Consider the following 144,179-nt stretch of genomic DNA (forward strand, 5'->3'; position numbering starts at 1 on the left):
TAAACTGGTTAATCAATCAATGAATCCGGTGTGCCTAGAACCCCCAGAAAGCGAATCCCAGGATTACTGTGACAAACTGTCGGATTTTTTCATCGATAAAGTCAAAACCATCAGGGAAACAATTTGTCAGAAGAAAACATCCAACCTCAGCCAGCAAATACATAAAGAGGATGTCCGCACCAACATACCGCAACCGCCAAAATTTTCACTATCCCCAATTACCGTAGACACCGCAAAAAACATCATTAATAAACTGCGTGACAGTACCTCACCTATTGACATCATCCCCACAAAACTACTGAAAGAATGCTCCGACATCGTGGCTCCAACCATAACCCACCTCATAAACCGATCATTCCACGAAGGGATTGTTCCCAGCATCCTCAAACAAGGCATCGTCAAACCTCTACTCAAGAAACCAAACCTGGACCCTCAGGATCCAAACAACCGTAGGCCAATTACAAGCCTCAACACCATTTCTAAGATCATGGAGAAAGCTGTAGTACATCAGCTACAACTTCACCTGGATACTCACAAACTCCTGGACCCGCTGCAATCAGGCTTCCGCCCGGGTCATGGAACAGAAACAGCTCTCCTCAAGATTTGGGATGACGCCCTCGAAGCGGCAGATGACGGAGAGCCGTGTCTCCTCGTACTGCTAGACCTAAGTGCAGCGTTTGATACAGTAGATCACAATACTCTACTCGTCCGCCTCACAGAAGTAGCCGGAGTCCAAGACATAGATCTCCATTGGTTCGCGTCCTTCCTAGGAAATCGGTCACAGACAGTGAAACTAGGAAAATTCCTCTCCGAAACTCGGGCAGTCACCTGCGGAGTCCCTCAAGGCTCTCCGTTGTCACCCGTTCTCTTCAACATTTACATTCGCCCACTCCTTCAAATCATCAGATGCTCAGATCTCTGCTTCCACTCTTACGCTGACGACACGCAACTTTATTTCCGGATCAATGGAAAAAAAGATCACCAACAACAACTTGAAAACTGCCTCAAATCAATAGAGGACTGGATGACCACCAACTCCCTCCAGCTGAACCAATCAAAGACAGAGCTTCTTATCTTACACCCAAATCATAAGCCCGCAACCAAAACCTCCTGGTCTCCACCAACCGTCTTTGGGCAGACTATCTCCCCAAAGACCAAAGCGAAGAGTCTCGGGGTTATTTTAGACGCACAAATGTCAATGGATGCGCAAATAGGAGCAGTAGTCAGTCGATCTCACCATCTGCTGCGCATGCTTCGCAGACTCATCCCTTTTATCCCAAAGAATGACAAAGCAGTGGTAGTTGGAACAATCATTAATTCACGACTGGACTACGCAAACTCGCTTTACATAGGATTACCACAATATCAACTTGCGCGATTACAACTGATCCAAAACACGGCGGCAAGGCTGATAACAGGAAAAAAACCCTGGGAATCCATTTCTCCTTCACTGAGGAGCTTACATTGGCTAACCGTAAAAAATCGGATCACGTTCAAGACCCTTTGCCTCACCCACAAATGCGTGCATAGAGAAGCTCCGCAATACCTAATGGAGAAAATAAATCATTACACACCAAACCGCAGTCTTCGATCAGCCAACAAAAACCTCCTCCTCGTGCCCAAAGCCCGGTATAAATCCAAGGGGGATCGGAGATTCGCTGTCCAAGGGCCTCGGCTATGGAATGCTCTACCAATAAACATCCGCCTGGAAGAAAATCACCTGGCTTTTAGGAAAAAACTCAAGACCTTCCTCTTTTAGCAGATGATCAAAGCTCGCCACAGCGCCTAGAGGCGATTCAGTTCGCATTGTGCGCTATATAAGTATTTCATTCATTCATTCATTCATACACTGACACTAACTAACACACAGGCACACAAACCCCCCCCCCCCCGATCACCCCCCCATCCCCCCCGATTCCCCCCCCCCCAGTCACAGTGTCACTGATTGCAGTGATCATTTATTTACTGATCACTGCATTCAGTGTCAGTTGTAAAAGTAAAAAGTGTCAGGGCAGTTAGTGTTGGGTCCAGGGTAGCCCCCTACCACCCCCAATAAAGATTTAACCCCCTGATTGCCCTTGGAGTTAACCCTTTCATCCCCCTTTGCCAGTGTCACTAAGCGATCGTTTTTCTGATCGCTGCATTAGTGTCACTGGTGCCGCTAAGTAGCTAGTTATTTTTTTAGGTTCACTGCCAGGTTTTTATAGCGCTAGGTACCCCGATATACTACCCAATAATGGTTTTAACCCCCTGATTGGCCCTAATTAACCCTTTCACCCCCTTTTGCCAGTGTCACTAAGCGATCATTTTTCTGATCGCTGCATTAGTGTCGCTAGTGTCGCTAGGTAGCTAGTTTTTTTTTAGGTTCACCGCCAGGTTTTTATAGTGCTAGGTACCCCGATATACTACCCAATAATGGTTTTAACCCCCTGATTACCCCTAGTTAACCCTTTCACCCCCTTTTGCCAGTGTCACTAAGCGATCATTTTTCTGATCGCTGCACTAGTGTCGCTAGGTAGCTAGTTTTTTTTAGGTTCACCGCCAGGTTTTTATAGCGCTAGGTACCTTGATATACTACCCAATAATGGTTTTAACCCCCTGATTGCCCCTAGTTAACCCTTTCACCCCCTTTTGCCAGTGTCACTAAGCAATCATTTTTCTGATCGCTGCATTAGTGTCACTAGTGTCGCTAGGTAGCTAGTTATTTTTTTAGGTTCACCGCCAGGTTTTTATAGCGCTAGGTACCCCCATATACTACCCAATAATGGTTTTAACCCACTGATTGCCCCTAGTTAACCCTTTCACCAGCTATCACCGTATAAGTGTCACTGGTGACGCTGGTTAGCCAGTTAGTTATTTAGGTTCCCCGTCAGGTTTTTATATAGCGCCAGGGACCCCTATATACTACCTAATAAAAATTTGAACCCCCTGATTGCCCCTAGTTAACCCTTTCACCAGTGATCACCGTATAAGTGTTATGGGTGACTCTGGTTAGTTTGCTTTTTATAGCATCAGGGCACCCGCCATTTATTACCCAATAAAGGTTTAACCCTCTGATCACCCGGCGGGTGATATCAATTAGGTTTTAGGGTCAGGGTCTGCGTCGCCCCAGGCAGCGCTAGGTTAGTGCCAGTACCGCTAACACCCACGCGCAAAGCATAAACCTCCCGTAGTGGTATAGAATCTGAACAGATCAATATCTGATCTGATCAGATCTATACTAGTGTCCCAGCAGTTTAGGGTTCCAAAAAACGCATTGTTAGCGGGATCAGCCCAGATACCTGCTAGCACCTGTGTTTTGCCCCTCCGCCCAGCCCACCCAAGTGCAGTATCGATCGATCACTGTCACTTACAAAACACTAAACACATAACTGCAGCGATTGTAGAGTCAGGCCTGATCCCTGCGATCGCTAACAGTTTTTTTTGGTAGCGTTTTATATTTAAATCCGGAAGGCAGTGCTTGGTTTTCGGGGTCCCGTACGCGGTTAGGCTCCCAAAAAGTCCCCCACATGTGGTATCCCCGTACTCGGGAGAAGCAGCAGAATTTATTTTGGGGTGTAATTTGATTTATGCCCATAGCATGTGTGAGCAATATATCATTTAGTGACAACTTTGTGCAAAAAAAAAAAAAATCGTAATATTCCTGCAACTTGTGGCAAAATATAAAATATTTCATGGACTCAACATGCCTCTCAGTAAATAGCTTGGGGTGTCTACTTTCCAAAATAGGGTCATTTGGGGGGGGGGGGGTTTGTGTTACTTTGGCATTTTATGGCCTTTGAAACTCTGATAGGTAGTGAGGAGTGAAATCAAAAATTTGCACCCTTAGAAACCCTGAAGGCAGTGATTGGTTTTCGGGGTGCCGTACGCAGCTAGACTCCGAAAAAGTCCCACATATGTGGTATCCCCGTACTCAGGAGAAGCAGCAGAATATATTTTGGGGATTCCACATATAACTATGGCATGTGTGAGCAATATATCATTTAGTGACTACTTTTTGTAAACTTTTTTTTTTTTTGTGTCATTATTCAATCACTTGGGACAAAAAAAAAATATTCAATGGGCTCAACATGCCCCTCAGCAATTTCCTTGGGGTGTCTACTTTCCAAAATGGGGTCATTTGGGGGGGTTTTGTGTTATTTTGGCATGTTATGGCCTTCGAAACTGTGATAGGTAGTGAGGAGTGAAATCAAAAATTTGCACCCTTAGAAATCCTAAAGGCAGTGATTGGATTTCGGGGTGCCGTACGCGGCTAGTAGGGATGAGCCGAACACCCCCCGGTTCGGTTCGCACCAGAACTTTCGAACGGACCCCAAATTCGTACGAACTTTAGAACCCCATTGAAGTCTATGGGACTCGAATGTTCGAAATTAAAAGTGCTAATTTTAACGGCTAATATGCAAGATACTGTCCTAAAAAGGGTTTGGGGACCTGGCTCATGCCCCAGGGGACATGGGTCAATGCCTAAAATGTTTTTAAAAATGGCCGTTTTGGCGGGAGCACTGATTTTAATGACGATTAAAGTGAAAAAAAAAGTGAAATATTCCTTTAAATATGGTGCCTGGGGGGTGTCTGTAGTATGCCTGTGAAGTGCCACGTGTTTCCCGTGTTTAGAACAGTCCCTGCACAAAATGACATTAATCGGAAATAACATCATTTAAAACTGCTTGCGGTTTTAATGTTATATCTGGTTCCTGCAATATGGTTGAAAATCATTGAGAAAAATGGCATGGGTAGCCCTCCCTGCCCATTACCAGCCCCTTTGGGTCTTGTACGCATATTAAGGGGAACCCAGTACCCATATTAAAAAAAGGAAATGCGTGTGGCCCCCAGGCCCTATATACTCAGAACAGCAGTATACAGGCGGTGCAAACAAGACAGGGACTGTGTAGGTTTGTTGTGTTAAGTTGAATCTGTTTGTAATTTTCAACTGGTACATTTTTAAAGTGTAGCTCCAGTCAAAAAAACTATTTTTAAGCTTTTTGGAAAACATAGGGAAGGGTTATCACCCCTGTATAATTTGTTTTGTCATACATCTTTTTTCATCTCACTTGCTGTTGTCTCCTTCCGTTTGCAAGTAGGAGATGTTTGTAAGTTGGATGTTTGAAAGTAGGGGCCTGCCCTATATGCTCTGCAGAAATGGCGGAACAAGGTGTTGGTTATGCCACAACATTGTAAGCCCTCAAAGTGACTCTTGGTGGGCGCTGGAGCCCCCTGCTGTGAACGATTATATCAAGAATTGTAATTACATGCCATTGTTGAACAGTGGTAGAAAAATTGACCTTTGGTGGTTGTGGTGCTGGTGCCACAACACTATAAGTCCTCACAGTTACTCTGGGTGGCCACAGGAACGGGCCCTCCTGTGAAATATTATATCAAGAATTGTAATTAAACGCCCCTGTTAAACAGGGGCAGAAAAATTGGGCCTTAGGCACTGGTGCTGGTGCCACCACACTGCAACCTCTCCCATATACTCTAGTTTTATTGCAGAAATTAGCCCTGCTGCAAAGAATTGCATCAAAAATTGTAATTAAACGCCCCTGTTAAACAGGGGCAGAAAAATTGGGCCTTAGGCACTGGTGCTGGTGCCACGACACTGCAACCTCTCCTATATACTCTAGTTTTATTGCAGGAATTAGCCCTGCTGCAAAGCATTGCATCAAAAATTGTACTTAAACGCCCCTGTTAAACAGGGGCAGAAAAATTGGGCCTTAGGCACTGGTGCTGGTGCCACGACACTGCAACCTCTCCCATATACTCTTGTTTTATTGCAGGAATTAGCCCTGCTGCAAAGCATTGCATCAAAAATTGTAATTAAACGCCCCTGTTAAACAGGGGCAGAAAAATTGGGCCTAAGGCACTGGTGCTGGTGCCACCATACTGCAACCTCTCCCATATACTCTTGTTTTATTGCAGGAATTAGCCCTGCTGCAAAGCATTGCATCAAAAATTGTAATTAAACGCCCCTGTTAAACAGGGGCAGAAAAATTGGGCTGATGGCATCACCCAGAACCAGAAATGTTCTTCCAACATATCAGCGGAGGAGGAAGAGGATAGACAATCAACATAACAGGACAGTCACTCAGCATCAGCATAGGCAGTCTTGAAGGGATGTGATATTTCAAAAAAAATTATTCGGTTACATCAGCTTCAGGTGCTTGGTAGCTGTGGGTGATCCAAGACTGATTCATCTTGATGAAGGTCAGTCGAACAAAGCCACCAGCAGCACTGAAGGTGCGTTCCGAAAGAACACTGGATGCAGGACAGGCCAGTAGCTCAATTGCATACTGTGCAAGCTCTGGCCAGTGATCCATCCTCAAGACCCAGTAAGCCAGAGGATTTTCGGTGGGAAAGGTGTCCAAGTCTGACCTTGCCCCTAGGTATTCCTGCACCATGTAAATCAGACGCTGGCGATGGTTGCTGGAACCGATCATACCTTGGGGCTGCGGACTAAAAAATTGTCTGAAAGCATCAGTCAGACGGCCACCTTCTCCACCGCTCCTTCTGACCGATGCCTCAGCAACACGTTGTCCAGGACCAGGAGTTTGTAACCTCCCAGTCTCTGGGAACGCGTTGCACAGACCTTTCTGCAAGGCCTCCCGGAGATGTCTCATCCTCTGCTCCCTCTGCGATGGCAAGATAAGGTCGGCAACCTTACCCTTGTACCGTGGATCAAGGAGAGTGGCCAGCCAGTAATGGTCCCTCTCCTTGATCTGAAGAATACGAGGATCCTTCCGCAGGCTTTGCAGGATCAGGGAGGCCATGCAGCATAAGTTAGCTGAGGCATTCGGTCCGGAGTCCTCTGGGTCACTAAGGACAACATGATCCGCAGCTACCTCCTCCCAGCCACGTACAAGTCCACGTGTTTCCTGGGACTGTAAATCTTCCCTACAAGACTGCTGCTGCTGATGCTGAGTGCCAGCCTCCACCTCCATGCTGACACAATCATCCTCCTCCTCCTCTTCCTCCTCCTCATCCTCTTCCTGTGTGATGGGTGGCACAGCAGGAACACTGTCTGGATAAAGGGGGCCTTGAGAGGCAAGGAAGTCCTCCTCTTCCTGCCTCAAATGCCCTGTCCATTATTCCACGCAGCGTATGCTCCAAGAGGTGGACAAGAGGTACAGTGTCACTGATGCATGCACTGTCACTGCTCACCATCCTTGTGGCCTCCTCAAACGGTGACAGGACAGTGCATGCATCCCTGATCATGCCCCACTGGTGTGGTGAGAAAAAACCGAGCTCCCCTGACCCTGTCCTGGTGCCGTAGTCGCACAGGTACTCATTGATGGCCCTCTGCTGCGTGTGCAGCCGCTGCAGCATGGCCAACTTTGAGTTCCACCTGGTGGGCATGTCACATATAAGGCGGTTCTTGGGCAGGTTCAACTCCTTTTGGAGCGAGCCAGCCGAGCACAGGCATTAAATGATCAGCGGAAATGCACACAGACTTTCCTGGCCTGCTTCAGGACATCCTGTAAGCCCGGGTACCTGCCCAAGAACCGCTGCACCACCAGGTTAAGGACGTGAGCTACACAGGGCACATGGGTCAGTTGTCCCTGTCGGAGGGCGGAGAGGAGGTTGGTGCCATTATCGCAAACCACCATTCCTGGCTTAAGCTGGCATGGTGTCAACCACCTCTCGGCCTGCCCCTGCAGAGCTGACAAAACATCTGCCCCAGTGTGGCTCCTGTCCCCCAAACAAACCAGCGCAAGCGTACTTGCGTAGCCCCTGGAACGCCTACGGAGCACCGCTGGTTCTGAGGACAGAGCACTGGAAGAGGCCATGGAGGAAGAAGAAGAATAGGGGGTGGAGGAGAGAGGTGTGTCACAACCAATAGTAGCATTTTGAAGGCGTGGTGGCGGAACAACCTCCAACACTACTGCACCTTGTCCTGCATCCTTCCCAGCTGCCAGAAGAGTGACCCAATGGGCCGTGAAAGACAGGTAATGTCCCTGTCCATGCCTGCTGGACCATGAGTCAGCGGTAATATGCACCTTACCGCTGACCGCCCTGTCCAGCGAGGCAAGGACATTGCCTTCCACATGCCGGTAGAGAGCCGGAATCGCCTTCCGTGAGAAAAAGTGGCGTTTGGGGATCTGCCACTGAGGAACCGCACATTGTACAAACTCACAGAAGGGGGCAGAGTCTACCAACTGAAAAGGCAGCAGTTGAAGTGCTAGCAATTTAGCCAAGCTAGCATTCAACCGCTGGGCATGTGGATGGCTGGGAGTAAACTTCTTTCGCCGGTCCAGCAGCTGGGGCAGGGACATTTGCCTGCTATAATCGGATGTGGGTGTACTGCTAGCAGAGTGCCCGGAAGCACTTGGCTGTGGCACACCTAATTCTACACCTTCATTCCTCTCAGAGCAGGTTTCAGAGAGGACTGAAGGTCTAGTGGGGTTGGAGATGCCAGCTGATGAGGAGCAAGGAGAGGTCCGCTTTGTTCTTTGGTGTGGGTCTTTGAGGTACGCTTGCCAACGAGCTGCATGGCAGGTCAACATATGTCTGGTCAAGCATGTGGTGCCCAAGCGACTGATGTTTTGGCCACGCGAGATACGCTTGAGACATATGTTGCAAATAGCAGCGGTGCAATCTGATGCACTAGTCTCAAAAAAGGCCCACACCAAAGAACTTTTAGAATAACGCGCAGAGGCAGCGCCCTGCACAGGCGGAGCTCTGCGGTGTGATTCAGTCGGTGTGCTGCCCCTAAGCTGGCCCCCGGAGGGCATCCTGCCTCGTTGGACATGTGCCTCCTCCTCCTCCTCTCTCCTACCAGGCACCCACGTGGAGTCAGTGCCCTCATCATCCCCTCCCTCTTCATCGCTGTAGCAAACCTGGCAATATGCTGCAGCTTGTGGAACATGTATGCCAGATTGCTGTCCTTCTTGAGCATCCCCTCTCTCTGCATTCACGCTACTGCCTTCCTCTAGCTGAGTGTCATCATCAGAGCCTACAAAACACTGGGCATCCTCCTGGAGCATGTATCCAACACTGTGCTCAAAGAGTTCAGGAGACTCCTCAGGAGGACGTGGTGGGTCTAGGGAAGGAGTCACTGATGATGACATTGAGACGAGGGAAGACGATGCGTTGGCAGCTGCTTTGCTAGTACCCTGAGACTGGGTGAGAGAGGATGAGGAGGATGAAGAGGGCTTGGTCATCCACTCTACCAAGTCGTTGGCATGTTGCGGTTCAACGTGTCCAGCTGCCGAAAAGAAGGACAAGCGTGTCCCATGGCCAAGTGCTGATGACAATGCACCGCGTTCACGACCAGCACTGTTGTCTCTAGACACAGAGCCTGCTTGCCCTCTTTTATCGGCTCGCGCCTGTCTGCCTCTCCTTGCTGGCCCTCCAGACATGGTAATGGCCTGAAGGGAGTTGGGTAAAACAGCAGTTGGGTAGTGTATATTGTGCTGGAGGCACACAACACCCACTAACTCCTGCAGATGCCTTTATTATAGAACACCAGAGATAAAGGGGTATATACAGATGTATACTGTGCTGTGCTTGAGGCACACACAACTTCCAATAACTCCTGCAGATGGCAGATGGCTCAAATAGAGAAGAGCTATGTAGGTGGATATAGCGGTGTGTACTGGGTACAGAGCACGCAGACAGCACGCACAAGCTCCTAACACTACTGACTGCAAGCTCTGTTATAAAAGATAGATCACTAGCTATATAGGTGAGGTGAATATAGCGGTGTATACTGCGGTCAGGGCACGCAGACAACAACCACTACAGAAGAGCACGATCGAAAATCGGCCGATAACGATCGGTGTATACTGTGTTGAAGGTACACAGAACACCCACTAACTGCTTCAGACGCCAACACACTACACAAGGCCGCCGCGCTGGCAGCCTTATATAGTGTGGGGCGTGTACTACACAGCCTGAGCTATGATTGGCCACAGGCATCCTGCCTGTGGCCAATCATGGCTCTCCTCTTTGCTGGCGCTGTGATTGGCCAAGCATGCGGGGTCACAGTGCATGCTTGGCCAATCATGAGCCAGCAATGTACTGCGATGACGCAGTGCATTGTGGGCCGTGAGCGCCACACAAATTTGGCGCAAACGGCCCATAATGTTCGGAATTCGCCGAACGGCGAACAGCCGATGTTCGAGTCGAACGTATGTTCGACTCGAACACGAAGCTCATCCCTAGCGGCTAGACTCCCAAAAAGTCCCACATATGTGGTATCCCCGTACTCAGGAGAAGCAGCAGAATATATTTTGGGGTGCAATTCCACATATAACTATGGCATGTGTGAGCAATATATCATTTAGTGACAACTTTTTGTAAACTTTTTTTTTTTTTTGTCATTATTCAATCACTTGGGACAAAAAAAAAAAATATTCTGTGGGCTCAACATGTCTACTTTCCAAAATTGGGTCATTTGGGGGGGGGGGGGGGTTTGTACTGCCCTGCCATTTTAGCACCTCAAGAAATGAGATAGGCAGTCATAAATTAAAAGCTGTGTAAATTCCAGAAAATGTACTCTAGTTTGTAGACGCTATAACTTTTGCGCAAACCAATAAATATACGCTTATTGACATTTTTTTTTCTAAAGACATGTGGCTGAATAAATTTTGCCCTAAATGTATGACTAAAATTGAGTTTATTCGATTTTTCTTATAACAAAAAGTAGAAAATATATTTTTTCCTCAAAATTTTCGGTCTTTTTCCATTTATATCGAAAAAAATAAAAAATCGCAGAGGCAATCAAATACCATCAAAAGAAAGCTCTATTTGTGGGAAGAAAAGGACACAAATTTCGTTTGGGTACAACACTGCATGACCGCGCAATTGCCAGTTAAATCAGTGCAGTGCAAAATTGTAAAAAGACCTCTGGTCCTTAGGCTGAAAATTGGTCCGGGCTAAAGTGGTTAAATCACTAATAAGAAAGGAAAACACTTACATAGAGAACACTAGCGGAAAGAGATAAGGGGAAGGGAAATAGGTTAGGTAGGGTCAGGAAAAGAGGATAGGATAAAGGGGTAGACGGGGATCATTTTCCCCCTTTTGTGTGTTTTTTTTTCTCTCCTATTCTTCTTTCTCTCTTTCTACCCACCTGCCATCCCTCCACCTTATTAGACAAAGAAGTAGATAAACCCCATCCCCCCCCAGGCTATTACCTCATTATTAAAGAGGAGCTGCACCTAAAAAAAAATATTAAAAGCCAGCAGCTACTAATATTGCAGCTGCTGACTTTTAATAAAATCACACTTACCTGTCCCAGGTTCCAGCGATGTCGGCGGCAGATGACGAGCGATCGCTCGTCTCGCTGCTGCCACCGCCGCCATCCTCTGTCAGGGAATCGGGAAGTGAAGCATGACGGCTTCACTGCCCGGTTCCCTACTGCGCATGCGCGAGTCGCGCTGCGCGTCTCTAATGGTCCCCTGCTGTGTCTCTGGGAACTGTGTGTTTCCCAGAACACAACGGGGGGGGGGGGGGGGGCGGAGCGTCTGCGGGGGTCTGCGGCGGTCTGGCCGGAAGTGGGTGCAGTTACCTGGATTATCCAGGTAACTGCACCCCCCTCCCCCCTGAAAGGTGCCGATTGTGGCACCGGAGGGGGGGAGGGATAAGATTAGCAGAACTTCCCCTTTAGGGTGAAGAACCGCTTTAATATTAAGGAAAATACAGTCGACAAGATGTTAGAGTTGAATACTTGTTTGTATGTGGATAAGAAATTGTTTAATAAAGATGGAATTATAAAAAAAAAAAAGAAACAGTATCCTCTAAGGGAAGTGTCACATGTTTCACCAGCCTCATGACTGCTGCATCCACCAATGGGGCTGACTCCAAATGCTTCACCTCTTCCTCCTTGAAAGGATAGAGTTTTGAAACTTTAGACAGCATGGAATTTTTCTTCTCCAACTTGCCCCATTCATCTGTGATGATATCGCTAAGTTCACTGATAAATGGAAAATTAACCCGTTCCTTCTTTAACTGCTAGAATTTTTTCTGTATGGAAGGGGCAACCACCGGATCTGACCAAAGGAGGAAGCAGAGCAAAATCAAATCCCACACAGGGGTTATCTTTGTCAGAGTCACTGTCAGATATGGCAACTGAAGGGTGGCTATGCACAGAGGATTCCCAAGTATCCTGAATCCCTCCCTGGAGAACGTGAAAGCTCTGCAGGAGGAACATAGCACTGGTCATCAATATTTCTAAGAGACTCCTTAACAACCCATTCCACCAGGGATTATAAGTTGCTGGTCCGTATTTCCCCTTTCCTTAGAAGCCTTGGTGTAGCAGCAGAGATCACACAAAGATTTCCCTGCAGGGACATGAACTCTACACCCCCAGCAGGCACTAGCTGAGTGACTGGAGTGAGCCTTCGAGGAATGCGATCGTTCCTCACTGCGGTGTCCTGATCTTGAGGAAGAACCTTAATGCTTAGTTTGGAAGAGGAGTGTCGGTGATGCAACTTAGAAGAGTCGCTCCCTCTGACCTGGAAGGGCTGAATAAAAACAAGAAAAAGAGACCACAGGAAACAAGACATCAGGAAAAATTTAACAAACCAGATACACGCCCCCCCTAATCACTGGTCCCTTAGGTGGAAAGGACAACATTCCAAATACCTTTAATGAGAGGGCTGGCCACAGACAGGCGGTAGACAATCCATGTCCTCAGCGATATCCATTTGCGCTGAAAAAATGACAAAGGGTTCAATGCAAGGGACAGGGAAGACATAACTCACCTGTCCCAGAATGCCACTTACCAGTAGCTACAACACAGTGGGAGGGGGAAGTCACCGCAATAGCCCGCAAGTATTCCCAAGGCTTGCAGGCTAATTCCCCAGTTTAAATAGTGCGCCCCTGTGATGTCACCGCCACGACCGTATGCATGCTCGAATAGTGTCATTTTGCCGATATCGCGCATGCGCAAAAGCAAGCCTCGATCTCGTACCGCACTCGCACATGCGCAGTACAGCCGAGAACGAAAACCGGAAGTGAAACGCCGGCTGGAACGCAGGAAGAACCAGCCAACATGCCTGCACAAGAAAACAAACAACACAAAACAAGAAAAAACAAACAGATAAGGAAAATAACATAAACTGCTGTCATGAAGAACAAGAAACCTCTAACCACTCCCACCACGATCGATCACCTAGGCCAAAGGTAAGATAGGATGACACCGGACTTTCCAGGGGCAAACAGGTCACCTGCTAGTAGCTGGCTGTCTGACCAGTGCGCAGCCTGCCTGCCAGTGGCCAGGACACGGGCTTCTTCTCAGCGCCTCTTCTACTGCTCACTCCATACCCTGCTAATAGCTAGGGCTTAGCGGAGTAATGCGACTTTCCAGACCCAGAGTCGCAGATCGGCCAACCTCGATCGTGGGAATGACAGATCTTCAGGTAGAAAGACCACCACTAGGTCCTTCGGAGGAGGACAAAAGAAGAACATGGCCATGGGCAGGGAGGAAAGATTTATGGGAGTAGTGTCCTATAGGGTAATGGAGGTGGGACTTAACCCACACGTTGCTGCCATGGAGTCTGTCAGGAAAAAAATATTATGTTAAGTAGAAAGTAGTATAGCGGACCTCAGGTATGAGCCACTGGTGAATAGGAATCCATCACCCTGCACACTGAGCCAGGCACACAGAATCTCCACAGTACCCCAGAGTCAAGAAACAGTCCAGTGCTCGTTTTAATGTTTTATTGAGGGGATAAAACTTGGATAGGGTAGAGGCAAAATTATAGTATGCCCACTTTACTTTAGAACTCTTTAGGGACAACTTTATTATTATTATCTGAAGGGCCTGGTATGGATTTTAGGGGGGGGGGGGCCCATGCCATTTTTTTTATTTTGCCATGGGGTTCCCCTTAATATCCATACCAGGCCTGAAGGGCCTGGTAATAGACTGGGGGGGGACTCACACCGTTTTTAAAAAATGATTTGTATCTATATTGCCAGGATCCGGCAATACATTACAGTCGCAAGCAGTTTTAAATGTCATTTTTTCCTTTAGAAATGTAATTTTTCTGTCATACTGTTATAAACATGGGAAAGATGCGCTACTTTAAAGGCACTAAGGAGACCCTCTAGGCCAGTGGTCTCAAACTGGCGGCCCTCCAGCTGTTGCGAAACTACAAGTCCCATGAGGCATTGCAAGGCTGACAGTTACAAGCAGGCAGAGGCATGATGGGACTTGTAGTTAGTTTCACAACAGCTGGAGGGCCGACAGTTTGAGACCCTTGCTCTAGGCACAATATTTAAACGAATATTTCATTTTTATTGTTTAACTTTAAGCATTATTAAAATCACTGCTCCTGAAATTCTTTTAAATTTTCATAACTTTTTTTTACATGTCCCCTGGGGCAGGACCCGAGTCTCCATACACTTTTTATGGCAATAACTTGCATATAAGTCTTTAAAATTAGCACTTTTGGTTTTTCATGTTCGCGTCCCATAGACTTTAATGGTGTTCGCATTTTCACACAAATTATTTGTCTGTTCACATGTTCTGCTGCGAACCGAACCGTGGGGGTGTTCGGTTCATCCCTTATTCACTAAAAACAGGTAATACTTACCTTCTCTGTGCTATGATATGGCACAGAAAACTCTCTTCCCCTTTTTCTGGCAATCTCTCCAGCCGGCGCTGTCAGCTTCTCCCTTCCCCAGGTGACTTCTGTATCAAGCCAGGCACTAAGGAGGCAATTGTACATGTATGCTTCTGAGCCAGCTTGTGTGCATCCATAAACACACACAGCTTCCCCTTTATTCCTGTTTCAGTGAAAATGTAATTTTGAATTTCCCAGATGATCAACGATCACCAGGATACATAGAAATGGTGACTCTCCCCAGTGGGGGAAGACAGCAATAATAATCTGACAGAGGTTATAATTCTTTCCCACATTGTCTGAAAAAAAAAACAGTTTATGTTTACTACAGTTTCTCAGACTTCTATTCGTTATACATATATGATGTGTGCTTTTGAATTGTTATTGATCTTTATTCCATTTCTATGCAAGACTGTAACATCTCTTGAATATACTGTATATGTCAATATTCGGCATCATACCTCTTTTTAAAAAAAATTTTTTAAAAGAATCTGTTTTTGCATTTGAGTTGGGCTGTAAGAAGAATACATATACACATGTGATCTTACTAGGAATGTAGGACAGGTACAAGGCAGAGCTAATAGAAAAGAAGTCAAAGAACATAAAGGATGTTTCCAATGTTCTGAAAATATACACAAAATATATATATACTATCATTTGTATTTTATCATGTAAGTGTGGTTCCAGATCCGTTTTTTTTCGGGCTGTGGAGGGCCGATCTGTCATTTGATGTGAAGTGCATAGAGTGGTTAGTAATCATCATTCATTTATAAAACTGACAGCCTCCTTACAGTACAATAGATCCGATGTGTGCAGTGAGCGCGGTGTGCCTCTAGATGGCGCTGTGTCCCGCACTCCCACTTCCCGTCCTGGTTTCCTCTGTGTACATATCCTTGTGTGACCGGAAGTAGGAAGAAGAGTCGGTCGGTTGGTTTCTGAGTTCCTGTGTAGGACGGTATGTAGTACGAGAACCATTGTCACCGGGATATAGGCACAGGAGTACACAGAGTTTTTCTGCCATTAAGGTGTACAATGGACTCCTCAAGAGTGGCACTGCAGAGTCTATACTGTACACACAGAGAACACGCAGCTGATATCCCTGCACACACCATGCAATCTCTAGGGCTCGTTTACATCAGCTGCATTCATCAACATATCAAAACAATGATACTCTGTTCATGCCATGAGCATGGGCGCCCACAGAACTTTTTTTTTTGGGTGGGCATCATTTTAACATCACCCATGCTCTGACCCTTTTCGACAATTCCATTATCACGGTCAGAGACTGAAGATGTAGTACAGGAGACTATCAGAGACTGCAGACATGACCCAAGAGACTGTCAGAGACTGCAGACATGACCCAAGAGACTGTCAGGGACTGCAGATATGACCCAAGAGACTGTCAGAGACTGCAGACATGACCCAAGAGACTGTCAGGGACTGCAGATATGACCCAAGAGCCTGTTGGAGACTGCAGACATTTTTTATTTATTTATTTCAGTTACTTATATAGCGCCATCAATTTACGCAGCGCTTTACATATACATTGTACATTCACATCAGTACCTACCCTCAAGGAGCTTACAATCTAAGGTCCCTAACTCACATTCATACATACTAGGGACAATTTTACACAGGATCCAATTAACCTACCAGCATGTCTTTGGAGTGTGGGAGGAAACCGGAGTACCTGGAGGAAACCCACGCAGGGAGTACATGCAAACTCCAGGCAGGTAGTGTCGTGGTTGGGATTCGAACCAGCGACCCTTCTTACTGCTAGACGAAAGTGCTACCCACTACACCACTGTGCCGCCCAAGGCATGCCCCAAGAGCCTGTCGGAGACTGCAGACATGCCCCAAGAGCCTGTCGGAGACTGCAGACATGACCCAAGAGCCTGTCGGAGACTGCAGACATGACCCAAGAGCCTGTCGGAGACTGCAGACATGACCCAAGAGCCTGTCGGAGACTGCACACATGACCCAAGAGCCTGTCGGAGACTGCACACATGACCCAAGAGACTCAGAGACTGCGACATGGCACAAGAGACTCTAAGAGACTGCATACATGTGGGGCATGATAGAAAGAGACAGAGGGGGTGATAGAGAGAGGGTTGATGGGTTAGAGTGAGGGACCCCCTAGCCCTGTCTGCAGTCCCTCAAGTGTCCCTATGTCCCAGTGGTGTGTGTAATGTTCAGTACGGTACCTTGCATGTCAGCAGGATGTCCATGATGGCCAGCAACTGGCAAGACCCGCTTTCATTCTGGGTGAGGACTAAGGATGAGCTCTGGCATGTTCGCACATTCCACGTGCACAGCCAGGAAGTCGGCGCTGCGCTAATCACAGACAGTGAGACATTGCCCCAGTGTGCGGCTGCAAAGATCTGGAAATGTCTCATTGCCTGTGATTAGCGCAGTGCTGCGCAGACTTACTGGCGGGCTCTGCACGTGGAGTGTCCAAACACACCGGAGCTCATCCCTATTGAGGACAGGAGGTTCTCTGTTCCTTCCATCGGATCTATGATGTGACATGGAGCGTCCTCCGGCTGCTTGCATTTTCTGCCTGTCCTTGTTCTCTGAACAAGGTCAGTCTGTCCTCCAGGCCTGGGAGCAGTGAGGAGGTTTAACCACTAGAGATTTTGCATTGCCGGGACGACATCTATAGACGTCGTCCCATGCATGAGCAGCCTGCGCGCCGCACTCTGTGATCAGGGAGTCTATGGGACAGCTGATCATGTGATGTCAACACAGCCGGTAACCGGCGGGAGTGAGAGGGACATCAGTCCCGATCACTGCGATGTGCTGACAGCTTCTCAGTGCCCACCTGTGCCCCCTACAAGTGCCACTTAGCAGTAGGCAACAGTGCCGCCTGTCAGTGTTCACAGTGTCATCTGTCAGTGCCCACAGTGCCACCTATCAGTGCCTGAAGAACAGTGCTGCACATCAGTGCCACCTAACAATGCCATCTATCAGTGGTACCTATCAGTGCCCATCCGTGCCACCCATCAGGGCCCACCAGTGCTGCCTCATCAGCACATATCAATGAAGCAGCAAAATTACCTGTTTGCAAAATTGTATAACAAACTATTAAACATGATTTATTTTTTTTCAAAATTTTCCATCTTTTCCATCTTTTTTTGTTTGTTTAGCAAAAAATAAAAGCCCCAGCGGTGATTAAATACCACCAAAAGAAAGCTCTATTTGTGGAAAAAAAAAATGATAAAAATTTAATTTGGGTACAGTGTTGTATGACCGAGCAATTGTCATTCAAAGTGCGTCAGCGCTGAAAATTTGGTCTGGGCAGGAGGGGAGTTTAAGTGCCCAGTAAGCAAGTGTTTAAGGAGTCCAGGGGTTCCAGGCTCTGAGAGGCATTATGCCCGCTGTTCCTGGCATCTTGCTGCTCTCATTTCCCTGGCTTCTGTCTCCTGGGCCTCTTGCTCGCACTATGTAGAACGGGTGATGTCACCCTTTGAGACCTTCACTGTCTCGCTCCTTGCACCAGCTCTCACCAGCCCTGCTAAACTGTGTACAGGTGTGAGCAGGGCCGGAGCTAGGAGAAAGACAGAGTGGGGAACTCCTGATCTGATCCCTGATTCTGGGGGGGGGGGGGGAAACTTGCCCCTACCTGCGCATGCCCATGAGGCTGCCCTGAGGTGGGTTCTGGTGCGTTGGGAAAAACACAGATCTGTTGCGGAGCTTTGAATGTAATTTTGTCCACATTTAATAAAATGAAAGTAAAACTTCAGTCTGGAAATGGACTTTAACCACTTGCAGACCGGAAAATTTTCCCCCCTTTACAACCAGGCCATTTTTTACCGATACGGCACTGTGTCACTTTAACTGACAATTGCGCAGTCGTGCAACGCTGTACCCAAACAAATTGAGTCCTTTTTTCCCCACAAATAGAGCTTTCGTTTGGTGGTATTTGATCACCTCTGCAGTTTTTATTTTTTGTGCTATAAACAAAAAAAGGGACAATTTTGAAATTTTTTTTTTATTTTTTACGATAATAACTATCACAAATGAAACAAACAAAAAAAAGCACATTTCTTCACCAGTTCAAGTCAATATGTATTCTACATATTTTTGGTAAAAAAATTGCAACAAGCGTATTGGTTTCAGCAAAAGTTAGAGCGTCTACAAAATAAGGGAAATATTTATTGCATTTTTATTATTATTATTATTTTTTACTAGCAATGGCGGTGATTTGCGATTTTTAGCGGGACTGGGACATTGTGGCAGACACTTTTTTTTGGGACAAGTGACATTTATACAGCGATCAGTGCTAAAAGTAGCTACTGATTACTGTATAAATGTCACTGGCAGGGAAGGGGTTAACACTGGGGGGGGGGGGCGATCAAGGGGTTAGGTGTGTTCCCTAGGAGTCTTCCTACTTGTATGGGGACTGGGCTGTCTAGGGGAGAAGAATGATCGCTGTTCCTAATCACTAGGAACAGCAGATCTCTCTCTCTAACTCCCCTGTCGGAACGGGCATATGTCTGTTTACCTTGACAGATCCCTGTTATGACTCTCGTTCCCGCACCACACAGCGGGCACGCGCCTGCTACGGCTCCTTAAAGGAGCTGACATACAACTACGTCGATTTGTGCGTGCACCCCCCACATTGGCAGAAGAAGAAAAATGCTTTCTGAGCTGTGCTTTTACATGCCAAGCTTTCTGCTAATCTATTTATAGCAACCTCCCACAACATTTATCTCCCCTCTCAGAGAACTTGTCAGAAGTTATGCTGATAACAGAAGAACTGAGCAGCACAAACACACAGAACTAAGAGCCCTTTCACACCACACCGCCCATAATGTGGGCGCGCCGGATTTGTGGCGCATTTCGGCGCTTTTACCCCCGCTAGCAGCCGAGAAAGGGTTAAAACAATAGCAGCGTTTTGCCAGCGGTGTTACAGCGCCGCCCCTTTGATTTCAATAGGGAGCAGCGGTAAACACACCACTCCTTCACCGCTCCAAAGAAGCTGCTGGCAGGACTTTTCCCTGACATCCTGCTAGTGCACAATGGTGCAGCTTTTTTAGGGCAGATTGCAGGCGCTATTTCTAACGCTATAGCGCCTGCAAAACACCCTGGTGTGAAATGGGGTCTTAGTGCTTTGGAGACAGATAAGGAAAGACTACAGATTTATGTGGCCAGCTCAAATTTCATGAATCGGGTACCACTTAAGGACTAGGCCTCTTTTTCAGACTCTGTGTTTACAAGTTAAAAACATTTACATTTGTTTTTTCTAACACCCTAGAGAACAAAATGGCGGTCGTTGCAATACTTTCTGCCACTCCGTATTTGCGCAGCGTTCTTACAAGCGCACCTTTTTAAAAAAAAAATACACTCTTTTTGAATTACAAAATAAGACAACAGTAAAGTTAGCCCAATTTTTTTTTATATTGTGAAAGATAATGTTACGCCAAGTAAATTGATACCCAACATGTCACGCTTCAAAATTGCGCCCGCTCGTGGAATGGCGGCTAACTGTTAGCCTTAAGAATCTCCATAGGTGACCTTTAAAAAATTCTACCGGTTGCATGTTTTGCGTTCCAGAGGAGCTCTAGGGCTAGAATTATTACTCTTACTCTACCGATCACGGTGATACGTCATATGTGTGGTTTGAATACTGTTTTCATATGCGGACACTACTTTTACGCGAGCTCGGCGGGACGGGGCACGTTTAACACTTTTTTTTCTTATTTATTTTACCTTTTATTTTTACACTGTTTTGAAAAAAAAATTGTGTCACTTTTTTTTGCTCATACAAGGAATGTAAACATCCCTTGTAATAGAAAAAAGCATGTCAGGACCTCTTAAATATGAGATCTGGGGTTAAAAAGACCTCTGATCTCATATTTGGACTTAAATGCAAAAAAAAAAATTGTAATTTTGAAAAAATGATATAAAAAAATATGTTAAAGGGCGTTCTGGCCGCAATTTATTAAATTTTTTTTTAAAGTCCGCTACAAACACTGTAGCTGCTGACTTTTAATAAGGACCCTTGCCTGTCCAGCGAGCCCACCATGTCGCCCCCCCAAGGCCGATCCACCATCGAAACGGCTGCCGGCGCCTCCATCTTTCCTACTGCACATTCGCGCTGCTCTTTGTAAATGGCCCCGTTCTTTTCTGGGACACACACATGTCGCAGAAGGCAACAGGGCAGCTAGTCGAAGAGGAGGAAGCGCCGCGGAAAAGGAAGAGGCAGATTAGGAAGACTGCCTAGCAACAGCGGTTTCAGGTAAGTTAAAAAAATATATATATATATACAGTGGTGTGAAAAAGTGTTTGCCCCCTTCCTCATTTCCTGTTCCTTTGCATGTTTGTCACACTTAAGTGTTTCAGAACATCAAACCAATTTAAACAATAGTCAAGGACAACACAAGTAAACACAAAATGCAATTTGTAAATGAAGTAGTTTATTATTAAAGGTGAAAAAAAATCCAAACCATCATGGCCCTGTGTGAAAAAGTGATTTCCCCCCTTGTTAAAACATACTTTAACTGTGGTTGTCCACACCTGAGTTCAATTTCTCTAGCCACACCCAGGCCTGATTATTGCCACACCTGTTCACAATCAAGGCATCACTTAAATAGGAGCTGCTTGACACAGTAAGGTCCACCAGAAGATCCTTAAAAGCTACACATCATGCCGAGACCCAAAGAAATTCAGGAACAATTGAGAAAGAAAGTAATTGAGATCTATCAGTCTGGAAAGGGTTATAAAGCCATTTCCAAAGCTTTGGGAATCCAGCGAACCACAGTGAGAGCCATTATCCACAAATGGCGAAGACATGGAACAGTGGTGAACCTTCCCAAGAGTGGCCGGCCGCCCAAAATTACCCCAAGAGCGCAGCGACGACTCATCCAAGAGGTCACAAAAGACCCCACAACAACGTTCAAGGAACTGCAGGCCTCACTTGCCTCAGTTAAGGTCAGCGTTCATGCCTCCACCATCAGGAAAAGACTGGGCAAAAATGGCCTGCATGGCAGAGTTCCAAGGAGAAAACCACTGCTGAGCAAAAAGAACATCAAAGCTCGTCTCAATTTCTCCACAACACATCTTGATGATCCCCAAGACTTTTGGGACAACATTCTGTGGACCGATGAGACAAAAGTGGAACTCTTTGGAAGGTGTGTGTCCAAGTATATCTGGCGTAGAAGGAACACTGCATTTCATAAAAAGAACATTATACCAACAGTAAAATATGGTGGTGGTAGTGTGATGGTCTGGGGCTGTTTTGCTGCTTCAGGACCTGGAAGACTTGCCGTGATAAAAGGAACTATGAATTCTCCTGTCTACCAAGAGATCCTGAAGGAGAATGTCCGACCATCTGTTCGTGTACTCAAGCTGAAACGAACTTGGGTTCTGCAGCAGGACAATGATCCTAAACACACCAGCAAGTCCACCACCGAATGGCTGAAGAAAAACAAAATGAAGACTTTGGAGTGGCCTAGCCAAAGTCCTGACCTGAATCCTATTGAGATGTTGTGGTATGACCTTAAAAAGGCTGTTCATGCTCGAAAACCCTCTAATGTAACTGAATTAGGACAATTCTGCAAAGATGAGTGGGCCAAAATTCCTCCAGGACGCTGTAAAAGCCTCATTGCACGTTATCGCAAACGCTTGGTTGCAGTTGTTGCTGCTAAGGGTGGCCCAACCAGTTATTAGGTTTAGGGGGCAATCACTTTTTCACACAGGGCCATGATGGTTTGGATTTTTTTTTCACCTTTAATAATAAACACCTTCATTTACAAATTGCATTTTGTGTTTACTTGTGTTGTCCTTGACTATTGTTTAAATTGGTTTGATGTTCCGAAACACTTAAGTGTGACAAACATGCAAAGGAACAGGAAATGAGGAAGGGGGCAAACACTTTTTCACACCACTGTATATATATTTAAAAAAAAAAAAATTAAGAATTTTAATGCCATTTTTTATTTTAGGGTGGCCCTCCACTTTAAGAAGTATGGGCGAAAGTGACTTTTGACGTTGCTTCCGCCCTGCTATGGTATGGAGACGGGTGGGGGCCATCTTTACCTCACTCGTCTCCATACCTAGCAAAGAGACAGACACGATCGCCTCCGCTGCTACGACAGCTCTGGTAAGCGAAGGAAGAGCACCGAATCGCGGCGGGGGGGGGCCCTCTCCTGTCACCAATAAAAGTGGTCTTGCGGCGTAACCGCCGCAGAGACCACTTGTAGCCGACTGCCGGCCGAACATGGGGATACCGGGTTATAGTAGCTAGCTGCTGCCATAATGATATCCGTCCCCAAATTAGGGACGTACATCAGTTTGCGGCCGTCGGCAAGTGTTTAAAGCAGGCATTCACCCTCCCACCTTCTGTATGTAATTGTATTCTTCCCCTCCCCCTATCACATCACAGCGTGTTGCAGCTTTTCATTTATTATTTTTGTAGCTTTCTCAAAGATCACATCCCCACACTTCCTCTATTCTCACCTGGGGAAGAATGACATTGGCAGCAGTCACAGCCTCCCAGGATCCCCCCATTACAAATCCCAGGAGGCCGCAGGTATTGTACTGTGCGGTAATCCTCTGATACAATGAAGCCAGCTGTTTGGTAAATACCATTCTGACAATTCTCGCCTACATAGTAGGATACGGTAATAACATGCTAACGTGTTTCAGGTGCAGCCTTACTCCTAGCATGACATGGGTGTGGACAATTTAAAAAAAAACTACATGTCCAAAGGACTAAATTAGGGTCCCTATCTACTTGTCCTGATGAAAAACCTAATTTTAACCAAACCCATATTTAAATTTTGGGGTTTTAAAATTGCGCTGTTTATCTCCTACTCACCTCCCTACTAAGGATGAGCTCAGGCATGTTCGCAACTCAATGCACCTGCCAGGAAGCTGAGGGGAAACACCTTGCAGTGAGACAAGCATCGATTGGGTGCTTGCCATTAAAGGGTGTTTTAGGTGCCATTGTAAACCTTTGTTTTGCGATTGTTGTGCCTTTTGAGATTGCGGGCAGAATTGCAGCCATGCTGCTGCCATCCCAAAATGCCTAGGTGTGGATGGAGCCTAAGGCTCTTTTTCCACAGGTGTTCTCCCTAGTCGGCATCTGCCTGCTCAGCAGGGATCTCCCTGCTGAGCAGGCGCATGACAGATCTGTTCCGCTATGCAGAGCGGACATGAACACAGCCAGAAAAAGCGGAGAGCAGCTGAGGCTTTGGGGAAGTACTGTGTGCAGGGCTGTGTTCCCGATCGACCCGTCGGCTGCCCACAGACAACGGGTCAATCGCAATGCCGTTAGTGGCGGCTCCCGTGCGCATGCGCCGGAGTGACGACATTGCGGCTCCAGCCAATCACAGCGCCGGAAAGAAGATGGACGCTCCGTGGAAGAGGGGACAGCGGTGACATCGCTGGCTTCTGTGTCAGGTATGTGACACATAATGGACTACTATGCGATGCATAGTAGCCCATTATGCTTTACCTTTGCAGGGAAACAAAAGGAAGTAAAACCCATCAGGGTTTACTTCCTCATTAAAGTTGATACTCTGGGGGAAAAAGACAGTGTCTATCAGAGCAGCTGGAGCAAGGCTGCCACAGGACACAGAAGCACTGGTGCACGTGAGGAGTTTACACAGGCATTTGCAGTATAGGAAAAAACGTATTGTTTAACATTAGATCATTCTATGCTACCACTGTTTTTCCTACTATTGTTCAAATAAATTGAACAATTCTTAGAGTACCTTTTGCTTTTTGCGATTTGCACTATGGCTTCAAGGCTTACTACTAAGGCACCAAACCACCCCCAGGCACTGGGAACTCCAGACATGCCTCCACATTGTCATCCTCTTCAGAGATTCCTGACATGGCAAGCCAGGGTGAGTCACTGGAAGGAATTGGTGGTGCAGCTGCTTCTCACACTTCATCCCCTGTATACGTGACTGAAAATGCATTTTCCTCTGCCCTGCAGGGCTTACAAGGAAGATTAGTGGCTTTAATCGCATCCTCCATTAAAGGGGATAAGAAGCATGCTAGATCCCTCTCTCCCACTCCAAACCCCTTACCAGGGGAACAATGGTGACAGGATGAGGTATTACCCTCAAATGATCAAGAAAAACAAATCGATTGCTCCTCTGCGGAGGAAACAACAGTTGAAGTTTCAGCTTCACAATCTGAGGTACAAATCCTTACGGAAATGATTCGCACCATGTTACCCCTAACAGAGTCAGCTGAAAGTCTGGTTTCTTCTTTGGGTTCCTTGAACGAGTGCATGCTTTTCCAGTCCACACACTAGATACTAGAGAAGCTTATTCATACCGAATGGGATCATCCAGATACGCATTTTCTCCCTCCAAAAAGATTCTCAGTTCTCTATCCTATGGAGGAAAAATTCACCAAAAAATGGAAAGTTCCAGCAGTAGATGCCACGATTTCCAGTGTGAATAAAAGTTTAACTTGTCCAGTGGACAATTCACAAATGCTAAAGGTTACAATAGATAAAAAGTTGGAATTCCTGTTAAAATCCTCTTTTTCTTTAGCAGGTACTGTTGGTCAGCCTGCAATTGCAGCTATAGGCATCTGTCTGTCAGTCCTTAAAAGACCAGTTCACAGAGGCCCTTAACGAGCTCCCTGCACAACAGGCCAGTGAGTTGGCCAATTTACCAAAAGCATTATGTTTTGCCATAGATGCTATAAAGGATTCTATTCACCAGGCGTATCGCCTTGAACTTGTGCTAGTACACATGCGTAAGACCCTTTAGCTAAAGGGTTGGTCTGCCGAAGCACCCTGCAAAAACCTACTGTCTAGTTTCCCATTTCATGGTGAGCGACTATTTGGTGATGATTTGTATAAATACATCCAGACAATTTCCCGTGGAAAAAGTACTCTCTTGCCAGTCAAGAAAAAGGTATAAGTGTCCTTCATTTAAACAGACTTTCTCTCCTGCGCCAAACGCATCCACCTCTAGGCAGTGGCGATGGCTTCCACCGTCGGATTCCAGAGCAAAATCGTAGCGTCAGGCCCAGGCTCAAAGAAAGACCTGGAGCCGCAAGACAACAAAGCAGAATACTAAGACCTCTTCATGAAGAGGCATCTCCCCTCACCAAGGTGGGGGGGGGGAGACTTTTGCATTTCGCAGAAGTTTGGCAGAGGGAAACTCAAGACAGATGGGCTCTCTCCACAGTGACTCTAGGATACAAACTTGAGTTTCGGGAGTTTCCACCATCTCACTTTCTGAGATCAAACGTTCCCAAGGATGCAGGGAAAAGACAATCCCTGTTTCAAGCATTAGACCGATTATTGACTCAAGGGGTAATCATACAGATCACCACAGAAGAACAAGGTTTAGGTTGCTATTCAAACCTGTTTTTACGGTACCAGGCCAATTCTGGATCTAAAAAAAACTAAATTGGTTCCTAAAAATTGACTCGTTTCGAATGGAGTTGACCAGGTCAGTGGTCTCCATCCTACAAGGCGGAGAACTTCTGGCGTCCATCGACATCAGAGACACATATCTGCATGTCCCTATATTTCCCGCTCACCAAAGGTTTCTGTAATTCGAAGTGTAACAATGGCACTTTCAGTTTGCGGCCTTACCCTTCGGGCTTGCCACAGCCCCACAGGTATTCACAAAAATACTGGCCCCACCTCTAGCCAGGTTGAGGGCACAGGGCATAACAGTGTTGGCGTACCTAGACGATCTATCGTTAATAGCCCAGTCAGTGACTCACTTAAAGTGGGATTCCACCCTAAAGTGGAACCTCCGCTGATCGGATCCCCCCCCCCCTCCGGTGTCACAATTGACACCTTTCAGGGGGGAGGGGGGTGGAGATACCTGTCAAAGAGGTATTTTCACCCACTTCCGGGCATAGACTCCCGTGGGAGTCTACGCCATTTCCTGCCCTGCCGCGCTGTCTGCTGGGACACACACGGGTCCCAGTGACAGTGCGGAGATTGCCTATTGTGCGGCGCGGCTCGCGCATGCGCAGTAGGGAACCGGGAAGTGAAGCAGATTCGCTTCACTTCCTGATTCCCTCACCTAGAATGGTGGCGACAGCAGCCGAGAGCCGAGCGATCGATCGGCCTCGGCTGCCGGCATCGCTGGAACCCGGGACAGGTGAGTGTCCATTTATTAAAAGTCAGCAGCTGTAGTATTTATAGATGCTGGCTTTTAATATTTTTTTTGCAGGTGGAATCCCTCTTTAAGGCAAAGCGTATGCATTACAACCAGTTACCTGAAAAGTCTCGGTTGGATCCTTAAAACCAGTAAGAAGGCTGGATTACGTAGGCCTTCTCATAGATACAGCCCAGAAAAGGGTGTTCTTGCCTCCAGCAAAGATCAGCTCCATACAAGAGCTGGTACGGATGGTCAGGTCAAAAGCAAATCCTTCAATTCGCCTTTGCATGAGGTTGTTATGAAAGATGGTAGCTTCATTCGAAGCAGTCCCCTATGCCTAATGCCATTCAAGACTGCTGCAAAACAGAATCCTCTCTGCTTGAAACAAGACAATCCCAAGCTTTGGACTTGCCAATGCAGCTGTCCCCAAGAGTGTCTCAAAGCCTCAGTTGGTGGTTACGAAGCCAGAATTTGCTGAAGGGGAAAGTAGTAACGACAGATACCAGCCTCTCAGGCTGGGGAGCGGTACTAGAGGAGACGAATGTCCAGGGACCGTGGTCAAAACTCGAAAGAGCCCTGCCCATCAACTTCCTAGAGATTTGGGCAGTGTATCTGGCTCTGAAAACCTGGACCTCCAGTTTAAAGAATTGTCCAGTCCGGATTCAATCCAACAATGCCATGGCTGTGGCCTATATCAATCACCAAGGGGGCACCAAGAGTCCCTCCGCTCAGAGAGAGGTGAACCATATCCTGACTATATCTAAGTCACCAGCAGTTATTCCCAGGATATTGGTCTCTTCACCCCGAAGTGTTTCGGGCTGTTTGCCAAAGATAAGGGACTCCGGACATAGATCTTCTAGAGTCCAGATTCAATATGAAGTTAGTCAACTTTGTGTCCAGAACAAGGGATCCACTTGCATACGGAACAGATATGCTGGTAACTCAGTGGGATCGGTTTTCACTGATCTATGCTTTTCCCCCGATTCAGTTTCTGTCTCGACTTCTTTGCAGGATCAAGCTGGAAAGAAAGCCGGCAATTCTGGTAGCACCAGCATGGCCCAGAAGGTCATGGTACACAGAGATCGTAAAGATGGCAGTGGAGGGTCCTTGCCCTGACCCATTAAGGGCCAGACCTGCTATCGCAGGGGCCAATATTCCATCCTAGTTTACAAACGTTAAATTTAAAGGCTTGGCTATTGAAACCCACATTCTGAAGAAGCCTGGGCTTTCCAGGTCTCTTATCTCAACTTTAATCAATGCAAGGAAACCAGTTTCAAGAGCTGTATATTATAGAGTTTGGAAAACTTACGTTTCCTGGTATGAATCCAAGGGTTGGCACCCTCGGAGAAATATTATAGGCAGAATCCTTGCCTTTCTAAAATTGGGCATAGAGATGAAGTTGGTCCTAAGTACCAACAAGGGCCAAGTCTCAGCCTTTAAGGGTTTTATTTCAAAGACCGCTTGCTACGCATTCTTTAGTCCGGGGTTTTATGCAAGGGATGATGCGGATTAATCCGCCAATTTAGTTTTGTCAGTGTTACAAAAACCGCCATTTGAACCATTACAGCATGTTCCCATAGTCCTTCTGACTAGGAAGCTGTTATTTTTGGTTGCTATATCCTCAGCAAGGAGCGTTACAAAATTGGCTGCTCTTTCTTGTAAAGAGCCATATTTGATTATTCATGAGGACAGAGTGGTTTTGCGTCCTCTTCTAGGCTTTTTGCCAAAAGTGGTTTCAGGCTTTCATCTGAATGAAGATATTGTCCTGCCATCGTTTCTCCCAAAACCATGTTCCAGGGAAGAAAAATCACTACATTATCTTGATGCAGAGAGAGCAGTGAAAATCTATTTAAAGAAAACTGCTCAGATTCGTAAGACTGATGTCTTATTTATTCTGCTTGAAGGTCCTAAAAAAGGACAGGCAATTCAAAATTATGATTTAGGGGTAAGATTCCCCCTATTTAAGTTAAGGCGCACTCTACCAGAGCAGTTAGTGCTCCTTGGGCAGTGCGTCGCCAGGCCTCCTTTGCTCAGACCTGCAAGCCCGCAACTTGGTCTTCGGGCCATACATTCACAAAATTTTACCAAGTGGATGTAAGAAGGAATGAGCATATCGCATTTGGTTGCAGTGTAGTCCTCAAGGTCTGGGGGTGCCCTACGGGTTGTGTCTCCCTCCCCTCAAATAGCATTGCTATGGGACTTCCCACTAAGTAAATACTTAAAGCTGAGTTCCACCCAAAAATGTAATTTATACTTTAAGCACTCCTCTCCCCCCTTACATGCCACATTTTGCATGTAATTTTTTTTTGGGGGGGGAGTGGGGGCTTCGTTAGGAGGGGGACTTCCTGTCGTACTTCCTCCTGCCACCAAGGCGACTCCTCCTTTTGCCTTGGGCGACCCCTCCGTCTAGGCAATCTCCTGGGACATGCGACGGGTCCCAGATCACCTATCCACTTAGCGCAGCGCGACTCGCGCATGTGCCGTGCATGCCCGGCCAGGAAGTTGAAAGCTGTCATGGCTGGGTGCCCAGAGTGTCAATGGAGGCACCGGCGGAGAGGAGCGACACCCCGTTCGGCTACATCACTGGACTGTGGAACAGGTGTCTGTTTATTAAAAGTCAGCAACTACACTTTTTGTAGCTGCTGACTTTTAATAAGCATGGAACTCCACTTTAAGGCTCCTTGTCCTATGATGTACGATAAAGAAAATAGGATTTTTAAAACAGCTTACCTGTAAAATCCTTTCCTTGGAGAACATCATAGAACACAGAGGTTCCGCCCCTCTTCTTTTATGGGGTTTAAATATATTGCTTGGCTACAAAAACTGAGGTACTCCTGGAAGGAGGAGGGATTATATAGGGGAGTCAACTTCCTGTATTGGGTGTGCCAGTGTCAACACCTGAAGGTAGCTATAACCCACTAAGTAAATACTTAAGGCCCTGTGTCCTATGATGTACTCCAAGAAAAGGATTTTTACAGGTAAGCTGTTTTAAAAATCCTGTTATGTGTTGCCTGGGGTCCACTCACAAAATCTCACATAATTAGTAAATCTCTCGAATATGTAGATATAACCTGCTGTAGAGAATGTGATAGGGAATGTATAGCCTTGGTTGGGCTCAGTACGCTGATGTAAATGTAGTGCAGGGATTTTTACTACTTTTGAAAGTCTATTTCTTGGGCTGAAGTATAAACCATTCCTCTTTTCTTTGCTTGTGTCTATGTAGAACTCCAGCGATGGGGAAGAGCTGTAAAGTGGTGTTATGCGGTCAGCAATCAGTAGGTAAAACGTCCATTTTGGAGCAGCTATTGTATGGAAACCATGTGGTAGGTAAGTTGAATGAAGTGTCAAATATATTTAATATATACTTAAAGGGTAAGTTGTAAGTTCACCTTTTCAGAAAAAAATGAAAAGGTGAAGTAACTTCAAATATCCCTGCCACCCCTCTGGATCCCACTGCACTTAGCGGCCATGATACCTTATGCTGCCTTTGTAGCAGTCCATATACCATACAATGTAGTACGCAGTCTCGAAGTGAATATCCATCATAATGCTTGCAATGGCAAGAGATCATTGGTCAGTTTGACCATGCTGACCAATGAGAAGCGCTTCTTTACAGATTTGCTTTTCATTATTCAGCATAGTTGGCAAGCATTATGATAGATCAACACTTAAGGGCTCTGTATTACAATGTATGGACCACTACACCAGTGGCACTGGGCATCACAGCTGCTATGTGCAGCGGGGGCCAGAGGGGTAGTCAGGATAACTGGAGTTAGTTCCATGAAAAGGTGAGCTTACCCTTTAGGGGCTCATGCACACAGGTTCTGTTGGCCTTTCAACGTAAATTACGGGCGTTCACAGCTGCTGCTTAGAGCCAACCATAGTAATGAATGGCTATTTGCAACTGCATGCGGGTTTACTCCCCTACTTGTGTAAACCCGTGCATGTGTATGGGTCTGCAACCATGGAACGTGTAGTGGTTTTGAATATATATATATATATATATATATATATATATATATCTTTTTTTTTTTTACTGTAATATTTTTTTTCTTAAAGGGGGGTAAATATGAAATTTAGAGTGACAACAACACTGCTCTTATTTTATGTATTATTAGTTAAAATAAATAATGAATTTAATACCTGTCTTAGACAGGTATCTGCACCCCCCCTCCCCCCCAAAAGGTGCCAACTGTGACACCGGGGGGGGGAAGGGTTCCGATGAGCGGAAGTTCCACTTTAGGGTGGAACCCCGCTTTAAGATACATTAATAACTTAGTTTATTCAGCATGAAATGGAGCTTAGTTATGTAGCATGAGGCTGTATATTGTGCAATATTTACATTTTTGGTAAACTCATCCAATAAATCCAATCTCTGCAAGATGAGATAACATGCACTGCATTGATGCATTCACAGAATTTCACAGTAGCCATGAGATAAAACAAAGTTCAGGAATATTTCTTTATCCCATTGTTTTGCACACTACAACCTGTAAGACTGAATCGGTTCTGATATTGCCATTTTACTAACCTGACCTATTATTATTCTAAATAGGAAACCTTAATTTTGTTTAATATTAAATATTAAAGAGTCTAACTACCAGCAAGAATGAGTCCTTACATTTAAAGAGCGCCTGTTATTCGGCATCCACTCACCTGCTGCCACGTCCCTCACGTTGTTGTGTCACTGCCACATCACCAGCCGTCCCATTAAAGTGAATGGTACTGTCTGTGAGTCAACAGCGGGTCAGAGGAGGAGCACCTGCAGGACAGAGATGACAGCTGCTCTTTAACCACTTGCCAAGAAAAATTTAAGGTCTGGGATGACCTCCCACACAACTCCATCCCTAAAATACACAGAAGAAAACACAGACTAGCCCCATGACTTTAAACTAAGTGGGAGAGATTTGGCACACGTTCACAGAAAATTGTAATAAAATCTATTTATTAATAACAGGATGCTGTATAACCAAGTGGGAACAGCAATAATTGTGCGTTACCCGGCATAGTGGCCAAGTCAACAGCATAGGTAAAAACAAATGTCAATTCATTACAGTTGATATTCATCCATTAAACAATAACAATGTTCGTTGTAAATTGCTAAACCAGTGGATATGTCTACATCATACAGAGTGGAAAAATTGGACATACATGAGTAAAAACAATGCATAAACCATGATACACCCAACAAAAATACCCAGCAATATGAGCATATAAAAAGCATTGATGGTGCCCTACGTGTGTTCGCTCTTCAGGGGCAGATGCATAGTTTATATATCTGAAAATTAATAGAGAAAGAGTGGGTGTATGTTAATAAATGAGAGAACGGGGGCAAAAAGTGGTGTGCAAGAGAGGTCAAGACAAAAGAGACCTCCTACTTACCCAAACTGCTGGGCTGGGTCACCGACCGCTGGTGTCAGGATGTTGGCAATAAGCATACCCAGCTCGGGGGCTGAGGGGACGCAGTGTACCAGAGCCGCAATAAGGAACAAATCAGGGTGAACAGCACGGACTGCATGAGGCATTTGGTAAACGGTCTCAGATGTACCCATAGATATAGCTGAAAAAAATATATATATGTATGTATGTATGTATGTATGTATGTGTGTGTATATATATGTGTATCTATAGAGATGCACCAATCTTACAAACAAAATGGAAACAAAAAGCCCAAAACATGGATTATAGTGATTGGAAATGATATAATGGTATATAAATTAGTAAAACTATAGTGATCCATCTCTAAATATACATATATAGATGTAATTGACTGATGTAAAGTAATATGTAGTTATGTGGAATGAAACATAACGACACATGGTATGAGCAGGGAGGCTGGGATAAATACAGTAACCAGATAAAAATATTCCAAAGGAATATATATATGGGTAAATAATGACAACAAAATTGATCATCTCTATTGTGTATAGTGGAATAATACCAACTACACCCCGAGTGTGAAAGAAGTAATTTATTTATTTATGTTACTTATATAGACAGGATCCAATTAACCTACCAGCATGTCTTTGGAGTAACGAAGTAATGATATATTACCTACATATGTTGCGTTAGCCCCAGCCTGAATGTTGCACTCCCAATCCAATGACAGCTACTTAAGACCATCCAAGCACAAATGCGAACTGCAGCCGTACCGGGCACCCAGATATATCCATGGTGGGTCCGGATGCTCCGCCCCCAGTGTCATGTACGGATAGTGACGGAATGGCACGAATTGCGCCAGCCGTCACATCCGGGATGTTCCACACAGCCCACGACAATGTGACGTCCAAAGTACGTCACATTGTGGGCGTTGGAAACATGGCGCCGAAGTGCAGGTGGCCACGCCCGCTTCAGAAAGAGCAGCCGGGGACAGCAGGAGGTAAGAAGACCCTTTTTGTTTGTAAGATTGGTGCATCTCTATAGATACACATTATACATATATATATTTTTTAGATATATCTATGGGTACATCTGAGACCGTTCACCAAATGCCTCATGCAGTCCGTGCTGTTCACCCCGATTTGTTCCTTGTTGCGACCCCTCAGCCCACGAGCTGGGTATGCTTATTACCGACATCCTGACACCAGCGGTCGGTGACCCAGTCCAACGGTTTGGGTAAGTGTGAGGTCTCTTTTGTCTTGACCTCTCTTGCCCACCACTTTTTTCCCACATTCTCTAATTTATTAACATACACCCACTCTTTCTCTATTATTTTTCAGATATATAAACTATGCATCTACCCTTTAATTGGCAGGGCTAGTGGGTGCGCAGCGTACAGCATGAATGTGCCTGTGGGACTCGCGGACTCGATATCCGCCGATCGTGTCACGGAGCTGCAGACCAGGGTGATACCTATGCAAACAAGGCATTTCCCCTTTCTGCCTTTTGACATGACAGAGATCACTGCTCCCTGTTACGGGGAGCAGTGATCACTGTCGTGTGTGGTAGCCCTTCCTCCCACAGAAAGAATCACTCCCTTGTACACACTTAACCCCTTCTCTGCCAGTGTCATTTACACAGTAATCAGTGCATTTTATATCGTACATCATGGGACACAGAGCCATAGTAGTTACTATGTAGGTGATGGACACTGGCACATCCTAAGACAGGAAGTTCACTCCCTGTATAACCCCTCCCACTACTGGGAGTAACTCAGTTTTTTTGCCAGTGTCTTAGGTGTTGGTCACGAGTAAAGATGTGCTGTGCTGAGCTCCACTGGAAGATTACTTTGCTGGGGCAAGCTATGCAACCGGATCCATTCAAAGTGTCTTTTCTAGGTCTAATTGAATGATACCCAGGCCTCGTGTCTGAAGAAACAAGGTTTTGCCTGTAACGCTTCTCTTTTTAGAGATCTGGACCCCGGGATCCAGAGCTTTGGTTTTTTCAGCCTTAAAGTTTTACTGGTGGGGTGCTTTACAGGTCCAGGTGTGTGGGTTCCCCGAGAGTCCCTGCTTCCTGAAGGTTTGGTAACGAAGCCCACCGTGAGGGGTGAAGATTGGGTCTGTCAGCTTTGCCACAGCGAACCCTGCGGTTGGAAAGGCCAGTGGAGACTTCTAAGAAATGAAAAAAAAGAAAACATCTTTCTTATGAAATGTCTCCTTTAAAAAAGTAAATGTTGTCATGCCTAAGAGTCACCACTGGGGGCTGTATAGAGCACGTACCTTGCCATACTTTCCTCAGACATCACGCTGTGCAGCAGAAACAGCAGACTTTCCTCCGGCGAGCAGCTCAGACCTCTGGTAAGATTGGAGTTTTTTTTTTCTTTACTGAATCACCCCCCACCTGCACCAAGCTTCCACTCTTCTTAGAAAGGGGAAGCCAAAAAAATGATTGGCGATGGCGCTCCATTTGTTTCACTGCCCCTGCACGCCGGCCAGTCTCAGGTCTCCTCCTCGCTATTTCCCTCCCCACACAAAAGCCAATCCCATCGGATCGGAGGCCCGCGTTTGCTCAGAAAAACCCTCTTTCGAAAAAAGAGGGGGGCGCGATGTGACCGAAGGGGGCAGAGCTTAGCGCGGCATTGGCGTCCTGCAACGTCCAGCGTGGGAGTTTGTTTAGAAGCTCAATTTTTGCTGGATGCAGATATCGGAGGGAAAAGAGCAAAAAGGGCATGTAAGAGGTTGGTGACACAGGCATTTCCTTGGCACGTTTATTAAAAGCGTCAGGCTGAGATTTAATAGCAGTGGCTGGACTTTTGCTCAAGCAGTGGATACGATTTCTTCTGGTAGTGCCTCTACATTTGTGCATCGGGCTATAGTCAGAAGAGGGCTAAAAGGGTCTTCCTTAAGCTCTGGAAAGCCTACTCATCTCTACAATGGCATCCTTCCCTGACAGGGGGTGGCTGGTCAGAGTGAGCATCGGGGCTAGGAAATTTTTGCAATTGTTTTCAACACTGCAGCCTCTGTATATTTTTTACTAAAGAGGTTTTTGTGTCTGAGTGGGTTCACCCAGATAAGCATTTTTTCCCTCCTAAAAAGTTTTTTCACATTTTATCCTATGGAGGAAAAAATTTAGATGGGGATACCAGCAATTGACACTGCTATGTCCTCTGTCAATAAAAGTTTGACTTGTCCGGCAGACAATGCTCAAATGCTTAGGGATCCAACGGATAAAAAGTTGGAATTCCTATTAAAAAAACACGTTTTTCTCTGGCAAGTTGAGTGTTTCAGCCTGCGCTGAAAGTAATTGGTCAATCCTTGAGAGACCAGTTTAAACAGGTGCTCAAGGTTATCCTGTTCAATAGGCCCAGGATCTGAAAAGCTACTAGCAGCTTTATGTTTGCAATAGTCGCTATGAGAGGTTCTATCCCTCAGGCCTCGTGCCTTTTGCTAAGCGCCATGCAAGAAGCTCCTGGCTAGTCTTGCTTTTTGCCATGAAACGACTGTTTGGGAATGATTTGGGTAATACAGCCAAAGAATTTCTAGTGAAAAAGGTACCCCTTTGTCATTTAAGAAAAGGAGTAAACATATTTCATTTTAACAAGCTACAGGGGCATCAGCCTCCACCGTCAAGTTCAAGAGGTAATCCTCAGAGTCAACCCCAGGTACAAAAGAAGTCTTGGGGCAGGAAACCTACAAAATACTAAAGCCCCCTTATGAGGAGGCGCCCCCACTCGCTCGAGTAGGGGGAATGCTTCTGCAGTTATAAGGATCTGGCAGGAAGAGTGTCGAGACATATGGAGGACTTCCTCAGTAGCTCCAGGGTACAAAGTGGAGTTCCAAGAGTTCCAGCTCCTCCTTTTCTCAGATAAAACATTCCTAAGGATTCAGAGAAAAAGAAGTCTTTCTTTCAAGCATTGGACCATCTTTTGGCAAAAAGTGATCATGGTGGTCCCCGTGAAAGAGCAGGGGTTGGGGTTTTGTTCAAACCTTTTTTCACGGTGCCAAAACCGAATGGAGATGTCAAACCCATTCTGAAAATCAAAAATCGAAACCTGTTCCTGAATATCCGCTCTTTTTTCGCATGGAGTCAATCCAATCAGTTGTCTCCACCCTACAAGGAGGAGAAATTCTGGCGTCAATCGACATCAAGGATGCATACCTCCATGTGCCTATTTCCCCGCTCACCAGTAAGATATACTTTTCAAGGTAGAAAATCTTCATTTTCAGTTTGTAGTCCTGCTTTTCGATCTAGCTACTGCACCTTGAGTGTTTACAAAGCTCCTGATCCCTCCTCTAGTCAGATTAAGTGCCCAAGGTTTAATGATTATAGTTTACCTAGACGATCTGCTCTTGATAGACCAGTCGGTAGCCCGCTTAGACCAAAGTATGGTCACCACAACTACCTGGAATACCTAGGTTGGATTCTCAACCTAGAGAAATGTTCCTTAAAACCATGAAAAAGGCTAAGATACTTGGGTCTAATCATAGATACACCCAGAAAAGGGTATTCTTGCCCCAGGCAAAGATCAGCGCCATAAAGGAACTGATTCAGGTGATTGAGGCAAGATGAATCCTTCTATTCAGCTTTGCATGAGGTTATTGGGAAAGATGGTAGCTTCATTCGAGGCCGTTCCTTATGCTCAGTTTCATTAGAGACTGCTGCAAAACAGTATCCTATCGGCTTGGAACAAGAAGGTTCAAGCTCTAGATTTCCCAATGTGTCTGACTCCAAAGGTGCGCCGGAGCCTCAGTTTATGCTTAATAACCAAAAATCTGCAAAGGGGAAAATACTTCTTAAGCCCCGTACACACGAGCGGACTTTTCAACATCCAAAGTCCGACGGACTGATTCCGTCAGACTATTCGATCGTGTGTGGGCTGCAACGGACTTTTGACTCGCCAAAGTCCGAAGGACTTTAGAATATGGAACATGTTTCAAATTTTTCCGAAGGAACTCCGCCGGACCCGGTCCCTTCGAAAAATTTGCTCGTGTGTATGCTATTCCGACGGACTAAAACCAACGCTAGGGCAGCTATTGGCTACTGGCTATGAACTTCCTTATTCGAATCCAGTCGTACGTCATCACGTTCGAATCCGTCGGAGTTTAGTGTGATTGTGTGTGGCCAAGTCCGCTCAGCCGAAAAGTCCGGCAGAACTCCGACAGAACTCCTTCGGAAGTCTGTCGGACATAAGTCCTCTCGTGTGTACGGGGCTTTACAGTTACCTGGGAAGTGGTAACAACATATGGCACCCCAGGAGGTATGTCATAAGTAGAATCCTTGACTTTTGTGCAGATGGGGTTAGAAATTAAGCTGGTCTTGAGTACTTTTAAAGGCCAGGTCTCAGCCTTATCGTTATTGTTTCAACAACCACTTGCTTTGCATTCTTTGGTGTGTAGTTTTTTTCAGGGGCTAACAAGGCTTAATCCCCCTGTTAGGTCACCCCTGAGCCCTTGGGACTTGAATTTATTTCTGTCGACGTTACAAAAACAGCCTTTTTGTGCTGATATTACATATTCTCTTGGCCCTTTTGACAAGGAAACTCGTTTTTCTGGTAACCATATCCTCTAAAAGAAGGGCATCAGAGTTGGCTGCTCTTTCTTGTAAAGGGCCATATTATTATTCACAAGGGTAAGGTAGTATTGCGTCCTCATCCTAACTTTCGACTGAAGGTAGTGTCAGGTTTTTATATAAACCAGGATGTTGTTCTACCTTCATTTTTTTCCAGAACCCTGTTCTATGGAAGATAAATCACTACATTCTCTTGATGCGATGAGAGCAGTCAAGGTCTACTTAAAGGCGACTGCTCAGATTCGAAAAACTGATGTTTTGTTTGTGTTGCCTGAAGGTCCTAAAAGAGGACAAGCAGCATCAAAATCTACTATTTCTAAATTGATTCAACAAGTGATTGTTCAAGGTTAGGGTTTAAAGAGGAAAGTTCCACCTTTTCATAATAGCACACTCCACCAGGGCTCAAATCTGCAAGGCCGCAACTTGGTCTTCAGTCCATACATTTACCAGATTCTATCAAGTAGATGTAAAAGGTCATGAGGATATTGTCTTTGGGCACAGTTTGCTGCAGTCAGCAGTATAAGTCCTCTGATATCATGGTGCCATACTTTTGTTGTGTCTCCTCCCCTTCAGTTGACATTGCTATGGGATATCCCACATAGTAACTTCTATGGCCCTGTGTCCCATGATGTACACATGTATTGCTTTGCTACAAAAACTGAGGTACTCCCAGTAGTGGGAGGGGTTATATAGAGAGTGGACTTCCTGTCTTGGGGTGTGCCAGTGTCCATCACCTGAAGGTGGCCTATAACCCCCCTAGTAACTACTATGTACTTCAAAGTAAATTTTACAGCTAAGCTGTTATAAAAATAATATTTTTATAGCACTGATCACTGTATAAATTACAGTGGTCCTAAAATAGTGTCAAAAGTGTCCGATGTTTCCTCCATAATGTTGCAGTCATGATAAAAATCGCAGATTGCCGCTATTACTACAAAACATTTTTTTTTAAAATGCCCTAAAACTATCCCTTATTTTGTAGACGCTATAACATTTGCGCAAACCAATCAATATACACTTATTGCGATTTCTTTTTTTTTTACTAAAAATATGTAGAATACACATCGGCCTAAACCTGAGTAACACATTTAGTTTTTTTTTTTTTTAATACATTTTTTAGGGTCATTTATTATAGCAAAAAGTAAAAAATCTTGAATTTTTTTTTCATGAGAAAATGAAGATTAAAAAAATCATTCATACAGGATACAGGAGGGCTGGGAGGTCCAGTGCACATATACAGTAAAGCTGTGCAAGGCTTTGAATCAAGAATACCACAGAAGAAAGGAATCTGGATGCAGGGGAAACTGTTAGTGTAGCTGTAAGTGCTCTGGGGTCTCAGCTCACAGTGTACAATGATCACTATACATTAACTCCACATGATTCCACCTTGTAGTGTGAGTGTAAGGAATAACAAGCAGAAAACGTCATGCTTCTGCCTTGTAGTGTGAGTGTAACGCATGACCAGCAGAAAACTCCACATGTTCCAACATTGTAGTGTTTAACACAACGGCTACAGTATAATGCACTGGATTCCTCCTTGCTGTGTGTGTGTTTCATGTGGGGCGTATAAACTGCAGTAAGCATTACAGCGACTGCTTTCTCAATGTCAGCTCTGAACCAAAATGATGCTTGGAAGAGAGGAGCTGCTGCACAGTCTGCCGAAGACTGGGAGGGATAGGGGTGGTGCTGGGTGTTGCTGGGCAGGACAGGGGCAGGTTTACTGAAAGCTAGGCTGGATTTCTCACACAGAGACTGACAATGATTTCAGGTAGTGCCATAGAGCTGTCAAATTCAGCTCAGCGGGCAAACCATTGACCGGAAGCAGCTGATTGTCTGTCTCACATTAGACTTTGAAAGCTAGGCAATCCGCAAGCCTGAAAATTAATATCAAAGTTAAACATCTTAAACATAGTAATCATGGGCAAATTTTCATTTTCGACTTGAAATTCCACTTTAAGGTATGTTTACACTGCAGGCAAAACAGGTCCAAATTTTTTTCCTAAGCCTCTTTCATGACAGCCCCTGAGAGATCATGACTCTTCCCACTGGACCACAGAAAACATTTTCCTCCAAATCTTTAAAGGGAGGCACCTCCCTACCACGTCAGTTTTTGTTTCCTCTGGCCTAGAGGGAACATCTAATGGGGGGAGCCATGGTCGCTTAGGTTGTACTGAGAGACAGAGGTTCCTTGTCTGTCTGTTTTTTTCCTCCCTTATTCTTAGACCACCAGCCCTCCCGTCTTACCAAGGCATCTGCAACGGTGTATACAGGCTCCTCTTCCCCCTAGGTGCTCGACGAGAGCCGCAGAAGGTCTGGTGGATTCGCTCCAGTTTTTTCTGAGCGGTGGCCATGCATGCACCGCTGCCATTTTGCGGGGGCCGAGTAGAGTCTCGGCTGCGCCGGAAGTGACATTCCGGAACAGCGGGTTGACGCCCAACATAATTTTTGGCGACATGGCAGGATCTGTCACCTATTTCCTTGACACTATGGGAGTCCGGAAGCGGTGTGTGAAGCCATGAGTGGAGCGCTGCACATCCTCTATGGAGGATGTGGTGGGGACAGGCACCAGCAAGGCCCAGGTAGGGAGCATTTTTTATACTTGCCCTCTTTTTTACTTGGGGTTCTGCCCTTTCTTCTTGTTCCCCCTGGTGGCGGGGGCCTGTCTGGGCACTTGAGGTTTTTTACTTCCCCTCCTAGTGCACATTTTGGGTGAGCGATGGGTGGAGACTGGGTGTCTGCAAAGGTTACTTGGTTTTTCCTCTTGTTTCCTCTCTTAAGCCAAAAGCACAGAGTCAAGCAAAAAGATGCCCTTCATGCAAAGCTAAAATGGGGGAGAATTGGATGAAAGCCCTATGCAGCACTTGCATTGCTTCCTTGGTCAAAGAGAAATCTGCTTCTGTCTGTGATGACTTGTTTGTCTTAGTAAAGAAGCTCTATGCCACAATTCAATCATTCTGTGATTTGTTGGCTAATTCGGCTGCTAGCTAGCCCTCCACATCTGAGTCTTCCCAGGGTTTTACTTTTAGTCCAGGTGTTAGAGACTATAAGAAGGTCCTTCTGCCAGGGAAAGACAGTCCCCCACTCCTTCCAATGACAGTTCGGAATAGGGAGTGCAAGTGGCCCCCTCCAAGTTCAAACTCCAAGACCCACCTGGAAGAGGTTGATTGGGTTTTAGGAGCTTTACATGTTACTGTTGGCCTAGGTGAAAAAAAGGAGCTAACACTTCATGACCGTATGTATGCTGGTCTAAGTGAGCATAAGGGGCGTACGTTTCTGGTACATTCTGTCACCTTGGATTCCATAAAAAAGGAATGGCAAGAACTGGAAAGAAAAAGCATTTTTCTCAAAAGCTCACAAGAGGCGCTTCCCTTTTGAGGAGGATCCCTCTTTGGTATGGAACAAGGTCCCCAAACTCGACGCTGCCTTTTCCCAAGTCTCTACATCCACTGACTTAGCCTTTGAAGACATGGGGATCCTAAGGGATCTGATGGATACACAAATTGATCTTTTATTCAAAAGATCTTGGCAGTCGATCATGAGTAATTTGAAACCAGCCATGGCTACGACATGTGTAGCTAGAAACCTGGAGTACTGAGTTAACCAGCTCAAAGCTCATATTGTAGTGGATTCACCCAAACAGGAGATATTGGATTCCTTCACTACCTTGTCCTTCGCTTTAACCTATATGGCAGATGCTTCGGCCGAGGCAATTACAATGTCAGCTAGATCATCACCCTTGGCAAATTCAGCAAAAAAAAAAAGAGCATTGTGGCTACAGACCTGGCCAGGTGATGCGGCATCTAAGAGTAAGCTCTGTGGGATTCCTTTTTCAGGCTTCTATAGCCCCATACACACTATCAGATTGTCTGCTGATTTTTTCCTTCAGATTTACCAAAACCATGTAGTGGAAGGGCCTGCCTGATTGCATACAAATTGAAACTCCTAAGGTTTGACCTCATATTATATGGTTTTGGTAAATCTGATGGAAAAAATCAGCAGAAAATCTGATAGTGTGTATGGGGCTTATTTGGTCCTGACCTAGATACCATCCTAGGCAGGACATCCGACAGGGTTAAAAAGAAAAACCAAACCCCCAAAACGTCTCTTTCGACCTCGAAGAGCTCAGGAGCAGGGCAACAAGTCCCAGGGGAGGAGAAAGTATTGGTCTGCGCAAAAAAGGCGGACTCCTTTTCCATCCTCCTAAGCAAACCAAAAAGTCACAATCACTCAAGCCTTCGGGTGGGGGGGGGGGGGGAGGCTGCAAAATTTCCTTCCACAACACTGCTCAGGCATAACGTCAAATCTGTTCATCTTGACCATTCTCTCCCAAGGCTACGCAATATCATTTACAGAACCCCCCCCAAGAATATTCCTTGTGATGAGTGCTCCAAAAGTGGATCCAGTAAAAGCCCTGGCCATGAAGTCCCTTCTAAGGGAGCTGATGCCACAGGGTGTGGTGGTCCAAGTACCACCAGGAGAGCGACAACAGGGTTTCTATTCTCACATATTCTTGGTGAAGAAGCCAACAGGAAGATTCCGACTGATCCTCAACCTAAAGCCATCCTAATCGCAGATTTTTACCAAGGTGATGGTGGAAGCACTAGCCCCACTTCGTTTTCAGGGAATCGCAGTAATTCCCTATCTAGATTACCTACTTTTCTTCGCACCCTCAAAAGAGAGGTTACAGAATGATTTAATCAAAGCCCGCAGTCATCTGGAGTCTCTAGTATTGATTCTGAACCTCCAGAAATCTTCTCTGAATCTGTCTCAAAAGGTTCAGTTTCTGGGCTATAAAATCAACTCGATAGAACAGAAGATTTTTCTCCTGCAGTAAAAAAAGGGACAAGGTACAGAAGACAGTGTCTATGCTGCAGGCCAACCAGCCAATAATGGTAAGGCAAATAATATCACTCAGGGTGCAGACCTCAAACATGCCGGCTATTCAGTGGGTGAGACTACACTTCAGAAGTCTGCATGCTTTCCTTTTTAGGTCATGGGATCACAGCTTAAAATCCCTGGACACAGAAGTGAGGATTCCCACCAAGGTGAAGAGGTCTCTATGGTTGTGGAGGGATCAGTCGATCCTATCAAGGGGTCTGGCTTGGGCCTTCCCAGTCGAAAGAAGACTTACAACAGAAGCCAGCTCTTTGGGGTGGTGGCCCACCTAGGAGAAAGTTTCGTTTAGGGGAGTTGGTCCAAGAAGGAGGCGGCAAGGTCCTCAAATTGGAGAGAGTTGAAAGCAATCACTTTTAGCTCTAATGAAATTTGCTCAAGATCTCCAGACTCTTCAAGTGTTGACTCTTCAAGTGTTGACGGACAATTCCATGGCTGTGGCTTATTTAAACAGACATGGGGCACAAGGAGCAAGCCCCTACAAGCACTGGCAACAGAGATTCTTCTCTGGGCATAGAAGCATTTGCTATACTTGTCAGCAATCCACCTAAAGGGAACTCTGATCAAGGTGGCGAATTTCCTACGCAGGTGCCCCATTCAGGAAGAGGAAAGGTTGCTGAATCCGGTGGTCTTTTGGGATGATTACCAGTATGTGGGGACAGCCAGAAGTGGACCTGTTCGCCTCAAAGGAGAATGCACAGGTTCCTTGGTTCTTATCTCTAAACAATTTCGATGGGTCCCTAGGGACGGATGCCCTGGTGCATCAATGGAGATTTCACCTTTTGTTACGCTTTCCCCCCCATTCCAGTTAATTCCACTGGTGTTAAAGAAGATTCAAAAGGAAGCGGTGCCGGTCATTCTAATTACCCCCTTTTGGCCGAAAAAGAGCCAGGATTTCAACCATTCTGGGAATGGCTACCAGGCTTTGTTGGCATCTGCCTCTCAGACAAGAAATGGCCAGGCTGTCCTTTGCAGTGTGGTATTCTCTAGAGCAGCTCCTAAAGAATAAGGTGTTTTTGGACCGTCTGATTACAACATTGCTATCAAGCAGAAAGTAACTAGAGCCATCTATACTAAGGTCTGGGAGGTCCTATTATTCATGGTGCATATCATCTAGTAAAGACCCGAAGAAACTTGTGTCTATTTTAAAGTTTTTACAGGGGGGGGGGGGCAGATAAAGGACTAGCAGTTAGTACTTTGAAGGTACAAGTTGCTGCGCTAGCAGTCTTCCTGGAAAGATCCGTTGCCTCCGAGCATCTGGTAGTTAGGTTTTTTAAGGCTCTTACGAGATCAAGACCAGCGCTATTCAAAAGTTTCCCAAAATGGAACTTGTTGGTAGTCCTGCATTCTATAGAAAAAAGTCAGTTTAAATCTCTGGAAGATGTCTCGCTCTAAAATGTTTCTGCTATTACGTCTGCACACAGGATCAGCGAGCCGCGCTCTCTGACTATTTAGGGAGCCTTACCCATCAGTGTTTCCTGACAGTCATCCTTAGGATGGATCCAAATTTCTTACCTAAAGTAGCCTCAATGCATAATCGTTCTCAGCATATTGCTCTCCCAAACTTCTTTGCTAACCCTTTGGGGAGAAGGAAATCTTTTTTCATACATTAGATGTTAAAAGAATTTTGTTACATTATCTGGAAATAACAAAAGACTTTAGACATTCAGACTCTTTTATTTGATATTTTTTCAGGCAACAAGAAAGGTTGCCAAGCTTGTAGCTTGTAGTGTCTAGTAGACCCCACATCTCTCCATAAAGAGTACTTGTCACATGCCTATTACTATCACAAGGGATGTTTACATTCCTTGTGACAGCAATAACAGTGATAAAAAACTATTTTTTTTTAAATGGTGTAAAAAAAAAATTTGAAATGTACAAAATATCAGCAAAAAATATTGGCTATTGGCAGGAGAGGTGACCAAAATATCGGTGGTATGTCGGTACCAAAAAAAACTATCAGTCAATCCCTAGTTAAAGTTGGCAGCAACAATGCAGAACGTATTTCTTTTTTTAGAGGATCTGTACCGAGGGGAAGCTGGAGGTTGCCATTACTGACCTTTTGAAAATACTAGGTGCCTGGCTATGCCTTAACTCCTGATCTGCATCATTGGTCTAGGTCAGTGATTTCAATAGTATTGAAACCTTTAGACAAATGTGAAAGCCAGTCAGCTAGCATTTTCAGAAGGAAAGGTCAACAATGAAACCTACATATTCTCTTGCAACTTTTTTTTTTCCTGCGTGTTTTTATTTGGTTTACCTGTATCTTTGGGGATTCTTAGATGTATATAAAAAGTTGTCATTTTTTTCCCCCAGGATCAGACATGATGGAAACCCAGGAAGATATATATATTGGATCCATTGAGACAGACCGCGGTGTACGGGAACAGGTTCGCTTTTATGACACGCGAGGATTGAGGGATGGGACTGAGCTCCCCAAACATTGCTTCTCAGGGACTGATGGCTATGTGCTGGTGTACAGTGTGGATAATAAGGAGTCCTTCAAAAGGGTCGAGGCTCTGAAGAAGGAGATCGACAGATGCAAGGATAAGAAGGAGGTATCATAGCTGTGATCGCTGATTGTCTTTGTGGTGTAACTAATGACATTTTGAGAAAGGAACCAATAATTATACCATAAATGCAGTCTAATGCCCTGTACACACGATAGGATTTTCCGACAACAAATGTTGGATGTGAGTATGCTCCATAGAACATTTCCACCAACAAATGTTTGAGAGCAGGTTCTCAAATTCTGAGCGTGTATACATAAGTCCGACGCACAAAAGTCCAATAAATTCTCGGAATCAAGCAGAAGAGCCGCACTGGCTATTGAACCTAATTTTTCTCATCTCATCGTACTGTACGTCACCACATTTTTAACGTTAGAAATTACCGACAACATTTTTACAAACGCACACCCACACAGGGTGAACTGGATGGACTGATGTCTTTATTCAACCTCACCAACTATGAAACATAGAGTGAAACACTGCTTGTGCATGAGTCTTCACCTGTCCTACCTCCCCTGACCCAATGACCGATGGCCTGTTCGTCACAGCGGTCTTGGTGTGAAAAAAGATCTGGTTGACCGCACTTTCATAAAATCACCTTTTATCGATGCATAATGCCCTACGACAGTGCAAGGAAAAGGGAATATAGCCACCACTAACGCATTTCACGCCATCCTAGTGTTTTGCTTTAGTGTCTAATATAGGTTCTTGCAGTAGAAGCCAAGGAAGCTTAGACCTCTGTAGTGTATTAATGCCTTTACTAAATGGGGGAAAAACCGCACATTCAACTGTAGATTACACAATACAACATGCACAAACCAATTTTCCTTTCTAGCAAAATAAGCATGTACAATATGTATACCAAACAATTATTCAACTTCTTGTTGAGTCATCAAGATGGAATTTTCTTCATGGTTCTTTGCTCAGGGTCCAACCCAAAACTTCTCCAAAGTCCTCCAGCTTCAAGCAGACATGTTGCTCCTTTGTGATCCAAAACAACTCTGTCTGACCACATGCCTGTTCAAAAAGCCCTAATCCCTCCCCCCTAACTTCCTATGCATTATATCCTGTAAATAGCTTGCTCTGCTTAGCTCATAAACCCAGTCCATACATATCAATAGGGGTAACCTTGGCTTCTTAAAATAGCACATGGACTTTAAAATCTAATAATAAATAAATATGCTTTAAAATCTCCTAAATATCCATAGCAACACACCTAAGCGCTATCATGGAACTATTGATTAAGCGCCTAGGTTGGCTTGAAACATGTTAACTGGTGGCTATATACCCTCGTCGGTACATTGTAGATAGTCATCATGAATTATCAATCAATAAAGGTGATTTTATGAAAGTGCATCCAACCGTCACTCCTCTTTCTCTCATATGACAGCGATGGTGTTTGGCAGTTCAGTCACCCTGCGCCTTTACATGAAATGGAGAGACCTCAACTCTGGGTAGTCTCCAGTTGCCACATGGAGCTTAGACATGCATAATACTTCTCTTCTGGGAACTTAAAGCGGAGGTCCACCCTAAAGTGGACCTTCCGCTCATTGGAATCCTCCCCCCCTCCGGCGCCACAATTGGCACCTTTCACGGGGGAGGGGGGTGCAGGTACCTGTACAGTACAAGTATCTGCACCCACTTCCGGCATAGCTATCTGCGGAAAGGGGCGTAGATTACGCCCCTTTCCGAAAGTCCCCCGCTGCCTGCTGGGAAACACACGGATCCCAGAGGCAGCGGGACCATCCTTATTGCGCAGCGCGACTTGCGCATGCGCAGTAGGGAACTGGGAAATGAAGCCGAAAGGCTTCACTTCCTGATTCCCATACCCAAGATGGCGGCGGCAGCACCCGAGAGACGATCAAGAGATCGGCTTCGGGTGCCGACATCGCGGGCGCGCTGGGCGGGTAAGTGTCCTTATTTTAAAAGTCAGCAGCTGCAGTATTTGTAGCTGCTGGCTTTTAAAAAAAAAAAACGGCGGAACTCCCGGCGGACTCCCGCTTTAATTAGAAGGTGGTGGAGTGACGAGAAAGTATATGCAACTGGTATGGCTTTAAAATTAGCTTATTATATGTCTGTACATATATACACTTAGGTTTTCATTTACTAAAGACAAATAGACTATGCACTTTGCAAAGTTCAGTTGCACTCTGCAAGAGCAGTTGCTCGAGAGCTTAGTAAATGGGCAAAACATTTTTTCACTTCCATCATGGAATCATGTGCAAGCAAAAAATGTTTCTCTTTCATTCATTGACAGACACAGCAGCTCCAGTCTTGACCTTATGGTTATATCACCACCTTCAGGAGTAGGACTAGGCACAAAAAAATAAAATAAAAAGAACAAGCACAGCACTGCCTAGGGGCAGTCCTCACTGGCAGTAACCCCCCACTCTGCTACAGGCAGCTCAGTTTTTTTCTGCCTAGTCTAGGAGAAGGCTCCTTGCTGGGACCTGTGGTTCTTTGGCCTTTGTTTTATTTTATTTGTTTAGTTTGGTGATGCATCTGCAATCAACTGCTGGGCTGGATGACAGGCTAGATATCATAGATACTGGTAATCTCCCCAGCCTGGCCACCGAGCGTGCGCAGACCTGAGCTCCTCGCTGGGTTGGCCACGACAATCCCCATTCTGGACCGGGGTGGCCGGCGAGATAGATGTCTTGCAGAGACACATATGACCTGACGTCTGGGTCGCAGTGTCGCCATGGCGGACAACCACTCCGTCTAGGCGGTATGTGTATCTGTCTGGGGGAGCGTGACCCGCAATCTCTGCAGGAGGGGTAAGTGTGTGCTCCACCGGTCCAGGCACAGTGGAACAGCTGGAGAATGTTTTCATCCAGAAAGGGTCTCCTTCTTTCAAGGATCCTGCCAACAAAAACTCGGTCTATGTTTACGATGGCGGGGTCGCTCTTCTCCCAGTACTAGCCACAGCTCTGGTGTCGCAGACACGTATTGAATGGGCTAAGCTATTACAGCAAGTTGGGTAATGAGCAAGCGTCCCCAGTCTGTGTGGAACTGGCAGGCCGGTTAGTGCAAGGACTTAAGTATGTCTGTGATGTGGCCCTATATAAGGCCCCGTTACTTTCCAAGGTCTCTGTGTCGGCCGTGGTTCTGCCCCGGCTGCTTTGGCTCAAGTGCTGGTCGGCGGACCAGACATCTAAGAAGGCTATGGCAGATTTGCCTTTCCAGGGTGGGAGGCTATTTGGAGCCTCTCTGGATGACAATATTAAGGACATCAATGGGGGGGGGGGGGGGAGTACTTTTCTCCCACAGTCCCGAAAAAGCAAGGAGCCCCGTTGTAGGCAGGGCCCCTCTTTTTCCGCTCACAAGTGTCTTTTTCATTCGCCCTGTTCTGCGGGCAAGCGGTCCCAGCCCAACAAGGCTCCCGTGGATGGGCAAAAGCATCCCTGGCATGGCATGCCCAACAAGCCCATGGGCGAGTCCTCTTCCGCATGAAGGTTTACCCCCACCCGACTTATGGGTGGGGGGTCGATTTCGGTGTTTTGTCCGCTTACAAGTTAGTTTCTTGTCCACCAGACAGGTTTTTTCCCTCCAATCTTCATCTTCTCCCGTCTCGTCGGCAGGCCTTGTTTGGGGTGGTGCAGGACTTGCTACAATGGGGGAGTGATAATTCCTGTACCAGCTTTGGAAAGGTTTTGGGGTTTATACTCCAATCTGTTTGTAGATCCAAAGAAGGAAGGGGTTCGTCCAATCCTGGATCTCAAGGCCCTCAATTGTTTTGTGAGGGTACAGAGGTTCAGGATGGAGTCTGTTCATTCAGTGGTGGCTGTGCTTCATCAGGGGGATTTCCTGGCCTTCCTGGACATCAAGGACGCGTACTTGCATGTCCCCATCTGTGTCATGCACCAGCGCTTCCTACGATTTGCGATCGGGGACACGCACTATCAATTTGTGGCACTTCCCTTTGGCCTGGCATCGGCGCCACGGGTCTTCACCAAGGTGCTGGCACCGGTTCTGGCGTTGCTGAGACAGCGGGGGATTTAGATTGTGGGCTACCTGGACGATCTCCTCCTGAGAGCAGCATCAGCCTCAGAACTGAGGGACGATGTGGCGATCACCATGCAGACCTTACAAGAGTTTGGCTGGGTGTTGAATCTCCAGAAGTCTGTGTTGCTTCTGGAGATTCTGTGAGTCCCACTATGTTGAGGGCACATAAGTCCACTTCTCAGAAGATTTATCATCGCACCTGGAAGGCTTACATCTTTGTGTGAGGCTGTGGGGTGGCATCCGCGTTCCTATTCGGTATCTAAGAGCCTTGTGTTTCTGCAGAGTGGTGTTGATCAGAAGCTTGCTTTGAGTACTATCAAGGGGCAAATATTGGCTCTGGCTATCTTTTTTTCAGCAGCCGTTGGCTGCTCACTTGTTGGTGCGCATGTTTATTCAGGGGGTTCGTCATGTGGCTACCCCTGGTACGTCCGCCGCTCTCTCCGTGGGATCTGAACCTGATGCTCTCAGTACTCCAGAAGCCACCATTCGAGAACATTAGGGAGATCCCCTTATTCATGCTCTTTCAGTCTTTCCAGTGACTTTTATGTCCGCTCGGTGGGTTTCTGAGCTGGCGGCCTTGTCATGCAAGTCTCCCTATTTGATTTTCCACAAGGATAAGGCGGTGCTGCATCCGTATCCCTCGTTTCTTCCTAAGGTGGTATCTGCCTTTCCTCTAAATGAGGACATTGTGCTTCCTTCCTTGTGTCCTCGACTGTCTCACCCCAAGGAGATCGCCTTGCACTCTTTGGATGTGGTTCGGGCTCTCCGTGTGTATCTGTCGGCTACGGCTTCTTTTCAAAGGTCAGATTTACTGTTTGTCACTGTGGATGGTCTGAGGAAGGGCCTGGCAGCTTCTTCAGCCACTGTTTCTCGTTAGATCAGAGAGATTGTTGTCCAGGCTTATGCCATGAGGGGGCAGGTGCCCCCCCCTTTCCCATCACGGCACATTCTACCAGGGCGGTTAGTACTTCCTGGGCCTTCCGGCATCAAGTGTCCATTTCTCAAGTGTACACACTTTCACCAAGTTTTACAAGGTGGAATCTTGTAAAAGCTTGTGTGCATCTTCAGATGTGTATTTTGGCCGCAAAGTTTTGCAGGCGGCCACCTGAGGTTTTGGCTCCCCTTACAGGGGTTTTTTTGTTTGGGTCGTGTTTATTTTTTTGGCCATTTTCTTCCTGTGTTCCCACCCCTTGTTGTGGCACTGCTTTGGAATGTCCATAAGGTCAATACTGGACGTGCTGTGTCAGGCAATGAATGAAAGAGAAAACTGGATTTTTTTCTACTCACCGTAAAATCCCTTTCTCTGAGTTCATTAATGGACACATCACCCACCCCTCCTGTTTGTGTTTGTACTGCTTTATAATGAACTGAGCTGCCTGTAGCAGAGTGGGGGGTTACTGCCAGTGAGGACTGCCCCTAGGCGGTGCTGTGCTTGTTTTTTTTATTTCTGCCTAGTCCTACTCCTGAAGGTGGCGATATAATCCTAAGGTCAAGACTGGAAGTGCTGTGTCCATCAATGAACTCAAAGGGATTTTACGGTGAGTTAAAAAAAATCCAGCTTTACCCCATTCACTAAGCTCTGGAGAAACTGCACTTTGCAAAGTACACAGTCTATTTTCCTTTAGTAAATCAACTCCATAGATTCACTTAAATGGTTCAGTTAAAGAGGAATTGCAGTCTTCTCACATAATTGGTAATAAAAAACATCTTTGCCATTATGAATCTTCTCTCCAACCACACACAGTCGAGATATCTGACAAAACGCTCCGATCGGACACATTCCGTCGGAATCTACGATCGTGTGTACAAGGGCTAAGTCTGGCTGCTGCCATTTTAACAGTGGGCAGCTGAAACTGCTGCCTGTTCACTTCCTGGATTTACACAGAGGCACACCTCCAGCTCTTTGGCCCTGCAGCTCTCATTGGCCCTCTTATGACTCATCCCCCCTCCCTTCCTGGCAAACTCTCCCGAGAGTTGATGCATGATGTCATAAGTCTAGCCTTTTTACCAGGCAAGAAGCAGGAAGTGGGCTGTTTTAAGGTATTTACTGTCAGGAAAAAAAAATATGTTTTACTATCCAAAGTTAAAACAACAAGGGCAGAAGATTTAATAGATGTAACGTTGAAAAAATGACCAAAGGTCTGCTTTAAAATAAGTTATCTACTAGAAAATGTGTGCCCACTTGGACACAGAATAAATGGAACAAGGGGCTGACAAAATCTGACACATTATAACATGAAATATCATTGTAACGCTAGTGAAATAGGAGATCACAGAGAATTTATCTATAGGACACCTCTTGCAGCCCACAATGTTGTTCTTACAAGTTCATTAATAAAAAAAAGAAACTGAGGAAACATTAATACAGGATTCTTTTCTAGCCACTTATAGCTCCTTGATGTTTTCTGTTCACTTAAAGTGACTGTAAGGTCTTGTGTTTTTATTTTAATTTTTTTTAAATAACAAACATGTCATACCTGCTCTGTGCAGTTGGTTTTGCACAGAGCAGCCCAGATCCTCCTCTTCTCGGGTGGTTCTTTGTTGCTCCTAGCCCCTCCTTCCTGTTGAGTGCCCCCAACCATAGCAAGTAGCTTGCTATGGGGGCACCCAAGCCAAGCTGCAGCTCCGTATGTCCATCCAGACACAGAGCTGCCGTTCGGCCCCACCTCCTCTTTGTCGTGGATGGTCTAACTGACTTTGATTGACAGCAGCGGGAGCCAATGTCGCCACTGCTGTGTCTCGGCCAATGAGGAGGAGAGGCCTGGATGACTGAGGGAATCGTGGACGTCGCTGGACAGAGATAGGTCGGTTAAGTATTAAAGGGTGCTTGGTAATGCATAGAATGCATCAAGATAAAATATTTTGCCTTTACAACTCCTTTAATTACATATGTTATAATTATTCATGTTCAAGTTTCAACTTTATTGCAGTATAATATTTTTTTTTGGTTTTGGTCTACATTTAAAGGTGCAAAATAAATATGTTACCATTATATAGTTTATAACATCAAAGACATTTAGCTTGTCTCTTATTATACAACCTCTCCTTCTCATCTCACCTATAAAAGCATAAATGACACGCTTTTCCATGTCCTCTCCAGGTCACCATTGTGGTTTTGGGGAACAAGTGTGATCTTCAGGACCAGAGACGGGTGGACCATGATGCAGCTCAGCAGTGGGCCAAGGGCGAGAAGGTGAAATTGTGGGAGGTCTCAGTGAGTGAGAGGCGTACCCTGATTGAACCATTTGTGTTCTTAGGTAGCAAAATGACCCAGCCCCAGAACAAGTCTGCATTCCCACTCAGCCGACGGAACAAAGGCAGCGGCTCTCTGGACAGTTAAAGTAGTGTGGCTTCCAATAAGTGATGTTATCCTGAATGTTGAGCATGATATCACTGCATGTAGCTCTCTTACACTTCCAAACTTCTGCCCACTGTACTGAATGGCTCACCAAGGATTCAGCCCACACGGCACCCATCCAGGCAGCTGCTAACACTTGAGTGTGACTATTCATGGTGCCTTTCTGTATGTAACTCCACACATATTGATATTGTTATGTATTGAAGGAGTGCATGCTACTACCTAGTAGTTTAAGAGGCTCTTGGTGTAAGCCCCAAAGCCCAGTCTGTGTTCTGGAAGCTGACATTAGGAAACCATGAGTTACCCCTTTTAAATCCAACTCTAACAAAAAACTTGTTTTATACTTTGGTCACTGACACTCCATTTTATTTTATAGAAATTATTTTACGTAGAATTTAATATGTATGTAAATAGAGTGCATGATGATCACTAGAAAATAGTTTTAATGTAAAAATATGTCTGAAGGGCATATTTAACAAGCCCTGCTTATGATCCTGCGGCTGTCTTGATTTATTCACAAATTCAGATTTCCCCTGCAAGTGGAATCTAGTACTACAGCACAGCCATTAAGATAAGTAGCAAGCTGAATTGTGCCTGAATATTCATATGTGGACATAATGGGGGGAAGATTTCTCCATTCTGCTATAGTAAAGGGAATTGATGGAAAGATTTAAAGCTTTACTTCTTTCATCTGAGCCTCACGTACTTTACAACTACTGCATTTTAATATTTACATGACTAGAACATAACCGTTTTTGACCCTATTTAAAATATGACAGTAATATACATTCCCAATGAGTCCCCTTTCACACCACACCACCCATAGCGTAGGCGGTAAAACACCGCTATTTTTAGCGGCGTTTTAACCGCCGGAATTGCGGCGCATTTCGGCCGCTAGCGGGGTGCTTTTACCCCCCACTAGCGCCCGAGAAAGGGTTAAACCCGCCGGCAATATGCCGCAATAGCGGCGTTTTGCCGACGGTATTACATTGCTGCCCCATTGATTTCAACGGGGAGCAGCGGTGGAGGAGCGGTAAACACACTGCTCCTTCACCACTCCAAAGAAGCTGCTGGCAGGACTTTTCCCATACGTCCTGCCAGCGCACCACTGTAGTGTGAAAGCCCAAGGGCTTTCACACTACATACAATGGTGCAGCTTCTTTAGGGCGGATTGCAGGCGCTATTTCTAACGCTATAGCGCCTGCAAATTGCCCTGGTGTGAAAGGGGTCTAACTTAAAGATATAGACAGAGGAATAGTCCACATCATCCCAATAAGATATTCCTACAAAAGGGGACAGACAGGAGAAGAAATTAATCCGCTTCAAACGTACTCAAAATGCAAATTCAATTAATAAAGGAATTCCCCAGCTAAGAATGATGGACTGCCCTTACCATCAACACTTTTTAGTAATTGGTGACACAAAAATAAAAATAATAGAGTTTATTTGAATCATATTAGTATCATCCAGGGCCTAGGGTGCATCTCGTAACTTTGCATTTATGATACTTTCTTTTATGACATTTTATTGTGCTCTTAAGTGAGGTACACACTATAAGAAAATCAAGCGAACATCCATCAGTTTTTTCTAAATGTTTCACAGCAAATCGGAACGATGAAAGAAAATTCATACAAAAATTCTCACGAATATTCTCGTACGACAAAGGCTTTTTTTGTTGTTTATGGTTTCTGATCATGGGCAGTCTTTCTTTTCTGATTTTTCTTGTACAAAAATGGTACACATTAAACAAAAATTATTCATTCTGCTCCTGTACGAGAAAAATTTTGGAGTTTGCCTTCAGAAATTTTTGGACGAAAATTCAGAAACGGCTGTCGAAAGTTGTGTACACCCTATACCAAAATTGTACGAAAAGTCTTTGTATGAAAATGTTCGCCCAATTTTCTTATAGTGCATATGAGCCTTTAGTAGTTAGGAGAAAAGGCGTGATGTCAAGCAGGTGACAGGAAAGCAGCTGTCAACTTTTTTTTTTTTCTTTAGTGTCTGTGAAAAATTGAGTTAAAACCCCTAACAGGTTTTTACTGCCATTAAGAAGATATACCCTCACCTTCTGCCCTGATGTCAGTGTTTTACCAGACAAGAAGTAAGGGTAGCTGTTTAACAGCAATGCTTCTGTTTAGTAAAGTAGGGGAAAGCTAGATTTTTATTCCTATGTCAGATTTTCTCCCCTTTCTTGGTTAAACTGTTGTCAGCGGGACAAGAAACAAGGGTAAATCTCTCTAATGAAGCCCCTGATAGCAGTTAAAGCCTGATAGGATTTCTAATACGTCCCCACTTTATCCAATACTATAAGAAAAGGTTTTTGGCTGGATATAGATTTTAGGTTGACTCCTGCCACCTAATACTCAAGCCAAAATGTTCGGCTCTGACAAATTAAAGATAAATAACTGGGCACTAATTAATCATTTGTTAGGTTGGCCTGCATTTTTATCAAAAAATGTAAGACTAAATGGGTAGATGTTGCCAGGAGTTCAATTGTGAGTGGTCCACATGTGTCGCCAAATAAGGTAAAGTATAGATGAAAGGGCAGTGGATATTGCACCTTCAATTTTACAAAGCAGGATATGAAAGCAGCAAGTCTTTCTCTTTACTTTCTGCAGTCACAGCGGAAGAGTAATAGTTTTATTTTTGAATAGAAACTAACCCAGATATTATTGTAATATAAGTTCCCATTGTGTTTCCCCTATATATAATGGAATTCTGAAAACATCTGCACACAATTGCTAACATTCCAATCTATATCTTATCGTGACAATCTAATTCCTTTCACTTATTGCACATATTACCCAATACCTGTTACTGTACAGACAGATATGAAGCGAATTGACATTACGTTTTCTATCAATCATGATAAACCCATTCTAAGTGCCCAAGAATACATGAGTAGAGGCACAAACCATAGGTTTAGATCTGTTCAAGCATTATTTTAAGACGTTAGCCCAAGTTCTCTCATAGCTTTTCATTCCTCCAAAACAAAACTTTCATTAATTATAGAGATTATAAAATGCTTTGTTAGACTTGCAGTAGCACATAGGTTTAATCCTTATCTCTCTTTCCTCCCTGGGCCAGTACAAAAAATATCGATGTTAAGCTTAGCATAGATGTCTTGAATTTCAGTCAAATAATGCTGAATCTGACAAAATTTGAGCTGAAGGTGGCCCTGTAAGCACCATCTGGCTGATTTAAAAATAAGTTGGCAAAGGAAAACTATCAGCCAGACATGGATGTGGTCGCTGTTCAGCGGCCCAGCTGTATTCAGGCAGCCACAAGTGCTGCAGCTGCCTGAATACAATGGAGATTTCTCCCACCTCCTCCTTCCACACTGTTAGTGTGGATGAGGGACTCAAGTGATTTCCTGTTTGTCTCTTGCAGACTGAACAGATGAAATTCTAGCCATCTATGCCTAGCCTTAAGCTGACTTTACACTAGTAAAATTTTTTTGGAAATCAAAAAAATGTCCTTAAAATGAAAATCTTTGACTCTTTAGTGAGGTCAATCAGGGTTTGTTCGACCATAGTGATGAAAAAATTAGAAGGAGCAGAATGAAAATGTTGTTTTTAGTTCGGGGAAAGTACATTCACTCCCAAAATGTAATGTTAAAAGAAAACATTTTTTCAAATACTTTGAAATGACATACATCATGTCATCGAATGTATTGAGAATTTCCGCACCATGTCCGTACAAAAATCTACTAGTGTATGGCCATTTTAAAGCCTAACTTGATGTTTCATTTAACTTTAAATAGTTTGTTTGGACCAAGCTGGTCCAAACAAAACAGTTTCCTTCACTAACGTGCATCCACTTTCAGCATTGTATAAACTGTATGAAGCATCAGTTATCTACAGAATACAGCTCTTTGTTCTGGCAGCTGGATGGGCGTCTTCCATTCAGTTTCTGGAACAAAATCGAGACAGGCTGAGCGCTGCTCAGTCATTCAAAGGAGGTGGGGTGGTAGGCAGATGATGTCAAAATTCCCACCTCAGCCAGTTAGAGGAAGCATGGTCTCCATCCTGCTGCTGGAACACAGTGCTGTATACTGTATGTAGCTGATGCTACATACAGTATATAAAGCACTTCCAGTGGAAGTATGTATTATGTGAAGGAAATAGTTTATTTGGACCAACTTGGTCCAAACAAACTATTTAAATGAAACATTAAGTTTTTTCAGGGCCATTTCACACCACATGCAGTCCAGTGCGTTTTTTTTCTGCATCAATAATGCATTGGAAAGTGCAGTCAGTTTCAAGGTGTTCCAGGAAAAAAAGTAGAACATGCTGCATTTATATTGTACTGGAATGTGGTAAAATGCATTAGAAAAGCACCAGAATGCACTCGAAAGCATGCTCCTGACCCCAGTGCAGTGGGGGAAAAAATGGGGGGGACACCATCTGGAATGTATCTGGAAACGCATTAAAAAAGTACAGGAATGTGTAAAAAACGTGCTAAAAATGCGCATGCAGAAACTCATCCAGAACAGTTTTGGAGTTAGGTGGTGTGAACCAGCCCAGAGGTTATGGGTGGAAATTCTCTCCCATTCAGACCACAGAGCAGGACCTGCAGTCAGTGACTGCAGCTCTAAGTTATGTGATCAAATGTAGAGAGCTCCAGAGGATGATAGTGCTGGAAGAATGAAAAATTGTGAAATGTGTTGTGCTCATTTATCAGGAGGCTAAATGATAACGCTTATTTTTGATGACGACATGTTATTTTATTTAGGCAAGTCCATATCTTTCTCAGAGCATCAGTCCTGCTGTTTGCTCATAAAATACTTCACCGCATACATTTTATCCCTTACAGTTGGCCATTTTTAGCATATATATGTGAAATGGTGTGTTATAATACGCTTTAAGACCACACCCACCAATCAGTGCACACACTTTCTTTAGGCAACAGTCTTTGTTATAACCATGAAATATTGCAAAGTTAAAATATTTTTTTTTAAATATCCACATATTATAATTCCGTATTTTTTTTAGAAATTCTGCAATTCTTTATTGTGGAAAAATGTTAGTTTGTACAACATTCCAGTATCTTTACCGGCCCATGTACATATACATTTTTCATATTACATTGGAACTACTGTTACGCTATGTCAAAGCTGAGTATGTGCACACTGAAGGAAAATCTAGGTTCCCATGTTTCAGTACTAGTTTTCCTCCTTTGCTGTGGAAGAATTGGAACACACCATTATGAAGAGGAGTCCATCTGAATTTGTTATTTAAAAAATGTTGGTGGTGTTGTTCATTATTTGGCTTTTTATATCTTTTTGTAGCTTCATGATCGGTAATGTCAAATTAAAACTGTGATAAGGAGCACAAGATTTCCTAAAACCAGCCAGAGCCATATTCCACCTTTTATAAATGAAAAATTACCCATGCAAACAAGGGGCCCCAGTGTGTTACAAAGAGATGTGACTTTTTGAAATGTGATTGGCCCATGTGTAGGCTTCTGCTGGCATCTTGATATACTCCCATACTTTTTACTTTTGCTTTTCCCTAATAGCTTCTGGGACACAGCAGAGCTTGGACACTCATTTTCAGCATCACAGCATCAAGCTTCCCCTTTTCAAAAGTGCTATATACCCAGTCCACACCCACTTTCCCCATCCCAGCAAGTCTGGGCCTCTGGACAGAACATACTGCTTAAGCTAGGAAAATATTTTAAGAATAGAAACATAACATTTTAAGAATAGTAGTAAGGAGAAACATTATTTTGAAATTGTTTGATATCTATTTCCTTGAAATACTCCAATCAGGAAAATACAACATTATGGATCCTAGATGGGGCTGGTGGGTATAGGAAGTAAACATTTTACACAAGTTATGTAGGATTTTCGTAGGAGCTATGCAAATGCTTGAGACATTCACACAGCAATTTTTTTTGTTTTGAATAAATTAGACCCCTAAGAGCCAGCAATGTCCTTAACCTTTCACACTGGCCCCATCTGGCTTTATAGGATTTCCTGCATTGCATAACTTATGTCAGTTTGTTAACAGCAAGAAAATATGATGCATATACATGAATCCTATACAAACAAATATCCACTCTAGCAAGGGAATGGACCTTATGTCCAGGTGCACAAAAACAGTAGTTCTTACTTGCCAAGCTACCACAACACAGTGTCTTTTTTTCAGAGAAATGTGCTTTGGCTTCCCTATAGTTTGGGAAACTTTGAAAGAGACTGCCTTGTGAAAGAAGCTGGCTCCACTATGAACAATGATCATATCATTGGCCTAATTGCCCCATATTACTCCACTTTCTCAAGAACCCTTTCTTCACCAAACTGGCATTCGCTACGCTTTTAGTAAATAGACCATCCTAGGGAAAATGTAAGCCCTTTATATAATCCTACCAGTGCTTTTCTCACAGTATAAATGTGTGAACATGGTTCTGATGTTAACTCAATGGAATGGGCAATCAAAACCTCCAGTCTGCGCACACAGCCACAGTGGTTGTTTTGCTAACAACTACAGGTTCAGTGTGGAAAATAAATCTTCAAAAATGTATTTTTTTTTCCCTAATGAACCTTTATGTACATGGTTCTGTTTTATGTCTACACATGTGTTCTGTTCACCTTTATTAACGGATGTATAAATGTTCTTGTACTTTATAAAGCAGCCATTCCACACATTTGCAATGTTGTCTTATTTTTACTGATGTTAAAGAAGAAGAAAAGAAAAAATACTTCCAGACCAGTAATGAAAAGCCAAGTATTATGTACAATCCAAGGATAGATAAAGTAGGGTCTAACCAAGGTAACACCAAGTGTCTATGAAAGTAAAGTGTCAAATGTTTTCTATTGCATGTGTTCCTTATGTCCCCTAATAGCTGCCATGTTAGACTGGGTAAACCTTAGGGTTCTACAGTAAGGCTGGATATACAGTAGCAATGCTCTGTAAAGTGATAGAAAGTGGTAGAAAGCAGCCTCTGTCAAGCATTTAGGAGGTGATCCTGCCACCTCCTGAAAGACTGACTTTTTTTTCCCTCCTACTGAATGGCAGCTTATAATGAGATTAATGTGCTGCAACCAAATGCTTGGCTTGCAATTGGAAACGTTTGGGCTCTGTGTACTTGAATGGGTAAGTGTGACAGGCATTGTTGCCTGTCAACTCGGCATGTCGAGTTGAATTTTTGCTGCAACATACAACATTATGGCCGTGGCATTTGAACAACTTCCTATGGCTGTTGCTGAGCCTTTAGGTGGACATTAAAAGTACAGCTCAGCCACTTGCTATCTGCAGCCTCCTGGCCACCCTTGTAAATGAGCCTTTACAAAATCAATGACATTATTTGAGGGGCCAGCCTCTAAGTCCTATTATGTGGTTTTTGGCGCTTTTACTAGATTTTCCTATTACAATACACGAAAAGCATCAGCACTGCAGGTGAACACTGTGTCTATGTTGCAGTAGTGTGCACTGGAAAAAGTATGGCATGCTGTATTTTTCACACACGGTGGTGAGAATGTCTTCTGCGCAAAGGTGTGATAGCCTAGTACAGGGGTAAAAAATGACACCACGTCACTGGGGAATGCTTTGAGCCTTGCTGCACTCTAGGACTGGGGATGTCCTGAAGCCAGTACAAAAAAGTAGCTTAATGAGCGATTGTCAGTTTTTGTCGACTATTTATGAAGGATCCTGCTGGCAGAAAGTTGGCAGCAAAATCTTTCGTATAAAGTGGTTCATAATGCATCTCAGCTTGTAGGGACATACATGTATTTAGGTCTGTATGGGCTGAAATACGTATTATGTATAGTGATTCATTAAGATGATGGAAAGCCGATGTTGTTCTGTGCCTGCATGGACACTTAGGCTACTTTCACACTGGGGCGTTGCGGGCACTGTCTGTAAAGCGGCACTTTACAGTCGTTATAGCAGCACTATTCAGCCGTCAGCAGGGCAGGTTTAACACCCACTAGTAGCCGAAAAAGGGTTAAAAATGGCCGCAAATGCCTCTGCAGCGGCGCTTTGCAGGCGGGTTTGCAGCGCTGACCCATTGTTTTCAATGGGAAGGAGCGCTTTAGGAGCGGTAAATACACTGCTTCTACAGCGCTCCAAAGATGCAGCTTGCAGGACTTTTTTGACTGCCCCGCAAGCGCACCGCTCCAGTGTGAAAGCCCTCGGGGCTTTGACACTGGAGACACAGCAGCAGCTCTTTCAGGGTGCTTTGCAGGAGCTATTTTTAGCACTTAGTGCCTCAGTGTGAAAGCAGCCTTAGTGTAAATATGTGCCAGCATATTAGTGTCATGTATGATCAAGTTACCAGCTGGTGGTTGCTGCAGCTCCCAATATATTGATGGTTAAGTATAGACACTTACACATTGTTTACATCTCCCCCAGGTCCTTAATGAGTCAAATACAGACAGTAAGGCTGGGGAGGAAAGAACTAGATAATGTTGGACATCCTGCAGTCAAGAAATGAGGCAGGCGCTGTCTGACCTGCTGAAGCTTCTAGTGCAGAATGTGAGAAGCTTTTACTGTGCAGTGAAATCAGACTAATGGCTGTGCAAGTCTAAAAGGAAGGCTGCAGTTCCGTTTTTTTTTTCTTCTAATCAGATAATTTTTATTGAACAAAAAGTTTGTTTTTACAATAGAAAAGAGGCTTGCAAAATAAAACCATCAAACATTAGCAGCATTTAAGATATCGCACTATATCGTGTATGTAGAGCAGGTTAGTGAGATCCATTTCTGCACCATGTGCTATAAACAGAAGCCATAAAATAGCCATATACGTGTGAGGAGTAAATTGTTGGAGTTCAACGTTAAACTCCATGAAACCAAGGGCAGTGGGGCAAAATTTAAGCAGAAAGTGGGCCGGGTTGTAATTTAACCATACAAGCGCAGAGTTATGACTAGATAACTGTATGTTCTGACAGAAAAAATGTTTCTATGGCTACAGCATGGGTCAAATTGCCAGAGGGTGTCCATGTAAGTCCCTCTGTGCATAAGCCCCTGCGGGTGGGGCACTCTGTGATCAGCGTGTCTGAAACTCAGCTGATTGTAGATCGGATTAAAGGGCCGATCCGGACACCTTACCACGTGATCAGCTGTCAGCATTTTGACAGCTGATCACGTGATGTAAACAGAGACGGTAATCAGCAATTTTTTTTTACTCGCGTTGACCGTCTGGGAAGAAAAAAGCCGATCAGTACCACCTGCCAGTGGTGCCTATCAGTGCTGCCACTCAGTGCCCATTAGTGCCTCATCATCAGTGCCACCTATTAGTGCCCTTCAGTGCACATCAATGAAGGAGAAAAATTGCCTGTTTATAACAAACTATGAAAACTGTTTATTTTTTTCAAAATTTTTGGTCTTTATTTTTTTTTTTGTTTAGCAAAATATAAAAAACTCAGTAGTTATTAAATGCCACCAAAAGAAATCTCTATTTGTGTGAAAAAAATTTTTTTTTTAAATTTCATATGGATACAGTGTAGCACGTCCGTGCAATTGACATTCAAAGTGTGACCTCGCTGAAAGCTAAAAATTGGCCTGGGCAGGAAGGGGGTTTAAGTGCCCAGTAGGCAAGTGATTAATGAAGGCAGGTAAAGGGACAGAGCCTCCAGATTGATCACTCTCCACATAAACACCAACTGAACACTTGGTTTTAGGGAAAACCGCTACCTACCCTTGAAACTGTTTTTGTAGGTATTTACAAGTGTTCCCATCCATGTAGTAATGGTGCTTGAGGCTGGGTTTACACTGGGGCATCGTTGGACGTTGCATGTGATTTGCACCGCACTGCTGTGCATATCCCATGCAATATCTGGGCAGTGCGAATTCAACCATACAATATGTATGGCATTGCATTTGCACCAAAGTGATGCAGGACCCTTTTTTGGTTCGCACTGGGTGAACACCCATGCGATACGATTCCTGCACCATTTGACAGTTCACACTACGATAGGTAAACCGATCTGGGGGTATCATTAACTTTCTGTTAACACCTGCTGCGGTTTGCATAGGGCAGTGTGAACTGCCTGTGAGTTCTATGCGATGCGGGAACCGGCGTTGGAATCGCGCTGATGTGAACCGGCACATACTATGAATTATAAAATTTTCAAGAGGGACCTGGAGGGCACTTTGACTCTTAATCTATTATGCCCCTAATAAAAACCAGCTGACATTTTTACAAGCGTTATTTCTACAAATGTCCCCCCATTTTGAGGGTACACTCGTGATGGGTGGAGATTCAAATATCACCTTGGACTCCTCTCTAGACAGGACGCGCCCACCGGGTTCTCAAATCTTGAAGCCCACTAAATTGAGCACCAAATTCACTAAATTGCTTCACGACCATGATTTGGTGGACGTCTGGAGCGAATGTAACGCTACTAAACATGACTACACCTTCTACTCCCATGTTCATTTGACTTATTTGCAGATGGGCCATATCTTCACATCTGCCTCATCCCTTCCTATTTGCACCACCTCCAAGATTGTGGAGACCCAATGGACTGACCATTCTCCGGTAGTTTCCCATTTATCTTCACAGCAAAGCCCTATGGCCTCTTATACCTGGCGACTAAATGAGTCCCATCCTAGCAATCTGGGGACATACCTCGACATTGAGCTGGTGCTGAAAGAGTACATCTCCTTGAATGACCTAGATCAAACCTCCCCAATGTGTAACTGGGCTGCACAAAAGGCGACAATCGGAGGGATTCTGATTCAGATAGCCGCTAGATATAAGACATTATAATGCTTTGTTAAAACAAAAGCAAGGCAAATTAGCTGCCTTACTCAAAGAACACAAACAAAGCCCTCACCTAGACTTATGCAGTCGGATTGAGTCAGCATGTCTTGAACTGAACGTTTTCCACACCACCAAGGCAGAAAAACAACAGCTCTGAACGCAAGCCAGATTCTGTTCACAAACGGATGAACCAAGTAAACACCTAATGAGGAAAATGGCCACCTCCACATATCCCTAGAGTTAGGAAAAGGGATATCCTACCTCCGTTCTACGGGAATTCCAATACTTCTATGAAAATCTATATACGGCCAAGGCTGCTACTAGCCAATCGGACTTTGATAGCTTTACAGAACACCTCCCCATCCCAAATTTAAGGATAGTACATAGGAATATTTTTGACAAAGACAGTACAGTTGAGGAAGTGCTGACAGCCATTAAACAGGCTCTAATGGGCAAAGCAGCAGGCCCCGATGGGTTTACGACACTACTATAAAAAATTTGCACCAATTTTAGCTCCCCCTGACGCAATGCCTTAGAGTCCTACAAAGAGGGGCCCAATAGATGTGGTTTTGAATAAAGCTTTTATAATTTTGATCCCCAAACCTCACAAAAACCATAGGGAGGTGGACAACTACAGCCCAATCCCTTTAATCAATACTGATTTGAAACTGTTCACCAAAATTCTTGCAAACAGATTGTCAACATTCCTGGTTGGATACATACATTCAGATCAGGTAGGCATTCTGCCACATAGACAAGCTGCTGACTAGATTCACAGGGCGATAGATTTAATATCAATCTTGCATTCATCTTGGGATGGGGGGCAGCTAGGACTGGGATGCTATTGTGTATTCACAGTTGCAAAGCTTTTGACTCTCTCTCCTGGCCCTTCCTTTTCTGGGTCCTGGAGAGCTGAGGGTTCAGTCCTAAATTTATAGCTTCCTTACCCTCCATGTATAGCTCTCCTGCAGCCCAGATTGTATTGCGCAGCCAAAAATCAGAGCCATTCCCCATCTTTTTGGAAACTCGCCAGGAATGCCCTCTACCCCTCTCCTGTTCGCTGTAGCCATTGAAACCCTAGCAATAGCCATTCGCCCAGCATTCAGGGTATAGCGAGTGGTGGTAGGAGCCACAAGTGCACCTTATTTGCAGATGACTTGCTGTTATTCATCACCTCCCCACATATCACTCTGCTTTTCGGATCACTTTGAGAAAATCTCGGGTTTGTTAGTAAATCGGAAGGCCATGAATGTTAACCTGCCAGAGTGGATACTGCAGAGTCTTTGCCGCACACACACACCAGCAGCTCCTTTCTTTGACAACTCCTATTTCCACCAGGATTGCAGGCTGTTGGCTTTGACTGGTGGTTAAACAAGGGTCTTTACCGCATTGGGGACTATATTGACCATAAAGGGTTATGTCCTCTGTCACACTTAGTTAACAGTCTGGAGATGCCCCGCATGGAAAATTTCCATCTACAGTAAATCTATAATTTTCTTAAATCACTACAGCACTCAAGCCCAGACCTAGTATTACATAACTTTACCTAGCTACTGACATATAATCACACACACGTGTTGGACTAGTGTCTTTTTTCAACCTCACCTACTATGTAACGTACCATGTTTGAAAATCTTTGTGGGGGGGGGGCATCTCCATGCTATATGAACTATTCTCAAACCCTACGGTCAAGTTGAATTATCCGTTGGCCTGGGAGAGGGACCTGGACATATCTCTTGAGGCGTAAGACTGGCACAAATGGATCAAATACTCAGGCTGAGTATTGCAGCCTGTACCCTTTTATTTCTTTAATCACTTCAGCCCCAGAAGGTTTTACCCCCTTAATGACCAGGCCATTTTTTGCGAAATGGCACTGCGTTATGTTAACTGACAATTGCACAGTCATGCAACACTGTACCCAAATAACATTTATGTCCTTTTTTCCCCACAAATAGAGCATTCTTTTGGTGGTATTTGATCACCTCTGCGTTTTTTATTATTTGCACTATAAACAGAAAAAGCAACAATTTTGAAAAAAATAAATCTTTTTTACTTTTTGCTATAATAAATATCCCAAATAAAAAAAAAGTCTTCATCTGTTTAGGCCAATATGTATTCTACATATTTTTGGTAAAAAAAAATCGCAATAATAGTCTATTTATTGGTTGGTGCAAAAGTTATGGCGTCTACAAAATAGGGGATAGATTTATGGCATTTTTATTTTAATTTTTTTTACTAGTAATGGCGGAACTGCGACATTGCATCAAGGGGTTAGATGTGTTCCCTCGTGTGTGTTTCTCACTGTGGGGGGATGAGACCCACTGGAGGAGGAGACATATCACTGTGCGTAATTACTACGAACAGCAGATCTGTCTCTCTTCTCCTGTCAGAAAATAAAAAGTATACTGTTCTGTAAAAAGAAAATACAAAGATGGCAGCCAGCACAGCTGTAGACAAAAAAGCAATGTATGTAAATATGGAAAAGTGCAGTGCTAATTGTATAAATAAGTGAAATTATTAAATAAATAATTGCATTTACACAATATATAAATAATGAAGCTGATTATTCAAAACAATTGTATTACTTCCACCATATGTGAATACAGTGAATCTCACTGTGTTGGTGTTATGCCTACAGCAATCAGAAGTGTTAATAATAATTGTGAGTATAAACAGCTATTGAAAAGTCCAAAGCATAAAAGTGTGGTCCCAAAAAACTGAAGAATTCAACCACCGGTGTGACCCTTTTAGGAGGGTAAAATAACCGAAAACACCACCACCATTGATAGGAGGAGGCTTACCAGATATCACTGACTTGAAAAGGCATGTACCCCCCAAGTCGTGAAAGGCTTGTTGATCAATAAACCCAATGGGTACAGCTGGTCCTGGATCCAAAACAGTTAATTAACGAACCAAGGCATCAATGGAATGCAGAAGGTGTATACCATAATTTCATGTAGAGGACAGAGGTTCGGTTACCACGTGACATGCGTAATAAAAATGAACACTCACATTTAGATGATTATAAGTAGGCTTATCATATATAGGTACAGGTACACGAGCGATGCTTGTAGGTAGGTCCACCCGACGTGTTTTTTTTTTTTTTCTGTGTAAGACGTGTTTTAACTAACAAGTTGTCACCTGGGATCTCCTCTCCTGTCAAAAACGGGGATTTGTGTGTTTACGTATACGAATCCCCGTTCTGGCTCTCGTGCCCACGCTCGTGGGTGGCCGGCGGTCTTCGCACCCACCTGCCACATGCATTGGGTCCCCCGCCGCGCAGCGTGTACGAGCCTGCTATGACTCTTAAAAGAGCCAACGTATGGGTATGATGATTCGCGGGAACTAGCCACTTTGCCAACGTATATGTATGTGAGCTGGTCGGCAAGTGGTTAAAATCCAGGCATTGTCTCACCCTGCTCTGCACAGTTTCCATTTTTATGTATTCTATTGACACTGTGCCGATAATAAGTGAGTGAGGCAGATGAGCTGACAGCCTAAAGATTTTCAACCGCTGAGGGGTGGAAACAACAGGAATGACATGGATTAGGAAGGGAGAAAAGAAAAGCAGGAGAGGTGACATGATAAACTTTTCTGCCAGGGAGACCTAAAAGAATCAAACTTAAAAGGATAGTGCCTTATCTTAACTGCCAGATATTCTCTCCTTGCACTGCAGGGCCTCATGCATACAGGGCATTTTTACAGCTGCTGTTTTGGGCATCAGACGGTTTTTTTGTACAGACAGTAAACTTCCCAGAATGTTATCCTATGTGTCCATGCACACATAGGCTTTTATCAGCACTTTTTGACAGGCGTGTCTTCAGGCTCGCAAAACCCTCCAGACCTACTGCGGTTGAAGATGAGTTTTTTAGCTATAAAAACGCTCTAACGCTGAACAAGGTGGGAAAACAAGGCTATCCGGCATTTATGAGCCTCAAGCTTTTCTTTCTCGTACATCACGGGACACAGAGACTCAGTAATTACTGATGGGTTATAGGGTATCACTAGGTGATTGGACACTGGCACACCCTAGACAGGAAGTTAAATCCCTCATATAACCCCCCCCCCCCCTACTGGAGGTACCTCAGTTTTTTCGCCAGTGTCTTAGGTGTTGTTCACATGTAAAGATGTGCTGTGCTGAGCTCTGCTGGAATATTCCTTACTGGGGCCAGCTATGCAACCGGATCCATGCAAAGTGTCTTTTCCAGGCCAAATTTAATGGTACCCGGGCCTCATGTCTGAAGAAACAAGGTTTTACCTGTAATGCTTATCTTTTTAGAGAGCCGGACCCTGGGACCCAGTATTTGTTTTTTTCAGCCATATTCCTGGCAGGGTTATTTACAGGCCCAGAACTGCGGATCCCCCTATTCAAGGGGGCCCCAGTCTCTGAAGGTTTTTTTCCTAACAGAGCCCACCGTGAGAGGTTAAGATTGGGTCTGTTATTCAAACCCTGCAGCTGGATAAGGTAAGGGAGACTCCTCAAGAATTTCTCCTTTTAAGTAAAAGAGGGCCTTACCCATCAACATTCTGGAGATCCATGCAGGGTATCTAGCCCTAAAAGCCTGGACACTCAGGTTCCAGGGTGTTGCCCTGTCAGGATCCAGTCCGATAATGCCACAGCAGTGGCTTATATCAATCACCAAGGGGGCACCAAAAGTCGTGCAGCTCAGGGAGAAGTAAACCAGATCTTAATCTGGGCAGAAAGACGTGCCATGCATATCAGCAGTCTTCATTCCGGGGGTAGAGAACCAGCAGTTAGTCCCAGGGGAATGGTCTTTTCACCCCGACGTCTTCCTGGCCATATACCAGAGGTTCCGGATGTAGATCTCTTTGCGTCCAGGTTCAACAACAAGATCAACAACTTTGTGTCAAGAACGAGGCATCCTCTTGCATGCGGGACAAGATGCGTTGGTAACTCTGTGGCATCAGTTCTCTCTGATTTATGCATTCCCTCCTATACTGCTACTGCCACGACTTCTTTGCAGGATCAGGCAGGAGAAGAAGTCAGTGCTTATGGTGGCCCCAGCATTGCCCAGAAGAGCTTGGTATGCACATCTGCTATCTCAGGGACCTGTATTCCATCCTACCTTACAAACATTAAATTTAACGGTATGGCTATTGAAACCCACATTCTGAAGAATCATGGACTTTCGGGCCCTGTAATCTCTACCTTGATTAATGCAAGAAAGCCAGCTTCCAGAATGATTTATCACAGAGTCTGGAAAGCATATGTCTCCTGGGGTGAATCCAGGGGTTGGCACCCCAGAAAATATGTCATAAGCACATAAGCAGAATCCTTGAATTTCTGCAAAATGGGTTAGAGATGAAACTGGTCTTGAGTACCGTCAACGGCCAAGTCTCGGCCTTATCGGTTCTGTTTCAACGTCCACTTGCTTCTCATTCTTTGGTCCGAAGCTTGATACAAGGGGTAAAGTGCCTTAATCCTCCAGTTAAGGCACCTCTGAACCACTGGGATCTGAATTTGGTTCTGTCAGCATTACAGAAGCAGCCTTTTGAACCGATACATCAAATCCCCTTAGTTCTGTTGACAAGGAAATCTATTTTTCTGGTGCCCATTTCTTCTGCCAGAAAAGTATCAGAATTAGCGGCCCTCTCTTGTAAATAGCCATATCTGATAATGCACAAGGATAGAGTGGTGTTACGCCCTCATCCTAATTTTCTACCGAAGGTGGTCTCAGGTTTTCATCTAAACCAAGATATTATTAATAATCATTAATAACCAATATAAAAACTTTAAGAACTTGCAAGCAAATAAAAGAAAACTATAGATAAAACATAGTCCCGTAATAATCAGTCCAACACCAAAAAGTGACGGAGTCCTTTCCACCTTTCTGCGTAATTGCAGCACATATCATAGAGGCAGTCTTCCCATGTGTGTGGATATACGTGAGAGGGATCCTACACCTTCACCAGATTTTCACCTCTATGTGTGTCCACTCAAATGGCCGCTTACCAGAAGCTGTTGGCTTTTGAGCCTATCACTGCTGCATAAGATCCTGCTGTCTGTTCCTGTGTCCTCCGTTTAAGTTGCACTCATTGTATGTGGACAATGGTGGACTAAGAGTCTGAAGACATGAGGGGAGCCAGCATCAACAAATGTATCTTTCCAGAACATTCAGAAACCCCCACAGTCCTTATGTTCTGATTTGAGAACACAAAGTCAACTGATTGAGGCGGCAATGAAATGAAATGTTTAAATGTCACCATTGTCCACATACAATGAGTGCAACTTAAACGGAGGACACAGGAACAGACAGCGGGATCCTATGCAGCAGTGATAGGCTCAAAAGCTAACAGCTTCTGGTAAGCGGCCATTTGAGTGGACACACATAGAGGTGAAAATCTGGTGAAGGTGTAGGATCCCTCTCATGTATATCCACACACATGGGAAGACTGCCTCTATGATATGTGCTGCAATTACGCAGAAAGGTGGAAAGGACTCCGTCACTTTTTGGTGTTGGACTGATTATTACGGGACTATGTTTTATCTATAGTTTTCTTTTATTTGTTCTTAAAGTTTTTATATTGGTTATTAATGATTATTAAGAAAATCATATTTTATTTAACCTAATCTAACTGCATGGTGGGAACAGGAGACTTTGAGTTCCACCAATAAGCAGGAGAAGCTCTGTTAGTGTTTGTCTTGATGTTATCAGGTCGACCACATTGATGTATATGATTTAAGTTTTATTTTAACCACTTGAGACCCGCGCTATAGCCGAATGACGGCTACAGCGCGGATCTCCTTTTCCGGGACTACGTCTATTGACGTAGTCCCGTGCACGAGCGGCCTGCGCGCCCCCTGAGGGGCGCGCTCTGTGATCGGCGAGTCTACGAGACTCGCCTGATCACCGATCAGGGCAAGGGGTCGATCCCCTTATCACGTGATCAGCTGTCAGCCAATGACAGATGATCATGTGATATAACGGAGCCGGTAATCGGCTATTATTCCTCCTCGCGCTGTCAGCGCGAGGAGAAAAAAAAAAGCCGATCACCGGCGGCCGTGATCGGGACATTAGTCCCGATCACGGCCAGCCCTGCTAGTGCCCACCTGCCCCCTGCCAGTGCCCACCTGCCCCCTGCCAGTGCCACATTAATAAAAATTAAGTGCCCCCCGTCAGTGCCACCCAGCAGTGCCCATAGTGCCACCCAGCAGTGCCCACAGTGCCACCCAGCAGTGCCCACAGTGCCAACCAGCAGTGCCAACCAGCAGTGCCCACAGTGCCACCCAGCAGTGCCCACAATCTGCCTTAACAAATGTGCTGCACCCCAGTGCCACATATCCGTGCCCATCAGTGTCATCTACCAGTGCCCAGCAGTGCCGCCCATCAGTGCCCAGCAGTGCCACCTATCAGAGCCACCTATCAGTGCCCATCAGTCCCATCTATCAGTGGTACCTATCAGTGCCCATCCGTGCCACCCATCTGTGCCACCCATCCGTGCCATCTTACCTGTGCCCATCAGTGCCGCCTTATCTGTGCCCATCGGTGCTGCCTTATCTGTGCCTATTAGTGCCGCCTTAACTATGCCTATCAGTGCCCACCAGTGCAGCCTATCAGTCCCCACCAATGCAGCCTATCAGTGCCCACCAATGCAGCCCATCAGTGCCCACCAGTGCAGCCTATCAGTGCCGCCTCATCAGCGCACTTCAATGAAGGAGAAAAATTACCTGTTTGCAAAATTTTATAACAAACTATTAAACATGATTTTTTTTTTTGCATCTTTTTTTGTTTGTTTAGCAAAAAATAAAACTCCGAGCTGTAATTAAATACCACCAAAAGAAAGCTCTATTTGTGGGAAAAAACGGATAAAAATTTCATTTGGGTACAGTGTTGTATGCCCGCGCAATTGTCATTCAAAGTGCATCAGCGCTGAAAGCTGAAAATTGGTCTGGGACTGAGGGGGGTTTAAGTGCCCAGTAAGCAAGTGGTTAATAATAGCTGCTGAATTACCTAGCATTTACCCCAGGTGGGAATTTTAGTCGCATACACGAGCGCTGGGGACAGGTGCATGCACACTAATTGTTGAGTGGATACTCCTGTTGAATACCTATAAATCAAGATATTGTTCTGACTTCCTTTTCTCCAAATCCCTGCTCTATGGAAGAGAAGTCACTACATTCTTCAAAGCCTATCTGGAATCGACTGCTCAGGTTCGCAAAACGGATGTTTTGTTCGTATTGCCAGAGGGTCCTAAGAGAGGACAGACAGCGTCAAAATCTACCATTGCTAAATGGATTTGACAAGTAATTGTTCAAGATTATGGTTTGAAGCAAAAGATTCCGCCTTTTCAAATCAAGGCGCACTCCATTAGGGCTATTAGGGCTTCGCCAGGCCTCCATGGCTCAAATCTGCAAGGCCGCAACCTGGTCATCAGTGCATACATTCACCAAATTTTATCAGGTGGATGTGAGAAGGCATGAGGACATCACCTTTGGGCGTAATGTGCTGCAGGCAGCGGTACAGGGTCCTCAGGTCTGATTACACCCTATGTTGTGTGGTTTCTCTCCCCTCAGATAGCATTGCTCTGGGATATCCCATCAGTAATTACTGAGTCTCTGTGTCCCGTGATGTACAAGAAAGAAAATAGGATTTTTTACAGTTTACCTGTGAAATCCTTTTCTTTTGAGGTACATCACGGGACACAGAGGTCCCTCCCCTCTTCTAATAAACTTATATTGCTTTGCTACAAAACTGAGGTACCTCCGGTAGGGGGAGGGGTTATATGGGGGATTGAACTTCCCTTCTAGGGTGTGCCAATCACCTAGTTATACCCTATAACGCATCAGTAATTACTGAGTCTCTGTGTCCCGTGATGTACCTCAAAAGAAAAGGATTTTACAGGTAAGCTGTTATAAAAATCCTATTTTGTGAGATTATAGTTTTGTTAAAAAATGCTAATGTAAAAACACAGCAAAACTCCTGTTTTTAGATATTATTATTATTTAGATATTATAGTTGAAAATGTTTTTATTAAGTTAACGCTTAAAACATGCAATCATGACACAACAGTAATCAGTAATAAAGTACAACAGCAAGTCAGCTCAATGGCTATCGCCCATAGCATGGCAAATGCAAAATGCAAACCATAGAGACTGTGGGTAGTATCATAACAGAGGAACCAGGTTGAATAGTAACCAAAATATGGCGTGGACCATTATCCAATCTAGCAGAGTGGGTAATCTATAGTCAACCTGGTACAATACAGATACATCCAAGAAGTATGTTGGCGTGTTGTACAATGAATAGAGAGAGAAGAGAAAAAAGAAAGAAAACAAGAAGAGAGAAACCAAAAAGGGGAGACGAGAAGAAAAAGAAAGAGGGGGCAAGGGATAGGAGGAGTAGAAGAGCTCAGATGAAATTCCAGGAACGTTGGGTCCAGCAGGATTCGTGTAATCAGGAGAGGTAAAACTCATGTTTTTAACGCGCCATTCTACAGCTGCCGCTACTGGTGCTTTTATATTGTCCAGTGCACATGAAGTCGCAAAGCTTCTGTCAGCCTTCCTCTCTAGCTGAGCCAAGACATGCAGTCAAGGCTGGAAATGCACACATTTCAATTACAAAAAGTGATGTATAGCTTTTGGAGCTAAGGAGAAGGGGAAAGTTTCCAATAAGTAAGTGACTGCTCTGGGCTTCAACAACATGGCAGCTTCCAGCAAGAAGAAACAGAAGCAATGCTGGAGGCAATGGCACACACTCATTTTGGTAGCATAATTATTAATGTGGAATGTATGTTCTTCTGTTAAACAACAAGATTTTATGGGTAAAGTTTAAGTATGAATGCCTATACACATGCACATATTCTAAGCCCCTGTACACACGGTCGGAGATTTCCACAACCAAATCCGTTGGATTTTGCCCGTCGGATTTTGTCCATCGAATCTTGTCCGAAACTGTTGCATACACACGGTCAGACAAAGTTGGCGAAAAAATCCGATCTTTCAGAACATGATGACGTAATTTCGTTACGATGGGACTACATTCAGGCTAGTAGCCAATAGCTTTGATGTAGGAATTTGATCTGAGCATGCGTGGCACTTGGTCCGATCAAAATTCTCTACACATGATCGGAGTATGTCCGATTGGCCCAGTTGGTCGGGAAATATTTCCAACATGTTGGAAAATTGGGTCCGACGGATATTCCGACGGAATCAGTCCGATGCATACCACACACAGTCGGATTATCCGACGACACGGTCCGATAGGACACATTCCGATGGATTCTCCGACCGTGTGTACAAGGGCTAAGGCTAATTTGGTTGGCTAAAGGTGTGTCCTAGCATGAGAAGGAACACACACATACCCCTTCAGTAGAAGGAATGGAACCAAGGACCTTACAAGGCAAGTGTGCTATGCTAAGCCAGCGTGGCTCCCTGTTAGTGACAAGTGCCTGACTAAAATATAAACTGAATTAAATGTAAAAAATGTGCCACTTTCAGCCCTTAGCACATAGCAATCCTATTTAACACAGCCAACAATAAAATGCAACTTACAGCTAGTGCCAGAATTATACCTCCCCTAATACGCCCAGTACTGATAAAATATGTACCTCATTTCTTGTTCAAGGTGTGGTATGTTTCAGGGTTCTTTCACTTGGTGTCATCCATTCAGTCACATTTTTTCAAAGAAAAAACTTATTCAGTTTACATCAGTTTTCATTCAGTTCAGTTTACATACATTTTTATATAGCACAACCCCCTTAGGAGTCGCTAATATCCCGGGGTCCCCACTGCAGCATAGCCAGTCATATAGCATTTCCTGCATACATTCCAATGCAAAAAACAGTCCTTGGCTTGTTTTTGATGTTTTATTAGGGTTTGATAACCTAGCACATTGATGGCGAACCTTGGCACCCCAGATGTTTTGGAACTACATTTCCCATGATGCTCAACTACACTGCAGAGTGCATGAGCATCATGGGAAATGTAGTTCCAAAACATCTGGGGTGCCAAGGTTCGCCATCACTGACCTAGTTGGTATAGGGAATTATGGGATGCAAATTTGAGAATGTCCAAAGCACTGAACCAGAGACACTTCCTCTGTATTTACAAAAAGTCCTCTTCTTCCTCCCACCTGCACACATTTGGTTTTCAATGCACAGCACCTGCTGCTCACTCCTGTGGGAACAAGCAGGATATTGCTAGCTCAGAAAAGGCCCATTACAAGCAGGATCTCTCAGTGCCTTGACAAAAGTCGTTAAATGTGAGTGAACAGCATAACATATATTATATATATAACTTATATTACACCCCAAAATACATTCTGCTACTCTTCCCGAGTACGGCGATACCACATGTGTGAGACTTTTACACAGCCTGGCCACATACAGAACACCAACATTGATGTAGTACCTTCAGACGTTCTACGAGCAAAAATGACGCATCTCATTTCTCATCCACCTATTACACTTTTGAAGGCCCTAGAGTACCAGGACAATGGAATTTCCCATAAAATTACCCAATTTTGGAAAGAAAACACCCCAACGTATAATCTGTGAGGCATAATGAGTCTTTTGAACGGTTAATTTTTTCCCAGAAGTTTTTGGAATATGTGGAAAAAAATTTAAACGCATTTTTTTTACACAAAATTGTCAATTTATAAGATATTTCTAACACATAGCATGTATATAGCAAAAATGATTTTTGGCGAGTATGGCAATACCATATGTGTAGGACTTTTACACAGCGTGGTCACATAGAGAGGCCGAACATTGAAGTAGTACGTTCAGGCGTTCTAGGAGCATAAATGACACATCTCATTTCATTCCTACCCATCACACTTTTGAAGGTCCTGGGGCACCAAGTCAGTGAAATTACCCACAAAATTACCCCATTTTGGAAAGCAAACACCCCAGCGTATATTCTATGAGACATGGGCTGCAAATAGGTACTCGGGTACTCTGATGGGCTGGAGATAGGTACTCTGGTACTCATATGGCCTGGTGACAGGTACTCTGTTACTCTGATGGCCTGGTGGCAGGTACTTGGGTACTCTGATGGCCTGGTGGCAGGTACTTGGGTACTCTGATGGCCTGGTGACAGGTACTCGGGTATTCTGATGGCCTGGTGACAGGTACTCGGGTACTCTGATGGCCTGGTGACAGGTACTCTGATGGCTTGGTGACTGGTATTTGGGTACTCTGAAGGGCGGTGACAGGTACTCATATGGACTGTGACAGGTACTCGGGTACTCAGATGAACTGTGACAGGTACTCAGATGAACTGTGAAAGGTACTCGGGTACTCAGATGAACTGTGACAGGTACTCGGGTGCGCGCGATCGTGAGCGCGCTGCGCGTGCACGTTGGTGGCGGCGTGTTCCCTGGGAACACTGCTCGTCACCGATGGTAGTAAACAGCCATTGGCGAGATCACGTGGTAAACAGCCATAACCAATGGCTGTTCACCCCCTTCGGTGGCGAGCGGTGTCTCCGTGACACGCCGCCACCGAAGAAACAGGGGTGCGCGCGCACGACCGCGTGCATTCCCTGTTTAAACAGGAGGACGTCATATGACGGCCTCCCGCCACAATAGGTGCCGTCATTTGACGGCCGGCGGTCAGCAACTAGTTAAAATCTGCAAAAGCCGCATGCAATAAAGGTTAATATACCCAAAACCCCTCTGTACAAATAAATTGCAGCGCTATTGAATGTAAAATAGAAAATGATAAAATAACAATATTAACCACTTTCCGCCCGCCATATAGCAAAATGACGGCCGCAAAGTGGTTGTGATATCCTGACTGGATATCATATGACATGATCAGGATAACTTAGGTCTGACACACTGCAAATCAGATTGTGGTATGGAGCCTCTGACAGAGGCTTCTTACTATGTGATCAGCTGTGACCAATCACAGCTGATCATCACCCGAAACCAGAAAGTGCCGGTAAACGTCTTTCCTTGGTTCATGCTGACAGGGAGAGCCAATCGGTGGCTCTCCCTATCAGAGGGGGGTCTGTGCTGATAATCAGCACATTTATTATTAGCATAGCCCCCATCAAAAGGTGCCCATCAGCTGCCAGTGCCCATAATAAACGCCTGTCAGTGCCTCATCATAGTACAAATCAGTAATGTCTGTCACAAGTTTATTAATTCTCAGTCTTTTTTCGTTTATAGCGCAAAAATTTAAAACTGCAGAAGTGATTAAATACCACCAAAAAGAAAGCTCTATTTGTGGGAAGAAAATGCTAAAAAACCGGAGTTAGTACTTACCGGTAACTCCTTTTCCAGTGGTTTTCCAGGACAGCCCTTGAGAGATGGAGTCCCTCCCATCGACCAGTCATTTACCAAGAACCAAAGGATGGAACTGTAAAAAACAACATAACCACAACAAGTAATAAGGTTATTACATCAACATTATAAGAGAAAAAGGGTGGGATCATGCTTTCCTGGAAGACCACTGGAAAAGGAGTTACCGGTAAGTACTAACTCCGGTTTTCCCCAGTTGTCTTCCAGGACAGCCCTTGAGAGGATCTCAACAAGTACTCACCAGCTTAGGGGGGGACCACGGCTTGGAGGACTTTCCTCCCAAAAGCCTGATCCTGACTGGACACTAGGTCCAGTCGATAATGTCTTGTAAAGGTGGAGAAGCTTGATCATGTGGCTGCTTTACATACTTGCTCTGGGGTGGCACCAGCTCTTTCTGCCCAGGATGCCGCCAATGCCCTTGTGGAATGGGCTCTAATACCCCCAGGAGGATCTTTGTTTATTGCTCTATAACCCTCTGTTATAGCTAGCCTAGTCCACCTAGCTATGGTGTCCTTTGAAGCCTTCTGTCCCTTACATTGACAAAAAGAGAATCTGAGATTCTGAATGGATTTGTTACCTTAACCAGTTGCCGACCGCCGCACGACGATGTACGTCGACAGCATGGCACGGGCAGGCATATTGGCGTACATGTACGTCCCTTGCCTTCCGCGGGTCGGGGGCCCGATCGGGCCCCCGCCCGGTGCCTGCGGCGGTCGGTTTTCGTCCGGGAGCGATCCGGGACGAGGGGGCGGCCATTCATTCCTTGGCCACCCCCTCGCGATCGCGCCCGACGAATAGGAATCCCCCGTGACATCACTTCCTCTCCTGTAATGTAAACACAGGAGAGGAAGTGATGTATTCTCTCCTCCGTGTCGGTATTTTTCGTTCCGACACGGAGGAGAGCGGATCGGTGAGTTGCACCAACACTCTACACACACAGTAGAACATGCCAGGCACACTCACACCCCCCCGATCACCCCCCCAATTACCCCTGCCCCCCAGTCACAGTGACACCAATGTCATTTTTTTTTTTTTTTTTGCATTGGTGTCATTTGTGACTGTAATAACTGTTAGGGCAGTTAGGGTTAGCCCCCTTTAGTTCTAATGTACCCCCCTAACCCCCCCAATAAAGGTTTAACCCCGTGATCACCCCCCGTCGCCAGTGTCACTAAGGCTGGGTTCACATTGCAGCGGTTTATGAGAACGAATGTGATTCGCACCGCACTGCAGTGCAAATCACATCCGATCTCTGTGCGATTCGAGTTCAGCCATTCGCCGCACCCGCCGCACCCGCAGCAAATTCGCACGGGACCCTTTTTTTGGCCCGCAGCAGAATCGGATCGCATGGGTGTTCACACCATGCGATCCGAGTTTGCAGATCGCACTGCGATATGCGAACTGATCTGGGGGTGTCAGTAACATTTCACTGACACTCCCAGCAGTCCGCATAGGGCAGTGTGAACTGCCGCCGGGAGGCATGCGATGCGGGAACCCGCCGCGGATTCGCGGCGTTTCCGCATCGCTACAGTGTGAACCCAGCCTAATAAGCGATCATTTTTCTGATCGCCGTATTAGTGTCACAGGTGACGCTAGTTAGGCAGGTAGGTATTTAGGTTCGCCGCAGCTTTTTATAGCGCCAGGGACCCCCATATACTACCGCATAAAGCCCCCTGATTGCCCCCTAGTTAACCCTTTCACCAGTGATCACCATATAACTGTTACAGGTGACGCTGGTTGGTTAGTTATTTTTTTATAGTTTCAGGGCACCCGCCATTTATTACCTAGTCTCACTAGTGTACCCCTAAATTTAGGGGTGTCTACTTTCCAAAATGGGGTCATTTGGGGGGGGTTTGTGCCATCTTGGCATTTTATGGCCTTCAAAACTGTAACGCCCTTAGAAAGCCTGAAGGCGGTGCTTGGTTTTCGGGGCCCCGTACGCGGCTAGGCTCCCAAAAAGTCCCACATATGTGGTATCCCCGTACTCAGGAGAAGCAGCAGAATTTATTTTGGGGTGTCATTTCACATATGCCCATGACATGCATGAGCAATATATCATTTAGTGACAACTTTGTGAAAAAAAAAAAAAAAAAAGTTTGTAATTTTCCCACAACTTGTGGCAAAATATAAAATATTCCATGAACTCAACATGCCTCTCAGCAAATAGCTTGGGGTGTCTACTTTCTAAAATGGGGTCATTTGTGGGGGTTTTGTGCCATCTTGGCATTTTATGGCCTTCAAAACTGTAATAGGTAGTGAGAAGTGAACTCAAAAATTTACGCCCTTAGAAAGCCTGAAGGCGGTGCTTGGTTTTCGGGGCCCCGTACGCGGCTAGGCTCCCAAAAAGTCCCACATATGTGGTATCCCCGTACTCAGGAGAAGCAGCAGAATTTATTTTGGGGTGTCATTTCACATATGCCCATAGCATGTGTGAGCAATATATCATTTAGTGACAACTTTGTGTAAAAAAAAAAATAAATTTTTTTTTTTGTCATTATTCAATCGCTTGAGGCAAAAAAATAAAATATTCAATGGGCTCAACATGCCTCTTATCAATTTCCTTAGGGGGTCTACTTTCCAAAATGGGGTCATTTGGGGGGGTTTTGTACTGCCCTGCCATTTTAGCACCTCAAGAAATGAGATAGGCAGTCGTAAACTAAAAGCTGCGTAAATTCCAGAAAACGTACCTTAGTTTGTAGATGTGACAACTTTTGCGCAAACCAATAAATATACAATTATTGACTTTTTTTTTACCAAAGACATGTGGCTGAATACATTTTGGCCTAAATGTATGACTAAAATTGAGTTTATTGGATTTTTCTAATAACAAAAAGTAGAAAATATCATTTTTTTTCAAAATTTGCGGTCTTTTTACGTTTATATCGCAAAAAATAAAAATCGCAGAGGCAATCAAATACCATCAAAAGAAAGCTCTATTTGTGGGAAGAAAAGGACGCAAATTTTGTTTGGGTACAACATTGCATGACCGCGCAATTACCAGTTAAAGCAGCGCAGTGCCAAAGTGTAAAAAGACCTCCTTCTAAAATGCACCTCCTTAGTCTAATAAATGAAATCGTTCTTTCTTTATTTGATGCATTCTGGCAGAATGAAGGAAGGACAATATCCTGTGACCTATGTAAACTAGATGCCACTTTTGGTAAGAACCCAGGGTCTGTCTTTAGAATGACTCTGTCTTCTAAAATCTGTAGGAATGGCTCTCTGATGGAAAAAGCTTGTATCTCACTAACCGTACGGGCTGAAGTGATTGCCACAAGAAGTACTGTCTTGAATGCAATCAGTCTTAGAGAGGCCTCTGATATATGTTCAAATCGCGAACCTAAGAAAGCCTTCAGTACAACAGCTAGATCCCAAGATGGAGCTTTGTTGACTCTAGAGATCGCTTTACAGAACCTAGAGATGAAAGGATTCTCCTGTAACCGTTTCTCTAGGTACACACTTAAGCCCCGTACACACGAGAGGACTTCCGAAGGAGTTCTGCCAGAGTTCTGCCGGAGTTCCGACAGAGTTCTGATGGACTTTTCGGCTGAGCGGACTTGGCCACACACAATCACACTAAACTCCGACGGATTCGAACGTGATGACGTACGACTGGATTCGAATAAGGAAGTTCATAGCCAGTAGCCAATAGCTGCCCTAGCGTTGGTTTTAGTCCATCGGAATAGCATACACACGAGCGAATTTTTCTAAGGGACCGGGTCCGGCGGAGTTCCGTTGGAAAAATTTGAAGCATGTTCCATATTCTAAAGTCCGTCAGACTTTGGTGAATCAAAAGTCCGTTGCAGCCCACACACGATCGAATAGTCTGACGGAATCAGTCCGTCGGACTTTGGATGTTGAAAAGTCCGCTCGTGTGTACGGGGCATTAGGGCAGCTATCTGAACCTTAATAGTACTAGGAGTTAGTCCTTTGTCTATCCACTCCTGTAGAAATTGAAGTATATTAGCCGTACCCATGTTTTTCTCCCCACAGCTATCCAGCCAGTTATTACATTTTCTCCAGACTTTCCTATAAATAGCTCTGGTGGTTGGAATTCTACTCTGTAGTAAGGTCTGAATTACACTTTGTCAGGCCCTTACTTAAAATGTATTCCTCAGTAACCACAGCTTCACAGGTTCAGCATGGTTACTTGTGGATGAAAAAGAGGTCCCTGTGACAGGAGGTCCTGTCTGCAGGGAAATCTCAGGGGAGGTTGGTCTGTCAACTGCAGCAACGTTGTAACCCATGGTCTTTTGGGCCAAAATGGTGCCACTAGAATTAAACATGTTTCCTCTGCAAGAACCCTTGGGATGAGCTGAAGTGGAGGAAACGCATAAGCCAAGCTGAAAGTGCATGGATTCTGTAAGGCATCTACTGCCAAGGGGAGATCTGGGCATAGAGAGCAAAAATCTGGAACTTTTGCATTCTCCCTGTTTGCAAAAAAGATCCACTACTGGCCTTCCCCAGTGAGCTGCTATGAGTTTGAACACTTCTGGATGTAGAGACCATTCTTGATTCTAAACTCGTTGTCGACTCAAGAAGTCCGCAGTGTTGTTCAGTTCCACTTTCAAGTGTATTGCAGAAATGGACCTTAGATTGGATTCTGCCCACTGAAAAATGTGCCTGGCCCCCGACATTAAACAAGGACTTCTGGTACCTCCCTGTTTGTTTATATAAGCTACAGCTGTCATATTGTCTGAGCGGAATTGTAGATGGTGACCCTGTATCGTGGTCTTAAAAGCTAGTATAGCTCTGAGGATTGCTGTTAGCTCCTTCCAATTGGAGGAGAAATGTTTCTCTTCTGGAGTCCACCTGCCCTGGGTCCAGTTCGAGTTGAGATGGGCTCCCAAGCCCCAACTGCTCACATCCGTGTTCAGTGTGGATGTGATAGGTAAGACCCAGAGAACCCCCTTGTTCAGGTTCTCTGCGTCCTTCCATCACAAGAGGGAGCGTTTTACTTTCTCGGGGATCGAGACCTCTTCATCCAGATCCCTGCCTTTTAAGTGTTCTAATGCCACTACACACGATCAAACTATCCCGCGGAAAAGTCAGGCGGACCAGAGTCCGCCGGACAATCCGCCCGTATGTGGGCTCCGGCTGACTTTTTTTACCCAAAAAAAGGCGGATTTAGAAAGTAGTTTTGACTCAAAAACTGTCCGCCGGACTCGCATTCCGGCAGACAATGTGTGTGTGCTAGTCCACCGTATTTTTGAAATAAACTGACTTTCCCGCACGGAGAAAAGTCTGTTCATTTTGAGCGCGGCTCCAGGTAGACGGGACTAGCGAAGGAAGTCAATGTCGCTGACTCCGTCACCTGATATGGATGCTGAAAAAATGGCGTGGGGGTCCCCCCTAGGTCCATATAAGACCCTTATCCAAGCACGAAGCCCGGACGGTCAGGAAAGGGGGTGGGGACGAGCGAGAGCCCCATCCCCTCCTGAGCCGTACCAGGCCGCGTGCCCGCAACATGGGGGGTGCTTTGGGGAAGGGGGGCTGCGTGGCCCCCCCACCCCAAAGCACTTTGTCCCCATGTTGATGAGGACAAGGGCCTCTTCCCAACAACCCTGGCTGTTGGTTGTCGGGGTCTGCCGGCGGGGGGCTTATCGGAATCGGTGAAGTCCCCGCCCATTATAATGTCACAGTCCCAGGTGACCCCGCCCATTGACCCTATATAAGTCCCTGCACAACACGTCCCTGTCATTATGGGCAGAGACAGCGACGAGTCAACATCTCAAGGAAGAAGAAGAGAAGAACAGAAGGCGGGGAAGACAGCGGCAACGACAGCGGCGACAGAAGACCGGGCCACCGCCAGTAAAAGAGCTGGAAGAAGGAGCGGAGACCTGGCAAGAAGAACCCAAAGAGGCAGACAAGACCCCGGAAGAGGGGGACAAGACCCCCGGGCGGTGGCGACAAAGAAGAAAGCCTAGCTCCTCCACTAGTAAAATAGCTAGTAAAAGAGCAGAAGATAGCGGAGGAGTTCGGCGAGAAGACCCCCCAAGACGGAAGAAGACCCCCGGAGCTGTGCAATAAATCATTTTAAACCCTTGTGTGTTGTGTTTTATTTAAATTTTTTTCACAGGTGAGGGGTACATTGTACCCCATACTCATTCACATAGGGTGGGGGGCCGGTATCCAGCAGACCCCGAAACCAATGGCTAGGGTTGTCGGGAAGAGGCCCTTGTCCTCATCAAAGCACCCCCCATGTTGAGGGCACGCGGCCTGGTACGGCTCAGGAGGGGGGGGGGGCTCGCACGTCCCCACCCCCTTTCCTGACCGGCCAGGCTGCGTGCTCGGATAAGGGTCTTATATGGACCTGGGAGGGGGCCACCACTCCATTTTTTCAGCGTAGAGCTTCCCCTTTAAGTCCATAACAGGTCACGGGGCCAGCAACGTATCAATCTCGCCACCGAAGGCGGAGACATTGACTTCCTTCTCTAGTCCCAGCTACCTGGAGCCACGTTCAAAATGAATGGACTTTCCTCCGTGTGTGGGCAAGTCCGTTCATTTCAAAAGTATGGCGGAAATGTCCGGTGTGTGGGCAGGTCCGCTCGTTCGGAAATTTGGCAGACTTTCCGTCAGTTTGTCCGCCAAACTAAGTCCGCCGAATAGTCTGATCGTGTGTACGCGGCATAACAAGAATCTCTGAAGATCCCTTTGATGGAACCTGGCCCATTGTACCGCCAGAATGGCTGCTGTCATGAGACCTAACACCAACATGACCTCTCTTACTGTACACTTGGGGCAGTTTGGAGAAAAGGGATTTTGTGCCACAGATTCTAAATCTTTTCTTCCGGTAGTACTATTGTCTGATCTACAGACATAATCTTGTAACCTAGGTACAGGATCTCATGTGTAGGGATAATTTTGGATTTTTCCCGACTGACAATCTACCCTAACTGACTCTGAGCTGTGTTAGTTCCAAGTACTCAGAGAGCCTGTTTTCCGAGTGAGCTGTTAGTAGCAAGTCATCTAGATATGGAATAATTGAGATGGACTGAAGTCTTAATGGAACTAGTGCCTCCCCGAGAACCTTGGTAAAGATTCTCGGAAGGATGACAGTCTGAAGGGAAGTGCTCTGCACTGAAAATTATATATTTTTGCATGTATCTGAATTGCCATCCAAAGAAATTTTTGTCATTCCTTCTTTATAGGGATATGCAGATAGGCGTCCCTTAAGTCCAGGGTAGCCATAAACACCTCCTTTTGAAGGAGATTACTTAGTGAATAAATGGACTCCATCCGAAACTTTTTGTAACGGATGGAGAGATTCAGAGGACGGAGGTTCATTATCAGTCTGAACTTCCCAGACGGCATTTTTTACCACAAAAATATGAGAGTAAAAACCGTCCCCCTGCTCCTGAACAGGGACTGGTGTCAATACCTCTTGATCCACCATCTCCCCCATCAGTAATGGCAAGGCCCTGGCCTTTTCTGAGTGACTCAGTTTTGTTGTGAGAAATTTTGAGGGTGGGCTGCTTTGAAACTCTAGCGCATAACCTCTTTTCGTTTATATTTACCGACCGACACAGCTCCTCTCTTAGCCATTGGGTTGTTATGCCCATCACTAGGAGAATACTAGACATTACTTGTAATGTAATGTAATGTAATACTCAGAACTTTCCAGTTCCGTCCAGGGGGCGGTCCCTTGGGTAACAAAACTGATGACTACATGGCAGGCTGGAGGGTTATTTTGCCTAGTGAAGGAGAAGGACCTAGGAACCCTGACGGGCCCATCTGTCCATGTTTTTTTCTGCAGAAGCTTGATTTTTTGCACAAGATGAGAGATCCTGTGATCTGCTAGCAACAGCCGGCTGGGTGACAGGCTGGATACCCTTATCCTTGTAGTCTTCCCAGTCCGGCCAGGTCACAGCTCTGCGCTAGGCCAGCAATGACGAAACCTCAGCTCCAGAGGTGGTCGGTGAGCTTTTATGCTCTTGGGCATACATATAACCGGGCTATTAATGTCTGCGTCACAGCGGCCAGCAGCCACCCTGTACTAAACAGTGAGTGGGTCTGTAATGGACTGTCTCCCAGCTCTGTAGGACTGGTAAGTACAGTTCTCCCTGCCTTGGTGGGGCTGAGCAGCTCGGCATTCCCTGGGAGGGCGATTCGGGGGTCTCTCGCCTCCCTCTCTTCTCTCCCTGTCCCTTTTCCCCTCCCCCCTCCCTGGGGGGATGCTGCTGAGCGGTGTGTGTGTGTCTGTGCAGAGGCTCTCACTTGGGGGGGGGGGGGTTGGCGCTGGCTGGCTGAGTCCTGGGTCCTGTTTTTCATGTCCCTGGAAGGTGTCTGTGAGACTATGCGGGTGTCCTGTGCAGCGCTGTACTCACCGCCATTGTTTCTCCCTGTCCCTCATGGCCATATTAGGTGTGGGCAAGGGAAAGCATGCTCTCCTGAGCTTCGGCGGCCATTTTCCTTGCGATTGTCCCTATACAGGATGCCTGCAGCCATTTTCTTGAAGCCTGAACACGTTTTTCAGTGTTCTCTAGCCGCAGCATGTGCTCCTGTGCTCTGACGGCCATTTTCCCTTTGTTTTATGTCCTTATGCTGGATGCTGGATGGCCATTTTCTTGGAGCCTGAGCACACTTCAGAGCGGTTTCAGCACCATTAGCAGCTGCTTCCACCGACACAGCACTGTTTTCTCTACACCTGGGAGCCAACAGAGATTACAGGCACTACCTGCTGGATAGCGCAGAACCCCTAAGGGTAGTGAGTCCTGTGGGAAAGAGCCCCTCAGCCAGCAGCAGTAAGGATGGTGGTGGCAGACAGGGTAGGGTCAGCATGGCTTCAGAAACTGGTGTTTCTTCCCCCGAAATCCAGGCAATTGCAACCAGGTCGCCTGGTCACCTTCGCGGCTGTCCTCAATTAGTTAGTTGTCAACATGAAGATGGTGCGTGGGCAAAAAGGTGCAAAAAGTGGCCCCTGCCCCCGTCCTCTGGGGAGATCTCTGTCGTAGTCTCGGGCCCTGCTGAGGCTGGTGACCCCTGTTCTGCCTTGTCAGACGATGCTGACCAGGACCGTTCGGACAGTGAGGATAGTGAGGAGTCCCCGTCCGAGTCCGTGCGTGACAAAGCGCTTGTTGGAACACTTATCACAGCTGTGCGTGATACCCTGAAGATTCAGGAGCCAGCAGATTCCTCTGCTGAGGTAGCGGTCCCTTTTGGGTCCCATAAGCCAGCATGTTCACCTAAGGTGTTCCCGGATCTGACTTATTTTGACAAGTTCACTTACAAGGAATGGGGTCGCCCGCAATGGACCTTTTCGGTTCCCAAATCCATGGCGGTGCGTTACCCCTTTGAGGAGAGCCTTCTCAAGAAGTGGTCAGCTCCTCCGGTCGTGGACACCCCAGTATCCAGGTTAAATAAAGGAACTAGGGGGGGCGTGTCCGGACGTGATCCTGAGCGGACGTGTGGAGACAGAGCTCCTCACCGCCGCACACAATCCACAGCCATCTGCCGATCCAGGCTCCTAATTTCACCCGCTGATCAGGCCAGGGCGGGTGCGGACCGCAGTGACAATTGCGGTCTTTCCCCACTACCAATCAGCTCGGGCCTACATCGCGGCCTCTTGGCGCCATCTTGTGGCCTACCCACCTCGAACGCTTCTCCACACAGTTCTGCGGTAATCCGGAGGGCAGAGAGGAGCCGGATTGAGCCCGGAGGCCCCCGCGGGACTCCGGAGGCTGCCGGGAGCCCCTCGAGCAGGCCACGGAAGATGGCGAGCGGACGCCATCTTTAGCAGGCCTGGGAGGCCCAACGCCCTGGTGAGTGCTGAGGGAGACTGCCGGGCTGACACAATACCCTGGGGGACCATTATAAAGGGGGCTGTCACTGAGACCACCGCTGCTGCTATAGTGAGAGACAGCTTAGAATCTGTAGCCCGCTCTGCCTGAGGCCTGGTCGGGGCCTGTTGGCGGAGCTGAGCGGTCTCCGAGTTACTCCTGACAGCCCCTGCTCCCCAGTGGCAACACCCTTGGAGTCGCCCCCTTGCTGGCGGTCCCAGGTCCCCCGAGACAGACTATAGGTACAATAGAAACAGTGTGGTCCAATCTGCCTGGTGACACCATATAGATATAGGCACCTCATAAATTTGTTGTCAATTGATGGGTGGTAAGCGCCATTTTGTTTAAGATCACACATGCCTGGGTTGTAAAATATATGGTGTTCATGTACTGTTGTAATTACACATTGCAGATTTATGTTATATTATATATTAATTTTACATTATGTTTATTGTTAGTGGCACATTCCCCTGAAGAAGCTTGTTGCGAAACATGTTGGGAACGAGTGCTATTGGCTCATCAACTTGCCCTGCCGGGATCCCTTTAGTCTAGTAATAAATGCGCATTTTGTATTTTGTACTTCATAACACTATACACAACAATATAGTGTTTTTTATGTATATAAATAAATGAATTTTTATTATAATGTGTTTCAATAGTATTTATAATTGCACCGTCTAAAAATCTCCTTTTGCTTTTCCCTTCTTTCCCCCTTCCTGGCCTTGAAAATTTCAGACTATAGGTACATCATAAGCACCACTTGGGACCACCAGGGAACTGTCTGTTCTTGGTTACTAACACAGTGCGGGGGAGATCTCCTTAGAACTGTCACATATACTGAGCCCTCAGGGCTCCCCATGTCAGCTGTATGTGACTACTTCAAACCACACATGTTGTCCCTAATTCAATGTGAGTGATCCTGAGTCCCGTCCAGCGTTCAGCTTTACTGCCACAATTATGCCAACAAAGAAACCTAGTTCAGGCTCCACAACTAACAAAGGATCTGGAAAAGGGACCGCGCTAACTCAATCCGGCTCCGGTTCAATACAGCACTATCTTGTCGCAGGGAGATCGGTGCCAGGAGTGAGAGGTATCCAGGCCAGACCCCCAAACGCAGCGCCTCTCCCTCCTCTCTAGCCGCCTCCATTAGGGAAAGCTCTCCCACCTTATCCTGTTGCTCTGACCTTATGGATGACCCCGGCTCTCTGGGGGGCTCCGACATGTCAAACCTGGTGAGCGGTCTTAAGAAAGAGTTGGCGGGGATCTTGCAAGGACTAGAAAAATCCATAAAGAAGGAGATTACCAGTTAGGGCGGATATGGCGCATATTCTGGATAGGGTGGAGGAAACGGAGCTCAGACAGGAATCGCAGGCTTCCGCCATAAAAGAATTACAAGAGACAGTTACACAATTAGCGTTTGCTCAGCGGGCCTCATCATATAAACTCGAATATCTTGAGAACAGAAACCGCAGAAACAATCTGCGTGTGCGGGGACTCCCGGAGGCCACTGGTGACAACGACCTTGAACCATCATTTCGTGGCATTCTCAACACAATCTTAGGAAACCCGGTTATTGAGCCTCTGCGGTTCGACCGGGTTCATCGGGCCCTCCTACCCCTAAATTTTTCCTCAGATCAGCTGAGGGACGTTATATGCCGCCTGCATTACTTTACAGACAAAAACGCTATAATGATCAAAATGCAGAGCACGCTCACATAGACTTTGATGGAGCCACCATCAGCATTTTCCCAGACCTGTCCAAGGACACGCTGGACCGTCGCAGAGCTCTTAAACCTCTTCTAGATCTCCTTCACGCAGATGGGATGACGTACAGATGGGGATTCCCAGCGTGTTTAATCACCACCAAAAACGGCCGTTCCCACACCTTACGGTTCCCGGAGGATTTGCCTTCATTCCTAAAGGAGCTCAACTTGCCACAAATAGATCTCCCAGGTTGGCAGAACCAGATCCCCCAGTTCCCCTCTGCTCCGGATCTTCAATGGCGGAGAACCCCGTCGAAAAAGAGGCGCACATCCAATCCAAGATCCGCACAAAAGAACGGATGATCAGTGCTTTCTAGTGTTCACTCTTTTTTCTTTTTTTTCTCATTGCTCCGAATTACTTTTTCATCACTTCTGGATGTTTAAGGCCCATGTTTAGTGTGGGTGCACCCACTTTCTGCAAATAGGATTGCAACTCTTGGCAGTGAAATAGCCTTACGCTACATTAGTGGACTCAAGGTGCCCCCCCTATCATGGGGCTTTTTTCGGACCAATGGAGCGGTCTTGTAAGTATTAATACCTGTTCGCCTAGACATTGTTTGCTCGGTTCCATGGTTCTCAAGTGTTGCCTGGTTTCTCAGTTGCTGATATCCAATATGTTTAATCTTTATATTTTTATGTTCTCCTTCATCCTACCGTTTATCTGAATGCTGGCAGGGCACATTGCTCCCATGTGTCTCTCGCTCAGTAAACCCCCTACTCCCCCTCCTTTTTGGGTTGGTGGGAGCGGATGGCATTCGCGCTATGAATACCAATCTCTTGTTGGAGGCCGAGACTGCCGTCCATTCTCCCCCTCCCCACAGGGATCACGGCAGATTTCTGCGTGACTTGACAATTGTTCCCAATGGTACATCTTCCGATGTGATTGATAGATACTTAAGCTTGTCTCTTCTATCTCAATTTCTCTTCCTTTCCTCTATTTTCCTTCCCCCTCTCTCTCCCTCCCTTGGTTGGCTTGCGTGGAAATTTAGGCTTAAGGGTTACACTCTGTTGAAGATATGGCCTCACTAACAATTACCGCAAAACTACACCAAGTTACCCGTGAACTGAAAAAAGACGCATTCTCAATTGCTTTTCTTCAGGAAACGCACTTGACTCATTCAACACCGGTCAAATTGATCTCCCCCCAATTCCCGCAATGGTACTATAGCTTGTCTGATACTAACAAAGCGAAGGGAGTGGCCATAGGTTTCAACAGCAGTGTACCCTTCCATCTTGATGATATGTTGGCAGATGATCATGGTCGATATCTTTTTTTGAAGGGATTTCTGGGTAACACACGCTGCACCCTGGCAAACATTTTTGCCCCAATCGACACCAACGAGCCTTCTTCTCCCTGATCCTCTCTAAATTGGCACAATTTGCCGAAGGCATAACTATCCTCGTGGGTGACATCAATAAGCCTTTAGACCCCGTTTTAGACACTTCACGGGGCCGTTCAAATATCCCATTTAAAAGACTATCTTCAATCAAACGCAGACTTCTCGATCTACAACTGATCGATGTCTGGCGAATGCTCCACCCCAGAGATAGGGATTTTTCTTACTTTTCTAAAACACACCAGTCGTACTCACGCATTGATAATATCTTTCTAGATCATCATCATCACCACCATATCTGACCATGCACCGGTGTCGATGTGTATGACCATGCCCTCCTTGGCGCACTACTCCAAAAACTGGAAACTCAATGACTCTCTCCTTTCTAACCAAGTGGAGGTCTCCGCATTGTTCTCACATATAAAATAGTATTTAGTTGAAAATACCTCTCGCGGGTCCTCCCCCTCCATTGTATGGGAAGCTCACAAGGCTACCATGAGGGGCCGGCTCATTGAACTAGGAGCGAGGAAAAAAATGAGCATGGTCAGCAAGTCACGCAGGTCCTTGGTCAGATTGCGGACCTAGACAAACAACATAAACTTACTTTACATATAGCCCACCTTAAAGCTCTCACTCTGAAACGAGAAGAACTAAAAACCCTACTGGATCTGGACACTAAAAGGAAATTCCAACAATTCGCTCAGACAATGTATGAGTGGGGGAATAAACACGGTAGACAGATGGCGAGATCCCTCAGGGCGAAACAAACCAAATCTTTTATCCCCAAAATAAAAACTTCCCAATGGAGATTTAGTGCATCAACTCCACACATTGCTGCGGCATTTAGGGACTACTACGCTGACTTATATAACGTGCAGAACAAAACGCCCTCTTTAACCCCGGGGGAGAAACGCAACCGCATACAGTCGTATTTAAAAGAGGCCAATTTGCCCACATTGTCCACCTCTGCACTCCAGGCACTAGAGGTGGAATTCACTGTTGAGGAATTCCAGGCTGCCCTAAAGTCCTCCCCTGCGGGAAAAGCCCCCAGCCCCGACGGATACACCATCTGTTACTATAGAACATTCAGTGACATCCTACTTCCCCCACCTCACGGCATATGCAAACTCAATCTCACGCAAATCCTGTCTGTACCCGGAATCTCTCACAGCCCACATCACAGTCATTCCTAAACCAGGTAAGGACCCACATTATGCAGTAGTTATAGGTCGATCTCCCTGCTTAATGTTGATGTTAAGCTTTATTCCAAGGTTCTGGCCAATCGGTTACTGCCTCTTATCCCTAGCTGGATTTTGAAGGATCAGGCTGGCTTTATACCCAGTAGGGAAGCCAGGGATAACTCCCTCCGACTATATCCCTGATTCAATGCGTACGGAGGTGCTCCCAGCCCACCCTACTTGTTTCTACTGATGCAGAAAAAGTGTTCGATAGGGTGGACTGGGACTACCTCAAAGCGACTCTGCATTACCTGGGGCATGGTCCCAAAATGTTCTATCGCATAACCTCTCTATACTCCTCTCCCACGGCACGGGTTTGCATAAACGGCTCTCTAAGTGACTCATTCTCACTGTATAATGGGACCAGGCAGGGCTGCCTCCTATCCCCTCTTCTATTTGCTCTCACCCTTGAACCCTTCCTGTCCACCTTTAGACATAATATCAATAACCACGGTGTCCAAATAGGTTCCACAATCCATAAATATGCAGCGTACGCTGATGACATCTTGTTTTTTTGTCCAACACCCTCGCGTCTCCCTACCTAACTTAATGTCGGCCCTCTCTACCTATCAAAAGCTTTCCAACTTCAAAATTAACCTTTCTAAGTCAGAAATTCTGAACATTAACCTTCCCAGATGAGAAGTGGATTCTATACGGCCCCTCTTCCCCTTCAGATGGGTTCAACGTTTCATCAGCAATAGGACATCATCTGGGGATTGGTCAGTAACGCTGTCATCACGTAAGAAGGTATATATACCCATCGCTGCCATTTTAACTGATGGCAAACAGAAGAGATGGAAAATGGCTTTGCCTAGTTAGTTGCAAGCCATAAAAAGGGCAAAGCTATATATAGAAAGTAGAGACATAGCAACTAGTGCCACCTAGTGGAAAATAGGAATATAAATTTATAAAAAAAATCAATAATAGGAAACAACGGAGGGTAATTCAATAGGACACATAAAGTCCAATGATGTGGAAGGAGGGAGACCATGGGGAAACCGCAAGAGATGCACAACCACCACAAAACATAACAAAATAACCATAAATATAATTTCACAATTAAAAAAATGTAAAAAACAATAAGCAATATAAATAATATATATTATTTATAAAAACAAATACAAATACCATAAAAAAGTATATAAAAAGGCCAATCATGAATTACTAATAAAACTATTTATGTCCCAGTCTACGTTTAAACCAAAAGACACATAAGAATGCATGTCAAATATCCATCTTGTTTCAAGTTTTGAGATGGATCTTACCATGTTAGTCCCCCTCCAATGTGGTTGGATTTTATCCACAGCCAAAAATGTTGTTCCTTTTAATTTTCTATTGTGATATTTATCAAAGTGTCTGGATAGGTTATGTTTTTTAAAACCTCGGTTGATGTTACCTACGTGCTCAGCTAGCCGCACATGTAATTCACGTTTGGTGCGTCCGATCTATTGCTTAGAGCAAGGACATTGTATCATGTAGACTATATAACGTGTAGAACAGGTCATAAATGATTTAATATCATACAATCTATTGGTTACAGTAGACTGAAAACTCTCACATCTACATTCTCTAAAGGTATTGATTTGGCAAATGCAAATCTTATAATCATAACTTTTCTAAAAAGAACCCTCCCCCACAAAATAAATCATATAGGGATAAGCCTACTTATGTGAACCAGTGGGAACATAGGGGTGACCCACGAAATTATGTGAAAAACCGTAGTTTAAGTACAAGGATACAAAGTCCTAGAAACAGATCCCATGTTACGCAAAATAGATTTGCACCTTTGTCTAACTATCGGGATGATAGATTTGAAGACAATCAGGCTATTTTGAGACATTCTAACCAATACAGTGACTATCCTATTTCACAGAGGGAGAACTATCAAGATTCTCCATTTGCAGATACACATGAGAGTCAATCACGTTTTTTTCTAATGGGAAACAATCAAACCAAAATAGGTTACGAAGAAAGAGAGGCACTAGAGGGGGGAGGAGGGTTAGGGCCAAGGAAAGGAAAGAAGTAGACATTAGTAGTGTTTTCAATTTAAGTTCAGTCCAACTTACCCAAGATGAACAGAAAGTTCTCAGTCAAGGCTTAAAATTTGCTCCCTCACGTAAACTGAATACGTTTGAAACCTTCATAGATGTGCATAAATTTATTTGTAAAATAAATATCAAAAGACACTTCATCTTGAACCCTATTGGTAATAGCAGTCAAATTGCTACCACTCTTTCAGTTTTGCCTGGTGCCATTAATACTGATGGTTCTGGACCCCAGATTAATATTGGGGGAGTAACCAATGTTCCAGTCCGACATACCAACCTAATGCCTCTCTCTTCATCCCTCCTGGTTTTGTTGCCCCTTCAGTGAAAGTTTTTAAAGATCTTGTATTGAAAGATCTAGTGGCATTAAAAATTCCTAGATCTCGAAATACCAATGAACTTCAATTGAATGTCCAACAAATGTGCAATCGTAACCATATATTTATACGCCCTGCCGATAATGGAGGCGGTATTGTTATTTTAGATAAATTTCATTATGTTGAGGAAATTAATAGTATAATATCAGACCGTAGTACCTATACACCTTTGGCTTCTAATCCTACCGTCAAATTCAGAAAGGATCTTTCTGATTTAATAGAATATGGATTTCAAAAAGAGATCCTAAATAAAAAAAGAAAAGGCCTATCTGATACCTACAGGTCCGCAAGTACCCATTATGTATTAACTACCTAAGGTTCACAAGAATCTTGCCAAACCACCGGGTGACAGCAAGAATAGGTAGATACGTGGATAATTATCTTCAACCTTTAGTTGTCAAGACACCTTCATAACTACGAGACATCACGCAGGTTATTCATCTCCTAAATGGTTTTGATTGGAAGGAAGGCTTACATTTTAGCAACCGCAGATATCGCCTCCCTTTATACTATCATTTCCCATCAGCAAGGTTTTAAGGCAGTCAATTTCTATGTGGAACAAGATGAATCTTTGTCTGTGACACATAGGGATTTTATCATGGACTCTTACGTTTTGCAACAGGTCATATTTATTTTTGGTTTGGAGGTAATTTTTTCTTGCAGACTCGTGGTGTTGCTATGGGCGCAAAAGTTGCGCCCAGTCTAGCGAGCCTATTCATGGCCCATTGGGAACATGAATGTATAGACACCAACCATCCCAGAGAGTTACGATTCTGGAGAAGATATATTGATGATGTAATTGTCCTTTGGGAAGGTGATTTGTCATCATTAGCCCTTGTACACACGGTCGGAGATTCCAACGGAATGTGTCCTATCGCTCCATTTTGTCGGATATTCCGACTGTGTCTGGTCTGCATCAGTCTGTTTCCGTCAGAATATCCGACGGACCAACTTTTCCAACTTGCCAGTAAAATTTTCCAACAAAATGCTCCGATCGGACATATGTGTAGCCTACTCCGGACAAAGTGCCACGCATGCTCAGATCAAATTCCTAGACCAAAGCTATTGGCTACTAGCCTGAAAGTAGTCCTGTCGTAACGAAATAATGTCATCACGTTATATACAATCGGATTTTCCGACAAGTTAGTCCGACCGTGTGTATGCAACATCACTTCCGGACCTCTTCCGGAATTAATCCGTCGGAATTACTCCGGACCTCTTCCGGAATTAATCCGACGGATTTGGTTGTCGGAATCTCCGACCTTGTGTACAAGGGCTTAGAGTCTTTTTTTCTTAGATTGAATGATAACAATAGTTAGGTATCTCTTTAGAATATGTGGCTAGTGATACTCAAATCCATTTTTTAGACCTCAATATTACTATCAGGGAAGGGCGTCTCATTACGAGTACACACTTCAAGGAGACTGACTGCAATGCATACATCCCACTTTCTAGTTGTCATCATAGATCAAGGCTGGCTGCGGTCCCTAAAGGACAATTACAGCGAATTAGATGGAATTGTACAGAGATTGCAAATTATTACCAACAAGCTTCTATCTTGAAACAAAGATTCCTTGATAAAGGGTATATTGAGAGTGAGATAGTAGCAACTATCTTTACCGTTGCAGGTATGGACAGGACGGGTATGCTTAATAGGTCTGGTGGTATCAATCCTTCACAAAATATCTAGTTCGAGTATCTAGTAATCATAGACCAACTAAATTTACTATTATCCATGATCATTATTTTGTGAAGGATTGATACCACCAGACCTATTAAGCATACCCATCCTGTCCATACCTGCATTCCGCGCCGGTTACTGAGTGTTTATCCCAGGTGCGGTCCCCTCTCCCCCATTGGTCCACCGTGTGGCGTTGGTGGCATATATACACATCCCTCATTCGGAGCCGGCTGTTCACACGTCTGGTCCGGGGGTTACTGCACACCTGCTAAATCCATCCTTGATGCAACATTGGGGTACTTTTTTTGGCGGTTTTGTTTACAGTTTTAAAATTTTTCACTTTTACATTTTTCCTTTTCTCCCCATTTTCGGCTTCTTTCATGCCTTCATACACACTTAGGCCGCGTACACACGGGCGGACTGTTCGCCCAACTTTGTCCGCTGAACAGTGTTTGGGCGGACAGTCCGCTCGTGTGTGGGCTTTCAGCGGACAGTTTCAGCGGACGGTTTGACGAACAAGGTTTTACGGAATTTCCGAAAAACTGTCCGCTGAAACCTTGTTTCAGCGAACAGTCCGCCCATGTGTAGGCTTGTTCGTCAAACTAAGTTCCGCGCATGCTCAGAAAGGATTTACACGCCGAAAGTTATAATGCAGTGTATAGGACGTCGTATTTTTCGTCCCGTCGTACGTGCCGTTCACGTCATCGCGCACGGTTTCAGCAAACTGTTCGTTCGTCGTGTGTGGCCATGTCCGTCCATGCTAATTTTGAGCGGACTGTTTGCCGAAACTGTTTGACGAACAAGGTTGGGCGAACAGTCCGCGCGTGTGTACGCGGCCTTACACTTATGGTTTTTATGAACTACTCTATGACACAAGCTCCTGATTAAATATTTTTTGGCACTATCTACACTGTCATCACCTCCTGTGAAGCTATATTGGGTTCACTAGTAGAAATAACTTATCTAAAACATATTATTGTTATAAACTATACACATATCTAATATAATATTTTGTTCTCAGATATTCCTGCTCCATGGATTACACACTATTTTCTGCCATATGGGGAATTTTTGTTCAGACTCTGCACTCTTCTCTTTTTCCCGATGTTGCATCCCTATATTATGCCGCCTCAGCTCTCGTGGTAGGGTCTGCATCCGCGACCTACCCCATGCCGGTCACCATGTGCTGCATCCGCTGTTTGGGTTGGTGAGCCGTCTATAGACGTATAATATCTTATACAATTTTATTCTAAAATATGGTATATTACATCTTTACATTATATTATATATATAAGAATCCATGAAACGCATCGAGCTACATTTGATGTTACAACTATATCCTATACGGATTGATCCTCATTTATTTACTACTAATATTCTACGACATTGTTCATATACCAGCTAATAGACATATACATACCATCTGGGCACATGTGCCAGCCTCGGGCATGTTGCTGTGGCATCTGTATGCCATATTATCTATACATTTATCACTCTGATCATGTGTCGCTATGTTTGTACCATTCCACTCATCATGTTTATGCCTTGTGCACACGCTATATATATATATATGTATATATATATATATAATGAATAAATACCTGTTATGTTTTTAGATTAATGTCATCAATTAAACATTATACATTCAAATTTACCTCCACTATCCAATTGCTTCATTTAAAGTCCCAATTACCCTTTAGTCTTTATTCATTACCGGGATGGAAGCACCATGTGGTGTTTCATTTAAGGTCCCAACTCCCCCTCTTTCTCATAAATAACCCCTTACCCTGCTTCTCCACCCTAAATAATAACAACCCTCCCTGCCCCTCCACCCCAAACAAATAACCCCCTTCCCTGCCTCTCCACCCTAAACAAATAAGCCCTTGCCCTGCTTCTCCACCCTAAACAATAACTCCCCTCCCTGTCTCTCCACCCTAAACAAATAACCCCCTTCCCTGTCTCTCCACCTTAAACAAACCCCCTCTTCCCTGCCTCTCCACCCTAAACAACCTCCCTCCCCTGCTTCTCCACCCTAAACAAAACCCCCCTTCCCTTCCTCTCCACCCTAAACAAATAACCCCCTTCCCTGGCTCTCCACCCTAAACAAAACCCCTGCCTGCCTCTCCACCCTAAACAAATAATTCCCCCCTCCCTGCCTCTCCACCCAAAACAAAACTCCTCCCTCCCTTCCTCTCCACCGTAAACAAATAACCCCCTTCCCTGGCTCTCCACCCTAAACAAAACCCTGTCTGCCTCTCCACACTAAACAAATAATTCCCCCTCCCTGCCTCTCCACCCTCAGCAAAACTCCCTCCTCCCTTCCTCTCCACCCTAAACAAATAACCCCCTTCCCTGCCTCTCCATCCTAAATAAATACTCCCCCTCCCTGCCTCTCCACCCTAGACAAATACCATCCTGCCTCTCCGCCCTAAACAATAACCTTTGTGTTTAATGATGAGGTTAGTATGAGGGAGGGGGTGCTGTGTAATGATGTGGGTGGTAGCAGGGATTTGGGGGGTAAAATAAGAGAACTTATGCTAGAATGAAGGGTGCGGAAGGGGGATTTTTGTTTAACCATGTCCCTTAAGCCTCTTCCACTGTTAATAGTCTGGCCACACCCACTTTTTGGCATGACGTGCCGCATGCTTTCTTCAGCCTCAAGTGTCCCTCATTCTCAACATCTAAAGTTAGGAGGTATGTAGATATGGTCTTCCACCAGCAGAATGCATGATTCTTGAAACCAAACGTACCTTGTGCCCTCCACCATACAAATAAGCCTCTTACCGGACTGTGCATGGGTGACTCCAAACCTATATATAGCATTAAAACACCAGCATAGACACCATTCCCAAAATTCCAGATGGCTCTAGAAGCAGTTAACTTGGATGGGTGGCACCATGCAAGATTTTATGCAAAAGAACCAAGGCCAAACATCGTGTAAAACTATATTTCACATTTATTTTTAAAAACCTAGACAGGTATTTACACTTTTAAAAAACAAATTGGCAAATAAGTAAGCCACTGAGCTGGCTAGCCTCTTAAGGTGCACATACTCACATGTTATAGGTGAATCATGACAAAAAGGTATTTAAAGGAGAAGTCCAGCCTGAGGTTGTTAGGCTGGGCTTCTAAGGGTCACAGGAGTGCAATTTATTTTGCACTCCTGTGACCCATTTTCAGCAGAGAGCGGGCTGAAATAGGCTCTCTGCTGACGTCAGAGATCAGTCCAGGCACCATGTCATCCCGACTTTTGGAGTCTGGATCCACCAGGTGCCTGGACTGATGGCTGTCTCAGCCTCTCAGCGAGCCGTTGAGATGGCCACTTCCCCACCCCCCACAGCTCAGCACTCCAGTGAGCGTGAAGGAGCAAGAGAGCTGCTGATTGACAGGCAGCAGATCTCTGCTCGGGGAGCTGAGAGAACCGAGCCATCAGCGGTGTTCAATGGCTCGGTTCTCAGTGCAGAGATGGAGGGGGACAGATGCAGCATCGGTCCAATGCTGCATCCACCTAGGTAAGCATGATTATGGAAAAAAAACATCCCCATACTTCTTGACCAATGCATTAGGGACATACCTCTCCATACTTTCTACCCCTGGTAATTAACCTTCTTTTACTTTATATAATCCTAATACCGTTATTCTATAAATTTTTCCCCTTATCCCAATAAACATGCCACACAGGAGTTTGGAGTATAACTGGCCATAGCAGCCTTTTATTAACACTCTTCAAACCAATAACTTAAATAACTTTATTAAATATATATATATATATATATATAACACTTTTTGGTAACGGCAATTTTAACGAACTCCCAGTCAGTTGGTCTTTGACGGTACCACGCTCCACCTTTTAAACATAACCTTTTTACCATTACACTGCGGGACCACCTTTTACCATACTAGGCCTCCGGCCGTTTATAAGCCTGGAGACAACCACCTTCCCGCAATGCCACCAAATCCCGTATCCAGCCTACCCTTCCGCTGGGATACACCAAAAAGGGGAGGGGCCATATCCCTATGAGCTCCCCCCCACATTTCCATCATCTGTTTCCTTTTTTGCCCCATCAAAGACCAAAAGACACCGCCGCTACAGCTGCTATGACGACCTTCAGCACCGAACCTGCAAGAAAACAAAAACACAAACAACAGAACGACCACAACACCAATGACACCTCATCACTTTTTTTTTTTTTTTTTTTATAAATTATGGGACGGGTGGGTGGGCAACTCTTTTTTTCTCTGAGACACGCTGCCTTGTCCGCTCCTCCCCTTCCTTTAAATAATGCTCTGCCCCCCTTCCATTCTTCCTCTCTAGACGCCACCCCATTACCTCCCCTCCTCACATTAACCCCTTCCGCTCTTCCCCTCAGCCTTTGTCATGTCCGGCCCTCCTCCCAGCCTCTGGCTTAGTTCCGTGCCTCTCTTGACCAATGCATTAGGGACATACCTCTCCATACTTTCTACCCCTGGTAATTAACCTTCTTTTACTTTATATAATCCTAATACCGTTATTCTATAAATTTTTCCCCTTATCCCAATAAACATGCCACACAGGAGTTTGGAGTATAACTGGCCATAGCAGCCTTTTATTAACACTCTTCAAACCAATAACTTAAATAACTTTATTAAATATATATATATATATAACACTTTTTGGTAACGGCAATTTTAACGAACTCCCAGTCAGTTGGTCTTTGACGGTACCACGCTCCACCTTTTAAACATAACCTTTTTACCATTACACTGCGGGACCACCTTTTACCATACTGGGCCTCCGGCCGTTTATAAGCCTGGAGACAACCACCTTCCCGCAATGCCACCAAATCCCGTATCCAGCCTACCCTTCCGCTGGGATACACCAAAAAGGGGAGGGGCCATATCCCTATGAGCTCCCCCCCACATTTCCATCATCTGTTTCCTTTTTTGCCCCATCAAAGACCAAAAGACACCGCCACAGCCCGCAAGGATGACCCCCCTTATCCTTAAGGGCACCTCCACACCCGCAGGGCCCGTTCAATCCCATCTTGCAATCCCAACGCCCATAGATCAATGCCCACTGCCGTCAAATGGACCCCATCCCCACGAAGGTACATACCAACATTAACCTCCAACTCCATGTGGCGCGCCACTAAACCCCCATTCCGCTTTACAAACCTCCCCAAAACCTTGTTAACTTTAATTCTGCCTTTATTGAGTCTGACTACAGACCGTGCCATCCGCCATGCCGTACGTGCTACAATGTCCGACCAGACTATGACCATATCAGGGAAATCCCTCCGAAGCGTCAAAAAATCGCACTTTACATCCGCAATGATATCCCGAGTAGACCTAAGACCCAAATCATTCCCCCCAGCATGGATTACCAGGACATCCGGGGGCCTATCAAGCCTGGCGTACCGATGAACTTCAGGAATGACCCTACCCCACTTCATCCCCGGGATACCCAACCACCTGATGCAAGCCTCTCTACGTGGGATCCCCAGCTGTCTTCCTTCCGGTCTGACATCTGCGCGCCTAGCCCCCCAAAAAACATATGAGTGTCCGAGAATCCAGACGAGGCGTGGTAAACCTCCATCTGAAAAGACACAGATAAAAATCAACACCCCATCACACCAGCCCGAAGCACCCCCCGACCCAGAAGAAACAGCCTACACCAAGTGCGGCCGCACATAGGACCTAAAACGTTTGGACTCCCATCGCCCTATCCGTTTTACCGCAGTCTCGTCCAACCCGCATCTGGCAGCCTCCGTGGCTGCCCCGATGCGGAAGGAGTGCGAAGCAAACTGCGCCCCGTCAAACCCCCCCGCCTTCAAACATTTTCGAAACACCGTAATAAATTGAAATTTGGACAGAAAACTCCCATCCCGATGCACCAGCAGCGGGCCCTCCCCCTGTGGTCGTAGTTTCACGAACTCCGTCACCGCCTTCACCGGACAGATCTCCGAACCCGGCAATGCATATAACCAAACGTCCACCCCCTTACCCGTCTGATCCGTTTTAGACCGGCGCAGTTTTAAACACAGGTAACCATCCCCCACTGTAACATCCTGTCCCAACAAACCCCCCCCAACGGTCTTTGCCGGGCTGACTAACTCACCCACCCGGAAGGCCCTGAAAAAGGCCAAGGAAAAAGCCGTACGAAACAGGTGCGCTTCATAACCTGACGTACACAGACCCCCCAACTGCCGGCTAATCACACCCAAAATCGCAAAAGTCACCGGCCGCCTCCCGTCCTTCTTCTGATTACCCTTCCGGTATCCCTTCAGCGCCTGACGCACCCAAAAACCTTTTGTCGCATCCATTTCGCCCCGCAACTTAAACCAGAAAGCCAGAGCCGCCAGCTTCCGTTCAATCCCAGAAACTGACCCCAACCCTTCCATCTGCCTGACCACAAAGTACAAAACTAACAAACCACTGTCCGCCCCCATGTCCCCCAGCTCGGCATCCGCCAGCCGTAAAAATTCCAGCCACTCACCCCAAACTCGACTATATGCTGACCAAGTCGATTCGCTCACCGACCTCCTGATCCATCCCGCGGCGATCCCGAAGCAATGGTCCAAAGCCGCTCCGGGCAGGGGACCCCCTCTTCCGCCGCTCCTGGCGCCAAGTCCCGAAACCTCTGCCACTGAAAGCGAGACAAGGCATCGGCCAGGTTATTGTCCACCCCAGGAACGTGTACGGCATACAAAAATATGTTCATCTGCAGGCACCGCAGCACCAGATGACGCAGCAACCTAATCACCGGAGGAGAAGAACCCGACATCCGGTTAACCACCTGCACGACTCCCATATTGTCGCAATTCAACCGAATCTTAAGATCCCGGCAGGACCCACCCCACAATTCCAATGCCACTACCACCGGAAACAGTTCCAGCAGCACCAGGTTCTTAGTCAACCCTTCCTCAACCCAAGTCTGTGGCCAGGCCGCAGCACTCCACTGACCCTGAAAATACGCCCCATAGCCCGTCGACCCCGCCGCATCCGTCACCAGCTCCAGGTCGAAATTACTCACCGGCCCATCCATCCACACGGAACGTCCATTGTAGTCCTCCAAAAACGTGTGCCAGACCCGTAAATCTTCCCTATGTTCCCCCGTCAACCGCACGAAATGAGTCGGAACTGAGACTCCCGCCGTGGCCGCCGACAGCCGTCGGCAAAAAACCCTCCCCATGGGGATGATGCGGCAAGCAAAATTGAGCTTGCCCAAAACCGACTGCAGCCTCCGGAGCTGCACTTTTCGCACCCCCAGCAGCTCCCTAATCTCCAGTCGGAGTCCCTCCACCTTGTCCCTTGGTAGCCGGCACTCCATGGCGACCATATCCAGCTCGATGCCCAAAAAACTCAACACAGTCACCGGCCCTTCCGTCTTGTCCGGTGCTAGAGGGACCCCGAACTTCTCCGCAACGTGCTGCAACGTGGCCAAAAGGATCGCACACACATTGGAAGCCGGAGGACCCACCACCAGGAAGTCATCCAAATAATGGATAACTGAACCCCAGCCGGATAAATCGCGCACTACCCATTCCAGGAAAGAGCTAAAAAGCTCAAACAGGGCGCAGGAAATGGAGCAGCCCATGGGCAGGCATCTATCCACGTAAAAACGATCCTGCCAACAGCACCCCAGCAAACGGAAACAGTCCGGATGCACCGGCAGCAACCGAAAGGCTGACTCAATGTCCGATTTGGCCATGAGCGCCCCCCTCCCAAAAATGACGCACCCAACCCACCGCCGCATCAAAGGAAGTATAAGACACCGTGCAAGCCTCCGGGTCAATTGCGTCATTCACGGAGCCGCCTCTTGGGAACGAAAGGTGGTGAATAAGCCGAAACTTGTTGGGTTCCTTCTTAGGCACCACCCCCAACGGGGACACCACCAGATCCGCCAACGGGCGATCCGAGAAAGGGCCACTCATCCTCCCCAGCACAACCTCCTTGGCCAATTTTTCGGAAACTACCCCCGGATGCAACAGCGCGGAACGCAAGTTCCGAGCCATCGGCGGCACCCCAGCCATGGAACACGGAATTTGGAAACCCCCAGAAAAACCCTCCCCCAACGCTCTCGCCGCCTCCCTATTCGGGTACCTATTTAGGAAAGGTTGCATCCTTTCCACCCTCACCGGCGTTGTCCCTCTTAAATGCAGCGTCAGCCCCGCGCTTACCCCGTTTGAAGCACCGGGACAGGGCGTGGCTCCTCCCACAGCCGGAACACTCATGCCGGAAACGACAGGACCCGCCAAACTTGCAAGACCCTTCGTTAAATTGCCAGCACACCCCAAACTTCTTACCGGCCTGCAGTCCTGAGGCGGGGGTTCCCCCGCCCCCCCCTGAAAAAACTGCGACGGAGCCCGCGCCGACGACATCAACCGCATCCACAGGCTGATATCCTTGTGATCCCACCTGATATCCGGCCGAACCGCCCTCCTCTGCCTAAATTGCTCGTCGTACCGCAGCCACGCCGAGCCCCCGTATACCCTATGTGCCTCCCCAATGGCGTCCATATAGCAAAAGAGAGCCGAGCAGTGTTCCGGAGATTTTTCCCCTATCACGCTGGCCATGATGGCGAACGCCTGCAGCCAGTTTGCGAACGTCCGCGGTATAAGCCTATACCGCCTCTTCTCCTCGTCGTCCTTCTTAGAGTCGTCCGGCTTAACCCTATCCAGATTAAACTTTTCGAGGGGCAGCAAGGAAAATATCTCCACATACTCACCCTTGGCGATCTTATCCCGCACTTCCTGCTTCAGATGCGCGCCCAGTGGCCCTTCATAGCACACATACACCTCGCACTTCGCAGCGTCCGCTATCCTGACCACATCAACCCTGGGCGCCGCTGCCGCCTCCCCCTTCTTTTCCACCCCTGCCGTACTCACCGCAGCGTCCCCCGTCGTCGAAACCGCCACCGGCACTACCACCGGCAGGGCCGTTGCAACAGGCGTGGAGCCCTCCTCCAGCGGAGTTCCCACTGTTCGCGGCGCCTCTTGCCGCGCACTCGTCCCCCCCGGTGCCTCCAGTACCCCTGGAGTCCCCAGCACCCCACTCAGCCCGGGACTACCAAAACCGCCCCCTGGCGTCAGTGACCCCAGCCCCAAGTGCCCCCCCGGGCCCCCAAACCACGGAGCCGCCCCCGGGTGAACCCCCGCGGCCCCGGCCGCAAACCGTTGAAGCAGCACCTGTAGCCCCCCCAATAAGGATTGTAGTGGATCCTGTGACCCGCCGGCGGCGGGCCTACAGCCCGCCCCCAACGGGCCCACTGTGTCCTGCCCAACGCCACCCCCAGAAGCCCGCACATCTCCCCCAGCAATCCCACACAAATCAGCATTAACAGTAATAGGAGAGAGATTGAAAGCCTTACCTGGCTGCCTGGGTCTGCTCCCGTCAGCCGCCGCCCCGGATGCTCCAGCCGCCGCGACGCCGTCCCGGATCTCCTCCTCCGAGCCCGACAGCTCACCTTCGGATCGCTCACCTGCCGTAGGTAGCAGAGGCACAGTCAGCCCACTGGGCGGCTCCACCCCAGCGGCCGCAGATCGACCACTGCTCGTAGTAGCCCGCTCGCCGTCGTCGGTCCTCCCCCTGGCTCCACTCCGCGTGGCCGCCGCCGCCATCGGTCTCCTCACCGGTCCGCCAGCTCTCCCCCGCTCTTCCGCCGCCACTCTTCTCCCAGCCGACCGTCCGGACCTGCCCGCAGCGTCTGGTAGCTGGCGCACAGGTGTTACACTGCTCCTCCTATGCCGAGTCCCCCCATGTGGCGAAGACGCCACGCTTCCTTGGGAGACCGCCGTCCCCTCCTGCACTGCCCTCGCTGGCGGGGAGCTGGCCACTTCCGAACCTCCAGCCCCACTCCCCGAGCCCCACCAATGAGGAGGATTCCGCCCGGACCCCCCTGGCACTGAGGTGCCCAAACGTTTGGCCGGGGGGGCCGGCAGGTCCGTCACCGGGCTCCTAGGGTGGCGCTGGGCTCTAGTAGAGGGGCCAGGGGAAAAACGTTCCGGCAGCCGAGACCGCCGAGCGCGTGGAGTAGTCTCCCCCCCTGCTACCGGCCCCCCCACCGCCGAATCCGTAATGGCCGCCACCTGACTCTGCAGCCAGTCCGTCCCTCGTGACGCTGCCGCGGCCCGCAGCCGGTCGAACAGAGCGACCAGACCCTCCATCACAAAAAAAAGATTCCTCGCCGAGGCCTCGCCAGCAAAAAACCCACCCGCCGTACCGGAGCCCCCCCCACCAAATACCGGACAGTCCACCACGTGTACCCTCCCCCCTAGCCACTCCGCGCCTACCGCCAATCGAACACGAGCACGGAGCAGGTCCTCACGCTGGCAACTCTTTTTTTCTCTGAGACACGCTGCCTTGTCCGCTCCTCCCCTTCCTTTAAATAATGCTCCGCCCCCCTTCCATTCTTCCTCTCTAGACGCCACCCCATTACCTCCCCTCCTCACATTAACCCCTTCCGCTCTTCCCCTCAGTCTTTGTCATGTCCGGCCCTCCTCCCAGCCTCTGGCTTAGTTCCGTGCCTCTCTCTTTCAATGTAATGCAGTTTGAAAAAAGCCACAGCCTGCCAACAGCTGCAGAGTGGGGCCTTTGCTGTCTGTGTGGAAGCAATGATCTCTGCAGAGGTCTTACACGCCCCTTGCTGAGTCTTCAGGGAGCAAGTTAGACCTCTGCAAACAGACTGCTGCTTCCCTATAGAGAGCAATAGACATTTCATGCTAGAAGGGCACAGCTTTTTGTACTAAGGCTGTGACTGGTTTACACACCATTTGTTTTTATGCAACTGGTTTGTATTTAGCTGATTTAAAATAAAAGTTCAGTTTGGCTTTAAGGTTAAAGTGAATCTGTGGTATGCCTATAGTGGGAAGTTAATTCTGTCAGAAGTAAGCTAATTGAATCAATTGTATAGTAGAGATTTATCCCTAAACAGAAGCTGCACAAAAATAATATATGATGCTGTCCATTTCATTGTGTTGCTTTCAGAATAGACAAAAAAAAATCTGAAACGCACTAATTCTTCTAACTGGCTGACTGGTTGATGTGCATTTTGGTGCCCTGTAACACGTGTGTTGAAAATACATTGGGTCAATATACTGGGGCACCATTGGCAATGGATGGCACTGTGACACACCAATGCATGCAACATGTGTTAGCATACGTTGCAATAACACACAAAAGTGTGATTCAGTGCTTACACATGGCAGTTCACAAAACAATAGAATACACAAAATCCTCCAAACACTTACCAGCTAGACTACAAAATAAAAAAAAGTAAAAATAGTTTGAACAGTTTCACACAGGCATCTTCTATCAAGAGATGGATGAAAAACAGACAGCAATGTACTCCCATGGGCAATCAGATGATCATCCGTTTACATCTGCATACATTCAGGTTAAAAAAAAAAAAAAAAAAAAAAAAGTCTCACCCTCCCCCTCTCCATTTTTTAAAAAAAATTGAAAGTGGACCTAAATGGATGTAAACAGACAAATGGTCCATCTTTGCATCGGTTGTTAGTCAAATCAATGAGGAGGGAAGTGTGTACAGCAGACAAGGATGGGGGGGGGGGGGGGGGCAATATGTGCAAGGAGGGGGCAGTGTGTACAGAGAAGCTAATGCTTGCTGGCTCCATGACATTGTCAGGAGAAGCAGAGCTGTGATTCGGCCCCACTGCTAACGGAAACAAAGGGGCCTGGTCATCTGTGACATCACTTGGTGACCACCCCTTTTTTTTTACTTAAGCGCTGGGAGAAGCAGAGCTGTGATCTGGCCCCATTGCCAAAGGAAGCAAAGGGACATGGTCATCTGTGACATCACTGGATGACTCCACCCCTTTGATTATTTTAGTGGTGGGCGGAATGACAGCTCCACTTCTCCTAGCACTAAAGTAAACAAAGGGACAGGCTCACCAGGTGATGTCATTGTTTCCTTTAGTGGTGGGGCTGGATCACGGCTCCACTTATCCCGTCAATGTCATAGAGCAGAAAGCATGAAGTCTCTCTGTACAGACCTTCCCCCCCTCCTTGCACACACTGTCCCCCCATCCTTGTCTGCTGTACACGCTGCCCCCTCTCCTTGCACATGCTGCTCCCCTAATTTTGTCTAAAGTAAACAAAGAGGCAGGGGTCAACAAGTGATGTCACAGGATGGTCCACCCTTTTGTTAACTTTAGCAGCGGAGCGGATCACAGCTACACTTCTGATGCTAACGTATACAAAGAGGTGGGTCACCAGCTGATGTGACGGGATGACTCCCCTTTTGTTCGCTTTAGCAGTGGGAAAAATATATATATTTTTTTTTCGTGAGGGTCAGTGGCCATTGTTAATCGTGACTGACGTGCACCTACATCGCTGGATGATTAATGGTGACATAAAGTCACCCAGTGATGTCACAGATGACCATGTCCCTTTGCTTCCTTTAGCAATGGGGCCGGATCACAGCTCTGCTTCTCCCAGCGCTTAAGTAAAAAAAAGGGGTGGTCACCAAGTGATGATGATTGACGATGGATCTACAATAAGGGACATTTTTTTTCCTATAAAAGGACTATGTTGTGTGTTCATTTAAACTAGTCATTTTTTGTGTGAATGAGTAGGGCTACTATTTGCCCCATACTCGTTCACTGGGGGGGTCTAGTATGGGTTTTGGGGGGGACCTCACGCCATTTTTTATTTATTTTGGGAGTAAAGTTGCCCCCCCAATCCATACCAGACACAAGGGCCTAGTAGTAGGGATCAGTCATGGTTGTTAAGAATACCAGATGGCAGATGTATAAAAGGATGCCAGATGGCAGATATATAAAAAACGGATGAAAAACCTAACTGAAAACTGATGTAAAGACTGATGTAAACAGAATCCATTTTTATATATATATATATATATATATATATATATATATATATATATATATATATATATATATATATATATAATATATAATATATGACTGAATGGATGACGTCTATGCGAAAGGACACTAAAACTGCTTACATTTAGTGGCTGATTTAGAGATATTTTTAAAATAAGCTGAGAGGAGAACTCATATAAACCCTGCAGCTGTTATATACAGTATATCCTGCTACTGAGACTCAGTGGCAAATGTCATGGCGAACACTACAGGGAAACTTAGCGACGTAAGCAGTGTGACCACTAGCATTAATTCTGTCCTTCCAGCTGTAGGACATTGATTAAAGGGACAGCTGATCAGATGAGTCTGCTCATTTTTCCTCAAGCCAAAAATGTCTGACTCACACAGATAAAGTAGTAAAATCTGAGCAAACAACTTGGCAATGCTGAGCAAAGACAGCAGAGAAGACAGAGAGCGATTCCTTCCTACAAAGTTTAATCCTAGCCTTCGTTTAGGCAAGGGCTTGATGCATCAAAGCCCATTAAACGAAGTAGTAATTACGGCTCAACATCCCATGTGAATTACTCCTTGGGGAAGAGAGATGCCGCTCTAGGAAGGGTGTCTGGAAATGTAGCTCTCCTCAGAAAAGGAACAGCAGGTGCTGGCTAAGCATAGGTAATTGAATGAAGGGAAGATTCTGGACAGCCGCACTCAAAATCAAATGCCTTTATTAAAAAAAGGAGGTAATAATCCAAAAAGTACAAGCCAGAGCAAACAACGGGTCACAGGAGTTGACACATTTCACACTTTCAAAAGTGCTTATTTGTAGCTGAATAATGAATGAATAAGCACTTTTGAAAATGTGAAACACATCAGTCCCGTGATCACTTGTTTGCTATGGCTTGTACTTTTTGGATTATTACCTCCTTTTTTTAATAAAGGCATTTGATTTTGAATGCAGCTGTCCAGAATCTTCCCTTCATTGAATTACTCCTTATTTGTTAAAAATTGGCAAAGGCATTATGAACCTTCCTACCTGCACCTTGTGTTTTATACCTGCATAAGATATACATTGATCATGTAGTTTCATGGTATCATTTGTTGCCCTGCATACACAGGGTGTAGTAGAGGAAATCGATATATTCCGTTGTCAGCAGTTTATGGTTCTGTTCAAACATGAGGCATATGGTATGACATTACACAAAGGCATGACACTTGTCTGTAATGTGAGAACTGACATTTCCTGTGAAGACGCTGCATATCTCACAATCCCTGGGTCTCTCAGTCTAGTGCTCTGCAGGTGAGAGCTAAACAGCAATTGGATCTGATATAGACACAAACAAGCAGAGCATTCACAGACACACAGGGGTTTATTTACTATAGCACCTAGTCAGCAAATGGGGGAACAAATGGTCACAAGTGTCCTAAATCCATAGAAAATGACGAAATCTAGTCGGAAAAGGTATTCACTATAGCATGCAGGGAATAAATAGTCACAAAATCAAATTCACTATAGGTCACATAAATCAGTGACCGACTAAATCAGTAGTCATGGTAGAAGCACGGGAATTGCACATGGAAATAATGTTTAGAGCTTAATCTTGATTAAGAGATTAACCGGTTCCTGACTGGCTCGCGTACATATACTGCGGCACAATGGCACCGCTGCACGAAACCCTGTATATATATGTGAGGGTTCCTTTAAGAGCCGCCAGAGGGTATGTGCTCCCGCTGCATGGCGGGGGACCCAATGCGTGTGGCCAGCGATCGCCGCCGGCCATGCACGATCGCGCGCACGAGCGCTAGCACAAGGATTTGTTTGTGTAAACACACAAATCCCTGTGCTGTCAGAGGAGAAGAGACATGTCCTTTGTTCCTAGTAAGTAGGAACAGCGAAATGTCTCCTCTCCTACTCAGCCCTATCCCTATACAGTTAGAGCACACTGAGGGAACACACATTTAATCCCTTAATCGCCCCCTAGTGTTAACCCCTTCCCTACCAGTGTGATTTACACAGTAATCAGTGCATTTTTATGGCACTGATCACTGTATAAATGTCAGTGGTCCCAAAAATGTGTCAAAAGTGTCCACCACAATGTCGCAATACCGCAAAAAAATTCAAATCACCGCCATTACTAGTAAAAAATAAAAAATAATAAAAATGCCATAAATCATTCCCATAGTTTGTAGATGCTATAACTTTTGTACAAACCAATCAATACAGGATTATTGTGATTTTTTTTTTACCAAAAATATGTAGAAGAATATATATTGGCCTAAACTGATCAAAAAAAAAATAGTTTTTTAAAAACATTTTTGGGGATATTTATTATAGCAAAAAGTAAAAAAATATTGTTTTTTTTTTCCAAAATTGGTGCTATTTTTTGTGTATAGTGCAAAAAATAAAAACCACAGAGGTGATTAACTACTTGCCGCCCGCCCTATAGGCAATTGACGGCTGCAAAGTGGTTGCATAATCCTGACCGGACGTCATATGACGTGATCAGGATTATGAGCCGCTGCGCGCCCCCGGGGGCGCGCATCGCGGAGATCGTTGTTGTGGGGTGTCAGTCTGACACCCGGCAACTACGATCTCGGTAAAGAGTCTCCGACGGAGACTCTTTACCATGTGATCAGCCGTGTCCAATCACGGCTGATCACAGTGTAAATGGGAAGAGCCGGTGATCGGCTTTCCCTCACTCGCGTCTGTCAGACGCGAGTAGAGGAGAGCCGATCGGCTCCTCCTCTGTCAGGGGGGGTCTGTGCTGATCGATTATCAGCACAGCCCCCCCCAAAGATGCCAACACTGGACCACCAGGGACGCCACCAGACCACCAGGGAAAAGGTAATCCTCCCTAGACCACCAGGGATGCCAGTCAGCACAATGGGTGCCAATCAGTGCCCATAATGGATGCCAGTCAGTGCCCACAATGGGCATCACTGATTGGCATGCATTATTGTTTGACACTGATTGGCATCCATTACTATAGTATAACACCAATGCTGCCTATGAGTGCCCACCTGTGCCGCCTATGAGTGCCCACCTGTGCCGCCTATCAGTGCCCACCTGTGCCACCTATCAGTGCCCACCTGTGCCACCTATCAGTGCCCACCTGTGCCGCCTATCCATGCCCACCCATGCCCATCTGTGCCGCCTATCCATGCCCATCTGTGCCACCTATCCATGCCCATCTTTGCCGCCCATCTGTGCCGCCCATCCATGCCAATCCGTGCCAGCTATCAGTGCCAATTTGTGCCACCTATCAGTGTCCGTCCGTGTCGCCCATCCGTGTCGCCCATCAGTGCCGCCTATCAGTGCCACATATCAGTGCCACTTCATTGGTGCCACTTCATTGGTGCCACATTGGTGCCCATCAGTGCTGCCTTATCAGTGCCCATCAGTGTAGCCCCATCAGTGCCCATCAGTGAAGGAGAAAACGAACTTATTTACAAAGTTTTGAAACTGAAACCAAAAAAAACATTTTTTTTTCAAAATTTTCGGTATTTTTTTATTTGTAGCGCAAAAAATAAAAACCGTGGAGGTGATCAAATACCACCAAAAGAAAGCTCTATTTGTGGGAAAAAAATGATAAAAATTTCATTTGGGTACAGTGTAGCATGACCGCGCAATTGTCATTCAAAGTGCAACAGCGCTGAAAGCTCAAAATTGGTCTGGGCAGGAAGGTGTTTAAGTGCCCTGTATTGAAGTGGTTAAATAGCACAAAAACAAAGCACTATTTGTGGGGGAAAAAAAGGACGCAAATTTCGTCTGGGTACAGCATTGCATGACCACGTAATTACCAGTTAAAGCGACGCAGTGGAAAATTGTAAAAAGTGCTCTGGTCAGGAAGGGGGTAAAACCTTCCTGGGCTGAAGTGGTTAAATGGTTCCTAAACATGTGGTATATTGTTTGGAGATGATCTGCTTTTAAAATTTCTTGAAATATTGTTGTGAAATCAGAAATATGCTTAAGTCTGAGAAGAGACATTTCCCATTTTTAGAACTCTGTACTGACACAACTGAGCATGCCCAGACTGAAAAGTAGTCGCAATCCTACTCCCATTTCATTTTAGCCCTGTGCTAAAATGAAGATCCAAAATGTGGGAATGTGGGAATTCCTGTTCCCAACCGGGAATTTGTGAGAGCTAGCAAACTATGTACTATTTATATATAAACGTGTCAACTATTGATTCTCACTGTATAACTGTTACTTACTTCCACAAAAACATACATTTTAATTTTGAGATGAACTTTTTAATTCCTAAAATAAATTGTCCTTGCTGGGTTTTTATGTTGCCTCGTATTCCTTTTTTTTAAACAATGCTAGCAATATGTAATGTTTTCCTGTTTTGGGAACAGATATTATTCTCTCTCTCTCTCTTTACACATATATATATATATATATATAGATATATATCTTTGTGGAGTGTGGCTGTCCAGAATTTTCTACTCACCTTGATTTGCTATATACATTAGCCGGCACCTGGGGCTCTTCACTTCCTGGAGGAAAAACCTTTGTTTCAGCAGGTTGCACATTATGGAAATGAAAGAAATTACATTATAATTAAAGTGAATTTGGGTTTTACACCAAATCTAACAGTTTTTTTTTTGGTCAGATATGGATTTATAAATAAGGTGTGATCCTGCATCCATATTTAAATATTGAATGCTGATGACGAATTTGCTTGTCAACAATTTGTGTGAAGCAGCCCTCACAAAGTTGACATTTCCTGCTTTGTACCCTCCACATGCCCAACAACTTATAACCTGAATTGTTTTGTTTTTGGTATCACTGATCATAGCCAGAGACTTGGACATTTGATTGTTTCCTTAATACACTGTACAGATACATATGCTTATATAGCTGATGCATTCTTTCATTTGCCAAGAGTATGTGTTCCTGACCAACAGGTGTGAGTACTTGAAGCATACATGAAGAGACAGAATTAATTACACTAGTTGGCGTGTCCTTTACTGGGCGAGTGTAGGTGTGCTATCAATCCAACCTATGTGTCAGGTCACCTGAGACCAGGTGAAAGATGCACTCCGTAGGAGTTGGAAGTGCACCGCTAGGTAGTGGACCTTAGGACTGACTGATGTGGATTGTACCCAGGGAGATTCAGGACACAGGTCTACAGGATCACTAACACAGATGCCAATGGGAGCTGGAGCATAGATTCCCCAGGGCGGAGTCTAAGAGCCAGCAGGTGTTTGCCAGAGCCTCCAGTGGTGAGGATGGACTTTGCTGCAGTCTGGCTCCAGGTCGCGGCCCCTAGGGTCTCACAGCTCACGCTCACAGTAGACTACAGGAGAAGGAAGCAGCAGGCTGGAACGACAGGGAGAGTAAGGGGATACGGCAAAGGTCAGTGCAACTAGCAGACAGAAACAACAGAGTACACGTCAAAGGTTCAGGGTCACAGGCAGACAGGGATGGTCGGGGGCATGCAAAAGGTCAAGGTCGCAAGCAGACAGGAATCGTTGAGAACACGCCAAGGTCGGTAACAGAGTCAATAATAGAGCACACGGCAAGTAGGAAACAGGAAGCCAAACACACAATGGTACACAATGGTTGATCAGCACCGCTGGCTTGCAGTGCACAGGCTAATATAGGGTTCCCTGATAGGACCTGGGGTGGAGCCACGCTTAGAGGAGAGGTTATAAAAACCACCAGGTGGAAGTGGCTGGCCTCTTAGTCAGAGCACATGAGGGGAGGTAAGCAAACAGAGGAAGATCACTGCATAACCATGACACTATGTTATAAAAAGGCCTGCACTAGTGCAGTTTGCTTTGCCTAAAAAGAGGCAAGATTATTTGCGGGTGCTATAGTGTGCATAATGACCCACAATGGCTGTAGTTTGATGAATGTTTTGTCTGTTTGCTGTCATTAAAATATGTGAAATTAAGATTATGACAAAGATCCTGGCGGCGGTCAGAATGAACTAATTTCTCTTTCGTTCACTGACTGACACAGCTCCATTAATCTTGACTGTAGGTTTATTCCGCCACCTTCAGGAGAGGACTAGGCAGAACATGGAATACATGTGAAAAAACAGAACTTTACAGTTCCGCCCAGGGGGCGGTCCCTCTGGTAATAACCCCTCAGCCGGCTTCTTGCAGCTGAGTTTTTTTCTGCCTAGTGAAGGAGAAGGACCTAGGCTCCCTGCGGGTCCTGGGATTTTTTGCTTAATGTTTGCCTTTTGATTTTAAGATCCTGTGATCTGCTATCAACAGCCGGCTGGGTGACAGGCTGGATAATCTAGATCCTTGTAGTCTCCCCAGCCTGGCCATCGAGCGTGTTCAGATCCTAGCTATGCACTGGGTCGGCCATGACATGCCCCTCAGGCTCCAGGGGTGGCCGATGAGCGCAATACTCTGGGGCACACCTATGACCGGACTACCGATGTCCTTGTCACAGTATGCCGTGGCCAGCAGCCACCCCGTACTGCTTGCAGAGTGGGTCTGTGATGGGATGTCCGCATTCATCCAGATGGTAAATACAGCTCTCCCTGCCTTGGCGGGATTGAGCAGCTGGGCATTCCCTGGGAGGTCGATTAGGGGGTCCCTGTCCTCCCTCTCTTCTCTCCCTGTCCCTATCCCCCCCCCCCTCTGTGGGGGATGCTACATGATGGGCTGCTAGCGGTGTGTGTACCTGTAGCCAGGGGTCCCCAGGGGGGCTCTCACCTTAGATTGGGGGCTGCGCTGGGTGTCTGTGGTCTCCCCGCTGGGTGTCTGGAGGTCTGCATGTGCTGATCACCATAGCGCTATTCTGACGCCATTTTCTCTGTCCTTTCACTGTGTACAGTTGTTTGTTGGCCATTTTTTCTGTGCCTCAGTGGAAAGCATGGTCAGGGGCAATTTTTCTGTAGCTCGGCGGCCATTTACTTGGCCATTTTTAGAGGAAAGATTGAATAAGGTAATTTTAGAAGTAGGTAATCTTACTAGGATAAAATGCCTGGAAGATAAAACAAAAATGAGCACGTCTAAGCAGGATTGGAGTTTTTTCTCTGATTTTCATACTCAATATAAGGATGTGGAGAAAATCTTTAAGGAGCATTGGCACATTTTATGCCTAGATAAGAATTTGGGTCAGATTTTACCAGACAAACCCTCTTTTGTATATCGGAAAGCTCCAAATTTTGGGGACAAGTTAGTAAAGAAGGTTCTAAATCCCCCTAAACAACCTGTATCTTTTTGGGATCAAGGGGGTTTCTTTGCCTGTAGGAGATGTCTGAGGGTTTGACTGAGTTCACGTCATCTGGAAATAATCAAAACTTTGCAATTAAAGAATTAATTTCTTGCAACACGACGCATGTAGTGTATGTGCTGCAATGTCCGTGTAATCTTATGTATGTAGGGAGTAGGGATGAGCTTCGTGTTCGAGTCGAACGTACGTTCGACTCGAACATTGGCTGTTCGTCCGTTCGGCGAAGTCCGAACATTTTGGTCCGTTCGCGTCAAATTCGTGTGGCGCTCACGGCCCACAATGCACTGCGATGGCGCAGTGCATTGCTGGCTCATGATTGGCCAAGCATGCACTGTGACCCCGCATGCTTGGCCAATCGCAGCGCCAGCAGCGAGGAGAGCCATGATTGGCCACAGGCAGGATGCCTCTGGCCAATCATAGCTCAGGCTGTGTAGTGCACGCCCCACACTATATAAGGCCGCCATCGCGGCGGCCTCGTGTAGTGTGTTGGCGTCTGAAGCAGTGGGTGTTCTGTGTACCTTCAACACAGTACACACCGATCGTTTTCGGACGATTTGCTATCTTGCTGTTATGTAGTGGTTATTGTCTGCGTGCCTTGACCGCAGTATACACCGCTATATTCACCTCACCTATATAGCTAGTGATCTATCTTTTATAATAGAGCTTGCAGTCAGTAGTGTTAGGAGATGCGTGCTGTCTGCGTGCTCTGTACCCAGTACATACCACTATATCCACCTACATAGCTGTTCTCTATTTGAGCCCACTTGCCATCTGCAGGAGTTATTGGAAGTTGTGTGTGCCTCCAGCACAGCACAGTATACATCTGTATATACCCCTTTATCTCTGGTGTTCTCTGGTTATTGTCTGTGTGCCCTGACCGCAGTATACACCGCTATATTCACCTCACCTATATAGCTATATGGGTAGCCCTCCCTGCCCATTACCAGCCTATTTGGGTCTTGTACGCATATTAAGGGGAACCCTGTACCCATCACCCCTGTATAATTTGTTTTGTCGTCCATCTTTTTTCATCTCACTTGCTGTTGTCTCCTTCCGTTTGCAAGTAGGACATGTTTGTAAGTTGGATGTTTGAAAGTAGGGGCCTGCCCTATATGCTCTGCAGAAATGGCGGAAAAAGGTTTTGGTTTTGCCACAACATTGTAAGCCCTCAAAGTGACTCTTGGTGGGCGCTGGAGCGCCCTGCTGTGAACGATTATATCAAGAATTGTAATCACATGCCATTGTTGAACAGTGGTAGAAAAATTGACCTTTGGTGGTTGTGGTGCTGGTGCCACAACACTATAAGTCCTCACCGTTACTCTGGTTGGGCACAGGAAGGGGCCCTCCTGTGAAATATTATATCAAGACTCGACTCCTGCAATCAAACAAGAGTATATGGGAGAGGTTGCAGTGTGGTGGCACCAGCACCAGTGCCTAAGGCTCAATTTTTCTGCCCCTGTTTAACAGGGGCGTTTAATTACAATTTTTGATGCAATGCTTTGCAGCAGGGCTAATTCCTGCATTAACACTAGAGTATATGGCAGAGGTTGCAGTGTGGTGGCACCAGCACCAGTGCCTAAGGCCCAATTTTTCTGCCCCTGTTCAACAGGGGCGTTTAAGTACAATTTTTGATGCAATGCTTTGCAGCAGGGCTAATTCCTGCAATAAAACTAGAGTATATGGAAGAGGTTGCAGTGTGGTGGCACCAGCACCAGTGCCTAAGGCCCAATTTTTCTGCCCCTGTTTAACAGGGACATGTAATTACAATTCTTGATATAATATTTCACAGGAGGGCCCCTTCCTGTGCCCACCCAGAGCAACGGTGAGGACTTATAGTGTTGTGGCACCAGCACCACAACCAAAGGTCAATTTTTCTACCACTGTTCAACAATGGCATGTAATTACAATTCTTGATATAATCGTTCACAGCAGGGCGCTCCAGCGCCCACCAAGAGTCACTTTGAGGGCTTACAATGTTGTGGCAAAACCAACACCTTGTTCCGCCATTTCTGCAGAGCATATAGGGCAGGCCCCTACTTTCAAACATCCAACTTACAAACATCTCCTACTTGCAAACGGAAGGAGACAACAGCAAGTGAGATGAAAAAAGATGGACGACAAAACAAATTATACAGGGGTGATAACCCTTCCCTATGTTTTCCAAAAAGCTTAAAAATAGTTTTTTGGACTGGAGCTACACTTTAAAAATGTACCAGTTGAAAATTACAAATAGATTCAACTTAACACAACAAACCTACACAGTCCCTGTCTTGTTTGCACCGCCTGTATACTGCTGTTCTGAGTATATAGGGCCTGGGGGCCACACGCATTTCCTTTTTTTAATATGGGTACGGGGTTCCACTTAATATGCATACAAGACCCAAATAGGCTGGTAATGGGCAGGGAGGGCTACCCATGCCATTTTTCTCAATGATTTTCAACCATATTGCAGGAACCAGATATAACATTAAAACCGCAAGCAGTTTTAAATGGTGTTATTTCCGTTTAATGTCATTTTGTGCAGGGACTGTTCTAAACACGGGAAACACGTGGCACTTCACAGGCATAAAACAGACACCCCCCAGGCACCATATTTAAAGGAATATTTCACTTTTTTTTTTCACTTTAATCGTCATTAAAATCAGTGCTCCCGCCAAAACGGCCATTTTTAAAAACATTTTTGGCATTGACCCATGTCCCCTGGGGCAGGAGCCAGGTCCCCAAACCCTTTTAAGGACAGTATCTTGCATATTAGCCGTTAAAATTAGCACTTTTCATTTCGAACGTTCGAGTCCCATAGACTTCAATGGGGTTCTAACGTTCGTTCGAATTTGGGGTCCGTTCGAAAGTTCTGGTGCGAACCGAACCGGGGGGTGTTCGGCTCATCCCTAGTAGGGAGCACTAAACGTACTTTAAAAAAGCGGGTATCTGAACATATGTATAATATAGAGATAGGGTACAAGGACCATAGTGTCTCTCTACATTTCAAAAAACATCATAATCAGGATCCCTCCTTACTAAAATTTTGCGGTGTTGATAGAGTTTTACCCAATTGGAGGGGATCAAATATGGTAAGAGAAATCTCAAAAAAGGAATGCCAATGGATATATTCCATGAACACTTTGTCGCCGAAGGGGTTAAATGTAGAACTGGACGTCAATTGTTTTATTAGTAATTACTGACATATACCCTCAACCTCCCTGCACTTTCAGTTTTATATGTTGTATATGTTTTATTAATATACATATATATTTTATATATTTTTTATATACACATAATTTTTATGGGAATACATATATTATTTGTCTTTGCTTAGTCCTTTTATATGTGTGTAGTAATTTTACATAAAAGGGACATAGAAAGAATAGAACTATTTTCATCCTCTTATAGTGTAGGTATCTAGTGAGTGCATGCTAGAGCTTGATACAATATGTTAGGGATGCTTAGAATAGTAGAATAGTAGCAGGGTACAACCCCCCCCCCCCCTTTTTATTAATAGATTAACTTAGCCTGCTATTAAACATAATAGAATGTGAATGTTGATTTATAGTTAGACAACCATGGTCCTTAGTTAATAATGATAATAATAATTTTTGCTCCGGAGTGAATACATATATTTTTTTGACTAGTAGGTACAGTAAACGAGCCGGTAATGACCGCACGCGCAGTGGTATCTAAATATTGATTTCCCGGGTTATCACGCGCGTGTGTGTAAAGCAGCTTCTAGCCCCCTAGCCATTAGTGAGAATAACATATGACGTGGCGCAGTGTCATGTGCACACGTGCGCAGTAGGGCACACGAGTTCACAGTAACGAAGGGCGGAAGTATGGATTTCTTCCTAACAACGATGTGTGTGCGCACGTGCAACCTCAGCACGGGCCCACGTGACCGCGCGTCGCCATGTGTTGACGTCACAACATGGCGGCGCAGATACTCGGACGGGGAAACCGGCAGAAGGAAGCAGCAATTAGATGAATTGATCTAATTAATATATTTTAACAACATAGTGTACATAAGGGAAGTGGATATGTGCATCGGTACCCTCAGATGATGTCTTTTAAAGACAAAACGCGTCAAGAAACGGTGCATGATAGGATTATTGGTGAGACCAGAGGTGCACAATTTGTGTCAACCAAGTGCATTCCAGGGGACGGGTGAGCAAAACGTTGATCCGCAGCGAACCTGATGAGCATACTGTGTCTATTATTTTATGCCTATTGGAAATTTATGTTTGTGAGTTGATATTTTGCTGTTTTAATTTGAATAAATTTAATTGGTATTTTACGGAATTACACTATATATATGGTTCCATTTTTTTCCGTATAACAACCATTTGGGATTATGGAAGCAAGTGTGACAACAATGTTTTAAGGGAAGATGATGAATAATCAACAAACCAGTATTGATGAGCTCAATGTGTATGACGCGCTGACTTCACCGGTTTATTTCGGTAAGAGTATTACCAAAAAAGGGGGGCTTCACTTGCCACAACCCCCCTAGTGTGGAATTCACGTGTGAAGGTGTTATGGAGAATACGGTGGTGGTGAAAGATTTCCAGCACAAAGAGCCCACACTGTAGAATTTTCTTTTGGACTATTTAAATACAGAGAGTGGTGAAATACCTCCAGTATAAAGAGCCTATATTGTAGAATTTCTTTTTGGGACTACTTTGCACACAGATTTAGAGTAATGTTTTGTGATTGATCTATTTGTTTTTGTTTAGTGGTGCTTGCAGTATATTGGTGCATCATTTGAATCTGATAATTGAGTATCAGCAAGTATCTACCTACACATAAGAAAAACGGTTATGTTAAATGAGCGCTGCTTTTCAGTGTGACAGTGGATGTTAGGAGATCGTGTTGTCTCACGACATCTTATCTGTATAGCTAAATATTTTGTTGTTTTATTTCATGAACGCATTCTTAGGAATGATGAATACAAGTAGCTGCTGCATTTGAAATTCTACAGCCTCCAAGAGACATACATATTGGTGTAACAAGCGCTTGTGTTTATACAGATTGTTGATATAGGGGGCGATAGTATAAACTATTTTTTGTTTTTTTTCTTTGGAAACGAGCCGCTATGGATGCTGTAGAATTTCTTTTAAATAGGCAGATAGACATTGGGTCTATATTTTCCACCAATGTCGAATTAGAATTAAAAGATGATTATAAAGAAAGTTTATTGAAACTGGGGAATGCCCTAGAGAAACAAGTCCGCACTTGGTGGGATATATGTACCATGGAGCATTATCTAAAAGAAAAAATTATAGTACGGAGTTTCAGGTGGGAGGTGACACCTCAAGATGGATTCGACGATGAGGAATCTATGAGGGAATGGCTTGATTTTTTTTAACGGGGTGGGGTTTAAGTTACAACAGTTGGTGTTAAGAAGGAAAGAAAGAAAATGAATAAATTAAAGAAGCTGATAGAGAACCTTTCAAAAGAAGTAGAGAGCATAAAAGGGACACAACAATGGGTGGATTTTAATACTAGTATTAACAAAAAATTGGATAAGATTGATAAGGATACCCAGAAAAAGAAAGTAAAAAAATTTCATAGAGACCTCAATGATTTTAAAAATGAAAGTATCTATATCTGGCAAAATAAATTAACCAGTGATATGGCTGCGAATAGGGCACCTCGGCCTGTTCCTCCTCAGACCCCTAGAGGAAATCCTCCCGAAAAAAGGTTACAGGGGATGGATCAGTCAACTCCAAAGGCGGGTTCCGGAGGATGGACCCAGACAGGCCCACGGTGGAAAAGGAAAGATACAAGGGGAACTAGAGAGAATTTACCTAAAGGAGGAGACCCCTGAGGGAATTCATATGTTGGATATGGAGCTCCATACCAATATAACAATATACCCACTAGTAATCGCTTTGATCCCCTAAGGGAAAATGGTGTCCTTTTTTAGGGAGAGGCGGGTGGAGAAGAAGATGGAAACCACGGGGGAGGGGTCTAAAGGGAAGGTACAATCACTTCCAGAAACCTTGGTTCCCATCGGGGCACCAATGGGGTTGGAACAACCCACCACAGAACAGATCGAATTTACAACAATCAGCGGCCCCCCCAAAATCAGCCACTAAGAGGTGGAGCAATGCAAGGGACTCCACAGAGAGTGTTACCAGAGTTAGCACCATCCCAACAGGTCTTGAATCAAGTGGGGTTAAAAGAAGGGGATGCACAGTAGGTAAACAAGTCCAACAAAAAAAGAAGGGAACACGACCAATTGGAATCTACAATCTGTGTAGCGCAGTATTAACATCAAAAGAATCTAACATCTTACAATTGGGCCTTAAATGTGCTCCAAAGAAACCTATTAACAAATTTGATGTGTATATGGATATCCATAAATACATATGCAAAATTAACATGAAAAAGTATTTTTTAAACATCAGTAACACCCACAAGAATAGGATAGCATGTGATGCAAGTGTAATAGGAATAGATAGTGGTTTAAAAAATCGATCACTATTCAACCCTGCAAACTCTACTAACCAGCATATAGATGTTTTTAAGAATTTAGTGATTAGAGATTTAGAGACAGTGGTGCCTAAGAAAAATATTAATCCTTTTTATATCCGAGATGGGATTAAAGCATTGGAAGAAAGGAAAGACATTATTGTGAGACCTGCAGATAAAGGAGGAGGAGTAGTAATTTTAGATAAAGCATTTTATGAGAACCAACTAGAAACAATGTTAGCTGATGCAGACACATATGTCAGATTGAATAACGACCCGACAGCAGTTTACCACCCAAACTTGGAAAAATTTGTCTCTCTGGGATCCAGAAAGAAAGTACTAAACAAAAAAGAAAGTAGGTACTTAGTACCAAGTTTTTGTAAGGTGCCTATTATCTATATGCTACTGAAAGTCCACAAGAACCCCTTAGTACCCCCCGCTAGACCAATAGTTAATTGCATAGATTCAGTGACAGCAAGACTTGGTTAATACTTGGACCAATTTTTGCAAACTAGTGTGCAGAACACAAAAGCTTATTTAAAAGATACAAAGAATCTATTGCAACTAATTGACCAGATAAAATTAACTGAGACGCAAGAGATTTTCTTAGTTACAGCAGATGTAGCTTCTCTTTATAGTGTGATTCAACATGACGATGCTCTATTGGCCCTGAATTGGTCTTTGAGCCAAAGAGAAGATATTCTGCACGAACAGAAGATTTTCTTAGGGCAAGCTTTAGATTTTTGCCTATCCCATAGCCATTTCTGGTATAATCAGTGTTTTTATGCGCAGAAAAGAGGAGTAGCTATGGGAGCTAAATTTGCTCCTAGTATCGCAAAATTATTAATGGCGGAATGGGAGGACAAGGCGGTGTTTTCACAACAAAATAGCGCCTTAAAGTTCTATAAAAGGTTAATCGACGATCTGTTCTTTGTGTGGGAGGGCTCTGAAGCCTCGTTACATGACTTTATAAAACATCTAAACTCTAATATTAATAATATTCATTTAGAATATTAATTTAGTAAGGAGAATATACACTTCTTAGATGTTGAAATAATGAGACGAGGGCACGGTTTAGTGACAAAAGTATATTTTAAACCGACAGATCGAAACAGTTATCTCCCTGTTTCGAGCGGACATCATCCTCAATGGTTAAGAAATTTCCCGAAGGAATAAATAATGAGGATACGCAGAAATTGTACAGATGACAATGATTTTTCGATTCAATCAGAAATGATTAAAAATCGTTTTTTAGAAAAGGGCTATGAAGAGGAAAGATTGAAAAAGGTAATTTTAGAAGTAGGCAATCTTACTAGGATAAAATGCCTGGAAGATAAACCAAAAATGAGCACGTCTAAGCAGGATTGGAGTTTTTTCTCTAATTTTCATACTCAATATTTGGGGTCGAGCAGAACACCCCCCGGTTCGGTTCGCACCAGAACTTTCGAACGGACCCCAAATTCGTACGAACTTTAGAACCCCATTAAAGTCTATGGGACTCGAACGTTCGAAATTAAAAGTGCTAATTTTAACAGCTAATATGCAAGATACTGTCCTAAAAAGGGTTTGGGGACCTGGCTCCTGCCCCAGGGGACATGGGTCAATGCCTAAAATGTTTTTAAAAATGGCCGTTTTGGCGGGAGCACTGATTTTAATGACGATTAAAGTGAAAAAAAAAAAGTGAAATATTCCTTTAAATATGGTGCCTGGGGGGTGTCTGTAGTATGCCTGTGAAGTGCCACGTGTTTCCCGTGTTTAGAACAGTCCCTGCACAAAATGACATTAAACGGAAATAACATCATTTAAAACTGCTTGCGGTTTTAATATTATATCTGGTTCCTGCAATATGGTTGAAAATCATTGAGAAAAATGGCATGGGTAGCCCTCCCTGCCCATTACCAGCCCCTTTGGGTCTTGTACGCATATTAAGGGGAACCCCGTACCCATATTAAAAAAAGGAAAAGCGTGTGGCCCCCAGGCCCTATATACTCAGAACAGCAGTATACAGGCGGTGCAAACAAGACAGGGACTGTGTAGGTTTGTTGTGTTAATTTGAATCTGTTTGTAATTTTCAACTGGTACATTTTTAAAGTGTAGCTCCAGTCAAAAAAACTATTTTTAAGCTTTTTGGAAAACATAGGGAAGGGTTATCACCCCTGTATAATTTGTTTTGTCGTTCATCTTTTTTCATCTCACTTGCTGTTGTCTCCTTCCGTTTGCAAGTAGGAGATGTTTGTAAGTTGGATGTTTGAAAGTAGGGACCTGCCCTATATGCTCTGCAGAAATGGCGGAACAAGGTGTTGGTTTTGCCACAACATTGTAAGCCCTCAAAGTGACTCTTGGTGGGCGCTGGAGCGCCCTGCTGTGAACGATTATATCAAGAATTGTAATTACATGCCATTGTTGAACAGTGGTAGAAAAATTGACCTTTGGTGGTTGTGGTGCTGGTGCCACAACACTATAAGTCCTCACAGTTACTCTGGGTGGGCACAGGAACAGGCCCTCCTGTGAAATATTATATCAAGAATTGTAATTACATGTCCCTGTTAAACAGGGGCAGAAAAATTGGGCCTTAGGCACTGGTGCTGGTGCCCCGACACTGCAACCTCTCCCATATACTCTAGTTTTATTGCAGGAATTAGCCCTGCTGCAAAGCATTGCATCAAAAATTGTAATTCAACGCCCCTGTTAAACAGGGGCAAAAAAATTGGGCTCATGGCATCACCCAGAACCAGAAATGTTCTTCCAACATATCAGAGGAGGAGGAAGAGGATAGACAATCAACATAACAGGACAGTCACTCAGCATCAGCATAGGCAGTCTTGAAGGGATGTGATATTTCAAAAAAAAATTATTCGGTTACATCAGCTTCAGGTGCTTGGTAGCTGTTGGTGATCCAAGACTGATTCATCTTGATGAAGGTCAGTCGATCAACTGATTCGGTGGACAGGCACACCCTGTGATCGGTAACAAAGCCACCAGCAGCACTGAAGGTGCGTTCCGAAAGAACGCTGGATGCAGGACAGGCCAGTAGCTCAATTGCATACTGTGCAAGCTCTGGCCAGTGATCCATCCTCAAGACCCAGTAAGCCAGAGGATTTTCGGTGGGAAAGGTGTCCAAGTCTGACCTTGCCCCTAGGTATTCCTGCACCATGTAAATCAGACGCTGGCGATGGTTGCTGGAACCGATCATACCTTGGGGCTGCGGACTAAAAAATTATCTGAAAGCATCAGTCAGACGGCCACCTTCTCCACCGCTCCTTCTGACCGATGCCTCAGCAACACGTTGTCCAGGACCAGGAGTTTGTAACCTCCCAGTCTCTGGGAACGCATTGCACAGACCTTTCTGCAAGGCCTCCTGGAGATGTCTCATCCTCTGCTCCCTCTGCGATGGCAAGATAAGGTCGGCAACCTTACCCTTGTACCGTGGATCAAGGAGAGTGGCCAGCCAGTAATGGTCCCTCTCCTTGATCCGGAGAATACGAGGATCCTTCCGCAGGCTTTGCAGGATCAGGGAGGCCATGCAGCGTAGGTTAGCTGAGGCATTTGGTCCGGAGTCCTCTGGGTCACTAAGGACAACATGATCCGCAGCTACCTCCTCCCAGCCACGTACAAGTTCACGTGTTTCTTGGGACACGTGTCCCTACAAGACTGCTGCTGCTGATGCTGAGTGCCAGCCTCCACCTCCATGCTGACACAATCATCCTCCTCATCCTCTTCCTGTGTGATGGGTGGCACAGCAGGAACACTGTCTGGATAAAGGGGGCCTTGAGAGGCAAGGAAGTCCTCCTCTTCCTGCCTCTGTTCTGCCTCAAGTGCCCTGTCTATTATTCCACGCAGCGTATGCTCCAAGAGGTGGACAAGAGGTACAGTGTCACTGATGCATGCACTGTCACTGCTCACCATCCTTGTGGCCTCCTCAAACGGTGACAGCACAGTGCATGCATCCCTGATCATGCCCCACTGGCGTGGTGAGAAAAAACCGAGCTCCCCTGACCCTGTCCTGGTGCCGTAGTCACACAGGTACTCATTGATGGCCCTCTGCTGCATGTGCAGCCACTGCAGCATGGCCAACGTTGAGTTCCACTTGGTGGGCATGTCACATATAAGGCGGTTCTTGGGCAGGTTCAACTCCTTTTGGAGCTCAGCCAGCCGAGCACAGGCATTAAATGATCGGCGGAAATGCACACAGACTTTCCTGGCCTGCTTCAGGACATCCTGTAAGCCGGGGTACCTGCCCAAGAACCGCTGCACCACCAGGTTAAGGACGTGAGCTACACAGGGCACATGGGTCAGTTGTCCCTGTCGGAGGGCGGAGAGGAGGTTGGTGCCATTGTCACAAACCACCATTCCTGGCTTAAGCTGGCGTGGCGTCAACCACCTCTCGGCCTGCCCCTGCAGAGCTGATAAAACATCCGCCCCAGTGTGGCTCCTGTCCCCCAAACAAACCAGCGCAAGCACGGCATGGCATTGTTTTGCCTGCGTACTTGCGTAGCCCCTGGAACGCCTATGGAGCACCGCTGGTTCTGAGGACAGAGCACTGGAAGAGGCCATGGAGGAAGAAGAAGAGGAGGGGGTGGAGGAGAGAGGTGTGTCACAACCAATAGTAGCATTTTGGAGGCGTGGTGGCGGAACAACCTCCAACACTACTGCACCTTGTCCTGCATCCTTCCCAGCTGCCAGAAGAGTGACCCAATGGGCCGTGAAAGACAGGTAATGTCCCTGTCCATGCCTGCTGGACCATGAGTCAGTGGTAATATGCACCTTTCCGCTGACCGCCCTGTCCAGCGAGGCAAGGACATTGCCTTCCACATGCCGGTAGAGAGCCGGAATCGCCTTCCGTGAGAAAAAGTGGCATTTGGGGACCTGCCACTGAGGAACCGCACATTGTACAAACTCACGGAAGGGGGCCGAGTCTACCAACTGAAAAGGCAGCAGTTGAAGTGCTAGCAATTTAGCCAAGCTAGCATTCAACCGCTGGGCATGTGGATGGCTGGGAGTGAACTTCTTTCGCCGGTCCAGCAGCTGGGGCAGGGACATTTGCCTGCTATAATCGGACGTGGGTGTACTGCTAGCAGAGTGCCCGGAAGCACTTGGCTGTGACACACCTAATTCTATACCTTCATTCCTCTCAGAGCAGGTTTCAGAGAGGACTGAAGGTCTAGTGGGGTTGGAGATGCCAGCTGATGAGGAGCAAGGAGAGGTCCGCTTTGTTTTTTGGTGTGGGTCTTTGAGGTACGCTTGCCAACGAGCTGCATGGCAGGTCAACATATGTCTGGTCAAGCATGTGGTGCCCAAGCGGCTGATGTTTTGGCCACGCGAGATACGCTTTAGACATATGTTGCAAATAGCAGCGGTGCGATCTGATGCACTCGTCTCAAAGAAGGCCCACACCAAAGAACTTTTAGAATAACGCGCAGAGGCAGCGCCCTGCACAGGCGGAGCTCTGTGGTGTGATTCAGTCGGTGTGCTGCCCCTAAGCTGGCCCCCAGAGGGCATCCTGCCTCATTGGACATGTGCCTCCTCCTCCTCCTCCTCCTCCTCTCTCCTACCAGGCACCCACGTGGAGTCAGTGCCCTCATCATCCCCTCCCTCTTCATCGCTGTAGAAAACCTGAGCATCCCCTCTCTCTGCATTCACGCTACTGCCTTCCTCTAGCTGAGTGTCATCATCAGAGCCTACAAAACACTGTGCATCCTCCTGGAGCATGTACCCAACACTGTGCTCAAAGAGTTCATCCACTCTACCAAGTCGTTGGCATGTCCAGCTGCCGAAAAGAAGGACAAGCGTGTCCCATGGCCACGTGCTGATGACAATGCACCGCGTCCACGACCAGCACTGTTGTCTCTAGACACAGAGCCTGCTTGCCCTTTTTTATCGGCTCGCGCCTGTCTGCCTCTCCTTGCTGGCCTTCCAGACATGGTAATGGCCTGAAGGGAGTTGGGTAAAACAGCAGTTGGGTAGTGTATATTGTGCTGGAGGCACAAAACACCCACTAACTCCTGCAGATGCCTTTATTATAGAACACCAGAGATAAAGGGGTATATACAGATGTATACTGTGCTGTGCTGGAGGCACACACAACTTCCAATAACTCCTGCAGATGGCAAGTGGGCTCAAATAGAGAAGAGCTATGTAGGTGGATATAGCGGTGTGTACTGGGTACAGAGCACGCAGACAGCACGCACAAGCTCCTAACACTACTGACTGCAAGCTCTATTATAAAAGATAGATCACTAGCTATATAGGTGAGGTGAATATAGCGGTGTATACTGCGGTCAGGGCACGCAGACAACAACCACTACAGAAGAGCAAGATCAAAAATCGGCCGATAACGATCGGTGTATACTGTGTTGAAGGTACACAGAACACCCACTAACTGCTTCAGACGCCAACACACTACACAAAGCCGCCGCGCTGGCGACCTTATATAGTGTGGGGCGTGTACTACACAGCCTGAGCTATGATTGGCCACAGGCATCCTGCCTGTGGCCAATTATGGCTCTCCTCGCTGCTGGCGCTGTGATTGGCCAAGCATGCGGGGTCACAGTGCATGCTTGGCCAATCATGAGCCAGCAATGCACTGCAATGACGCAGTGCATTGTGGGCCATGAGCACCACACGAATTTGGCGTGAACGGCCCATAACGTTCGGAATTCGCTGAACGGGCGAACAGTCGATGTTCGGGTCGAACGTATGTTCGACTCGAACACGAAGCTCATCCCTACTCAATATAAGGTTGTGGAGAAAATCTTTAAGGAGCATTGGCACATTTTATGCCTAGATAAGAATTTGGGTCAGGTTTTACCAGACAAACCCTCATTTGTATATCGGAAAGCTCCAAATTTTGGGGACAAGTTAGTAAAGAAGGTTCTAAATCCCCCTAAATGACCTGTATCTTTTTGGGATCAAGGGGGTTTCTTTGCCTGTAGGAGATGTCCTACATGCGCAAAGATATCCCATCCTATTAGGGCAGGGCTCGACAAAACCCGGTCGCCAGGTCGCATTGGCGACTAGAAATAGCGACCTCGCGCCTGGGGCAGCACAGCTGGGGGTATCCTGTCTCTGTGGACCCCCCCAGCGTGATCGCGTCGGGCCGTTCCGCCGGCGGCCGAAAATTTAGGCCGCGGCTTTGAGGCCTTCTGCGGTCCTATGATTCCTTATGGAATCTGGCGCCCTCTTGTGGTCGTTGTTGGTATGACAAACCAGCAATGCTAATTTCCTCTGCAAAGTTTCCTCTGCCTGTTTTATATTACCTGCATCTTCTTCCCTTTATTTAGAACCCCCTAAACATTATATATATTTTTTATTCTAACACCCTAGAGAATAAAATGGTGGTTGTTGCAATACTGTCTGTCACACCGTATTTGTGCAGCGGCCTTACAAGCGCACTTTTGTTGGGGAAAATAATTTAGTTAATAAAAAAATAAGACAACAGTAAAGTTAGCCCAATTTTTTTTTATATTGTGAAAGATAATGTTACGCCAAGTAAATTGATACCCAACATGTCACGCTTCAAAATTGCACCCGCTCATGGAATGGCGACAAACTTTTACCCTTTAAAATCTCCATAGGCGACGTTTAAAAAAATTCTACAGGTTGCACGTTTTGAGTTACAGAGGAGGTCTGGGGCTAGAATTATTGCTCTTGCTCTACCGATCATGGCGCTACCTCCTATGTGTGGTTCGAACACCGATTTTATATGCGGGCAGGACAGGGCGCGTTTAAAAATTATTATTTTTTCTGCTTATTTTAACTTTTTTTTTCCATTGTTCTTTTAAAAAAAATGTTGTGACACTTTTATTCTTATTACAAGGAATGTAAAAATCCCTTGTAATAGAAAAAGCATGACAGGTCCTCTTAAATATGAGATCTGGGGTCAGAGAGACCTCGGATCTCATATTTACACTAGAATGCAATTGAAAAAAAAATTGTCATTTGGAAAAAAAAATAAATAAAATGTCCCTCTAAGAGCTATGGGCAATGACTTGGAGACGGGGGGGGGGGGGGGGGGGCGGCGACGGCGCTGCTATCTTCCCCTCACTCGTCTCCATGTCAGGCCAGGGACAGGTCCGGATCGCCGTCACGGACCTGGCTCCTAACTTTTTAAGCTGGCTCCTAGATTCCAAGCAAATTTGTCAACCCCTGTATTAGGGGTTTGACTACTTACTAAAATTTTGGGGTGTTGATAGAGTTTTACCCAATTGGAGGGGATCAAATATGGTAAAAGAAATCTCAAAAAAAGGAATCCCAATGGATATATTCCATGAACACTTTGTCGCCGAAGGGGTTAAATGTAGAACTGGATGTCAATTGTTTTATTAGTAATTACTGACATATACCCTCAACCTCCCTGCACTTTCAGTTTTATATGTTTTATTAATATACATATATATTTTATATACACATAATTTTTATGGGAATACATATATTATTTGTCTTTGCGTAGTCCTTTTATATGTGTGTAGTAATTTTACATAAAAGGGACATAGAAAGAATAGAACTATTTTCATCCTCTTATAGTGTAGGTATCTAGTGAGTGCATGCTAGAGCTTGATACAATATGTTAGGGATGCTTAGAATAGTAGAATAGTAGCAGGGTACAACCCCCCCCCCTTTTATTAATAGATTAATTTAGCCTGCCATTAAACATAATAGAATGTGAATGTTGATTTATAGTTAGACAACCATGGTCCTTAGTTAATAATGATAATAATAATTTTTGCTCCGGAGTGAATACATATATTTTTTTGACTAGTAGGTACAGTAAACGAGCAGGTAATGACCGCACGCGTGGTGGTATCTAAATATTGAAGCGCGAACTCAGTGCGGGCCCACGTGATCGCACGTCGCCATGTGTTGACGTCACCAACATGGCGGCGCAGATACTCGGACGGGGAAACCGGCGGAAGGAAGCAGCAATTAGGTGAATTAATCTAATTAATATATTTTAACAACATAGTGTATATAAGGGAAGTGGATATGTGCATCGGTACCCTCAGATGATGTCTTTTAAAGACGAAGCGCGTCAAGCAAAGGTGCATGATAGGATTATTGGTGAGACCAGAGGTGCACAATTTGTGTCAACCAAGTGCATTCCAGGGGACGGGTGAGCAAAACGTTGATCCGCAGCGAACCTGATGAGCATACTGTGTCTATGATTTTATGCCTATTGGAAATTTATGTTTGTGAGTTGATATTTTGCTGTTTTAATTTGAATAAATTCAATTGGTATTTTACGGAATTACACTATATATATGGTTCCATTTTTTTCCGTATAACAACCATTTGGGATTATGGAAGCAAGTGTGACAACAATGTTTTAAGGGAAGATGATGAATAATCAACAAACCAGTATTGATGAGCTCAATGTGTATGACGCGCTGACTTCACCGGTTTATTTCGGTAAGAGTATTACCAAAAAAGGGGGGCTTCACTTGCCACAACCCCCCTAGTGTGGAATTCACGTGTGAAGGTGTTATGGAGAATACGGTGGTGGTGAAAGATTTCCAGCACAAAGAGCCCACACTGTAGAATTTTCTTTTGGACTATTTGTATACAGAGAGGTGGTGAAATACCTCCAGTATAAAGAGCCTATATTGTAGAATTTCTTTTTGGGACTACTTTGCACACAGATTTAGAGTGATGTTTTGTGATTGATCTATTTGTTTTTGTTTAATGGTGCTTGCAGTATATTGGTGCATCATTTGAATCTGGTAATTGAGTATCAGCAAGTATCTACCTACACATAAGAAAAACGGTTATGTTAAATGAGCGCTGCTTTTCAGTGTGACAGTGGATGTTAGGAGATCGTGTTGTCTCATGATATCTTATCTGTTAACTGAATATTTTGTAATTGTCCCTATCCATTGCACACTCACATCAGTCCCTACCCTCAAGGAGCCCACAGTCCAAGGTCCCCATTCATATACTAGGGCCAATTTTGGACAGAAGCTAATTAAACTACCTGCATGTCTTTGGAGTGTGGGAGGAAACCAGAGTACCTGGAGGAAACCCACGCAGGCACAGGGAGAACATGCAAACTCCAGGCAGGTAGTGTCATGGTTGAGATTCAAACCAGTGACCCTTTTTACTGCTAGGTGAGAGTGCTAACCACTACACCACTGTGCCACCCAGTTCACTTAGTAGTCGCTGCACTCCATAAAGGGGACTCCCGGGCATCTTTGGACATTCAGGATGCGTACCTGCACATACCCATAAGCCTCAGGTATCAGAGGTTTCTGCGATTTGCAGTAGGGGAAGACTACTACCACTACTAGTTTGTAATGCTCCCTTTTGGTTTGGCCTCAGCACCCCAAGTCTTTACCAAGGTATTGGCTACAATTTTGGCGTTGTTGCAACAACGCGGGATCGCAGTCGTAGGTTACCTAGACGATCTCCTCCTGAGAGCAGCTTTCGCCTCAGAATTAAAGGAGGATGTGGCAATCACCATGCAAACCCTGCAGGAATTTGGGTGGCTGTTGAACCTCAAAAAGTCAGTGCTTATACCGACTCAGCGATTGGAGTACCTAGGCTTACTGCTGGACTTCGTGGACCCGAGAGTTTTTATCCCCTCAGACAAACTGCAGACTCTCAGAGCCACGGTAAAACTGTTGATGAACTGCAAGTGGTCATCGCTGCGTTTCTGCATGCGATTCCTGGGCCTCATGGTGGCCTCCTTCGAGGCGGTACCGTACGCCCAGTTTCACACCAGAGTCTTGCAGAAGGAGATAATGACAAAATGGGACAAATCTCCGTTATCCCTGGATCGGCAGATTCTGGTGAGCCAGTCTGTCGGGGACTCCCTGCTCTGGGGGCTGAGGTCCCCGGCACTTCGGTCCAGGAAGTAGTTACTACCTTTGCATTGGAAAGTGATCACAATGGACGCCAGCCTGACTGGCTGGGGTGAAGTACTGGGAGTACAGCCGACCCAGGGCCTCTGGTGTCGGGGGAGGAATGCAAGTTGCTGATCAATGTGCTCGGGCTCTGAGCGATCAGGCTTTGCCTCTCCACATGGTCGACGAGACTAAGAGTGTGCCCGATCAGGATCCAGTCCGACAACGCCATGGCGGTGGCATATGTCAACCATCAAGGAGGAACAAGAAGCTTGGCTGTAGCACGGGAGGTCGCTCACATCCTTCAGTAGGCATTTACACACCCAAGTCACCAGATTCTGGACCCAGGAGAATGGCGTTGCATTCGGAGGTGTTCAGGCTGCTGTGCCTGCGGTGGGGCACACCAGACGTGGATCTCCTGGTCTCCCATCTCAATCGGAAGGTGCCAAGATTCGTATCCAGGACAAGAGATCCTTGGGCAGATGCATCAGGCTCCATGGGATCAGTACCGACTGATCTACGCTTTTCCTCTGCTAAAACTATTACCACACCTGCTCCGCAGAGTGGAGGCCGAGGGGGTTCCAGTGATAATGATTGTCCCAGATTGGCCTCTGCGTCCCTGGTACGCCAACCTAGTATGCCTGGTTGCGGATGCTCCCTGGTGACTACCGTTGTGAGAAGACCTTCTGTGTCAAGGTCCGATTCTCCATCCTGCTTTACAAATCACTGGATTTAACGGCATGGCTGTTGAGAGCCAGGAGCTAAGGAACCAGGGCCTGTCGGACTCGGTGATTTAAACTATGTTGAGGGCACGAAAATCTTATTCTCTGAATATATACCATCATACCTGGAAGGCTTACATCCCCATGTGTGAGGAGGAGGGGTAGCGTCCACGCACCTATTCCGTTTCCAGGATCCTGCTGTTCTTACAGCAAGGAGTAGACCAGAAATTGGTTTTAAACACCATTAAGGGACAAATATCAGCTTTGGCTGTTAGCTGTTTTTTTTCCAACGACGCCTGGCATCTCACTCTCTAGTGAGCACTTTTATTCAAGGGGTCCGGCATGTAGTCCTTCCGGTGCGCCCATCTTTGCCCCCGTGGGATCTGAACTCGGTGCTATTGGTGCTCCAAAAAACACCGTTTGAGAACATTAGGCAAATTCCCTTGTTGACTCTTTCACATAAAGTGATCTTCCTAGTGGCCATTACATCGGGCAGGAGGGTTTCGGAACTGGCAGCCTTGTCTTGCAAGTCGCCTTATCTGGTTATCCATAAGGATAAGGTGGTGTTGCGTCCGCAACCTTCTTTTCTGCCAAAGGTGGTTTCGGCGTTTCACATCAATGAAGACATTGTGTTACCATCTCTGTGTCCTAAACCGACACATCCTAAGGAGGTGCCCTTCATTCCCTGGACATGGTCCGGGCTCTAAGGGTATATTTGTCTGCCACGGCTCCCTTTCGGAAGTCAGACTCTCTGTTTGTTTCAGTAGCTGGTCTGAAAAAAGGTATGGCGGTCTCGTCGGCCACCAATTCCAGGTGGATCAGACAGATTGTGGTATAGGCCTATGCCTTGAAGGGGCAGGTGCCACCCTTTCCTGTCACAGCCCATTCCACCAGGGCAAATGGAACCTCTTGGGCTTTCCGACATCAAGCGTCAGTCGCTCAAGTGTGTAAGGTGGCGACTTGGTCGTCCATTCACACTTTTACCACATTCTACAAAGTGGATGTAAGCGCATCTTCGGATGCATGCTTTAGCCACAAAGTTTTGCAGGCAGCCGTGTAATGTTGCAATTCTACACTCTTTTTCCTCTGTTTTAAAGAAAGTTACTTTTGAGTATTAATGCACTGTTGCATTTGTTGACCGCAAGTTCTGATGTGGTTAGTTAAGATGGCGACTCCCCTGTTAGGGAACACCGTTGGTTGTGGGTGAAGTTTTTTTGCTATTCCCACCCCTCGTTATGCCACTGCTTTGGGAGGTCCCTACGGTCAAGATTAATGGAGCTCTGCCAGTCAGTGAACGAAAGAGAAAATAGGATTTTTGTACTCACCGTAAAATACTTTTCTCTGAAGTTCACTGACTGACACAGCACCCTCCCTCCTATTGGTTTATGTTATACTACTTGTTGACGTACTGAGCTGCAGGAAGCAGGCTGAGGGGTTATTACCAGAGGGACATAACTGTAAAGTTCAGTTTTTTCACATGTATTACATGTTCTGCCTAGTCCTCTCCTGAAGGTGGCGTAATAACTCTACGGTCAAGATTAAGGACCGCCTCCTGTACATATACGTCGGTACTTTGAAGAGGGATATCTCGGTAACGGCAGCAGCTGCAGCCACAACCGAAATATCTCTCTTTACAGGAGGCAGTCCTGTGTACGATAATGGTGGTCTCCGCGGCGAGTTCGGCGGTGGGCGAGGTGCCAACCCCTTCCCGCACCTCTCCTGCGCCCTCCGCAGCTTACCGGTGCCGTCAATATCGGATGAGGCGATCGGGTCCTGCACACTGCTGGGTATAGAGACGAGTGAGGCTAAGATGGACCCCACTCGTCTCTATACCATAGGAGGGCGGAAGCGACATCAAAACGTCACTTCTGCCCATACCTCTTAAAGGAACATTGTTTTCAATGTCATTTTTTCAAATTTTTGTTTTTTATTGCATTTAAGAGATCTGAGGACATTTTGACCCCAGATCTCATATTTAAGAGGTCCTGTCATGCTTTTTTCTATTACAAGGGATGTTTACATTCCTTGTAATAGGAATAAAAGTGATCCATTTTTTTTTAAAACAGTGTAAAAATAAAAAAAAACAAGTAAAATAATTAAGAAAAACATTTTTTTTTTAAACAACCCGTCCCAACGAGCTCGTGCGCAGAAGCGAACGCATACGTGAGTAGCGCCCGCATATGAAAACGGTGTTCAAACCACACATGTGAGGTATTGCTGCGATCGGTAGAGTGAGCAATAATTCTAGCCCTAGACCTCCTCTACAACATGCAACCTGTAGAATTTTTTAAATGTCGCTTATGGAGATTTTTGAGGGTAAAAGTTTGACGCCATTCCATGAGCGGGCGCAATTTTGAAGCATGACATGTTGGGTATCAATTTACTCGGCGTAACATTATCTTTCACAATATAAAAGCAAATTGGGCTAATTTTACTGCTGTCTTATTTTTTTATTCAAAAAAGTGTTTTTTTTTCCAAAAAAAGTGCGCTTGTAAGACCGCTGCGCAAATACGGTGTGAAAAAAAGTATTGCAATGACCCCCACTTTATTCTCTAGGGTGTTAGAAAAAATATATATATAATGTTTGGGGATTCTAAGTAATTTTCTAGCAAAAAAAAACTGTTTAAAACATGTAAACACCTAGTCTGAAAAAGAGGCCTGGTCCTTAAGTGGTTAATGGAGCTGTGTCAGTCAGTGAACTTCAGAGAAAAGGATTTTACGGTGAGTACAAAAATCTTTCTATTTTTCTAGGCAACTACATCCACCCAGATCAGGCTGGATTCTTAGCGGGGCGCCAAACGACAGATCAAACCAGAAGGGTCATAGATATTATTTCCGCGGTTCACTCAGAGTGGGACGGGAGGGGGCCAAGATGGGGAATGCTGCTACCATTGGATATTCACAAGGCATTCAATTCCCTGTCTTGGGAATACCTCTTCTTTGTCCTGACCCGACTGGCATTCGGAACTCATTTCCTATCCATGCTCAAAACCCTCTACAGCTCCCCAATGGCAGCACTAACGCTAAAAGGCTATTTTTCATGCCCAATTAACATCCAAAGAGGAACACGCCAATGCTGCCCATTGCCCCCACTACTTTTTGTACTGGCACTAGAACCACTCGTGATCGATACGATCCTCCTTAGATGTCAGGGGGCTAGAATGTGGGAGCACCAAACACAAATGCATCCTTTTTGCGGATGATATACTGATGGCAATTTCATTTCCTATCACCACCCTTCCCAACCTATATGTCATACTCAAACCATTCTCCATAATCTATAAAATCAATCATAACAAATCCCAAGCCATGCACATCTCCCTAGAGGACACCATGATTTCCGCCCTAAAACATTCTTACAAATTTATATGGAAAACAGATACCCTCCCGTACTTGGGAATAAATCTCACTCCATCCTGGAACACACTATACTCCCAAAATTACCCCACCTTGTTCAAAAAACTAGAGGCTGACCTGACAAGATGGTCGACCCACCTGCCATCATGGTAGGGCAGACTATACTCGGTCAAAATGAACGTGTTACCGAGAATCTTGTATCTCTTTAGGACACTACCAGTGGCACTAGCCAAACTAGATTTGAAATCATTTCAAACTAAACTCCTGTCATTTATCTGGGGGAGCAAGAGGCCTAGGGTGAATATACGTACATTACACACCCCCAAGAGGAAAGGCGGATTGTGCTTTCCAGATTTATTAAAGTACTACTATGCCGAACAATTGGCACACATTAACAGATTCCATAGCTCACGACCATATCCAATTTGGATGCAGATAGAGTCCGAAGTCTGTAAGACGCACCCAATCTCATCTATTCTCTGGTTGTCTCCTAAGCAGAGACTCCCAATTTTATGTCCGACACTTTCTATCTCCCTGATCATTTGGGGCAGATTACCTAAATTTCACAACTTCCAATCCTTACACACCCCTTTAGCTCCTCTATGGGGAAACACAAGATTTACCCGGGCCTCTCTCCTACAACGTTTAAATGGTGGACGAACAAGGGTCTACTAAGAATAGCAGATATTTGCTACCATAGAGGCATTCTAATGAGAAGGGCATTAGAGGTCAAGAATCAGTTACCAACCTCAGAGATCTTTAGATTCACACAGAGTGCATTTCCTGTCTACAATATCACAAAATTCAAATATAGTTACGCTGACTCCTATGGAATAATTCTGCACGCAATACGACAAGATCAGAGGCCATATCTCTGAATTGTATACTGTCCTCACAAATAGCACTGAAAAGTTGGAATGTGTGAAGAGATGGGAGACTGACATCCAGGAGAGCATTGAGCTGGACGAGTGATGCAAAATAGCCCAGGGGGCTACGAAATCCATCATAAATACTTCACTAATAGAAGCAAATTTCAAAGTTTTAATGAGATGGTACATGGTCCCAGCAAGACTGGCAACCTTCATACCTGAGGCCTCCCCTAGATGCTTTCCGGGTTGCTGACAACTGGGGATGATCTACCACATATGGCGGCAGTGCCCCAAGCTGTTCTTTTGGATCAGGGTGTACAATATTATATACACCCTCACCCAGGTAAATTTAATTAAATCCCCAAAACAGGCATTGCTAGGTGTTGAGTAGGGATGAGCTTCGTGTTCGAGTCGAACATACGTTCGACTCGAACATCGGCTGTTCGCCCGTTCGGCGAATTCCAAACGTTATGGGCCGTTCGCGCCAAATTCGTGTGGCGCTCATGGCCCACAATGCACTGCGTCATCGCAGTGCATTGCTGGCTCATGATTGGCCAAGCATGCACTGTGACCCCGCATGTTTGGCCAATCACAGCGCAAGCAGCGAGGAGAGCCATGATTGGCCACAGGCAGGATGCCTGTGGCCAATCATAGCTCAGGCTGTGTAGTACACGCCCCACACTATATTAGGCCGCCAGCGCGGCGGCCTTTTGTAGTGTGTTGGCGTCTGAAGCAGTTAGTGGGTGTTCTGTGTACCTTCAACACAGTACACCCGGCCGATTTTCGATCTTGCTCTTCTGTAGTGATTGTTGTCTGCTTGCCCTGACCGCAGTATACACCACTATATTCACCTCACCTATATAGCTAGTGATCTATCTTTTATAATAGAGCTTGCAGTCAGTAGTGTTAGGAGCTTGTGCGTGCTGTCTGCGTGCTCTGTACCCAGTACACACCGCTATATCCACCTACATAGCTCTTCTCTATTTGAGCCCACTTGCCATCAGCAGGAGTTATTGGAAGTTGTGTGTGCCTCCAGCACAGCACAGTATACATCTGTATATACCCCTTTATCTCTGGTGTTCTATAATAAAGGCATCTGCAGGAGTTAGTGGGTTTTTTGTGCCTCCAGCACAATATACACCTGTATCTACCCTTTATTGCTGTTCTCTAATAGAGCCATCTGCAGGGCTTAGTGGGTGTTGTGTGACTCAATTACAGTATACCCCTTTATCTGTGGTGTTCTATAATAAAGGCATCTGCAGGAGTTAGTGGGTGTTGTGTGACTCCAGCACAATATACACCTGTATCTACCGTTTATTGCTGTTCTCTAATAGAGCCATCTGCAGGGCTTAGTGGGTGTTGTGTGACTCCATTACAGTATACCCCTTTATCTCTGGTGTTCTATAATAAAGGCATCTGCAGGAGTTAGTGGGTGTTGTGTGCCTCCAGCTAGGAATTGTAAGGGCTTACCTAGATTGGAGTCCATGTTGCAGAGATGTAGGCTCACCCTTGCAAATAAACACAGCCCACAGTAACAAACAGATAAGCTACCTGGGCTGTGAATCTGTGCACGGGGGCTTGACAGGAATTTGCCAAAGGATTGTCCAGGTAAAGCCGTAGTCAGGGATTCCAGAAAACAGAATAAAACGATATACAAGCCAGGGTCGGTAGCCGGGGTCAGTCTTGGAACACAGGAACACCGGAACCTTTGGCAACAAGAGACAATGAACTGACAAAGCCCTCAGAGTGAGGCAGTGTTTTATATCCTAGCTGATTAGGTAACCTGCCACAGCTGATCCAAGAGTGAAAGGTACAAACAGAATTGCCCACAGTACTAATGCAAAACTAGACATGGCTGGAAAGCAGGCAGAATAGAACTGAGGTGTGGCTCAGAGGTAAGGTAATGGGAACAACTACTGGCAGTCATGAGTTCAATACCACCCAGAGCCACTTGAGGCGTGACTACACCTGGCTGTCCAAAATACACGGTAGGGACCGTGACAGTTCCCTCCCCTTAGGAATGCCCTCAGAGCATGGAACATCCTATTTCTTTTGGGCTTTCTTAGTTTTAGAAGTTCCAGTTGGGTAGACTTTCGTCGCTCGCAAGGCTCTTTCGAAAGTCTTCAGGTCCTGCTTACGGACTATGGTGCCATTTGAGGCATACGTACAGTCAGGAGATAGCGGGGTCACCGGCACAGGAACTTCAAGCGGGGTCACCGGCACAGGAACTTCAAGCGGGGTCACCGGCACAGGAACTTCAAGCGGGGTCACCGGCACAGGAACTTCAAGCGGGGACACCGGCACAGGAACTTCAAGCGGGGACACCGGCACAGGAACTTCAAGCGGGGACACCGGCACAGGAACTTCAAGCGGGGACACCGGCACTTCAACAGGAGAAACAGGCACCGACACTTCGAGCTGGATAGCAGGCAGAGATTCAGGGACAGCAGGAAGGATCCTAGAAGTACCCACTTGGAGAACCTTAGACCGAGGTGGGCGAATTGGACAGAGAGATATAAGATGCCCTCTTCCCCCACAGTAAAAACAAAGACCACAGTCTCTCCTCCGCTCTCTTTCACCTTGGGATAGCTTGAGCCGGATGGCCCCTATCTCCATGGGTTCTACGTCTCCCAGGGAAGGTGTGCGTGTGACCTTAGGAGCGTCTAGGCTTTGTGGGGGTAAGGACTTCAGCTTCATGACTTGGAACATACTGTGATGGCATGGAGTCGTATCTGTACCGGGTACTTCTGTCCTTGGATTCCCGCAGGCCACGTGAGAAAAGAGTAGACTTGGGAACTCTGGTCTTAGAAACACGAATGTAAGAATCCAGAGCAAACATGAATGCCTCCCAGCTATCCAAGACTGGACTCCTTTCCTGTAAAAGCTGATGAGCCCATGTTTTGCATTGTCCAGTGAGCAGGTTGATGGAAGCACGAATCTTAATAAAGTCAGTGGCATAGGTCCTAGGCTTAAGGGCAAACAACAGCTCACAATCCATCTTAAAACAAAAGAAGGATGCACGATTACCATCAAACTTCTCAGGCATCAAAACAAACGGTTCTGGACATGCAGGTTCCAGGGTTGGGTGTACTGTGCCTCTAAACAAACGGACTTCTTGCTGCAGCTCAGCAATGGTCTGGCCCAAGCTGGAGATTTGTAGAGCAAGGGAGGTGAGCATCCTGTACATCTCTGCGGACTCCCTGTTGGTCAGTTCATTATGTAAGGGCTTACCTAGATTGGAGTCCATGTTGCAGAGATGTAGGCTCACCCTTGCAAATAAACACAGCCCACAGTAACAAACAGATAAGCTACCTGGGCTGTGAATCTGTGCACGGGGGCTTGACAGGAATTTGCCAAAGGATTGTCCAGGTAAAGCCGTAGTCAGGGATTCCAGAAAACAGAATAAACGATATACAAGCCAGGGTCGGTAGCCGGGGTCAGTCTTGGAACACCGGAACCTTTGGCAACAAGAGACAATGAACTGACAAAGCCCTCAGAGTGAGGCAGTGTTTTATATCCTAGCTGATTAGGTAACCTGCCACAGCTGATCCAAGAGTGAAAGGTACAAACAGAATTGCCCACAGTACTAATGCAAAACTAGACATGGCTGGAAAGCAGGCAGAATAGAACTGAGGTGTGGCTCAGAGGTAAGGTAACGGGAACAACTACTGGCAGTCATGAGTTCAATACCACCCAGAGCCACTTGAGGCGTGACTACACCTGGCTGTCCAAAATACACGGTAGGGACCGTGACAGGAATGAGCCGAACACCCCCCGGTTCGGATCGCACCAGAACTTTCGAACGGACCCCAAATTCGAACGAACTTTAGAACCCCATTGACGTCTATGGGACTCGAACGTTCGAAATTAAAAGTGCTAATTTTAACGGCTAATATGCAAGATACTGTCCTAAAAAAGGGTTTGGGGACCTGGCTCTTGCCCCAGGGGACATGGGTCAATGCCTAAAATGTTTTTAAAAATGGCCGTTTTGGCGGGAGCACTGATTCTAATGACGATTAAAGTGAAAAAAAAGTGAAATATTCCTTTAAATATCGTGTTTCCCGTGTTTAGAACAGTCCCTGCACAAAATGACATTAAACAGAAATAACATCATTGAAAACTGCTTGCGGTTTTAATGTTATATCTGGTTCCTGCAATATGGTTGAAAACCATTGAGAAAAATGGCATGGGTAGCCCTCCCTGCCCATTACCAGCCCCTTTGGGTCTTCTACGCATATCAAGGGGAACCCTGTATCCATATTAAAAAAAGGAAATGCGTGTGGCCCCCAGGCCCTATATACTCAGAACAGCAGTATACAGGCGGTGCAAACAAGACAGGGACTGTGTAGGTTTGTTGTGTTAAGTTGAATCTGTTTGTAATTTTCAACTGGTACATTTTTAAAGTGTAGCTCCAGTCAAAAAAACTATTTTTAAGCTTTTTGGAAAACATAGGGAAGGGTTATCACCCCTGTATAATTTGTTTTGTCGTCCATCTTTTTTCATCTCACTTGCTGTTGTCTCCTTCCGTTTGCAAGTAGGAGATGTTTGTAAGTTGGATGTTTGAAAGTAGGGGCCTGCCCTATATGCTCTGCAGAAATGGCGGAACAAGGTGTTGGTTTTGCCACAACATTGTAAGCCCTCAAAGTGACTCTTGCTGGGCGCTGGAGCGCCCTGCTGTGAACGATTATATCAAGAATTGTAATTACATGCCATTGTTGAACAGTGGTAGAAAAATTGACCTTTGGTGGTTGTGGTGCTGGTGCCACAACACTATAAGTCCTCACAGTTACTCTGGGTGGGCACAGGAACAGGCTCTCCTGTGAAATATTATATCAAGAATTGTAATTACATGTCCCTGTTAAACAGGGGCAGAAAAATTGGGCCTTAGGCACTGGTGCTGGTGCCACGACACTGCAACCTCTCCCATATACTCTAGTTTTATTGCAGGAATTAGCCCTGCTGCAAAGCATTGCATCAAAAATTGTACTTAAACGCCCCTGTTAAACAGGGGCAGAAAAATTGGGCCTTAGGCACTGGTGCTGGTGCCACGACACTGCAACCTCTCCCATATACTCTAGTTTTATTGCAGGAATTAGCCCTGCTGCAAAGCATTGCATCAAAAATTGTACTTAAATGCCCCTGTTAAACAGGGGCAGAAAAATTGGGCTGATGGCATCACCCAGAACCAAAAATGTTCTTCCAACATATCAGCGGAGGAGGAAGAGGATAGACAATCAACATAACAGGACAGTCACTCAGCATCAGCATAGGCAGTCTTGAAGGGATGTGATATTTCAAAAAAAATTATTCGGTTACATCAGCTTCAGGTGCTTGGTAGCTGTGGGTGATCCAAGACTGATTCATCTTGATGAAGGTCAGTCGATCAACTGATTCGGTGGACAGGCGCACCCTGTGATCGGTAACAAAACCACCAGCAGCACTGAAGGTGCGTTCCGAAAGAACGCTGGATGCAGGACAGGCCAGTAGCTCAATTGCATACTGTGCAAGCTCTGGCCAGTGATCTGGCCAGTGATCCATCCTCAAGACCCAGTAAGCCAGAGGATTTTCGGTGGGCAAGGTGTCCAAGTCTGACCTTGCCCCTAGGTATTCCTGCACCATGTAAATCAGATGCTGGCGATGGTTGCTGGAACCAATCATACCTTGGGGCTGCGGACTAAAAAATTGTCTGAAAGCATCAGTCAGACGGCCACCTTCTCCACTGCTCCTTCTGACCGATGCCTCAGCAACACGTTGTCCAGGACAAGGAGTTTGTAACCTCCCAGTCTCTGGGAACGCGTTGCACAGACCTTTCTGTAAGGCCTCCCGGAGATGTCTCATCCTCTGCTCCCTCTGCGATGGCAAGATAAGGTCGGCAACCTTACCCTTGTACCATGGATAAAGGAGAGTGGCCAGCCAGTAATGGTCCCTCTCCTTGATCCGAAGAATACGAGGATCCTTCCGCAGGCTTTGCAGGATCAGGGAGGCCATGCAGCGTAGGTTAGCTGAGGCATTCGGTCCGTAGTCCTCTGGGTCACTAAGGGCAACATGATCCGCAGCTACCTCCTCCCAGCCACGTACAAGTCCACGTGTATCTTGGGACTGTAAATCATCCCTACAAGACTGCTGCTGCTGCTGATGCTGAGTGACAGCCTCCACCTCCATGCTGACACAATCCTCCTCCTCTTCCTCCTCCTCATCCTCTTCCCGTGTGATGGGTGGCACAGCAGAAACACTGTCTGGATAAAGGGGGCCTTGAGAGGCAAGGAAGTCCTCCTCTTCCTGCCTCTGTTCTGCCTCAAGTGCCCTGTCCATTATTCCATGCAGCAAATGCTCCAAGAGGTGGACAAGAGGTACAGTGTCACTGATGCATGCACTGTCACTGTTCACCATCCTTGTGGCCTCCTCAAACGGCGTGGTGAGAAAAAACCGAGCTCCCCTGACCCTGTCCTGGTGCCGTAGTCGCACAGGTACTCATTGATGGCCCTCTGCTGCGTGTGCAGCCACTGCAGCATGGCCAACGTTGAGTTCCACCTGGTAGGCATGTCACATATATGGCGGTTCTTGGGCAGGTTCAACTCCTTTTGGAGCTCAGCCAGCCGAGCACAGGCATTAAATGATCGGCGGAAATGCACACAGACTTTCCTGGCCTGCTTCAGGACATCCTGTAAGCCGGGGTACCTGCCCAAGATTAAGGACGTGAGCTACACAGGGCACATGGGTCAGTTGTCCCTGTCGAAGGGCGGAGAGGAGGTTGGTGCCATTGTCACAAACCACCATTCCTGGCTTAAGCTGGCGTGGCGTCAACCACCTCTCGGCCTGCCCCTGCAGAGCTGACAAAACATCCGCCCCAGTGTGTCTCCTGTCCCCCAAACAAACCAGCGCAAGCACGGCATGGCATCGTTTTGCCTGCGTACTTGCGTAGCCCCTGGAACGCCTACGGAGCACCGCTGGTTCTGAGGACAGAGCACTGGAAGAGGCCATGGAGGAAGAAGAAGAGGAGGGGGTGGAGGAGAGAGGTGTGTCACAACCAATAGTAGCATTTTGGAGGCGTGGTGGCGGAACAACCTCCAACACTACTGCACCTTGTCCTGCATCCTTCCCAGCTGCCAGAAGAGTGACCCAATGGGCCGTGAAAGACAGGTAACGTCCCTGTCCATGCCTGCTGGACCATGAGTCAGCAGTAATATGCACTTTACCGCTGACCGCCCTGTCCAGCGAGGCAAGGACATTGCCTTCCACATGCCGGTAGAGAGCCGGAATCGCCTTCCGTGAGAAAAAGTGGCGTTTGGGGACCTGCCACTGAGGAACCGCACATTGTACAAACTCACGGAAGGGGGCCGAGTCT

At 45.8% G+C, this 144,179-nt stretch overlaps 1 protein-coding gene across 1 annotated transcript; it reads left to right on the forward strand.

Moving 5' to 3' along the window:
• Positions 1–15,433: 15,433 nt before the first annotated feature.
• On the forward strand, positions 15,434–59,017 carry NKIRAS2 (NFKB inhibitor interacting Ras like 2). The gene is made up of 4 exons (XM_077459538.1): positions 15,434–15,516; positions 29,877–29,980; positions 44,813–45,054; positions 52,112–59,017. Exons 2-4 carry the CDS (start codon positions 29,887–29,889, stop codon positions 52,349–52,351), a joined length of 576 nt encoding a protein of 191 aa, XP_077315664.1. The 5' UTR covers positions 15,434–15,516; positions 29,877–29,886; the 3' UTR covers positions 52,352–59,017.
• The last annotated feature ends 85,162 nt before the right edge of the window (positions 59,018–144,179 follow it).

Source organism: Lithobates pipiens, unplaced genomic scaffold (assembly GCF_037356315.1).
Source record: "Lithobates pipiens isolate NorthernLeopardFrog02 unplaced genomic scaffold, aLitPip1_a1.2 Scaffold_28, whole genome shotgun sequence".
In the NCBI taxonomy this organism is placed as follows: domain Eukaryota; kingdom Metazoa; phylum Chordata; class Amphibia; order Anura; family Ranidae; genus Lithobates; species Lithobates pipiens.

What these genes read in the sequence shown, in the direction of transcription:
- NKIRAS2 (XM_077459538.1), top strand. Translation starts at nt 29,887, where the DNA reads ATGGGGAAGAGCTGTAAAGTGGTGTTATGCGGTCAGCAATCAGTAGGT. An exon ending in GTATGGAAACCATGTGGTAG is followed by an intron (nt 29,981 to 44,812) that starts GTAAGTTGAATG and finishes TTTTTCCCCCAG; the next exon opens with GATCAGACATGATGGAAACC. An exon ending in GATGCAAGGATAAGAAGGAG is followed by an intron (nt 45,055 to 52,111) that starts GTATCATAGCTG and finishes TGTCCTCTCCAG; the next exon opens with GTCACCATTGTGGTTTTGGG.